General features: G+C 39.2%; 2 protein-coding genes across 9 annotated transcripts; both read right to left on the bottom strand.

Moving 5' to 3' along the window:
- Positions 1–61,208: 61,208 nt before the first annotated feature.
- LOC143173140 (DNA excision repair protein ERCC-6-like 2) lies at positions 61,209–76,244 on the bottom strand. Of its 3 annotated transcripts, XM_076363221.1 has the most exons (4): positions 71,591–72,158; positions 70,193–70,350; positions 64,308–64,495; positions 61,209–62,424 (listed from the first exon to the last, which is right to left on the bottom strand). In XM_076363221.1, the coding sequence occupies exons 3-4, from the start codon at positions 64,430–64,432 to the stop codon at positions 61,491–61,493; spliced, it is 1,059 nt and encodes a 352-aa protein (XP_076219336.1). In that variant the 5' UTR covers positions 64,433–64,495; positions 70,193–70,350; positions 71,591–72,158; the 3' UTR covers positions 61,209–61,490. The 3 variants fall into 3 exon arrangements, with proteins under 3 accessions (XP_076219336.1, XP_076219337.1, XP_076219335.1); XM_076363222.1 differs by lacking the exons at positions 70,193–70,350; positions 71,591–72,158 and adding an exon at positions 76,033–76,244; XM_076363220.1 differs by having other exon boundaries at positions 70,193–72,158.
- Positions 73,318–119,929, bottom strand: ERCC6L2 (ERCC excision repair 6 like 2). 6 transcript variants are annotated; one of them, XR_012997476.1, is made up of 19 exons: positions 119,640–119,929; positions 113,797–114,221; positions 110,571–110,690; positions 108,898–109,091; positions 106,523–106,684; positions 105,082–105,289; positions 103,516–103,656; positions 101,829–101,942; positions 100,176–100,295; positions 95,394–95,465; positions 94,063–94,208; positions 88,889–88,984; positions 87,366–87,465; positions 84,067–84,219; positions 82,848–82,928; positions 79,948–81,142; positions 79,086–79,240; positions 75,516–75,583; positions 73,318–74,721 (listed from the first exon to the last, which is right to left on the bottom strand). XR_012997476.1 is itself a non-coding variant. In XM_076363217.1 (18 exons), the coding sequence occupies exons 1-18, from the start codon at positions 119,656–119,658 to the stop codon at positions 75,575–75,577; spliced, it is 3,510 nt and encodes a 1,169-aa protein (XP_076219332.1). In that variant the 5' UTR covers positions 119,659–119,929; the 3' UTR covers positions 75,488–75,574. The 6 variants fall into 6 exon arrangements, 4 of the variants coding, with proteins under 4 accessions (XP_076219332.1, XP_076219333.1, XP_076219331.1 ...); XM_076363217.1 differs by lacking the exon at positions 73,318–74,721 and having other exon boundaries at positions 75,488–75,583; XM_076363218.1 differs by lacking the exons at positions 73,318–74,721; positions 75,516–75,583 and adding an exon at positions 77,428–78,878.
- Between the last annotated feature and the right edge of the window lie 24,250 nt (positions 119,930–144,179).

The raw sequence follows: 144,179 nt of genomic DNA, 5'->3' as shown, positions 1-144,179 counted from the left end.
GCAAAACTGGCTTCCAGAAGTGCTTGATTCAGTGAAGATGTCACAAACCATGAGTTAGCCACAGTGAGCTGTGGTGATGGTTCATTGATTTCCCTAGTCTCTCAATACAGTTTTTCATAAACAATCTGAAAAAGACACTGCTCACAGTTATCAGCACCTCTCCATTAGACAAGCAGGGCAAAAAGGCTAAGCCCACAGGCTGGGAGGGCTCAGCCCCTGGAATTTGTCAAGAGAGGCAGCAGTGAGCACAAACAGGTTACTGGAAATCTCCTCTCTGAACCTCAGGCCCACGCAAATCACACTGTCTCTCATCATACCACTTGTATCTCCTGTTCTCAAAAGGACCAAGATTCAAAAGTAGAGGCAGATTCTTAGATCTGTTTCTCCTGAATTCAGCAGTGTTTGCCACCGTACGAATGCCATCAGTTTGCATCTGAAACGCATACAAAAAGCAAAAAAAACCCACCCCAAACCCTGACAACCCAACCCTTAGGAGTAAGACCCATTTCTATCCTTCCATTCAACTTCTTTACTTTCCCACAAACCTCAACAGGGGTCTTGTTTACCACAGAGGTGTTTTTCACTACTACAAATAGTCTATATAAAAGAAAATCAGTTTAATGCCAAATTTAGGACACACCGTGGATAAGCACAGAAAGTGACAACAGAGTCAGGAGTGCTTGATAGCAGCATCATTAGCAGTTCCTGAGCTTTTGCTTTAAACTTCTCAAGATCCTAGCTGTATATTTCATTATGAAACCAAAGCACATCCTGCATTTGCCAACGATTCCAGCAAATTTTATGAAAGCTTTGAAATCACAGGAAAGAAAGGTCTGTTGCTCTCAGGGAGAAATGAAGTGGTTTAATGAGATCACATTTCTCCTTCCTCTTCCCCTTCAAATCAAGCAAAGTTTAATATTTCAGTTGCATTCACTTTGACTGAAACAAAAAATCAAAGCAAAAAGGGATCCACAAAAAAAAAAGGTTTCATTTAATACAGAACTTCAAAACTCTAATAAAAGGCACAGAGAAAATCTTAGCTCTCAGATTCCCTCATGCAGAAAAAATCCTCAGGTGGTAGGTTAAGCCACTACTGGCATAATTAAAGGAGTGTAAATAAGTGAAAGCATACCAAATAATATGGCCCAAAGCACTTTAAAGCCTTTTGGAATCATACTGGCTATGGGAGTCAGGCTTCCACAGCTGTGATTACAAATAACTGGATTCAGTGTCCCACCCGATGCAAGAGGCAACAAGTTGGTTTGGTTTCAAGGCAGCCACTATCCTTCCTTTTAAGAAATCGTCCATATATGTCATGAACCAAACTGAATGCTCAGTGTCTTTAGAAAGAGACCACATGTACATAAATACGTCCATAAGAGGTTGAGCAAAACATCATTTCAGATCAAGCATGTCATGTTTTGCAGACGGTTTTTGTTCTGTATTTGAACTAAGCTTCAGCTGACAGTGCGCCTGGGAATGGCAGGGTACAGCTGGTCATTCATCGACCCATTCCTCAGCCCCTTCAGAGTGGGGACACACTGCTGGTCCCAGTGGCCAGGTCCTTACTATGGAAATGGCGAGTGCTTCTGGCCCCTGTCCTTGGCCAAGTTCCTGTCTTGATGGCACTGGGGACTTCCTTTCCTGATCAAACATGGAAACATCTCTTCCCTTCTCCACCTGATTTGAAGGCTCAGCAGGAGGCAGAAGCCCTTGTCCATTCCCAGAGGCCAGATCCTGCACCGTCTCCCAGCTCTTCCTGGCTTTAGGGAGCAGTCAGAGCTGTAGAGTGATGTAGCTGGTCCGTAGCATCTTGCTTTAGTGATAGGCAGGACAGTGGCTCTGGACCCAGTCTTTCTAGCCTGCTGTGTGAGACCTGGCTTTGGCTGCGAACACTTCAGAGCAGTGTAAGTCCCACAACTCACTATACAGCCCTCCTCACAGCCAAACCAGACACAAATGGTGTTATAAACACAGCAGTGCTAGCCATGTCATAGCCTACCTAAATGTCATCTTTCTCTCTACTTAAGCAACATATTTCTTTTTCTTTATTATTTTTTCAGTAAGTATAGGGCTTTTTTATCAGGTTCAGCTCTGCTTTGGAGAATGACTTTAAAATGGAAATGGGCTTATCGTGTGTCCCACAGATTGAAGTGAAATGTGCTGTGCATATCCCTTGGCCTTGCAAGCACAGACTGGTAGCAGAGCACCAGGCAGAAAGCCTGTTCTGTGTGTGTATCACTGAACTAACTTGATATAGACTGGTTTATAGAAACACAGAGCCTGTTCAATGCTGTGTTCGCACAGACATTTTATAGGGCAGAGCTGCAACTGAAGACTGTAGTGGTGATGTTGAATACTAATGAGATAACATGTAATTTAATACCAGTTGAAATTTGGAGCTGTTATTCATAGGAATCATACATTTTAATTTAGTTAAACCCCAAGTTTTACTGACAATGTAACTATCCTATTTTACTCCTTGTACAATTTCTGGTGAAAAAGCAAAGCTGAAGTATGGTTACTATGAGAACTATAACAATATTCTGGACTGTGAATTGTCTTTTTGTGATTTGCACCATGCATGCAGAGAAGGCTGGAGTGTTAAGTAACTGTGCTTAAATTGTCACACGCACAGACAAAAGGAACGTCTCTCCTCTTTCTCTCCTATCCCTGAAACAAAGTTTTATAGAAAAACAAACCAGCACAGAAAGTATGCCTGTGAATCCATTTCAATTTAATTAACACTACGCTAGTTACAAATGCAAACAGGTTCCCAAGCAGTTTGGCTGCCCCTCCGCTCTGTGGATCCAAGTTTGACTCCTTGCTTTGTTCTAACAGAACAAAGAGAGCAAAGAACAATGTGACCCTGACCCTTCTTTACCCCTTCACACACAAATGATCCCTTTTAATATTCAGACGAGCTGTGACATGAAGAGGTCCCATGAGAACAAACACCTGCCATTTCTCCGGACAGCATTTTGACCAGACATTGCCTATCTAGTTATTAAACAACTTTTATATTCCTGTGGCTGTTTTGTAAAGAAGATGGCAACACTTGCGTTCTCAGGACATAGTCTGTGTTTCAATGCAGAAGCGCACAATGCAGAGTCCCTTCCCACCGTACCACACAAACATGCTCCACCCGCAACCTCACAGCAATTTTCTTGTCTGGAGGACCAACGAGATAGCCTTGGAGGCAGGGATAGTCTAATATCCCAGCTGCAAACTTTCCTTGAACATGTGTGCGTACATGCATTTGGACTGAGATAGGTATTCGCAGGCTCTCCATGTATCTCTGCCCTGCGGACTAAGTCCAGACCCAGCAGAAGAGGAGGGTGTTAAGAAGGTGCAGGGACCGTCTAGACTGAAGATGCCTTTTTATTCCTTAAATGTATGTATGTGCATTAATGATAACACAAGGGGCATCGCTGGGGCTCGCCCCGGTGAGAGCTGCAGCAGTGGCACTGCAGATACGTGTGGGCAGTGCAGGGGGCTGATCCCTGTGTCCTCTGCACAAACTGTGGCAGTCCAGCTTCTGTGTCTGCTCTGGCAGCACTGGGAGCTGGGCTTTGACAATGCTGGAAGCTGGCATCATGCTGACAGGATTTGTTGTTCAGTGATTAGAAGATACTCTTCCTACCCCAAAGTCTTAGTCCTTCCCTGCCTAGTTGTACAGAGTAAAGGAGATTTTTACTTGGCTTACTTCTGAAAAGCTCAGTAATAGGCAGAGAAGCCTGGTAAGACCCAAATATCTCACAGAATTATGCTCTTCCTGACTGACATTTGCCAAACCCATTCTTAAAACCCTTAAGCGCCGGGAATTCCCACCCCACCCTGACAATCCATGCCAGTGCTTCACCAACCTTGCCGTTAGAAATGCTTTCTTAAAATCAAGTATGAATCTCTCTCTTGCTAGGATTTTTACCCCATTATGTCCTATCTGTCATGGGCACTGGGAGCAGATTATTTAAAAGAAAGATGCCACACTGGATGGAAACCTTGCCCTGCTAAATGCTGCAGAGCTGTGTCTGCTCTGTTAACTGTTGCAGCCAGTGATCACCGAGATCTTTTTTTGCCAGTCTGGAATTCAGAATAAGAGTTGGGTTTATGTTCAGACTTTATTGCAAAAAAGGAGCTGTGCTGCTATATCTTTGACTGGCAGAAGGTGTGCAAAATGGGGTCAAAGACAAATGAAGAAAGGAAAGCCTAAATCAGACAGTAGTGGGCTTTGAGCTTGATGTGGTCTGAACAAGATGGTTTCCTCCACAGTTCTTATCCATCTGATGGAAAGCGACGGTCCAGGCTGAGCAGGGCAGGTCAACAGAGGCATGTGGGCTGCTGTTTCCTCTGGGAAGCAATGGGAACTATGCACTGATGTATCATTGAGACTTGTCAGCCGGTCTCAGCTCTAGAATTTGACTAACAGTTGCAGGAACACTCCCGGTCCTTGCTGGGGGGCAGCAGCAAAAAAGCCAAAGTGAAGTGCTTATGTCAAAACAGTTTTTGATGCCTTATATTCTGTCAAAGGCTTAGGCTACAAGGAAGATAGGCCGGCTCCTCAAAAAAATTCAAGAGTCTAATTCCCACAGGAATCAGTCATGTCATTGAAATCAATGGGAGTTTGGTACTAAGCACTTATGAGTAGCTGAGCACCAGTTAATATTCTTCCCAGCCACAGTCTGTGAGAAGGTTTTCACTTTGTTTTCCTACTTGAAACAACGAATTTTTGACATTTTTCCCATTGCCTGGGTTCCCAGCAAGAGATGCAGACTTTTCCAGGTTAGGTAATGTGACAACCAAACATTTATCACATTGCGTAAGCCGAGTCAGAGCTTTTCAAGTAAACGAATGCATTTTCAGAATATTTAGACACAGCTCACTGCTTGCCCTCACATCAGAAATGAACTCTCCCCCATGATCTAACACTGAAAAAGATTGCTGTTCTGGTTTAAAGCAACAGCCTCACCATTTTTCCCACCATGAATGAGCAAGCTCCTGACATCCCATGGACTGGCTGGGGCTCCATATCGGTGTGAGCTGTCCAGCCACATCTGAGAGCAGAGGGGATGGAACATCCATCCAAGCGCTGTACCTGCGACTGCATAGGAAATGCGTGAGCCAGGCTGTTTGCTCAGGGTAGAAGTGACCGCTCTGGACCAACTCCCTCCCTTGCAGGCACCCAGAGCCAAACATTTTGTGATGTTTGACGTGCACGTTGCATGTGGCATACCCGTATGTCTCCAGTGAGGGTGAGTGCCCCTCTGACAAGGGGATTCCTGCACAGAACAGTCACATTTACAAATCAAAAAGTGTCATTTGTCTATACTTATTGCTCCAATCAGGTTTTCACTAACAAACACATTCTCCAGAATATTTACTGCAAGTCATTATGAACGCACCACCAATTGTTTATACATTCAAAAGGAGGGTAGCAGTTCTGCTGGTCTTTACTCCAGTTCTGTTTCTGCTTCATTTTTTCTGCTTCCAGGGAAATTGGAAACCACACAGAAGAATACTTATGCTTCAACCAAGTTCCCTAAGCCTCAGCAGAGATATTAGTAACATTAAAGAGTTTTAAAGCTGTGCCTTTTATTAATGTTGCCATGTAATTCATAGGCCCATATCAATGGTAGTTAATAGAAGCCTTTTCTCCATTTGACAGATCAGAGACCTGAGAGGAGGAAAAATGGGTGGCATTGGTAGTTGTGTCTTCAAGAGCTGAGCTTCTGAGATTGAGATGTGTGCATCTCCATCTATGCAGAGATGTGCAAAAACACGATGTGCAAAAAACCAGCTCCCTAGCTGGCATCTGATGTGTTGCTTGACCACCAAATGTCATGAAGTGAAGTATGCAGCTAAAATAGCTGTGATAGAGGCTAAGTTAGAATTAGGAGTGTCTGGTTCTCATTCTTACTCACCCAAAAAAGATTTGGATTAAGACTTTTGCTGAGCTTTGAACAGAGGTTGAGAACTGACAGTCTTCCTCTCTTTGAAGGGAGATGGTGCTCTGAGCATTAAAAGGCAGGTGTCAAGGAGCTTGGGACTGAAAAGACACCACAGATAGTCCTGGCCTGTGTTTTCAGATGTCCACTAAAATATGGCTGAGCAACATTTGATGTTCCTGGGGATAACAGGTCCTGGGTGGCAGTAAGAGCAATATATACATTCCATCAGAAATCTAAAGCATGTAAACAGACAGACAGAAATTGTCAGAGGGATGTGAGAAACTTGTAAATTAACAACAAATGCGGGGAGAGGAAGTCCAGAACAAATACACTGATGTTTTTCACAACCATGGAAGAGTTTAATCCACCGGTTTAAAAAACATATGGTACACTAAACATTAGATGGGTAACAGGCGGAGAGATACTTGGCAGTGGCCCATGGAAATATAAACACAAGGCATTTGTTTCATTGTGTTTCTTTTTCTTTAAATATTTACTTTCTGTGTTTTTCCAGGAAACAGTTTTTCATCCCATATGCATAACAAGCTACCTTTCCAAAAGCAGACTTGGGAAGCATCACACTCAGGGTCACTGGTTTGGGTCCAGTGGCTCTTCGTTGGGATTTAGCCGATTTCCTGAAGGAAAAATAGCTGTATCTGCCTTCCCTCCCCCACTCCCAGTCCCCCATGCCCCACCACTGTGTTTGATAGCCTTTTTGGCAAAGATTGTCGAGAATAAGGACTGAACGGGTTTGGAAAACAACAGCTGCTTGCTCCCCGCCTTTTGCATGGGCTGGAGCATCTAGAAAGCAGGTAGGCTTAAAATCCATGGCTGCGTGGAGTGGGAAGGTAGGTACGTGTCCTTTTCTCACTTCACTGTAATACTGTCCGTTAGGCCTTGGAGGCAGCTTGGATGGTGCTCTGCCCTGTGAAACTTCACGGCATGGAACGGAACTGAGAAACTGGAAAAGGTGCCTTCACTAGCATATTCATTTACAGTGTTCGCACACACTGTAATTTGTAAGTCCTGCTCTGTGGATTTTCAGTGCCGTGCAGGAAGACTGGACTGATGTCTGCATGTTTGCAGGGATGTCATTCATAGTTCTGGATATGTCATGAAGCATGGGATTTGGAGCCCAGGTGAGGCAACCATAAGAGGTGGCAATGCTACCTAGAAGATCAGGTATCCACACAAGGCCCTCCTTTGTAGTCCTGAGCCTCCACAGCTTCTGTTATCCCTTTGCTTTCCTGAAATGCTTCAGGCTGGGAGGAATTCACCGCTTGGTGTTTGAGGGCCACCCCTAAATTTCAGCTCCACACAGAAATCTCAAGCAGCCATAGGAACATTTACTTTTAGGATGTTCTTACACTGAGGGGAGTTGCCATGAGTCAGAATTAAGGCAAGAATAAGCCAGAATTAAGGCAAGAGACAGAATTAAGGGCAGACAAGGGGAAATTACTTTGCTGTGCTTCCTGTGTGTTTTTGTGAATAGTATAGGTCTTCGTTTTCTCTCTACCCTAAGAAAGTGCCCTGTGACTGCACTGATGTACTTGCGTGTACTTCAGCAGAGAAACTCTGTGTATGGCCTTGTAAGGAGGTATTTCTGACAGACCAACAGACCAGAAATGTTTGGGAGGGGAGGCTGAGAGGGATTGTGGACAGGCTGTTTTTTTGTCAAAATTTATTGATTTTACAATCCTTGCATTTTCTTTGAGATTCATCTGTGCTATAACCAGAAAAATAGTTGAACATCATGAGACAGACCTGACTCAGGTTTAGACCAGCTAGCTCTGATAGTGCTGACAGTGTAACACCACCAGAACCACGTTCAGTGATGCTGAATTGTTTCAGCAGAAAACTGCAGCTGCCTCAGAAATGGACCAGGTCCTTGCCTGCATTTCCATAGCCTTCCATGGAGCAGTGTAAATGTGCCTCTGCAGATTGTGGACCTGCCTGCAAAAGCATCAAATCCGAGATATGCTGTGAATGTCTGTGAACATAATGGACAATTTAATGACATTTCTAAAGACTCCTTAAAGTAACAGAGGGGTAAATCTGGGGGAAGAGTAGGTGTTGGGAATGGTGAGAGGAAGAACATTCATTTCGTCTGTCAAATGATTCCCTACATATCGGTAAATCTTTGATTAGCATATTATTCCACGGGGCTAGTTGACATTTTTCAGTGCAACAAAAGCTTCCTTTGTATACATATTTTCTTTTGTTTTTTACTTTTAGGGAGGTTCAAACAACACTTAACAAATGTAGATATTTCTCAATTAGTTAAGCAATAAAATACTGCGTGTGCCAAGACTGGAAAACAAGTGAATGACAAATAAACACAGGAGAAGTACATTTGTTAATATTTATTCCAGCATTCTTCATCTATCTCACATCTTGCAGAAGGGAAAAAAATTAGAAGAAAGGACTGCAGAACATATTTAACGGCACAGGGGGGGTTTCTTCTTCCCTGTTCCTCATTTCATCTGCATCTCATAAAAGTTGCAAGATATTCTAGTCCTTTCTTCTATTAAGTTTATGGACAATTGCAGAAGGCATAGAAAAAGCGGTTTAGCTGATGGAAAGCTAAACACCGTAATATTCAGAAACAGGCAGAAGAAGCAGGCGGAAGAGTTCCCCAGCAATACCCATGAACACTCATTTAACAGCACTTCAATAATGCACCCCATTTTTTTGACTCATTCTCCTTTTGGATCCTTTCTTGATTTGCAAAGCATGTCTTCCATCACAAAAAATGTCGGTGGCAGGAAGAACAAAATGTCATTGTAACATTTTGCTTTTAAAATTGCATTTGAGATAATAAAATATTCTGACATAGAATAAAAATTTTTTAATACAATTAAAAAGGAAAAGCAAGTATGTCTCTATTATTTATACGTAGTGATTACCTTGCTTCTCACCAGGATACCTACCGTGTTATAAATTTGAAGCATGCTGTAAGAATGTGTCTTATTATAGCTTTAACTTCTGTGTCTACATTTTTACTACTAAGATCCTCAAACCTTTATGTATATTATAACCTATTATAAAATTTTATTTTAATATGAAATATTTTAAATATTATTTTAATATTTTTTAAATAGCATGAGAAGCTTTAACGAAAATTGTCCAGATGAATTCGCCAAAGGTCCACTCTTTCACTAGTAATACGTACGACAATTTTGACATAGGACCTAATCCTAGTACCATTTATATGTGTGACACATGTGTCTTCCAGTAAAACTGCAAAGAAGAATGGCTGGTTTAGGCCAATTTCAAGTTTAGATCGTCTCAAATACTTTTTCCCTGAGGTTCAGAGAGTAATTTTACTTAGTGGCAGCAGGAAGCAGAGTGCTGGCTCTGTTTTCACCAGACCACTTGCCAGAGCAGGTATGTGTGAAGATGAGGTCAGGCTTGCCAAAGACATTAGGAGAAAGGTTAGAGCCATGAGAGACCTCACATGTTTGGGATCTTAGCAAGATCTGGGCAAAACTGCTGTTTGATCCAGAGACGTGTCAGAGTCTACCCTTTAATCAGAGACATGGCAAACTGCCAGCTTTGTGCCAGGCCTTCCTGGTGAGATGTCTTGCCACTGTAATCTCTAGCTGGCAGGATCTGCTGCCACCCCGAATGGACAGACTCCCCAGCAGTATGGTGGGGCATGCTGAATGTACAGAGGAATAATGACTCTCTCATCTCTCACAATGATGCCTTCAGAGCAGGGCCAAGGCACTCTGGTTGCTGATGTGGGTTATTGGGCGACCACCCAAATTCACAGGCTGATCATGTGCTGAAATACTCGTTTGTAATAGATAAACCCCTTGTTCTGTAGTTGTTGCTGGAGAAATATAAAGAAGTTTGGCGTTTCAATGTCTAGGCCCACCATACATTGCTGTGCTGCCGAATGGCAATTTTTTTCTTTCATTATACTGTGCTCACACAAATGACACCAGATCAATAACCTGAAAAGGTTATAATAACCTTAATATATAATAACGCAGTATGAAACTGTGTGGAGAAAAAAATTCAAATATAGGTTAAAATTTGGCTGTCACTTGGGAAGGACACTAAATAAATAACTCTAAATTCTCTTTTCTTAAAGTGTGAACTCTATTCAGAGTTTATTTTGAGCTACTTGCCGAGTACACGTTAAAACATCTCTACAGGACTAATTGAATCATTATTTACACATCTATGGAAGCTGGAACTGTAAATCCAAACCAAAACTCAGCTTTATTTTGTGTGCAAATGATGCAACTTTTAGTGTAAATTAAATGCTATTTTTTTCTTTGATTGTTGCTGAGATGTATTTGGACCATATGTAGGGAGCCTACTGCATCCTAAATATAAACCTTATAGACAGTGAAAAGAAGAAGGATTGAAGAATGTGCCAATAGGCATGAGAAGAATAATCACTGTCAGAAGGACCAGGAATAACAGAAAAGTTTACGGAACCAGCCTCATCTACTTTTTCCCATAATAAATTGAGTCAGTCTCCCAGGCTGCCATCCACTTCTGCTATCTTCCTCCATGGGAAATTGTCTCTGGGAAAAGGATTTTTCTTAAAGCAAGTTATAAAAGCCATCAATAAAATAATTCCACTCTTAGCCATCATTGACAGGCAGTTGCTTTTCTGGGGGCTGCTCATGCAATATTTGTAGACGCTGTTTGCATGGTGGTGTTGCCAAACCATCTGCATTCTGATACGGGCAGCTTGTGAATGTCAAGCTAATTAGCCAAGGCTAATGTCTGGTTTCCTGTAGAGAGCTTTTGTGGAGTAATTACCTTCCTCGAGGTCAAACTGCTGTAATTACAGGTCTTTAACTAATCGAGATAAACAGCCTTTGAATTCTTGCAGTGAGTCAGCCAATCACTCTAATGGACTTTTATCTTAACCTACAACAATATAGCTTATTATGACAGGTGATAGCAATGCTTTTTATTTGTGTGGGACCTAAACAATAACAGCTTTCACTAAAGCCATATAAATTGTTAACATCTATTAAAGTCTCTGCCTAAGCTTAAAAGCAAAGTCATTGTTACATGCTTTTCAGGGTAGACATTCATATTTAAATAAACCAGGCAGTAGGTATTTTCACAGAAGTAGATGACACATGAGTAAGAGCAAGAAGAAACTATTCTCACCCTAATTTCTCACTCTTTGCCTGGTTTTATTCCTTTCTTTTAATAGTAACACTGAATTGTTCTTTGAAGCATAGTACTGAGGCCATTTTAAAATAACAGCCTTCCAAACAGCCTGTTTCCCCTGCTTGTGTGTTTTCCTTCCTCTGTGTCCCCTTTGTCCCTCACACCTTGAGGCTCAGGTATTTTGGGCTACTATGGGAATGTTGGCAAATGTTTCTCCACCTAACTTCATTATTTCTAAGGTTGATTCTCTGTAGGATTTGCTCTTCAGAAACTGTTATTTGACTTACCCCCTTTCTGCCTGCACTTGGGTGAATAAAAACTCTAATATAACATCCCCTTTTATTAAAAAAAAACCCAACACCCTAATTCTAGTATACCAAGGGTCTGCCCTAAAGAAGAAAATGAAACTGAGTGTGAAAGGAAATTAACGGAGGCTTGACCCCCATCATCTTCAGAAGGCTTCAGCTCACCTTCAGAGTGCATAACAAGTTTAGGTAACATATTTCCTTTATTTAAGTAATTGCTGTACTACTACATTACTAGAAACACATGTAAGTTTAGTTTGGATTCCTGCCACAGATCAAAACCAATATTTGGGAACAACCTTCAGAGCAATCCAATCTATTAGCCAACTGCCCAACAAGGAAGAAAAGAATATCCATAGCACCGTTGCCACTTAATTGATTTTTTAGATCTAATAAATTAAATTCGCACATTTCTGGTTTTTTTGGGGGGGCTGGGTGTTTTTGGGTTGGGTTTTTTTTCAAATAAACTATGAGTATAACATAATTAAAGCTCTACTGTAAATTAACAAGTGCCTAAAATACAGCATGATGAACTCTAGAATGGTAACTCATGACCAGACCATATTCAGTGTCAGAGAAGAATATACCACACATAAGGAACTAGTTTAGCAGAAATTTCGTACAGCACTTCAGTTTTATTAATTTTATATACATGGACAGTCAGTGTGAATCTTCTCTTCTTGCTTTTTGTAAGCCTTGTCTCACACTGGGTCCATGTGTAATCATGCAGTGCTAACACTGCGCCACCTCCCCAATATAATGACACCAGTAAGGACTAGTAAGGGATAAATGAGCTCTTATTAATCAAGTACCTACACATTTACAACCCTTTTTCCAAACTCAGAACAAAAATCTGACTTTTCATCTCCACATTTGCGCATATACATGTTTGTATGTATTTTATAAAAATGTGTGTATATGTATATTTTTTCATTCAACCTCTGCCACAACGAGTATCTGTTCATGAAGACCTATGGAAAGGCTGCAGAGCCCAGTCCAAAGACCTCAAGCAATACAAAAGTTACTATTTGCCATGCTGTCATCAAAGGCCCTCCCTACAAAAAGACTCAGTGAGGTCAAGGGGTATATAAAGCAATTCCGGAAGATGTCCTCGCAGTGCTGAGTTATTTTGGGTGGGATTTTATCTAACTAACTACAGACAGATAAAGTCTACAACATAGATATCTGCCTATGAGCTAGTCACTCCAGAGTCTTTTCATAGTCAGTAGCTGTCAAGTCAATATACAGTGTGGAGTAGGCAATGATTTATTCTGTTTTAAAGTAGGTTCTGAAATAGTCTGGTGTTTCCCACAGAAGGCTAATTTCTCTCCATTATCTACAAAAAGACCATAGAGACAACAATGTCAACATATATGGGGTCAGGGGTGGTGGAAGAGAGTAGTTGCCTCCCTTTATCAGCCCTGCCCCTCCTGTATTTGCAACAACAAAGCATCCTCTATGACTGCTTTTCATAGCTCCCGTGTTCAGCGAGATACTGGGAACTTTTCTGCATTTAGCCTTTGGTAGTACTTCTCCATTGCAGTACTCTGGCAGAGTAATGCAGCCTCACGCTGGGGACATATTATATCCACATCACTTTAAAGCTCCCTGAAGTTGCACAGGCTCTACGCCTTTCTAAATGTGCATTGTTTTACAGCAGCCGTTCTGTTCCAGCCTTTCACAAGCTATGTAATGTGGTGACTCTTCTGCTGTCTTTCCCCTTCCCACCCTGTATACACTTCCAATCACTGACAACATATTCAAAACAAAAGCATTCGAGAAATTAAAACCAGAATGAGATCCTCAAGGCCAGGATTCAGCACCCGGTTGTAAATGAAACATCTAGTTGCCTTTATACCATTAAAGTGGTATAATGGTATATAAGAGTTCTCGTTTAAAGGGTGATTCATGTGCCAGGGCAGACCGGAGGCACATGCACAATGATCCAATTTGAGTAGGCTGTAAAGTGCTAAAATGTTCCAGTCTTAGACACGTGCAGGAGTTTGGGCTCCTGCGACAAGTTAGTTGGGACTTTTAAAGAGGCAGGGGTCTGAGGCAGCTGGCAAAGCAGAGGAAACAATACTGCAGCATCCATGCTAACGAGAAATGGGCTTGATTACGAAGATCTGCCAAGAGCAAGATTTTTGCGCGTGACAAATCTGACTCATCCATGGCAGAAAATTTCTCTTGTCCTTCAGTGACAGGGAATGAAGCACTGACCATGGTTAGTGCAATTGTAAAAGCAAAATTAATTCCAGCATTTTCCAGTATAAAGGCAAATTCCCAGAGTATTTCATCTGGAAGCAGCGCAAAGCTCATAGAGTGACTGAATACAGTCTTTGATTTCTACCCATCTGCCTGCTGGCAAAACCAAGAGCCCCGCCAAATGTATAGACCCACAAATATCACACAGTATTTGGGGTTTCTTCTTTTAATCCGCCTATGCCAATTCCAGAGAAAACCTATGAGTCTATTGTTCTCCAGAGAACCGTGGGAAAACACAGAAAAAGCATATTTCCAAGTAGATCCATGAGCTGGGTGGGTAACTCTCCACTGACTTCCTGTTATTAATATGAGGAGAGTAAGGTTTAATAGTTACAGCAACACGTTAGCAGAGGGATGAACTGGAATTGATTCTTTACATCTGCTCTGACTTTCCCTAGGTCACTGGGAACCTAACACCTCTCTTCCTCACTTCACAATTTCCAGTCTCCCAAAGGTATAGGGAGACTTTCCCCACTTCTGGAAATTTCAGTTGAAGGTGTTGTATGTGCAAAGTATTATTTATAAAAGAAAAAAGATCGTGATTCACTTTCTGGAAGCAGAAGGAAGTGCTTTTGTTTGTCATTGAAACAGGTGTCCGGGCAGTGCATTTATAGGCTGATACACACTTCTAGTCATAGTTCACAGCGGAAGAAAACACTAGAAAAACATGTCTTTCTAATTTATGGACATCAAAATTGAGAGTTCAATTTAAAAGGCGTGCATAGTTATTTCACCTTTCCATTTAGATAGTGTATTTGACTTGTCAAATTGAGTCACATTTGTATTTAGCTTTGTATTGTAGCAAATATTTGTCTTGTATCAACAATGAACATAAGGCTGCTTCTCTTCAAGTTTGGGACTCTTTTAAAGCCATTTGAAGTTAGGGTTTTTTCTTCTCGGTGAAAAGATAGCTACATCACAAGCCTCTTCCTGCTGATAAGTTAGTCCTTGAAGAAGTTTTTGAGTAAACAGGATATTTTCCTGGATATGAGACCAAAATTTTACTTTGAATATATGGTTTTGTTTTTATTGTGGTTTGTTTTTTGTTTGGTTGTTTTTTTTTTTTAAAGCCATGGAATAAAAACATACATTCGCAGTTTTGGGTGTGAAGCATATATTTGTTGGCAGAAGTAGTAAATGACTAACTTAATGCTCGGTGTCTAGTGAACTGTAAACTTCTCAGAGTCTTTCCTGAATATCCCTAAGCTCTAGGACAATTTGCTTTGCTCAAAGGTAGTGAGTTGTGAAAATTGTACCTGTTATCTTCCTGGAGTCAGTACTTATTTGGGGAGCTAACACTTAATTTGTGTATAGTCACACCTGGCAGAATGACCCTCTGAAACTCACACCACCCCAGAACAGAGTGTTTTTGAAAGCCTTCCAGAGTTTGGCCAAGGACCCCATCAATCATGGGAATGACAGTGTGTTTGGATAAGAGAGCTTACGTACTTGCTTGCCCCTTTTGGTGTTCCCTTCCCTTCTCTCATCTTAAACCAAAGTCCTTGAAAATGCACCAGCTGTTGTTGGGGAGAGGGACCTGAAAAGTATTTTCCAACTGTTGTTTTGAGAATGGGCTAGAGATTTAAAAGGCACCGCCACTAACAAAACACATGGAACATAGCCCCATTTCTCTCATAATCAAAGAAAAGGAAAAAAGGCCAGCTATTGAGAACACTGCAATTAAAAACAAAAGCTGAAACAATAGCTTTGGGCAAATGTTGTCACTGAACATCCTGCTTCGCAAGCAAGCCACACGGAGTGGGATGGTAATGAAAGGTCCCAAATCAGAGACAACACTGAGCAAAGGGTGCTGCTCCAGCTGGGATAGTCCTAGTCTGCCTCCAGCGGGCAGGCTGGAGCGAGGAGGGGAGGGAGAAGCAGTGTTGACACAGAGAGCCTACCATAGCATTTTCACAGTAGCTTGCCATAGGGAAGTGGAAGCCAGCTTCCAAGAAATATCTTGCTCTCTGGGTGGGCCAGCCCAGCACCACACATAACTTTATTGCGTAGGGCTGCAAAGTTCAAAGGAAGCTCTGGGAAAGGGAAACTGTGGCTCACAGTGCTGAGCCCAATCTGCTGCACCACACATGGCTAAAGTACACACTATCAGCAATCAAGGGAAGGACCTCCCTGAAGCACAAATGGCAGTGGGGGTACCCTTCTATAAATATCCTGAGAAATAGCAGAGTTTCCCTTTCCAGTTGCCTGAGTGACTCCACCTCCTTTGATAGCTTGCAAATGTTCCCTTGGTTTTAGTATTTACCACCGTCGCGTGTGCTGTAGATCAAAAACAAGTGCATGGGAAAAGGCAGCTAAGCACAATAGGCATGGGTTGAATTGCATGCAGTAGGAACTGTTTTGGGGTTGTGGTTGTGTCCCTTCCCTTTTTTCCATCCTTCTAATCCCTTTCCTGTTTCAGTTACATTTTGATTTCCTATACTGAGTCAGAGCAACCTAATGCCAACTACAGCTCTCAACCCCAAGGAATTAAAACCATACTCACAAATTGGTAAAGAACAGTTTCAGCCTGTCCCTTCTTCTCCTGCTGCGGACAGCAGGGAAGAAGAATGCAACAAGAACCTCCAAGCCAACTCAATACCACCCAAAAACCTTGTTTGCATTTGAGCGATCTTTGTAGGTCTGCATATTCAATTCTGAGGTCTGGGTTTGGATGATGATGACCACAGTCCATAGGAGAATTTGCCCTGATACCTTTCCACTAATCATTAGAAAATCTGGTTTAGACTTCACAGAATGCTGTGAACTCAAATCTATTTAAAATGATGCAAAGCGCCAATAAAGCATGAAATATGAAACAGGTTCACCTAAATACATTCTTGGGCTCTTTAGAAAAAGAAACAGCAAGAAGTTCCCCTGGAAAATAGCATCTTTTTTCCATAAAGTAAAGAGAGGTAGGAAAATTCAGTAACTACATTGCATCTACAGTATCAATTTTAAATCAGACGGCTCATGTGTTAGAAATCAGAAAAAAAAGAAAAAAATCCCTCCTTGTTGTTCATGTGCCTGGAAATCAGGTTCAGCTGATGGGTAGAACTTACAAATAGCTGTAAGAACTGGCCTGCTGTATGGGATATGGCATGAATATTGGCATTTCCTTACCAGTGTGACTACCCAAAACTTAACATGGAAGAATCACTTCTAGAAGTATTGTTCAGGTCTGACACAATCCTAAGAGCAGACATCTATCTGAACAAAAAAGGGATCCACTTAGTACTATAAGTGGTATTAGCCTCCTGTGATGTGGATTTAAAACATTTAAAAGCCCTGTGATGGCTATGAGAAAAGTTTGTATTTTAGGAAATGGCTGGCTACTTCCCCCTTATCCTAGATCAGATTGAAATGAAGATACTGTAGATCACTGCAGGTCGTGCAACCCATCTGGTTAATTTTAACAAGTTGAGGAAGGGAATCAATTTGGAGTCACATTGCATTTCTGCAGGGGAAAGGAGGGAAGAGAACACACCTTCATGGAAAGCTCCCATAAAATGTAATAGAGGCCTTTCTGAATTATCCTCTACTAAGAGGGGATCATATCCTTGTTACAGAATAGGAAGATTCATGAGTCTTATGAAAGGATATTATCGCTTTGTATGTAACCATATCACATTGCTACAGAGCCAAGGTCCTACTCAGCACCACAGATTGTTTCCATCCTGGGGGATAAGGTGGAAGAGTTGGGCAGTTTCTCAGATCAGAAACTCCTCCACAGGTTTGGATCACATCTGAAATCTGAAGGGGCTTCTTCTTCTGCATGGGGCAAAATGCATGTAGAATTTCTTGAAGATAGCTTTACTTCTGAAGTTTTGGGGACAAGCAGCGGACAGTCACAAGGACAACTGTTAACAAGTGAGGTTTCCAGTATTAATAACTTACAAGAACAGTCCTCTTATGCCTTCTGCCTGCCATGCAGATGTAAAGTCCTGCAAAACCAGAAAAGGTGATTTCAGGCTGACCTTGAATCTGCCCCTGAATCCAAGCTCCAATTTTGCCTAAAATACTGTCCTGAACCTATTCTGAGTCTGCCTAGTTGGGCCCCATGTCTTCCACATGGTATGCATATGTGGTAGATCGTTAGGTAGAAGCAGTGATAAAAACAGACCTGTTAAATATCCCTTTCATTTGGTACATCCTACTGAACAATCACATGGACGTATTAAAGTTATTACAGAAGATATTGTGTACTTGCATAATAAATACTACTTACAGAAAGTATAAGTTAAATACTCTTTATTATTACTCTTTGAGCAAGCTTTCTAACAAAGCCAAAGCCTTTTCTGATACCCACAAACCTCCTTTCATATTTAGCAGAAAAAAATAAATGGCAGATGCCAGAGATCTCTTCCTAGGAAAACAGTTCTCTTTGGCTCTGTTTTTACCCTCAAGCTATAACACTTAGATGCACATTTACAAACTCTAACCATTGCCATACTTTATCTATGCCAGAATTATCTATGCTAATACTGTAATTTAATCAGGATTATATGGTTGCCAAAAAGTAATTTTTCAAATATATTCAGAACACAGCTTTGATAATATGGACACTAAATGCCCAAATATCTCTTCTACCTAGTTCACAAAAATTTCAGGCTAACATGTAAATTCATTATGGGACTTTTATTCCTCCATCCATGCAATTCTCCTCATATTAGAGCACACCTTTACGTATACATTTCACTCATATGCCCAAGGTACAAATTCTTTTTCATCCATTATATAAATTAACACAACTTTTACGCAGGCTTCTCAAAGCATAACCAGCTTCTATATGTATATATACTCAAAATATGTTTTGCTGAACAAAGCTGAAGTAGAGAATAAAAATATCTTTAAATACTCAAGAGTGTTCAAAATTATGCACCCTATTAGGCTTGTTGAACTTGATGGGATACTCTCAAAATCGGATGGTGTGTACATGTTTGTTGGATAAAGAACTTACTTACATTTCATACTTGAAATAATGTGCCTCCAAAGCCTCCATGGCTTTGGTTGCATTTATACTTCTCAAATAAATTTGGCCAGAGTTATTTCTGGTGTATTTCTACTTGACCCACAGCCTTGAAAGAAATACTGTAAAGGAACTGAAATTCTATAATCATTTCCCCCTGCTTTTATATCACTTCAGTACTTAAAAAAAGATAGAGTTGATAAAAGCATTGAGGCCTTCTAAAGTTTCCTGCAGACATACTTTACAGGTTTGATCATGATGTATTTTTCAGGTACAGTTACTCTTTCCCTCAATGACTCTGATGTTATCTTCATCCTGTTGTGGACTCTTATCGCTGAGGGATGAAATATCAGTTGATCTCCTTGCAAGAATTACATGCTCTGTCTTTCCATGGAGTGAACCCGGTTATGACTTATACCTTGTGAATGACCTTCTAACATGGAAACAGTATGTGGGAAGCAAATGGAATTAAAAGGGTTATCTTCAATTAATGTTAATAAAAAAAAAATAAATTAGATGTACCAACTGCTGCAGTCAATCCGCCTTGACTCTAACTTTACCATCTAGCAGGCTTTTTTTTTTAAGGGAGTGACTGTGGTAGGAAAATCTAATTTCCCTTTGAAGGAAAGTATAAATTTATAGAGAAGATGTTAACTGAGCCACAAAACCTAGATCAAGAAGAAGAAGAATCAAGCTGCAGAAAACTTGTTTACTTGGTGTTTGGGTATAGGTGTTCCGTCATGATGGTGCTGCTCTGACCTCAGCATGGATTTCACCGACATGAGTGAAACTGGGTTATATTTATTGGCCAGATGGGAAGAAAAGAAAAAAAATGAGCTACACAGAGAACTTACTATTTTTAAAATTCTTTTCACTTCTGCAATTTACGATATATTTAGAAATTCAGGAAGAATTTATCCTATTTCTATTTTGCCTACGAATCTCTTCTGTCTTTTTTTAAAATGTGTTATTTTCTTCATACTCTGCCAAGAGCGCTTCAGAACAGCAATGAACACCCTGGTCAAAGTGCATTAACATTGGTATTTCACACGGATAGTACAAAAGAGTGTAGAGAAGGGTGCAGATTTGATTCGGGCAGGGTCACATGCGGAGTCCGGATACCTCTGGGACAAATGCAGAGGCAACAGCACGAGTTCGTTTTTGCCATTTTGGTCTCAGGTCACTCCCTTTGGCCTGTATGCCACCGCAGGCCGCTCAGTCCTTTTTCAGCTCTCCCCTCCTGCTTTCTCTCTGTTACATTGTTCACTGCATGACAGTGCTTTAACACCACTTTGTTTTAGGAAAATGCGGCAAAATATTACTAAGGGAAGCGGTGGACGCTCCTTTGATTCCTGTTGTCAGAGGGGGAAGTGTCTCTTTCTGGAGCACGTCCAAGCACCAGGCTCAGCAAAGGAGTGACTCCTGGGAATTGCCCGCTCTGTGGTAGCCTGGAGACAGCATGGGTGCTTTAACAGTCTCTTCTGACTTTAAAAAAATCTGGATTTATTAATTAAAAGAGGGACGGTGTCTTTTTATCACGTTGGTCGGAGTAACAGCCCTTTCTGTCTCTCATGCAGTTCCTTGGGATTGTTGGGAGACCCCTGGAAGAGGAGTGCTAAATAAGCAGTAATTATTCTTGCTGTGATGATCATACAACTGCAGCCTCAGCAGCTGTTAATGTCTTCTGTGAAACTCCTTTTCAGTTGGGTGCTCATTTAAAATCTTTACTCTGGCCGCAGTGTTTTAAAATGTATATAGATTTCTCCCTCGGCACATCATCCCCAGTTGGGTAAGATGCACATGATAACTCCAAACTTGTGTTGATTTTTCTGTACCTTTCATGTACATGTTGCCAAGTACACAACTTGCCGCAACAGAGCTTAGTATCTGTTCTGAGTCATCAGAAAGAAATCTCTTTGAAAACAAACAAAACCAGCCTCAAGTATGTTCACATGAACTTGGTTTTACTTGTATCATTACTAGTAGGTGTTTTATTATTATTATTATTATTATTATTATTATTATTATAATATTCTGACAATGATGAGAAGGAGGATTTTTGTGAGTGCCGTCAAAAGAATTGTTGCAGCCATAACCCCCTGGGCTGTAATTTTCTGAGACTTGGAAAACAAAGCAGCCAGAGATTGCTCGGCACTTAGTCCTTCATGAAATAATATTACACAGTTGTGCTTGGGAGCTGATTATCCACTTGGTTCTTTTCTTCCTTTCTACATAGCTTTAGGATAATTTCCTGACAGAGGTCCTGATTTTCTTTCTGGTAAGTCATATGCTGCTATCCTGACTGCATGCTAAATTAAACGCTCTTTGCACTTGGGGCAAGAGCTGGGGATGTTCTCTCAGTCAAATTACAGTTTGAAAAATTACATCCTACCTTCTTAAATTCCAGCCGTACATTAAGCTGGATACAGCACATCACTTTCCAGCTTAAAATGTATCAATGCCGGGTGCTTTTTAGCAGCTGCTGCTCTCCACTCTCCCTCCCCTCCAGGTGGCTGCACTTCGCTGGTGGGTAAAGTGATTTCTGTTTACAGAAAAAGCAGCTTTTATAGTTTGTAAATGGTTTTAGGATCCTTTGGGAGGAACAGCATGGTGCAGGAATGTAAGCTATTCTGATTCTTGTTAAGAGAGGGGGAAAAAAAACCCATAGGAATTAGACCAAAACTAAACTCCTGTAAAATCCTCCAGGTGTGCAATCTCTCAGAGTAGAAACACTGCGCCAATAAAATGATCAGTTGTGGTTTTAATTGAAAGTTTTAAAGAAAAAAAAGGGGAAAAAAAAGGTTAGCAGTGAATAAACTAATGTGGGATTTTTCTGGGGGGGAGGGCTGGTTGATAAATAAAAGGTCCCATCCTCAAATGCGTATACAAAAGCAAGAAACTTGTCTAAAGTGCTGATGACATGGCCAGAAACATTCCCACTTCATAGTCAAGAGCCAGTTTTCTGCAAGCTCACGTGGACTGCACTGCACCTCCTTTTCTTTGTAGGACCGAGGAGGGATCCATTAAATTGTGATCCACAGGGATTTGTTGCACTGAAGATGTTAATCAATGTCTGATTAACTATGCATGCAAACACAGACAGCCCCCACGGCTGCTGGCTTTGGGCTTTAAACTCAGCCCAGCACCACTGGTGAGCTTTAAATCCTGTCAGCAGCAGCACTCTGAAGAGTCTCTCTGAGAGACAGCCAAGACGCATGCAGTGCATTGGGAACGTTACCAAGCGGGACCTAGGCTCTCCTTTCAGTACAGAATGTTTTCTTCAATTAAAAAAAAAAAAAGAAAAGAAAAAAAGTGATCTGGGATTTGAATAAACTTGTTAGATTTTGATCTGCGAGCTTATGTCATTTTTTCCATGCTTCCCCTCAGAGAAATGGATTCCACAATATAAATAAAAAAGTTCCACTTTCTTGGGTAAATATTGACATTGACAACATATCCCAGAGTCCTCCCACGTGCCCCCCCGGCCTCCCCCTCGGCGGCTCTGCGGCCGGTGGGCTGGGCATGGCTGCGGCCAGAGCCTGCGGGGAGCAGGGGGACCGCGGGAAGCTGCGCGGGCGACTCCCCATGAGCTGATGCCAGGCGGGGCGGCACAGCGTGGAGCCCCTTCCCTGCCGTCCTGAGGCCCGCGGCGTCCATCACACCTTACACGTCTTCAGTAGGTTCACAATGAAGAGACGTTGAGTGGATCAGGTTTAAGAAGGAAACTTGCTGGTGGGGTCTGAAAAGGAGTTAAATTAGGGTTGTATAGCTACCAGGGTATTTTCAAGACCGAATGCACACACATGTTTTTTTCTGATACACTTGTCCCAGACTGCTTGAAATATATTAGCACACTGCTCCCTAAAGGGATCCAACTCAAGTTTACGTGGGAAATAGCTGTGGTTGCCGCTCCTGGCTGCAAGTTACCACCCCTGCAGCAGAGGTGGCAGGCTGGGTGATCTACCCTGCTTCTCAGCTGCTGCCGTTCGCAGTCCAGCTATTAGTATTCATGGCAATAAGCTCATTAATTGGGTTTGCAGGGACATGGTGGGATGTGAACTGTGGTGGTTCACACCACTTGCTCTGCTCCTTCACAGCAGGACCAGCAGCAGGCAGCTGAGACACAGGGCCATCAGCTGGGCCGTATCCTCCCACTGCAAAATCAGGCAAGGGACCATGAGTCAGGACGCAGCAGGTAACTGCAGGACAGAGCCTGGCCCCAGTGTTGGTCGCCGCTCAGTGCTACTGTTCTCCTGAGCAGCTCAAACCAGAGCTGTAAATGCAGAAAAGAGAACTGAGGAGATCAATCCCACTCTAATGACAAGTTTTCACATGTGTGACTGAACCTGGCTTCGAGGCAATCGAGCTTAGGCAGCTCAATGCCATCCTGGAGTAAGAGAACCTGAACACAATCGTTTGGTAGCAGTTCAGAGGCCAAGTGCGGCTAACAAGAAATTTGGCAAGTTTGCAAGGAGATATGCAATTGCATAGTTAGAAGAGCAAATGCTGTTCATCTGGCTGTATGAGGTTTAGCAATGTTTATTAACTGTACAAGATCAGGTTAAGAGCTAATTGGCTGAATTATTTGACCTAGCCCTAGCAAAGCTTGCAGCAGCCTGCAGACATTTCTTGTTTTGTTACGGCTCACTGTGGCCATCGGAGTCCCATGCTAGCCAGGTATAGCTGGAGTATGCCCTGGTGTTGATGCAATATTGACTCATCCCCAAAAAGTCCCTTGCCTCAAAGGATGCAGGAAAGAAGGAGGTGAAACCTTCACGTCTGCAGGGTACCTCCACACCAGCCAAGTCCCCAGGAAGGGTCTTGTGAAAGGCTGCCACTATCGGAGCAGTAGCAGCAGTACCCTGACCCCATGCTGGGCAGATGCTCTCAGAATTTGGTTCAAAGCAAACCCAATTAGGAAACAAAATTAAAAGGACAAATTGGCAAGTGGTAGTTTGAGCAAAATTTGTTCTTTGCTCACTATTTTCACGTAAGTCAGAATTGTAACAGTGCTGTTCCTTATGTCCTCTACAGAGACGGGGTCTGATGGTATGAGGAGCCATGACCCTAAGAGCCAAAGCTAACTGGGACCAGGAACTAAACCTAGGTGGCATTATTTCAGAGGAGACTTTGTTTTCCTCCAGATAATTCAGCTTTGGGTTGACAATTCACTGTTTCAAGCTGAATGTGTTAAAGGGTGCCAAAGCAGAAGAGAATAATGAGAAATTTTACACACACAGAAGCACTGGCTCTGAGATTCTGAAAGCTTTTTTTTTTAAGAGGCATTTAATCACAAAATACACCTAGTTTTAGAGGAAGTAAAGACATGAAAGTCTTTGTGCTGCAGCGGTAGCACAGTGCTCCTCTCTGTGCCCAGGCTGTTACAGCCCGACTGGTTTAATGCTCAGAGCCCCTTGCAGCACCCTGGGTTACCTCTTGCACGTGGGGCACCACCCAGAGGGGAACCCCTGTGCTGCGCTGGGGCAGGGGCAACGCAAGTTTGATCCCAAAGGCAGGTGGCAAAGGGCTGGGCCACAGGGTCTGTACTGGTGCTGGTGGCCAAATGCCAGCCGGTGCACGGCTTTGTCCCTCTCTGCCTGAAATGCTCATACATCAAACAGGGATAGTGAGTACTTCCCTACCACATAGAAGCCTTGCAAGCCTAAGTGAACAAATTTTTCAGAAGCAGCCACGAGAGTACTTAGAAAAACACTGCCAGTGTTATGAAATGTCCCGTGCCTTTCCAGCCGGCACAGGCTCACAGGAAGAAGCCAGGGGGCTGCAGCCTTGCCACCAAGCCACTGCTCGGTGTGGTGGGGCGGCACGGCCACCTCATCCTCACCGCTTCGCGTGGCGGCCGCATCCCCCTTGGTTATGGTGCTGTATAAACAACAAATAATAGTATCAGTAGGTTAGTTATAAATTAAGCAAACTATATTAAAACTGATTTTGCATTGCAGGGAAAAAGTAAATTATGAGGTGTTACAGTTGCAAACATTTCGTTTTATACGCTACTTCCAAGAAGAAAAATATTATGCCAAATGAAAAAGAGGTGCCGACCAATCGGATCTCCTGATGCCTGTCCCTTCCTCCAGTAGTAATAGTCCCGTCATGCTGTTTTACAAGGCAGTAAGCCAGTCACCAAGTGGAGAAAACACCAGACTAAAGTTCTCCTGGTTTATGCCAGGGAGGGAACCAAATTACGGCCTTGTAAAACAGTGTGACAGTGCTATTATTGTGCTGGTGCTACAAACTGCTTAAAATAGAGTTTTGAATAAGTTTTTCAAAATATTCTCAGGAGCTGGTCAGGAGAGAAGGTCCGTCGTGCCGAGTAGTGTAAAGCAGAGCAGGAGACCTCGGAGTAACGTATGTCCACTCAGGAAAGGCGTTCATGAACCAGGACCTAGCACGATGCTGCACGCCATTCCTCATGGTGGCCTGGACCTGCACCAGGCTGGGGCTTGCCAACATTTCCTGTGGGATTTTCAGCCCTTTCTCATCTTCTGGCAGAACAGGAAACAGACAGTTCATGAGAAAAACTGTTATCTCAATTTTACGAGGATGAACCAGGCTGTCAATATCAAGGACAGTTTAGCTAACTGTTTTTGAGCACTGCTACAAAATGTCCTGCCTTGCCTTCTGTAGTGTGTCCAGGCCTCCCTACAATATTAATGCTGAAAAGAGACATTTTCCTGAAGCACACTAAGATGCTAACATGATAAAAACATGTATGACCTTCCTAGCCTAGAGGTAAAGATGGTGGTTTAGTACAAACCACAAGAGCAGTGTCTAAAACCAACCGGGTGGGGGAGCAGAGTGGTGGTAGCTCAGGGGACTTCTACTCAAAGCTCTCTTGGAGGAAAAATGAAGTTTCAACCAACAAATGTCTGCTTCCAGCAGAAAATATTGAATTTCCGTTAGAAATAGTAAAAACCACTGACTGACAAACCAAAACATCTGTGTCAACAGGAAGTATTCCCATTTTGGAAATGCTATAGCTAGGATGAGGGCTGAAATGGGGCTGTCTCATGGCCCATGGGGCAGGACTCCCCAGGCACATTTTGTCTCCCATGAGGCGCTATAGCCAGGGATTTTTAGTGCTCACATTGTGTCTCAGCAAGAAAGAAGGCTGGGATGCAGGAGGCAAAACATGGCTCACAGAGGGAGCCTGTGCTCAGGTGAGAAATCCGTGCTAGCACTGGCAGGTCAGCAGAAAATGCAAAATGTGAGCACAGCAGCCCATCAGTTACTCAGGTGGAGACCTGGAAATGGCATCCAGGTGCCCCCTGAAATCCACCAGGCACATGCACTTCTCCGAAGCCTGGAAGCAGGGCACAGGACAGACTAGAGCTCTTTAGTTTATAAGTTAGCACTAACTTATTTCCTCAACTTTTGAAAGATCTGGGTTGCAAAGGAACTAAAAAAAAGATAAAGTAACAAATAAATTGCAATCCTTATCTATGGAATCTACACTTGCAGCCATGACTTGTGCTCTTGTAGGCAGGACTGGGAGCAGGCTGGCACTGAAGCACAGGGGAAGGCAGATTTAACTTGTCTAATATTTGTAAATACACCAGAGAGGAAATCTCATTGCATTTAATACTAGGCTCTGCTTGTTTGTTGCCTCCAGTAAATTAAATTTCCAGATAAAATTACCAATGGGCATATGTGAGATTTTTTTTAATGACATCATTACATAAGGAATCTGGCAGAGCTTCAAATAAAATAAACAATACACAAGGAAATCTATTCATTTTAATAGCTTGAATGCATCCATGGATAATGATAGGGAAAGTAAAGCTCTGACGCTTAGAAGCTCAGCAGTACTGTTCAAAAAGAAGGCATAAACAAGGCCCACTCACATTGTCCAAAAAAGGGTAAGAATGAACTAAGAAGCGGGATTTTGTTCAAGGCCTCAGTGTAATTATATATTTTACATCTCTTTCAACGCAACACTTTGTTTAAGCATGGGAACACTCTAGCAGACTTACAACAATATTTCCATGCTGTACATTTATTGTAACTACTCATTAAGTCAAATTGCTAGCACATGAAGTCATGTGGAAAAAAGAGGGATTTAAGACATAACATTTGCAGGATGCAAACATGAGAAGTGAAGACTTTTTCATCAAACTCTGGTTCACAGTCAAAGCAAAATTCCAATGACCGTGCAGAGGCGAGCTAAAGGGAGGGAGATTACTATAAATTTGAAAATGATTTTATGTTCAATTTCTTAGCAAATTACAACTCTTACCAGTCTGGCTGCAGCGTACATATGTGTTGCTACTCATATGAAAAGAAATAAAAGCACATTAGGAAGCTAAGCTTTAAAAGCTTTAAAAAAAAAGAAAGCAAAAGAAGCACTACTGCAACCAATCTTTTAATAATTACCAAAGTACTGTTATTCTCACTCTGACAATGATCTGTGTAGAGACTCCATGTTAAAGTTTTCTGCAAAAAAAATGTAAACCACAATGTAATTAAGCAAAGAGAAGTAGTTGGGGTGTGAAGGAAACTTCGGTGATGTCTTTTCCTTTTGAGGCCGTATGTGTGCACATCGCAAATAATACTTTCACCTTGATTCGTTCTTCAGTTACTCTACATTTGCACTGCCTTTCCGTGCTAATTTCTGAATCTTAATGTTTCCTTCGTCAGTGTTCATTGCACACAGTCATATTTCACAAGTTAACTAGACATAAAGCTGCGGCTCAGTATCCACCTTCTCCTTAGCTGTTTTCACCTCCCTTTGCCGCTGAGTCGGCGCCCCAGCCCGGGAAGTGAGCACTGTGGGAGGGAAGGCTGGCTCCCAGCCCCCTGAGCAAGCGGGCGGTGAGGCCAGTTTATCTGCCATGAGCACTGCAGCTTCTCCACAGGGAAGTTATCCCCCAGGCCAGCCAGAAACCTGCCCTCCACAAATGCTATTGCTAAGCTGGAGACCAATAAAACAAGCTTCAGCCAGTTAAAGAGGAAAGGAAGTGGGGAAGTATCTCTGGATTTGAGGAAGGGCAGGAGGAAAGGTGAACTATAGGAACTATATATTTATGTGTGTATATACACGCATGTACATTTTGCAGAGGAAGTGAGACCTGTGTAACTGATGGAGTTAAAATATTGGCTGCATATCCCTGTTGGAGAACAACAGCTGTAGCAACACCAAGAGAAACAACAGCAGCCACCCTCCTGCCTAGCACCTGGGGTGGTCAGTAGTCAGACATTTCTCCTGTTCATCTCATTACAGTGTGACCAAAATATGTAACTGTAAAAAGGCCCTTTCCACTCCCTGGTGCATATTATTTGTTATTCAGTACAGCAGAAGGGGGAGGCAACAACAGCTGCAACAACCCTAGCTAAGTGTGAGGGTGAAAGAGAGTTTCTGCGAGGTGAGTCCCTATCTCTGGCAATACTATATTGCTGCAAAATGGACAAACGTAGGAGTGAAAGAACTGCATATTGCAAGGGCAAACAGGGGTCAAGTATAGAAAGGAGGCCATCTTACTGAGAAGGCAGTAGTTAAAAAGGAACTGGGGACCCCCACCACTCTCACACTGCTGCTGGGGTAGGACTGGAGCTACTGAGGTCCCTGAGCCACACCAGCTGGAAACCTCAAATGAGGCACACAAAAAGAAGCATGACATAAAGGAGCACGAAGGTCTACCTGCCTTCCTCCGATCCAAGCAGCACCACACAAATTGTCACCTGCTTACTTTGGGCAGCTCAGGGGAGAGTAGGCAGGCACACCCCAGACCCACTGACATTTTCAGAAGGTCTTTAGTGCAGGAAGGGTACCTTGGTGTCCTGCCGCCTTCTGTTTCGGTACGCCTCTTCCTCTTCTCTCCCTCGCCTGCCAAAATTCTTCTACTGTTTTAGCAAGAGTTTCACAGTAAAAGGTCATAATGTATCTCAAAAGTTCAATCACATTTTCCTTGCGAAGTAAAAAATGTGTGCTCTCTTCCACTACATTATCAGTGGATTTACTGGCTGAGAACAGGGCTGGGGATTATATGCTGATGGATGTGACAGGCTCAGGAGGCTCAGATTTTAATCTTGTATTTTTCATTAGCCTAGTACTGTCAGTCTTAGAAAGCCTGGTTAGAGGCCCAGGTGTTGCTCTGTGTTTGTCTTTCTTTCCTCTACTTGTGCAAGGAAGGAGACTCGCTTACCTAAACTGACCTGGTAAGCACGTGTACTGCTGGGCACACTTCCTTGCTATTCACTTCCGAAACCAGCGCTGCTCCGGGTAACCTTCGCAAGCCACCTTCCAAGACCGTGCTGCAATTTCCCCACCTGTACAATGACTTCTTTGTGAACTGCCTCAATGTCTACTGTATCACAGCTAGGTATTTATAATATTACAGTTGATTTTTTTTCAGATGGAATGACTCCATTTTAGACAGCATTTCTTCAAAGCATTGATGTATTTTCCTTTTTATCCCTGGAACATATAAGCACAGTGGTTGCAAACTTAAAAAATCCCAGAGAGTAATTTTATTAGCTGCTGAAATACATTAGTGTTCCTGGACTTTGAACTAGGAATAATGATAATAGCCTTTCCTGAGAGTGGAATTTCTGACTTTTTTTCTGATGTTAGATTAAATTATCTTTGTATTGCTTTAGCTTTAGTGGTACATAAATAGCTCTTTCTTAGTCTGCCTTGATGCGAGAGGACAGTAAATATGGCTCGCTTTTTGATCTGAGTTACTTATTGCACGGTGATGGTTAGCCAGATAATGGCTGTTATTGGGCAAGCTCAGGAAAGAATCCAAGCCTGTGATCTCTCCTGTCACTTAAGAGGCCTAATTTTTTTATGGTGGCTGTTATACCTGGAAGGCCTGTAAGGAATCACAGAAAGGCACAGGGAACTGGGGTTGGAGAAATCACTGATGGCTTTGCCTATGTTTCTTGGTTCTACCAATGCTCCTCGTAAAGCCTTTGTGGAGAGCGCTCACTGTCTGTGGGAACCCAACCCTGGTGCTACTGTACTGGCACTTATGGAAAGCAAAGTGATGGTAACATAGGGCATTCATTCACACACCTCTCTATGCTGAATATCAAGGCATTGAATACCCTTTACTCCTTTTGACTTTGAAGCAAGCTCAGATAATCTTGGTGCACTGAAGAAGCAGGGTTTTCACTGTACAAGCTCCTTGCCCCATCTGAAGTGATATACACCACGCTGGTTAAATGTCTGTGCAGTCTGGAAAGAGACTGCCTGGCTCCATGGGTATTCCATTGCCTGGGATTGCAACTCTTTCATATGGCATTTTCACACAGGGGCTTAACCAAACCTCCATACTTAAAACCAAGATGCAATTCTTCTAGTGGTGGTGAGAGCGAGTTCTGAGTTGCACACACCACAGCCAAGAGCATAAAAGACTTTTTATTCCATAAGCATTCAAATGCTCATTTAAAATTCTTTCCCTCCCTTTCATGAGGGGTAAGAAGTTGTTCTTCTTAAGCTCAAACACTCAATATTTGCAGACAGCAAACACTGAAGGTTCACAGACATTCAGAATTAAATTCAGTTGGAATCTGATCAAACAGCAACAGAGAAAAATACCTCAGTTAGTTTCACAGATCTAATTCTTACAGAGATTATAAAGACACAAATACACAAATTCAGAATTAAGAAAAGTCTGTGCATCAACATGTATGAGAAGATTAAATGAAGTTTCTTTAGAAATGCATTCTCACTCCTGAGGGTACAAATTGCTCTCTTCCTAGGCGCCTAAACACACATTACCTACAGCTATTGTAGCTGAACAATCAGGGGCCAGAGAAGAAAGCAGAAAAAAAGAGACGAGAGAGGAACAATGAAGCCAGGATTTTTAAAAAACAACATAATTGTTACTACTTTTACATGGATTTGAAGGTGTATGTAATAACTATTCCCAACGTTGATCAAAATGAGGATTAACAGGAAGCTATACTGAAAAATAAACTCTCTCAGACCACCATATCTGGCAAGCTGAAGAACTTGCTGGTAGTCAGTAGACCACAGTTAAGTAGTCCTAGCTGTTATGGAAATATTGATAATGTCCATAGGATTTTATCACAGGCTTCCTGTGATTTGGATTTCGGAAATTTAGAATTCTCAAGACCAAGAGCTGAGCATTGGTTTCATGAGCTGCCTCCCCACAGGAGCCAGCAGGAAGAAAACTGCCCACTGAGACGAGACTGCAATACGCCCGGGTAGCCCAGTCTGCAACAACCTGGATGCTTTGGTCGCTACTTGGCCTGACAACTGGTCGAACAAAAAAATTGTACAGAGGCGAGAGGCAGAAATTTGTCACCTGCACAGTGAGCAGTGTTCAGACACATCAGTAGTGCCCTAGTCCATGTGTCAGTGGCAGGGAGCGGCATGGCTGCGTGCAAAATCAGGAAAGTCCTTACGCATATGAAGGAACTTTAGCACCTGCTTAGTCCCAAGGAAGCTAAATTAACTGCTTGGGAGTTTAAAGTACACATGAAAGCCCCCTGTTAGCCAGAGAGTGGAATTTCTAGGGTGAAATCCTACCACTGGGCCTTCATCATATAGAAGCAAATACTGAAGGTTTACGTTCATGTTGATTTTCTCTTTTTTTTTTTTTTTTTACAGTCATATACTGTTTCTGACTCTTCAGTGTCACATTTTAAATCTTGGTCATATTCATTTTCAGTCTTACAGGATGTAGTTCTTCAGCTGAAGATGTATTTTACATGCCCTTATTTTGCACTTAGTGTTTGAAGGCAAGCTAATACTAAATCTTTTGAATATTTATTCCCCCTCCGAATAAAAGACAGTGAAAGTGCAAGTTCTGAATGGTCCCAAGTTTGGAACAAGACCTCATGTCTGTAGCTGAACACCATCTGTGCAGCAGTCGCGTGGTGAATAGGGAGGACAAACATACATAAAAATTACCCTAAAAGCCCCGTATTTCTTCATCTTCTCCAGCTTCCCTGGCTGCGGCTCCAGCCTTCCCATCATCCTGACTGAAGACTTTGTTCAAAGCCTGCTCCGAGGCTAATGGAAATCATTCCGTTGTTCTACCAATGATTTCAGCAGGCTCTGGATCACACATAAAAACTGGGAAGAACAGAGACTTTGTCCTTTTTTTTCAATAATTATGCAGAGATTGCATAATTGTTATCTAATCAGTTGGGCCATTGATGCATTTTCAGGTATTTTTAAAGCCTGCTTTTATCTTTCTAAAGTTGCTTATGCATGATTTTATCCAGATCCTCAGGCTATTTGGATCCTCTTTCTTAAAGCCTCAAGCACCTAAATTGCTGACTCGAGTTTTTTTTTGACTAGGGTCTATAGTCCCTAAGTAAAGTTTGAAAACTGCAGTGCAGTCATAAGCCTCAAAGAAAGAAAAATAAAAAGAATGTGACTTTCATTATTATATATTTTTAACTGTTGATTTAAGGCAGTTTCAGAAATTTTTGAGGCTTGACTCATCATTTAATTTTTGGAACTGGCAAAAAGCATAATTTCTTCTCTAAACTCCCATTGTCTAGTCCTCAGTAATACCAGTAGTAAGTGTTCCCTAACTACTCACTGTAACGACATCATTCTTAGAGTCTTTTCTGCTAACATTAAGCATCCGGATCTCTTCTTCACATCTTCTCAAGGTGGCTTTCAAACTGGGCAGTTAACACTGTAGAGCCCAGTCAGTGGCAGAGCTTCTAGCTCTGTCATGAAAGCAGTAGAAACTACAGGTATCAAACACTTGTGAAAAGGTGGTGTCTCGATATACATGCGATTCAGAGTACACTGTTAACCAGTGCAGGGAACACTTGCAAAAGGAGAAGAGAAACAAGAAAAAAAAAGATGAGGAAATATAATAATTCTCAGTAGCTGCCTGACCACAAGCCATTTTATATTGCAAGTCTGTAATGGAGAAATGTTATCATGAGACTCCACGCGCCACTGACTCCCAGCATCATACACGGAATGCAAAGGTTAGGAGCAGCGGATAGTGGAGGGTTACAGATGTACTAAATTGGGTTTATTAAACTGTCACAGACTATTTATACAGGATGCTCAGGGGAAAACAAAGTCTAGTATCTAATGTCACAATGGATGCACTGCTTGCACAGCAGAAACTGGCCAATTCAGATACTATTTTTGTTTATCACTCACATATCACAGCCTTTTCAGCATTTCCCAGTAAGATAAAGGGCTCCATTCTCATCTCCCTTCTAAAGATCCACCGTAGAAGTAGATACAGAAACAGCATGTGTCTTTTTTGCTCAGCCAGTAATAGGTTACATATGGGAATTCAAACTGCTTTTATTTTCATTACTTTCATTAAAATAATGTGATGCTCAAAAAAGGCATTCCTGAAGGCCATTTGATAAACAGCAAGCACTCTAGGCTATTGCCTTGCCAGTGAGATTTAAAGTCTACCAGTCTTCTTTGGGAGGCTCAATGCTTCCATCTGCATGGCTACTGGAAAGGGCGTCTGTTTAACATCCCATGCAGAACATTACCTTTAAAAGAAAATGACCTGTCTACAGCTACGCTTCACTGTCAGTAACAGATATGAGCCCAGCTTCTAACGTACAATCTCAGCTACGTTGCCAGGTGGCCCAGAGTACATTGCATGAACACATTCCCACGTTTAAAGGGATGTTCCTTTTCCATAAGGATGTAAGTGATATATGAAGACAGTGCCTGCCCACGCTGAGGGCTGAGTTTAGGACAGTCTCACGAATACCACGGGAAACTGTCAGTGAGCACATTAACATAGGAGGATTGGGTTGAGTCTGTAACAAAGAGGCGGCACACCTGGTTTGTGAGACTTTACACTCTGTCATAATAGGTAAGCTAAGATCCTTTGGAGCAAAACCAAGGCAGCCTAACCTTTCCACACTCTTGAACCGGTTAGGAAGATTTCAGAGCCATGGGTATAAAATGCATATAAAGCAGAGCAAGGGGACAAGTGAACTATGCGTCAAGAGATTAACTAATTAGAAAAATATCAGAAGCAGAGACTCACATGTGAATATTATTTTTGGAGAAAGGTTTTTGTTAAAGAATTTTTTTGTAAATGGAAAATGCTTCAAGTTCAAGCCATGCTTAAAAGCATAACCATATGGGACAAGAGAGCAACAGCTGCACTCAAATATTTTCTTAAGAGATGAACATTCATAGTTAGTCTGTGCTATATCAAAATAACATTTCTGTATATCAGCTTAGTTCACAAGTGCATTTGAAAGGGACTCATTGTTTGTCCTTTCCGAAGCCATTTTTAGCTGAAGCCATCATTGCTCACTCTTCCCTGGTGACGCACAGAATGCTGGATCCTCATAAGCAGAGTAAAATATCCCTTTTCTGGCAGTAAAGAGGGCATTGGCCCCTCAATATTGCCTGAAGAAGAAGAAAGTGAGGAATATGTTCTGCCCACATTATTTCAATATTTATCCATCCTTGAAATAAACATTCAAGTATAACATGTTAAAAATAAAATGTTCAAGATCTTGCTCATAAATACTTTATTTATGGCTTTGAAAATATAAGTTGGAACGTCAAACTGAAATATGTCCTGCACTTACAATCATAAATTATACAGCACCATAAATTTACTGGACATTTTACAAATACAGATATTTCCCCTGTCCCAAAGAATTTAAACTTAAATCAGGCATGACAAACAGAAGGCATGGCAGAGGACAATAGTTCAAGACAGGAATGATGAGAAAAGAATAAACATTGTCCAAAGTGATGGGTTTAAAGGAGAGGCAGAGAAGAAGAGGTAAAGGTCTCCTTTTTAGTGCAGGAGAGAGTTTTATTTTTAAATCCATCTCTGTTCCCCAGAGAAGGACAAAATACAGCTCTGGAGGTCTTCATTTACATGCTTACTGATAAGTTCACTTGCTGAGTTTTGAAGGTTTGGTTGGAACTTTATTATGTTTTGATTATTAATAGATTATTATTCTAAGTATACTTACAGAAGGACACTGAATTTACAAGTGACAGCTTTTGGCTTAGTAACAAAGTTAAAAAGCTCAGCCAGAGGTGGCAGAGAGCTTTGTTTTGCTCTGTGTTCCCAACATGGACAGCTGGTGCCAAGCGCAGAGAGGAGCCACAACCATGGTGCAGAGCTGACTTCACAGGAAGGATGGAGAGTCAGCAGCGTCTACGCAAAGCTGGCTACGTGGGAACCTAGCTGGTGGCAGCAACCCAAAGCTAACCCCCTTGCAATTTCTGGCTGGCAGAAGCAGGGCTGGTATCACCAGACAGTATGGGTGTACTGTGGGGTGGGACCTAGCAAAGGGTTGCTGATAGACCTCAGTGGATCTGCAGAGGGTTGCCACTTCCATGGGTGCCTTGTCTACCAAGGAGGCAAGAAGGGGTTTGAGTGAGGTGGTGGATGAAGTTTTTTAGTGGGATTAAGTGATCTGGACCTCAGAAAGCTGGGCAATAAATACTTGGAGCTCGAGGCCAAACAAGCTCTACGTGCAGTGCTTTGAAGTAGTCACTTCCCCAAATATGAGCTAAAAGCACAGAGAATTATCCAACTTTTCTTTGTTGGTCATTTCATCCCTCTGCAATAATACATTAATTTCCTCTTCTTAATAAATGCTTGGGACTGGTAAAAAGCCAGAGCTATTCCCCTACACCATAGCAGTGGTGTTACAGCTAAGGTACCTCATGGGAGACATAGTCCAACTGCAGCAATAAAGCCAACTGCAGTTGCTTTGACACAGGAGCCTACTGTGATTTGAGACACTCTCGGACACCTGAAACCCTTGCAAAGGACTTGTGGGAGCCCTGTAGCCACCTGGGACAACAGCTGGTGGCAAGGTGTGATACTCCATAGCACCTGAAATGTTGCTAGACATCTATGTTTAAGCAACTGAACTTCTCCCATGATGTCAAAGAAAAGTGAAAGAGGAGTAAAACAAAAAATACTTTAATATATGGAACTGAAATGATACTTTACCTCAGCCATTGTTTCCTGACTACCACGGAGCAGTGACAATTCTAGACGAATTCTCAAGCTACAAAATACCCTGTTTATCTACCAGCAGCTGAAGTTGCTGAACCTTTTGAAAGGGTCTCTTGCCCCATCATACCCACCTCAGCTTTAGATAAAACCAGCCTCATTTTGTTGGTCTTCGGCAGTAAGTAGAGTAGTTAGTGACGGAAGGGTTATCAAGTTGCCAGAGGCGTACAGACCAGCCTGAGCACTGATGGTCTGACCTGTCTCAAGAGACGTGCTGGACAGACGTGGAGCAGGACACGCGGTAAGACATCGTGTAAGGAGCTCTGGCAATCCATACATTTTGGCAGCAGAGAAAATGCTGCCAAACTGCATTTCATAGGCTGTGAAGGAGGTCAAAGCTCCCCCAACACTACTTGTTCTTACTACTTTCCAGAAGGACAGCTATACACTGCTCTCAGTACGTAGAGTGGATTGGGTGTGCCTATGGTACAGGGGACACTTACCCCTCTTGATAGCAAGAGATAGCCATTGTTACTGCTGACTTGATTAAATGTCCTTGTCTGAAATCTGCATGTAAAGGGCTCTAGTCACATTGGTGGATACATTCAAATGCAAATGGTTTACTTCTACCAAGAAAGATATGCTGGACAATTTTTTGAGACATACAGATTTCAGTGATACCTTGTGACTTCCAGTGGGAGACCACAGGCATTTATAGCACACGTCCCTTTAAAAAATGACATTAAGTACGCAATTACCAACACAAACATGAGCTCCAGTTGCAGATCCATGCTACCTTCTCTTTCCTGAAAGGACAGAATGTATTTACACCAGGTTGGTGAAATCACTGTTGTCTTGAGTTACTATCTTGTTTAGATACAGACACTATGCTTAAAGCTGTTTTAATGGTTTATCCAGGTCTCTATCCTTCCTGTTTAGTTCTAACCAAAGATTAGGAAGGACGCATTGACCTCTACTGCCTGCTGGGAATGCAAACTAGCCAATTTGGTAAGTCAAGGGGCCAAAGCACCATGGCCCCACAAATATGGGGGGGGGGGGCATAGTTTTGCACAAAACTATGGTTTTCATTTCCCTAATTGCTGAATCCAGCTCCTGGTTTCCAAAGAGATGTGCCAAGGTACCCCTGAGCAATTGCCTCACAGGAAATTCTCATCTTGGACTGTACAACAAAATTTAAAAATCTATCAGGGACAACTAAATTGCTATTCCAGAGATATTTCAAAAATTAAAAGTTACGATAAATTAGCTTTGCCTGTGACAGTGTTGGTGTTACCTACAACAAGTCTAATACTGGTTGTACCTAGGAACAGACAGATCAGAAAAGGCCACTGCACTCTGCTGAGGTGGAGTGTTGAAGCAGATGTCTGATCAGGCAGCAGTGCCATGGAAACTGCCTAGAACTCAGCACTTTGGCTTCCCAAACTGAAGAGAAAGAGGAAATTCATATGAAAACTGCCAACATGCTAAATCCTGGTCCATAAACCTGAATATCTGGGCTCTGCACAACAGTGCTGGATGGGATTATCAGGACAGCTCTTGACCTCCTACAGATGGTAATAAAGGAACTTCCATTAGGCCACAACTGTTACATGATAGGTGCTGGTGTCCCCACTTAGGCTAATAAAAAACATAGAGTTTGTCAGTATCAGAAAGCTTTGTGGGAATGGGTTGGCTTCCACAAATTTGTCAGGAAGTGGCTGGAATATGCAACCGGCATTCCTCCATTTTGATTAAGCTTTAGTTGCTCAGACTGTAACAAATATCAAGTTTATATAACACTGCAATCTATATATACACAATGTTAAATAGCTACACATTATTGACACTATCTATCACATGGGCTAATTTAATTTAGTTTTCAAAGTTCCATAGAACTAGAACACTAATACTGAAACAAAATTCTTTTCAGTACTGCCATAGTAATCAAACCCTGTCAGACTTTTGTTTGATGGGAACATGTTAGCATCTTGTTCTGTTTTGGAATAAGCTTTGTTTCAAACCATTGGAATTTCCTTTAGAACAGAAATCCCAATTCCCAACCATTTTTGATCTCATTGTTCCTGCATCCCAGATCCCAGCACCCAGAGGCTAAACTTCTTTTCCAGTGCATGTCCCCGTTCCACCTCCCCATGCCCACAAGCCCTGCTGTGTACAGTCTCACAGGCTCTCTTTTTGAGAAACAGCCGCTGCAGACAGCACAGGCACGCAGCCTGCTCTTTGGAGTGCAGTTGTATTGTGTTAGGTTCCTGTGCCTAGGGCTCTTTGTAGTATGATCTCTCACAGCACTGACATTAACCATCTGGTACTGTTTACCCCAAGGAGAGGCCCTGTGGACTACATTACCCAGAATCCTTGAGAGGGGAGTTGATGAGTAGCTAATGGGCGAAGAATAAATCATGCTCCGTCACTGTGTTCCTCAAAGTCACGTTATTTTTCTTGCGTAAAAGTGGCTGGCCAGATGTACACACTGGATGATGGTGACAGCAGGTAAAAATGTAAGCCAGAAATAGGTTGCACTTAGATTCATCTCAATTACAAGTGAAAATTCAGACCTAAGGACTCTTCCCTAGCCATAATGTGAAAAACTTATTTTTGCTGAGTCCTGACAGAAATATCCAAAAAGTCACACTCATTGTAAAATTCTAGTGAAAAAAAGCCCAAATTCTATCAATAAAATACCAATGAGATTAACCAAAGTTAATCCTACTAGGATAGTGGGAGGCAGAGGTTAACTGTCCAGGTGCTGTAGCAAGACACCCATAATGATTTCATCACAGGCACAGCTGGAGAGATGCCAAATTTCCTCACTGCAACTGGAGCAGGTGACAGTGAATCTCTGGTTCTTCCCTAAGTAGCCACAGCACTGAGAGCTTGGCATTTGCACCCTCTGCTACCAGCTCTCTCAGACCAGAACACTGCTGCTTCCATTGCTGACAGCAGGCATCCAGTTTCAGAGATAGATCACCGTACTTGAGAAAAGCTTTCTTAAAGTTTACGATGGTGGAGGTGTCACATAAAATTTGGCTTTTGATGTGATGCAGTGTAAATGCTGTAATCGTATTTACAAGACATGATTGATAAAATGCTGTGCATGAACTCTTTCCTTTAAACTTTCCCATAAAACACATTCATCTGCCATTTCCCAATCTCAACTACAAAAGGATCCAAGTGAAAAAAGAAAAATTAAATAGGTCTAAACAGGACAAATAGGCCCTGAATGTTCAGGAGCAGGAGATGAAAGTTCAGCTCCAAATTTGAGTTTGCTAAATTATTATGCTCTTCCTTTGAAAGTCTGTGCAAATTGGGGGTTTGGGTGGGGCTTTTTTGTTTCACTGAACCTAGACTCATACCCCACGTAATAGTAATGTGAGAGCCCAGTGAATGTTAAGTCCCACAGCAAAACTGTTCACTCGACTACCCGTTCACTAATCCTCTTTTTCAGCAGTGTGATCTCACTGATGCAGAAAGTAACCCCTGGGCTCCACTGCAGTACAGGGATTTATGGGAGACACTGTGGAGGAGGCTATAGACTTCTTGAGCTGCTTTGCTGCCTGATAATACTCTCCCCTTAGCTGCAAACCACAGTAAATCACCCTAAGTTACTGCTAGGTTAATATAGCCAACTCTGCTGGCAGGAAATCAAGGAACTCTGTTATCATTCTGACTCCGGAGCTGGGAGGTGATAATCTCTGACACGGGGCAATCGCAAACAGTGGCAGGGAGTAGCCCTGTTAGATACTAAAAACTTCCACCGCAGCCTTAGGCACCACAGCCTGTGTCTGGGGAGGGAACATTTTACAACTGAGTCAATCAGTTGTGCCCACTTACCTTGCTTGAAACTCCCCTTCAACACCCATACAGGCAAAGTTTGACTCCTGTAGAAGACCATGAATGTGACCAGCTCACACAATTGAGAGAGGCATTAAATTCTTGTAACTAGATTGTGATGGAACAATTAAACCACCAGTAAAAAATGCAAATTTGTCACAGTGAAGGAAAAACATGGTAAGTCCAACTGGAATGGAAGATCTTAATACACATTTGTGTTGCACTAGACTTTCACATGATTCTGAGATTAAGGCTACCAGGTAGCACGTATTAAAAAACTCCAGTTGCAAAAGAATCAAATTCAGTTTTTGTGTCACACAGATATGTATTATTTTGCTATAGCATGTATGAATCTACAGCCAAGAATGCCTAAAACATGCTGCAAACCTTTGGGCAGATAGGAGATGAGTTTAAAGTTGAAGCAAAATCATCCTCCCAGGAGTCTGGCATGCGGTAAAGTCATGCTGGAATCATTTAAGACATCAGATTATCTCATGTAGTAGCGGGAGACACTTTGAATGGTAAAAGGACATCCAATCCTGCAGATGTTCAGGTAACAAGTCTTTCAAGGCACTTGAAAGATGAAGCACATAAATAGAAGGTTTCATTATTAGATATTAGGAAGAACATTTATAAAAATAAATACAGTTCATACTAAAGAACATCTGAAGGCTCTTTTATGACACATAACGTAGGGATCTTGATTTATTTTTTCACATTACTCCTTTTCATTAGCAGAGTTCAGAAATTAATTTGATAATTTCTGTTTCATTCAATCCAGCAGTGTCAAACATTTTTGCCAAAGACAGACACAACTGCTCAGACAGCGTAAAGAAGCTTGTAAAAAGCTACTAGATAGAGAAGCTCACTCAACCACTGGCAGCACTGATTGGATCCAGAGCCACAATAAAAATGGATAGACAATATATGCCCTTACCTTAAGCCATCTTAAATACCACACAAAGAAAGGAGGGGCAAAGGAGCAAAACAGCATACTGTAGAAAAACAAAATGAAAGCCATACACCCAACATCTCAATTTCGAACAGTTGTGTAAAAACATCTGGAAGTTGCAAATCCTGAAGAACCCAGCAGTCCCCCAGTCTCCTGTTTCACCCAAGGACATGATATTTGGTCGCTATGAACTAGAGAACAGGAACAAAAAGAAGCATAGCACGTCAAATAGGGAGCACGCACCAGCTAGAGATTTGTTGGCTTCATTACAAACTAATCCATTTCCTGTGTGATGAATGAGAAATGCCCTACAGACTCGGGCTGTGAGATTAGTATACTGCAAAATTCCTTTGTCATATGGATAGGCATTGGAAGGGGAGCTTACACCCTTGAGGCTTACATCCATAAGTGTGATCTTTCAGCCATGTCCCTACAGTTATTGTAAGCGTATACGGTATCTAGCCAACCTTTTGCTTTTCCAGTGATGATTATATGTAATGACAATTTTGATGGATATATCTTTAAGAAGGGAAATTCCAGTAAGATCATAGAAGTGCCTTTGAAGTAAGGAATATACTGAATGATAGCCATTAAAAATTTATGAGGTTTCGTTTACTGGTAGAAGAGAAAGCTCTGTGGTATTTGATAGACCTAAAATGAGAAATACTGCAAATTTAAGTACCACTCAGAAGAAAAGATGAGAAAGCGACTCATGCTGTGTTAGGAAAAGAATGTATGATTTTGTGCATAGGATGATGCAATTTTTGTGAATGTTAATGTTATCAGAGAATCCTTTCATTGAAATACCGGACAGGACATCCTCAGAAAGAAGGATAGGGCAGGGAGCAGGTAGGTAAAAACCTATGAAATGAGGGACTACTATAAAAGATGGGAATTGAAGCACAAACAGATTAATGTCCAAGGGGCCCACCTCTTTTGGGTGCCTAAATTGAGGATCCTAGGATTTTTTTTTTTCTGACTTTTTGGCACTAGCAGGGTCTTTACATTTTCCAGACACCAGTTCCATTGACTTCCATGGCTCCCATGAGTGCTCGGCAGTTCTGCAAGTGAGACCCCTGCACACAGCAAGCAATTACCTGCTAAATTCTTGGCGATATGCTGCATGTTAAATGTGTTAGAGAGAGAGAATTCAGTTGCAAGTGGCAGCATTTCACCACCCAAGCTCTGCTTGATTCAGTAAACACCTTCCAGTTTCCTCAACAATGAAGGCTTAAAAAAAAGGTAACAATGTCTTTCATTAAATAGTCCTCTCCCTTGTGCTACTGCATTCAGTGTGCTGAATAGATCCACTCAAACTGTTGCCAGAAACAGTCTCCCCTGCAAACAGAAAGTAGCAGTTTTCTATTATTCCAATTATTTTTGTCCCTTTCTTGGAGAATTTCTGAAGTCTCACTGAGGAAAAAGAGTGCAGTCATGAAAGGTGAACTCCATATTGGAGTTCCCATTGGAAGTCTTATTCAGCAATTTCAAACCTAAGCAAGGTAGTGGGATGGAGTCTGAAAAATATAAATCCAGCATGGATCTCTGTATTTCTGTTTCCAGGAAAAAAACTAAAAAAACCCAATGGGTTTACTGGAAATCTGTGGTCTTGTTTTTGACAGTGTGTGCAGATGAATAAGAATGGATGATGGAAGGACTCCCCTCACATCTTGTGTTCTTGATACAGCAAAATAATGTGGAAAAAACATATAGGAATTGTTGGCTTTTGGATACTAAGATTTGCTAATTATAATGAACATCTGAAGGCTATCTATGCATATTATGCTCTGGACAATCTTGAAAGTATAAAGCACAGTGAAAGCTGTTTAAAGTTCCTGTACTATAAGTATGTTTCATGTCCTAACATAAAGCAAATGAAATTAAATGGTTGTGAAAGAAGCTAATGGTCCCTTCTGGCTTTAAACTCTATGAATCTATAAAAAAAGATATTAAAAAGTTAGAGGCATTAATATTAATAACATAAAATTTCTCCCTTAGTTGTATATGAATATCTAGTTACTTCTTTCAAAGACTTTTGACTCAGCATCTTCCCAAGACCTTGACGTTGCTTGGAGTATGAAAGACCTGTGATCCACGGGAACAATCAGCTGAAAAAATAAATTAGCTACTCTAACTTGTTTTCAACTAAAGAAGACTAAAACAGTTGTTTGTGTATATGAGTCAATCCATTTGCCGTAATACACTATGGTTTAGCCAATGTGGGGTCATATTAAATCTTGCCCCATCATATCAGAATATGCCATAAAATGACTGTCCGTGGGTCCTTGTCACTACTGCTACCTCCTGATTTCACTGGCAAGTGACCAACACCTGCAACCTAATTGACAGCTTGAAATGAATATCGTAACAGCTGGTGCCATATAGGACCTCATTTCTCTCTCATTCTCATAAGACCTGTACATGTACTCCTAGAGCAAGATTTACAAGTTGGTTATTTGCAACAGGAGAAAATAATTTCCTACCCGGCAGCCCTTAGTAGCTGCTAAGTTTCTCTGTCAACACAAGCACAGTGACATTCTGCTGATGCAGAAGACTGAAACGCAAGGACAGGAAAGATCTTCCAGCACATGGCATGACTCTACTCCACGTGGGAAAATAACTGGTTCACCTTTCAGGCAAAGGTGAAACCTTTTCAGAAACCATGGACTTCTTGGACTTCCCAGAAGTTTTGATCCAAAGTTGACATACCTGAAACTGAAGCTCCATTTTTATTAAGGCAGGAACTTCCCCCCCCCCCCAGCCCCCCGCCTTTCTTTCCAAGCCTTCAGGCACTCTGGGCCATATTCACTGACACTGCATGCCTGTTACAGCCTCCAAATTCAAGAGAATAATGAGTGATTCAGACCAAAGCTTGGGGCAGGAGTGGGGAGGGGAAGGCAGTGAGATTCAGCACCTAATTTAGTCTCCATAGTAAACTGTCTGGATATTCTGTACTTCAGCAGATCAGATGAATATCCTTTTGCCGCTTTCTGCCAAAGAATGCAGCACTCCTGTGCTTCGCAACACAGAGTTTTAACCTCAGCTTTTTACAACTACATGTGAACTTTACTGTAATAACACCCAAGAGAAAGACGGATTTCCCCTGTTTAAGTTGCTCATAGCATCAAGATTTTTTGCATATTCACCCCTCTAGGTTGTCTGTGATAGTCTGGCTGCGAAGTTAGAGGAACCATGGAGGTTATATCAAGGTCCATTTTAATTCTCATTTAATAAATGGTGATTGTTGTCATGTCATGTTGCAGCTGCAGAATTGCTACAACATTTTCAGCTAGTTCTGTGCTGTCACCTGCAACCTGATGAATCCAAAATACCCTGGTATTATCTTCCTGAAAGGCTTTCACTGACCTGCGTATTTTTTTAATTTGTCCCAATTTCCAGTAGTTTCTTCAAGGTTTGTTTGAACAAATAAGCATTTACATTGTGAGGCTGTTTCCCACAACAAAAGGACAGTCTTTGAATGTGGTCTTTGTGCTTTCTCTTTGACCCCAGTTATTTGTTGCACAGACAACATGTCGCTGTTGCAGTTCCCTGGCATCTGTAGTTACCGTTGCCACTAATCCAGTAATTTCTAGTGCACATTGTAGGGCCAAGCCAGCCGTTTGCTGCTTTTTGATTGTCTCCTTTTGCACACCACACACTAACCAAGCCTGCAAAACAACATTGAGACTCTGCAGCTCCACACAGCTCCATTAATTTTCTTAATTGAATCACACACTCAGAATTCCCTTTGTTTCATTCTTTCTCCATTGGGAGACACATTTTTTACTAACAATACACAGAAACTACATCGAGTCACCATGATCTCCGATAATTGTACTTAGTAGATATACAGCCTCATGAAGATTAGCTTTATACAGGCTACCTTGTCTGGCTTCTCAAGTGGGACGCAGCAAGCATCAGTAGCTGCTCAGACAATTTTAAAAGTTCTCACCAAATGTTTGTATGTCACTATACTACACTTCAGTTTTTTAACCTGATAGCTTCCTGTATGTGCTGCAGAGTATATACAAACTTTGATGAGTAACAGGTAACTCAACGCGTGCTGTTTTGATGAAGTATCTGCAGAACAACAGCACAGAGGAGGAACAAGAGGAAATCTTTCCACAGGAGGCAGGCATGCTGGAGTGGTGTGGGATCTTTTGTTTTTCTACACAAGACTGGAAGCCTAGCCCTCCTGAAGCCAAAATGAGTTCTGCTGTAGATTACAGATGCAGATCTTGATTATTACAGCATTTTACTTCCTTCAGTGTTTTACTACAATAAGGCTCAACAGAAGCAAATCCAGTGACAGACTTGTACCCTACCACAAAGGCCTTACTTGACCTTTTGTTGCACCTGGTAATATTTGTCATACATGTTTAAATGGTGCAAAGGACTTTGTGGGAGAATTTGGTCAACAAGTATGTCAACTTAAACATTAAAATAGCGTTTGACATCAGGATGGTCTCTAGATGAGGCTCCTCACTACACTGAAAGCTCCCGATATTCACCTCCAAGGGAAAAGGAGACGCTAGCATCAGCATATTCTACAATTATTGTATCATTAGGCACAAAGAAGTTACAAATTAGTTTGGGTTGGGGTCCAGCAAGCCAACCTCCCGCCAAGTGGAAAACTGCCAATAGGGTGGTAATGGAGATACCCTGAGGAGACAAGAGACATTTTGACTGGGAGAGAACTGGCCATGGGGAGTGGAGGCAAAGGGCCAGGACGGAGCTGAGGACCTGGAGGATGTATGCTCTTGGTGTTGGATAAAGGTTATAGATGACTTTGGAAAAATAACTCAGGCCTTCGCATAGACGTACCAACATGCTATCCTATGCTTTGAAGTTACAGAAAGGTACACTGTAAGCATTAAGAAAATGTGTGCTTAATATTGAACAAAGCCACAACGTTCCTTGAAAGCACCTACTGCTTACAAACCATTATCTACCCTCGGCAGAAAATTGTCAACCTTTCTGTTTAGTGTTTTTCTCAGATTTAATATGTGTATCATGAAAGAAATAAAAAGAGTGGGGCCTGGGAATGAAGTAGAAAATACAGCAAACCCTTGCAGCACGTAAAGAAACAGAAAGCAGAAAAAGCCAAGGAAGATGTGCTGCCTTCTGGGCATTTCAAAGCTGTGGTTTTTATTTTTTAACACAATGCAGTTATGCTTTTCACTGAACATGACAGCATTCATAAGAAGAATTCTCAGTGTTCAGGAGCTTTTAAATTATGAATAAACATTATACATAAAAAGCTATATTTTCTTTTCTGCATTTCTCTCTCTCACTCACCCCTCTGGCACATTTTCCTCAGAGCTTCTCACTTCAGCAGTTGAGAGGCGTTTATTGTCAGGATCTTCTACCCTTATTTATTCGAGCAGAAGAAACATACCTTACATCTATTGCCCAGAGAGAAGAAAAATCATGGAAGTGAAAAAAAGTGCTTCCAAAGGGCTACAAAGCCTCATTACTTAAAGGCCTTGCAACATAGAAAAGAATTACCTGGCAAGAAGATTGAAGAGCAGGTAGTAACGTTTAAAATCCCGAGGTTACTGCTTCAGCCTGTGTATAAATTATCCCTCTAGAGGCCAGCAGAGCATCAAAAAATAGTTACTGTGAACTAGACCATAACACCACTGTAGAACAAACTCATCCAATTTATTAAGATTTAAAACTTCTTCCAGCTGTCCAAAGGCTGCCTTTTGCATTGAGACTGAACTGTCCTGCAAATATAGTAGGAATGTAAAAAGCATGCCATAGCATTACCTTATCATGGATCTAAATTCTTTGCGTGGGGTCATGGGTGTTAGAAGTAGAGTGCTTACTAAAACATACATTGCCTTCATTCACATAGGGAAGATCTGCTCATTTAAGCAGTGTGCTTGAGATCAGCGCATACTTAGGAGAAACAGTGTGTGTTGTGGTTGGAGCCAGGAATGGGATTCTACCATGCTCTGGCACTAATTTGCTGTCTCTGAACTTTGTGTCTTGGTTTCACCATCTGTAAAATAGATAATGTGATACTTACAATGCTGACCTGGGAAAAACATCTCCTGCCTCATAGAAGCGATGGGAAGGTTAATTACTGTAATCAATTACACTGAAAAGCCTCAATAAAGAGTGCAACGGGAATGCAAAGCAATGAGAGATCTGGCAAATGAAACAGGCACACGCATGCCTTAGTGTTTTAATTCTAACTAGTGCGCTCATCTAATGCTTTCACTTTGAGCGGGCCTCACTCTAAGGCTTGCTCCTGCAGCCCTCACACAGCCACATTCCCACAGAAGTTTGCTTGAGGAAGGCCTTAGATTCAGCTTTGTGTGTTTTGTCTTGGTGCCAGGAAACATTATCCTTTTAATTAGCAGGTCCATTTCTTTGATAAGTGTTTAAGTGGCTTCACTGCAATTTCATCTCTTCAGTTGTCATCCAGCACCTGGGAGGTAAGGAAAACGGAAGCCAGCACGGAATTTTTCCATCATTTCTACAGAGGGATATTTCTGAGACACTGTAGTTGTGTGGGTGGGCGGATGGATGGATAGGCAGACGGAAAAGGGAGTTTCCTTTATGGGATTCCAATAATTGGTATGTGGTTTACATTCCATTCATCTGAAGAACTCTGATTTTAATCAGAAACAGGCTTGGGCTACTAAACTACCTCTAGTGTTCAAAACATGCCCTCGCTTTCAGCCAGTGACTTTTCTCACATGCATCTTTTCTTTGACACCCACAGGCCCCAAAGAGTAATGTGGTCATTTACCACCAAGAACTCAGCGTCAGGTCCTATAATAGGAGCTGGTTCAGAGCCCTCTTCCAGGCAGAGGTTTTCTGATTGCTAGCTTCACAAGCAGAAGCACTTTACAGTGTGGTATTTGAAATTGGCATTGATTTCTCAAAGAGGGTTTTGGTTTTGTGTTTTTTTTTCCTAGGCTCATCCAACTCTGGGAAAGCCTTGTCTGGACAGTGTCATGGAGGTCTGGCAGCACAGCTTGGTCTTAGTAGCCAGACGCTAATGCAGACAACTGCCGAGAAAAGCCCCATATTCAGCAGCTGGACTTGCTGCTGTGCATTAAGCACAAATGAATGAGGGGCTAACACCTTGTCCAGAACTAGTCAGACCAAATAAACACCACCACAAGATAAATTTCAGCTTTGGAGCTGGTGAAAATGTGGAGAACTTCAACATCAACTGCTGTCATCCAAGGGCAGGGAAAACATATAATGACTTTTGTAGTGAATTGGTATGCTGTTATTCAGAACTCTCTCTGGACTATTTGTGATAGGTCTGTAGTAAACCCTAAAAATTTCTTCAAATCCCACCTTTCCCTGTCAGCTAAGTTGTTCCGCTGTCCAGATTTGTTTACCCTTAACTTTTAATTACACATGCCCCAACACATTTATCTTTTCTGGGCCTATGTTGACTAACCTGTCTAGATTGTATCTGCACACACTTTGGAGATTTCCATACTTTCCTTGACCACACGAAGTGCTTCATGTCACAACCCCCTCCAGTGCTCACCGTTTGGGCAGGTCTGCCAACCAGCCCAGCAGAAGATCTGCTGCAGGATGCTATACAATCTAAGAAAGGAAGAACAGTTTTGCAGCTCAGGTCTACAGCAACCTGGGTCCATCACAGACTTTTTGCATGTGACATTTACCTGCCTTGTGCCTCAGTTTCCCCATGGGGAGAAGGTAACTAGGGAAAAATGCAGACCTGACATCAAAGCAAAGGCTAAGCTAACCATCACATGGATGATGTGATGGGGGAGGTCTGTGGCACTGGGCTGTGGACACAGACAAGAACTGCAGTGTCGCCAGTTCTTTCTGGCTCTGTGCATCCTGCAAAGACGACATGAGACATGACTGGCAATTCATCAGTCTTTGGCCTGCACTGGGCAAGCAGGAATTGCTAATGCCATGAAGGAAGCAAAAACATCAAACACCTTTTCCTTCTCCCTTGTGATTCAATGGCCTCTTGGCAATGTTCATTTCTCCACTGTTTATTCAGAACGTGAGACCCTTGGGACCCAGTTTAACATCGGTACTGGCAGGTGAGAAGTATTCAAAGTTGCATTTTGGGTTGAAAAGGTCGCAGAAAAATCCTTGACCTTCAACCTAACTTTTTCCTCTCTCATACCACAGTGAAGCAGGAACCTCTCTCCTCAGGCCTGTAGCCCCACACTCTGCTGGACCTCTGAGAGGTGTGGGTCCATCCTGCGGTACCTAGGGCAAGGAGATCATTGCTTCATACCTGTCACTGGGCGCCTTAACCAAATTACATTACCATGCTTTGTCCTGATCTCTCGGTCTCCAAGATCTCTGTCTGAGATTCACTTTGGAAAAGATTCTTCCATCTTGATTTAGCTCCGAGCAATAACGAAGCTAATCCTGTAAATACATGGGTTGGACAGCTGTGGTGTTAGCTGTGTTGCTAATTTAGAGTAAATCTAGCAAGAACAATGATATTCTGATCACTGAGTAATGGACTGAAAACAGAATTTGGAGTACTCAAGCCTGTTCTGGCCAAATCATTTCCAATTAGATGAACAGTAACATTTTGTAAGGCTCCCTGGTGCTGTCCTGTCATTTGTGTTTCACCCACCCACAGTTGCTGGTTTAGTTCATTAGCATCCTGACTGCATTCTGGGATTTTTTTGTTGTTGTTTGGTTTTGATGGTTTTTTTTTCCCTGCCATGAAATAAACCATAATTTATTTTGGATGCCGGGATTTAGCACAGAGCTAGCATTCGCTACTCTAATGCTTTTCTGCTGGACACCCATGGTTTTCCAGGGTAGAACCATTTACTTATGTTAGACACCAAAACAGCTTGATACAAGGAGTCTTTGGATTAACCTTTTTGGTTTGCACCACATTTGATTAAAGGAAGGTGAAATGCTGAATAAACTATGACCAGCACACCACAGGGGACTCCTAGCAGCACAGTCAGTTCATTTAATCGTTCCCCAGTGTTCTCCCTGGACTGATCAGACACCACCTTCACACACCAAGAACTATAATCCAGCCTTTAATGTTAATTAAGGTGTGACTGCTTAAACTTCTGCGGGTTTTTTTCCCCTTCTCTTCCCTTGGCTGGCCACAACTGTTCAAGTGTTACTGAAGGTTATTCTGTTTAAGTATTAAAAAATGCTTAGCTAAATAGGTTAGATTATTTGCTTTTGCTGATAGTAGCAGTCCACCCACAGAGCCCTTTCAAATCTCTTCAGTGTTTTGGAAAGTGGATAAGGGACTTATTCAGTGACGTGCAAGTTTTGCCTGAGCCAGGAATGAAGCGTGCATTTCATGAAATGAGAAATAACCTCAGACCACACACAGAGTGTAATTTCTGAACTCCAGCTTGCGCTCTCTTCCCCTCGTCCCCACACACATACACACACACTCCTGCTAAAAAACAAGATGATGACTGACATCCCTAAATCCTTTAAGCATTCTTCTACAGCTAACAGCAGAGGGAGGTTTTCAGAGCTTAGGTGGCTCATTATTAGCAACAAGCTGATGAAAAAATGGATTACTACAGTATGTGCATACCATGCCAAAGAGAAATAGCAAAAAGCCTCTGCCATCTAAACACAGCTTTCAGGAGGAGAAACTGCTGATGCAAACATATTAAAGCTATTTCTACTGCACAGGGAGATGAGGAAAAGCCTTCCCCACAATTTTCATAAAGAATAATGTTGGTTCTGTCACTCCTTGTTTAGTTAAGTTAAATCAGTGAGTGTTTCAAATATTATTTTCCATTACAATCCAGTGAAGTAAAACAGACAGATAAGTTTATTGCATATAAAAAACTGACATCCTTTCCTCTCCCAAGCATAGGAACTATGTTGCATGGCTGGTGAGAACAAACTATACACAGAATAGGCAAAGGGCAAACTTTTCCACAGTTGTTACTCCATTGCTTCAATATCATCTCCAGACCTTAATTCTCAACAGCCTTAAAGCAAGCGAGTACACTTAAACACTGAGACATTGGCCAAACCCCTGCTCAGATCTCCTTAAATATTTCCTTTATGCTGGTCTAAAAGAAGTGGCTTCATTGCATTCAACAGGTAAGGAGTTCTCCTGCATTACAATTGTAGCATGTCTGCTGAACTGCCCCTGCGGAGCTAAAAATGAACAATCAAAGGTACTTACAGATTGACTTCTGTACCTCGTTTGTTCCTTTGTACTTGATTGGCAATACCATCATCCAAATGAGCCATTGATATCTACTCCATCATCCTAAATACTCTATGTCTGCTTATGCATACAAACGTACATCTATACTTGTATTACATGCACTGCTGTTACTTCCACCAATAGTTAAGCTTGCTTAACACTTTCCATTATAGATCCCTGCTTTCAGTTGTTTATAACTTTGCCAAACTCTGAGTGCTCAAGCTGAAATTTTCCATGGTGAGTGTCAGCATCAGGCTGAGTTTTTCTGGTAAGTTTCAACTAAAATAGTACAGCTGTTCTGAAAATGGGGTTAAAGGGGAGCAATCTCCCTTTTCCTCATGTTTTTCCTACAGCCATTTCACTGAAAATCTATTTTGTCTGTGTGCTTTGGGAGAGATACTGAGGGAGGGGAAAGGGGTTACCCTACTGTAAGGGATCAGACTGTCAGAGTCATGCCCGGTACTAGCCTTCTGAAAACGTGCCAACTTTTGGCCACATTATAAAGTTCTAAAAACTGTGTTTTATCTGTGCTCCGTGTAAGTCTCCTAGAGAGTAGCACCATTATTTTCTGAATACTCCACTGAAACAGAACATGACCTTGACCTCACACACCTCCTCCATGTCCATCACCAGACCATGTGTGCATCCTTCCCACAGACCAACTGAGCAGCCTCCCAATTAGAAAAGGATCTATAGGACAGTTTGGGACTTTTCATGCAATTTCTAGTCCTGGCCCCCAGGAGCTGCTGTGGCACCAGAACTGAGAGCTGAGAAATTCTGCCTATTGTACCACCAATACCCGTTGATGGTTCCCATGCAGTACACTTGAGGAAGCTCATTAGCTTGGGAAAACAAGAAAGAAATGGAAAAGCAGAGCAGACTCCAAGAGACGGATGCAGCAGGAGAGCAGAATAGCTAGGGCATAATGATCCATTGTGTTAAATACACACTCTCCCCAGACTGTAGAATAGAACCAAGAATTCACAAATGCCAGCACTCTCTTGTTTTCAACCAGTTTCTGTGACATCTATGAGCAACTACATCCTTTCTTCCCCTGCCTGGTCCACAGAAGAGACTGTAACCTACTACTTCCTGCTATTAGCTACTCCAATCGGTCAAGTAACAGAAATTGTGATTCTAAATGTTGATGATAATCCATGTGGGAATCAATCACTGCTGAGTAATAGAATTCCTTTTCTTTTTGGTTTTATATTAAAGTTTTCAAAAAGCACATTGTCAAAACTGCTCTTGAAATATTAAAGTTATAAAACCACTCAAAATTTAGAAAATGCCAGCATTAAAAATGCTCATGCAAAGTGGTGTAAATACATTATGGTATAGTCTTTAACTGCATGCTCATCGATACTAACTTTTTCCCCCGAGGAATCACCCTTTTTCTCTGCAGAGGATAGCACGTTTCCGAAAAGATCCCTTTATTTCTTTCCCATTCAGATTTGCAGTTAATTCCCTAATGACTGTTCCAGCACAAAGCCAAGAATGAAGAAATTCCAGGTTGCACCTCCAGATCAGCTGCAGCCTCTGCAGCTGTAAAGAGGCCACAGCTGCACAGTGGCTACCATCTCAACTCATCCAAACCAAACTACTGGGTAGCTATAATCTTTTCTAGTTAATTCCCAGTTCCCTGCCTGAACAAAAACAAAAGGTAAAGCCAGACACATATCACAGACTTCATGTCTGTTACCCTGTAATCCTGCAAGGCTAAAAATGGAAGTTCTCTGCCACCGGGAGGAACAGACTCACTGCAGCTTCCCAGTGGTTCTGAACACCCACTTCTCGCCTCTGAAGGAATGAAACAACAAAAGTTAAACTGGTGACATGCTTGAACTATAGTAACTCAATTACATAGGGTTTTATTCCTCACTCCGAGTCTTAAACACAACGTCTTCTATTAAGATGGCTCCTGGGATTTCCATGGTGAAGAAAGCAAAATAAAAATGTCTTGTTCTATTTTTTTAAACTCCCTTAAACTTTCTAAAATTATTTACTTACCATGATTTTTTTTTTCAGACACATCATCCCCAAGACTACCAGGAGACAGCTGTCTCTTCTCATGGTAGAGGCTAAGACTTCATGTATGAGATGAAAAACTGTAACCACGCTGAACCTACTGCCACAGTCTAAATACCTAACCATGCAGAGAAAACACTGCAGCATTGCAAAAAGGCCTAAACCTTTACCTTTCTTGGGGTAAGGGTGGCAGAACAGTTTGACATTCTGGACATCAGGGTCTCCAGGTGCAAACAGGTGCCAAGTCTTTGGCTTTTTCAGTCACTAGCAGGATATTCCTCCTTTTACTGGTATTCACAAATGTTTATACATAGAGTGCCTGAACCAAAGGGTAAAGAAAAAGATTAAAAAAACAACTTTAAACAGCTTTCCTCACTATTACTGAGGATTTTAACCTTTCCATTACATAAGCAATAGCAAGTCCAACTTTTCCCTTTAAGTGCCTTCCTACTGCTTCTGTCTCTTTCAATGAAATGGAATTTATGAAGAGAATCCCTTCATACATATCCAGAAATGTTTCAAGAGAAATACCACAGTCTAGGCCAAGTGCATTTTCCTGTATTTTTTCTTCCTTGTTCATGTGTGCAGCTTACAAAGAATCAGAGAGATGAATGCCACTGAATTCAGGTATTTACTCTGGATGCAAGTTACGATTTTTCAGTGTTTTCTTAGCAGCCTAAGGCTTCTGAGTTTGAAACAAAGTGCCATCAGATGGTGAATCACCCAATTACAACAGTTTGATAGAACCACAAAATTATTCTACGTTCCCAAGGTTCAAACAACAGTATGTAGGTAAAATACCTATTATTTGTTTTGCCACAGGCCTAAAATATGCATTACGTACAATCATAACTTCTTTCCATGTATGTTAGAAGTAGATTATATTGTACAGATAATCTACAATATAATTGTAATTTATGCTATACATATATATACACAAAATAATTACAATTTATTTTATATATAGTATATTACCTACCTCTAATGATTAGGGCATGTAGTATTGTAAAGTAATAATGTCCATTCCAAGGTAACTTAGATTCTGATTTTGTCAAATACTGCATACAGTGACATGTCAGGAGCAGAACAGAATCTTAACATTTGATTAAAGAGAAGATATTCCTTGATATTCCCTCCAAGTAGAAGACTCTTAAATTGGAAGTAGTGTACTGTAATCCAGCAATATATATAACTGCAACTACAAAACAGTGGGGGGCAGAGAGAGAGGCAAGACGAGCCTGAATTACTCTAGCTATGCTAGCACAATATCCCTACATAGAAGGACCAAGCCAAGTTCCCATCTGAATCTACTGCGGAGGTGAAAAGACCAATGCACAAAAGAGAAGTTTTAAGAAAACAGCTTTCTCAGAGGTACTTAAATTATGTTTCCAATTAGACCACAGTATAAATTTGTTTTCTTTGCCATTGAATTATAAATCAGAACAACTAGAAACTGTGCTGGAACTTCCACTGCAGCCTGAGTCTGGAGAGGCCAGTGCTGCTGACAGTTGTGAGCATTTACATCAAACAGTATAAATAGACATCTGGTATTTGTTTTTAAAGTAATTGGCATAGAATGATTTTCAGGGTGATATAGGAGATCATGTTTACATGAGCATTCACTTGATGGAAACAACTTATTATCAAACCATAGGGGAAGAAAATCCCGTTAGTATAAACAGTTCTGCTGAAGTAAAACACTGACTCATTCTGAGTTGAGCTGGTATTCATTTAGCATCTGAGCTATCCCCACTGCTTTGCCATTGTCTCTAATGGATGCAGTGTTAGGGATTGGTAATGTTGATATCAAATATACTACCAATGTTCAGACATTGGAACTTGCTACAATAGACCGATGCAAATTCTAATGTAATTATGCTGTGTTTGTGCATTTTCAGAAAACAATGCTTTTAGCGCAGCAGGCCTGCTCATGCTCCAGTTTGTGTAAGTTATGTGTGCAATCTCAGTTCAGTCGTACTGCGTGCAGACATACAGACACAAGGTTCGGTTCTGACCAGTCGATTCCATCCTCTCAGCTCAAGCAAACTCAAAGAATAATTGAGATAACGTGTCCTCAAGTATCATGCATATGCAACGTACCTACATTCAATTACTTCTTTCATTTTAGAGCACAATCATCACTTGGTCTATGAAAAAGGAAATTCAGCTTTTTGGATGCCAACTAAACAAAGGTTAGGATGCCAAGCAAACAACTCTGAAGCTCTCCAATCATCTTGTTTAGATGTACTTTCATTCTCTTTCAGAATTAGCTGGCAGAATCACACACGAGATACAGACTCATTTAGCATCACAAGGATCCTCCTATGATTCCACATGTGATCTATAGGAAAAGAGGCATACCTCTTGAATGCTCTGAATCACTGCCTACCTCTCTCATCTGCACATCTAGATGTCCAGTTTAGATCGCAGAAATTTAATTTCCTGAGTTACCTTAAGCCAGTTATCTACTTTTCAGGTGCCTTAATCAGGAAGGTAGATTCTGGCACGAAGTCTACTTAGATGATTATTACTCTTTTTCTATAGGATGCACCAGTCAAGATGTACTGCATCATGGAATGTGCAAATGCAAGGAGAGAGAGTTTTCCTAAGAATATTACCTCATTTGTTGCATAAGCTGGAAGGTATGCAGTGAATAAAATACACAGGGCACTGCAGGAACAGAAAAATACCTAGCAGCAAAGGCAGTTAAATGCTTCCTTGGAAGAACAGAACCCTCTCCTCCTTCTGCTGTTAAGATTCTTAAGCAAGTAACTTAAACCATCCTTTTCATACCTAGTAACTGTATTCTCATCTTCGAACTGTATTCTCATCACCTTCCCTCCTATTAATGCTACTTCCACTCACTGTGCTGAAGCCATGGCACTGGCATCAGTCTGCCTTTCAGTGCTCAAAGTCATGACCTGCTAAAGCTGAGCAAATACATCCTTTCAAACTGCCTTACTGTGTTCACGAAATGTTTGTATGCTCACTCTGACATTCTCAAACATATTCATTATCTGAAATTATTCATTCTCCCTCTCCCAAACCAAATATGAAATCTGTGCACCACATGGCTACTCCCAATCTAGTTATAAGCGTAGCTCCAGTTTGCAAAACATGCTTAACATCTGAACTATACTGCAAATCAGACGCAGGACACACACAGTGTTTTTAACCAGGTCTGGTGACAGTTTTGTAAACAGGTTGCTGACAGAGCTGCATTTGTTAGCATAGGCAAGGTCAGATTTCTTGCTATTTCACTGGCAACCTGTTTTTTTTCCCAGCGAAAGAATTTCCATTGAAGGCAACGGGAACTATTCGTACCCCGTTAGGTCAGGGACCCAGAGCCAAACCCATAGGAACCTCACTGAGTAAAAGAAGGAGGAAACAGCAATAAGTAACAGTAAAAACCTAGCGAGCCATTTCCAGCTGAAAGCGATGACAAAAAAGACACCCTTCTCCTCCTGGCTGATTTATACTGAGATCAGGTGACAACTATCAAGAAGCCATTTCCTTAGGCTAGGAGGCTGTTAGTTTCCCTCTAGCCTGTGCCTCCCTGCAACTGTGCAGGAACCTGCATGCAGAGGCTGTATGAACTCCACTCTACCATAATCCTAAACACAGCATCCCCCAATGTCTCCTCCATTTTTAAAGCCAAACAACACAATAATCACAGATTTCTGAGAAGATAAATATTATGTTTGTTTTTAATATTTGAAGGATATGCCTCCAAATATAGGTCAAATTCGTCCCTTTTGAATTTGTTCAGATTCTTTTTTTAAAATCATACACACATCTTATTAATGACAAAAATATTTTATACACAGATCCCTAGGGCACAAAATTGCAATATTTATGGCTTAGGTGATACTACCCAGTAAAATATGTTAAATTTGCACAGGAAGCTACGGAGTGACATAAATCTTACTTCAAGACACCTTCCTGCGCTCAGTTTAATTGCAGATAATGAATCCATTTCCACAAATATATTATCAGTACTTGGCATACATATGAATAAAACATGCACTTCTGTGGAGGTTTTGATTTATGCATATCATCACCTTATAGACGAGAAACATAATTTCCTGAGTACTTCAGGAAAATGGTGACAGCTTCGTACTTGGGAGTCAGCCCTAAAGTTCAGCCTTGTACCTGTACAGTTCCACTGCTCTGAGGTACTTCTAAAAGAAGTAAAATGAGAAATCTTACCTAACTCAATCAGATTTTGCCCTCCCCAGTATCTACTGATTTAGATTATGACTGACAAACTAGTGGTGCTCAGGTGAAACCTCTCTCTAGTGTCCCGATACCAACTGAAATCAACAAGGTTATTTAGCACCTTCTAGCCCTCGGAGTGAGAAGCTACCAGTCCCACCTTCTGACCTAAAAAAGGTCAATTTTACCTATGCAACTTCTAACAAATATTTGTCTCTCCCATTCTTGATGACCTCCAACATTGGCGCTACACAACCTATTATACAACATTTACCCTTACAGAGTTTCCCTATTATCTAACTTCAATTACCTTTGGTGCTGTTTAAGCCGTTTAACTCTTCTCTTTTTGCTGTGGACATGAAGGGACTATTCCCCTTCTCTATGCAGCAGCCTTTTTATGCTTTTGATGGCCATGTTTTTCATTCCACCAAAACTTCTCTTTAGCTAAGTAGCAGTTTGCCTGTCTAAGCAGAATGCTGTAAAGAAAATCAATAACGATGCCACCAGTAAAAGGCCTTAATTTATGCCCTATTTATTAACATCAACAAGAAGGGTCCACATATTCCCTGTCTTAAGTTGACTTTCTTCAGCTGTACATAATTCAAATGTGCCAATAACTAACAGTTTTATGGCTGCTTCTTTTATTTTCTTAGTTGAGACTTTTTTTAAAAGCTGCTCCAACTGACTATCATAAAGTTCAGTTTGTATCTTAAATATCATTGGGTATAATACAACGGTAACAGCATAGATTCAGGGTGAGAGAAACAGTTAGGGAACACATTTATCTTACTTACATTAGTTGCCTACAAAGACCAAGCTTCTTACTGCTTTATCATGTATGTCAAATACTGAGCTCCTTGTTCCAGGTAGTTAAGTCAGATTTCCCAATTAAGCTTTTAGATGGCTTCCACTTACAATAAGCGCATAATAGTTAATACAGAGACAGAGCAAAGCCTGCAACAGCTTCCCATGACCTAAAGTAGAAGCTGCTCCAGATCAAATTTAAGCTTATTTTCCAATGGGCAGTCATCCAGACCACAAAAACCACCACTGTTCACAGACTGCTGCTGTGCAGCTTCAGTGTCCAAGCTTTTAAAATTTCATAACATTTACCCTTCACATAAAACAATTTATACTATATACTCAATGCAAAACCCTATACTAATACAGCATTACCTTTGAGATTTCAAAGCTTACAAAAATCAAAGATTAGGGTTAAGGTTTCCAGAGCAACATGAAGCCTTGGCCTCTTTTGGTTATGTGTTATGGTAAGGTAGGCCTTCACATGATCCCATAGCATTGAGAAATGTGACACACTATTTGGCAAATGAGATATGACATTGCTTATCTTATAACCACTTGTCCTATCTGTGAAGAAGAGTTTTCATTTCAAAATTTTATTACAGCCAGTGTTTCAGGAGTAAGATGATAACTTGTCAGTACGTAGAAATTCCTTACTCCATATATACTATATTGCATATTCTCAACAACTGACAAGGTGAACCCTTCCTTTCTGAAATACTGATAGTGTATTAAGTATTGGAATAAAAATGAGATCCAGCAGCTTCCCCCCCGGCCCAAGTACATCTTGGAAAGTATTTATTATGTTCTCAGAGATATATAGATTTATCTATGTTTTGCATCTAAAATACTAAATGGATCCCTGAGGTCATGTTCCTTGTCATCTTAAGAGGAAGAATGAATATGTTCTGTTATAGAAGTAGTTGAACAGGGTGCAGCCTGTGTTTATTCATGACTGGGTAAAAAACCTACATTATTATCTATCATTCTATTTGATAATGCATGCATTTGATACATGCATCAGAGAGGAGTTACGGCCTGTGCCCAGTTTTACACATCTTTATTCTGAAAGCTTGAGTCTGCAACCCTATGTAGCACTAGTGAACTGTTGGGCAAAACTAGTGTTTAAAAAGCCCAACATAAAAATTATTTGCCCTGAAAGCTGTAAGCGTGAATTAATAGTATACGAACTTGATGTTGTGAGAAGTGCTATGATGATAACATAACGAGGCCCATTTCAACTCCAGTGTGAAGGATAAAGTCAAATGCGGAAGACACATGTAAATACATTAGCTTTGGCTGAAACACAGCAGCCAAAACAGGCCCCCAGCAGCTGTCACGCCAAAGCCAGAGGAATGCACAATACCCAATGCTACAGACAGAAATCTGCCTATGTAGCAGAGGGGGCATAAAGCAGGGACTGGCACCAGTGCTTTCCTCACGCATAGAGTGCTGTATATGCTGCTTCTTAAACAGGCCTCACAGTAGAACCGACATTCCTGTGTCCATACTTCCACTAAGGCCTATCATGTGCCACAAGGTAACACCTGCTCACGAAAACAGAATGCCATCAGGAATATATCCACAACTGCTTTCTGCTGCCTACCTGAAAACAGGCTCAAAAGATAATAGACTTAAACAATATGATACGATCAGCAGCACAGATTCTCTATGCTTTCAGTGTTGAAGGGATGCACGGTGTGCACACCCAGTGTACTTGGGTCATTTATTCCTTGAATTGCTGGTCGTCTGCATAGATGAGATAATGGAGCGGCTCGAGAGAATGGTCTGACTTGAAAGTGGGTGATTAACTGAACCTTCATAATTAAGTGTGATTTATCACTACAGGAGTCCTCCAGGTGGCAATTTTGGATAGTAATTCTCCCCCTCTACTCCATTCTCACGAGATCCCACCTGGAATACTGCATCCAGCTCTGGGGTTCCCAGTATGAGGCAGGCATGGACCTATTAGAACAGGTCCAGAGGAAGGCCATGAAAATGGTCAGAGGGCTGGACTGAGAGAGTTGGGGTTGTTCAGCCTGAAGAAAAGAATGCTCCAGGGAGACCTTATTGCAGCCTTTCACTAAAGGGGACTTGTAAGAAAGACTGAGAAAGACTTTACTAATGACAGGACAAGGGGTAATGGTTTTAAACTGAAAGAAGGTAGATTTAGATTGGATGCGAGGAAGAAAATTTTTCTGCGATGAAGGTGGTGAGACACACAAACAGGTTTCCCAGAGAAGTTGTGGATGCCCCATCCTTGGAAATGTTCAGGGTCAGGTTGGACGGGGCTTTGAGCAACGTGATCTACTGAAATAGGTCCCTGCCCATGGCACAGGAATTGGACTAGATGATAGTTGAAGGTCCCTTCCAGCCCAAACCATTCCATGATTCTGTGATCCTACGGTTCTTGAAATGCCCTCAGGTAGCTAACTGGTGTGTCTAGTCTAATTTGTGTACTTCAGATGTGGTAAGCAACATCCTTGGTGAAGCGTCCCCAAGACACACTCATAGGTTGTTCCTGCTGCAGAAATGATTAAAGTATTATATTGGCGCAAACTGATGTAGCACAGCAAGAATTACAATTATGTAAGCATAATATGAGTGACAAACCTTTTGACTATCAGCAGAAGCTGCATTCAAGCTGTAATACACTTAACAGTAATATTCAGTGTCAACAGCAGAACTCAACAGAAGATTACAGTTAACTTCCTAAAAAAGTTATCTCACTGATTTTAAGAGTATGCACGCCTGAGTTTAAAAAAAGTGGCCATACAAATGCCCACAAAATTGCTCATACTAAAATATTCGTATTTTAAATAACTAAAGAAAAAAAATCAATCAGCAATCTGCACATGCAATTGCATTATATTTTCTAAGTGCACACACAATACGACAATGTATTTAAAAGTTTTTCAGAATACAATGCTCACAAAATGAAACTTGTTTCATTTAGTAAGCCAAGCAAGAAATAAGTTTTCCCAGTATAAACCATATTTGTTTTTTTCCTATCAGGTACTCAAATATATGAAATAAATGGAGACAATGGTAAGTCTGAGTTACTGAATAGCATTACATTCTTCCTGAAATTCACTAGGAAACTGTATTTTTTTTTTTTTATTTTAAAAGAGTATTCCCATCAAGTAATCAACACAGAGTATTGTCCAGACCACACCACCTCAAAGACATGACAGAAGTCTATAAAAATAAAGATGAAAGGGTAGTGAAAGATGAAATTTGACACCTAACATCATTTAATGTGCTGTAGATCTTGCACTGAAAAAGAATGAACAAAAATTGGTGATTTTTCACATCAACCAAGCTGAGAAACTCACTGCTACAGGATACTGAATTAGAAGCACCACAGCTTCAAAGAGACTGAGCAAAATCATAGAAGAAAAATAAAATCCAAAGGTTATCAGATGCAAAGACATCATCCCTGTCTCATGAAGTCCCCAAGTCTCTAGTAGCTCAGAAAATATGTGGAGTATCATTCTCAGATCCTCTTAATATCATTACATTCTGCTGAGATGACTGAGGGTATCCAAACGGAAGTAAAGGGGGAAAATTACTTAGTACTGCTACTGAGTCTAGAAATAAAATCAGGATGCAAGAAAGCAAAGTGCACTCAGAACATTAAAAAGTTTAATTTAAAATTAATATATCATCGCTTACAATAATATATAGTACCTATGAACTATATATGCACATATGTACTATATATTACATATGTAATTACATATATATTCACATCTGTAAAACGTGAATCCATATCATCATAAATCTGATTTCATCACTTTGCCTTTAATTTCATGGAGATATCACATTTTGCTGCATACTGATGAAGTTGTGCATATTTTAATGTTTAACTAAGATAATTATAGTTCAACTCACGTAGAAAACTTTCATTTTACTACATTACAAGATGTAGTAGTGGATGGTTCATCTGAATCATCTGGACTGTATTTTTTCCATAGAAAATTTTCATTTTGTTTCCAAAGAGAACTTTCATACACTTCTCTCTTTTCTGTCACTGGGGGATGAGGTGCTCTTTCACATAGCTTCTCTACGACTGCTATGTCCATGAGCTTTCTGAGGCTTTCCTCATTCTGCTCACTCAGCATGTCCCAGAAGTCTTTTGGTCTCTCCTTTGATTTTTCTACCTGCCCTGAAGGGAATCTCCTTGGTGATTCTGTAGGCCCGTCTCCATCATTTCTGAAGATGTCATTGAGAATAGAGGTATCTCCAACTAAGTCCAAAAAAGACTTTTTCTTACAAGTCTGAGCTTTTCTCTCCCCATTTTCTGACTGAGACAGGGATCTTTTTCTTGGCAGCTGTGTTCCTTTGGAGTCCTGCTGTCCTTCACAACTTTTTACAGACAGCACCTCAATTATTTCTGATTTACTGCTTAATGAGCCAGATGCCATAAAATCCTTGAATGCCTGACTGTTTCTCCTTTCGATATGTTGAGTAGCAACAGTGGGTGATTGTTTACATTTTGCAAGTTGCTCTACTTCTCCCTTATGGCTCTGCTGGCTCTGTGTTTCTGTAGTTCCACTCAGAAATAGACCTTTAGCTGATGAAGATCTAGATGTAGATCTTCCAAAATTAACAATGGATTTTCTTCGTCTGGAGCGTGTTGTACCCAATTCTCTTTCCTCATTGTCATGTGAAGCTGGTATTTCAACTGGAAAGAAAGACTCCATCTCTGGATGCTTGGAAACATAGAATTCCTTCAACATCTTCTGCCTTGTTTCTGATGTAGCTTTTGCAATATGTTCTGCCAGTTCTTCCACTGATCCCATATTAAAGTGGGATACCATTTCCTCAAATTGTCTCCTGTAATTATCAAGAAGGAAAAATGCATTGACACCTTTAACTAGAAACAAAAGCAGCCTTCAAGCAATTCATTCAGTTCACATACTTCACGTATCCCAGAAAGCAATCACTAAAAGTAACTTCCTTATTAGGAGCTTTGTTTGGTTTTATTAGCAAAAAGGAGAACAACCTTAGAAGAACTGAAGTGACTTCCGAATCCCAAACTCCAGTGTGATTTCCTCAGCTTACGACCCAAAGATTTACTGACTTTCAGTGTAGGTAAGATTACATACCAAAGGACCAGACTTCAGAAGGATGCAGATGGACAGGTGGCAGAGAGTTTTTTGGGAAGGAAAAAAAAAACAAACTAAAACCCAAAAACCACAAAGTAGTTGCTCAAACTCCTTTTAAAAGACTTGCTAAACACAAGCTGGATATACACATTCACAGGGGACAGGGACTGTCCCCTCCATCCTATCTAGTGAGATATGTAATATTTGTTTCTGCTAAGAGGCCAAGCTCTAACTAAAGGAGATAATCCTAATCAAGTTAGCCATAGTTTGGGATCAGGTAACCTAACTGGAAGGCTGGAGAGGTGGGTTTATGCTTCCTTGTCAGAGAACGGGTATCAAACATGTTGCCTTTCCTGTATGAGTGCTCCAGTAGGCGGTGAGATTTAACCCTGTTTGGCCTCAAATACCGCTTGACTGGCTAGCTCCAGCTATACCCTTTTGCGTGCGGTGTGTGACTGCAGACGGCTTCCCACACAACCTTACAACTACAACACACCAAACTGAGGCACTTAATCATCCTCATTCATTCCACAGCGGATCCAGATGTACTACAAAGTACAACTGCGAGTGACATGCTAACAGATGACCTGCTTAATGTTTAAGAGTTAACGTGCTTAAGCTTTTTGCTAGATATTGCTTTAGGATCTTGGAATACATCCTTAATTACTTCATTGCTTTTGAAAATTTTTACCTCAACAAATTATTGATGAGTACAATTTTCAGTATTTTTAGCATGAAGGGTTCTCCTCTACCTGCCTCTTAAATATTTAGCATTTTCAGTATCTATAATAGTAAGCAAGTCTGGCACTTCAACAGTAACAGTTTGGATAGCTGATGCCAGCTGGCTAATACGACAGATCCTGAACACTTAAGAGATATTACCTACATACCAACTCTCATAATAATTTATTTGTCTCAAGGATAAATTTAAAATATATACCAAATCCCAGTTCTATAGGTTTGCCTAGTTAGCTACAGCTTTCTGCTTTCTATTTCCACATACCATCTGGCTATTGTTATTGAACTTCTATCTATTTAACAATGGAATTTAAGTATTTATATTAATAATAGCAGTAGTTTGGGGAGAAAGGGAAAATGAGGAGACAAAAATTATAATCCTTCCAAACATAAGGGGGAAACAATATATTAAAAGAAGTATTAAACAATATTGAGCCCCATGTTAAAAAATAAATACACAGTCCAATTTTTTTTTAACAGTCTTTCATTGAAAGTGATGAGAGCTGGGTAAAACCAGTAGGCAGTCAGAAGCTCACACTATAAAATTTCTTGCTTTATACAGTTTAAACACTGGGTTGTAGTACTGCCTGGTGCACATACCATGAATACTGGTGGTGATGACATCTGCACAGCTATGTAATGTGACACATTGAATCAACACGTTAGAGTGATTTGTGGGTTCAATTCATTTTATTAATCAATTATGGTACTCTCTGTATAGTGTGAGTGGAAGTTTCCCATTAGTTCCGCTCTTGCCACAGAAAATCGTCAATATTCCCTGAGTATGGTTGAGACAGAGACAAAAGCAACTGCCCAGAAGGAAGTTCATTTCAAGCTTAGAATTTTACTTCTACCTCACCAAAACAGCCTCACCTGCGGATTCCTTTGGGTGTCTTTCCAACCAAGAAGGTGGTTGAACCTACTCTGTGTACTTGCTTGTTTTTCTGGGTCACAGGATGCATAACATACAGGTGATGTTTCTTACTGTTTGCCAACATTTTTTGCCCTCCTTTAATAATGTTCTTCTCTGCTGTGTCATCTTCTGGGTTTTCTTCAGTTTTCTAGTAAAATGAGACATGGAAATCGTCAAAAGAGCAGTGTCTGGGACATAGCGATGAGCTCTACTATGCCCAATTTTGTCATTCTTAGCTAGCACTCAATGGTTTGAGTGCTAAGAATGGGATTCAGAGCTGCAGTGTAAACTCCCTACTCAGTCACAAACTTCCAGGGACACTGAAGGCAAGTCTTGGTTCTCTAAGAATAAGGTGGGATATTTTCCCAAATGGGTTAGTTGTGAGGCTAAATGAAAGATCTAAGTTCTCTAATGCATAAACAGGGTTTATACAAATACTTAATCCTGTGCCACAGGACCCAAATCTCAGTTACAGCCTCCAGATACTACTATAAAATAGAAAATGCCTGTTTTAATAGCTTACAGTCTTAATAAATTAATCTAGGAAGATATTATGTATCAAGATTAATGGATTATTTGGATTCACTGCTTCCTGCTTGTTAATTTATGTTACACAATTTTTGCACAGTACATATTCAGAACTCTTAGTTACTTTAGCAATTTAACACTCAAAGAAAAACTATAAATAATCACAACACTATTCAAAGATACCAAAGCTAAGGTAAAAATCATTTTTGTCAATATCAATCTAATGCACACACACAATTATTCAGAGTTGTAAAGATACTTTCAGAAGAGGTATCACTATACTTACCTATAAATGAACAGAAAAACATTACACTTTCATTACAACACTGACAAAACTGATTAAGATTAAAACTTTAAATGTAATGGTCATAAAAAGCTAATGTTTCAATCAAATTCAAGAAGATCATGTTACAGATCAACTCATCATGCATTGACAGTCAATGTCTTGCACAAAAATATAATCCTATTTAAACCTTCGTTATTTTTCAGAAATTCTCACAAATTCTTGTCAAAATTTCCCTTTCCCAAAAGGCAAGCCAAGGGAAATAGGAAAATTAAAGAATGTGTTTGAAGAGCAGGGAAAAACAGAGGAAAACCAGAAAAGCAACATTACCTTCCCCCCCGCCACCAAATGAGATCAGAGGAAAGAATAACTGCTTGGCAATGTCCTCAATCCCCCTGCTAACGCTACTTGAGAGATGAAAACACAAACTGTGTTCACACTTTGTCATCTGCAGTTCAAAATTTGGTTTTGGATCTACAATGTTTCTTCCCAATGTGTTTCTATTTGATCCATGTCCACTTCCTTTATTTCCATGGGCTGTTCACAATGTTCTTGAGCTTTAGGATCTCACATCTGTTCTCAATCTATTACTTTGGCAAGTAACCTCAAACTAGCATACAGAAAGAGATGTTAATAGTAAGGGACCTACAGGCATAAATTTTCACTCTTTAAGCTAAATGCACAACTCCAAAGATTAAAATTTCACTGCACTACTAAAAGTTATACTACACAAAACTGAAACCAAGGCCCCAATTAAGATAAAAACCCTATCTCCCAATAATAATGTTATGATGATAGTAACAAAATTAAGATTGAATTAACAGATGTTATCTACAGCATAAGTATTCTAGTGTTTTCTTGCTAATTCTGTATGCATTTAAAATGTTTACTTTTTTAAGATACGCATAGGTAATACAGAACTTTACTTGGTGAATGTACTTTGAAAGAAGAAAGCAATGCTGGTTTTAAAATGTATTTATTTTGATGGAACTTTTGCATGAAAAATATTTATAGTATTCAGGTCTCACTATGATAAGACCCAGCGTATTTGTCACTCTGTCAGGAAATCAGGATTGTGTAATTTAATTCAAGCAAGCACAACTTGCGTAGAATACAAGCATAACCATGTCAATGCCTGTCTTAAAAGTATTTTAAACCCCCATAAATGTGCATCCATCCACCTCTTATTAAACAAGACCAAAGTACATGAGGCAGCAATGCTTTGGTTTACACATCTGTTCAAACACAGAAGATTAAAAATCTCTTTGGGAAAAAAGCCAAATGTTGTAAACACACTGGAAGTCATGAAATTGCTTGTCTTTGCAGAGAATCAGAATTAATATAAAAAGTACTGCTAATTGCAAATAAACTCACAAATGGCATATTTCGTTCTGGAAGTACAAAACTTTTAAGTACATTGACCCACACTGCCAAACCCGAAAGAACAACAGTGCACACAAAGAGCTCCTCTTCTTCCACCCGATTTAGCTGGCTCAAAGTTTTTTCCTGAAGGTAGAAGAAGTTACTATAAACAAGTCACCCCAAGAGTTGCAGGAGCTAATGCCAGTGAAAGCACACGGCCACTGTGAGTTACTCTTGAAAAACTACTCAGCTCTCTGCAGCAAAGCCAATTGATTAAATGGCACCCGGTTAGGCTGAAACACCACAACTGGCTCTGTTGAACTTGTGAATGTTTTTGAAAGTTTGTCAACTTAAATCCAGCCCACAAATCCCAAATCCAATAATTTCTTTTTAAAAAATGATAAACATTTTGTCAGTAAAACACTTATTTCAGTTTTTCTTAAGATGTCTCCATGTTCGTTAAAGGTCAAATCTGAAGGTTGTTACTCTGAGCAATACATAGATGAGGCTCTAGGTAGAGGTAAGCTTCACACACATATAGATGAAAATATTCCCTGTGTCTTTCTACTAGCGTTACCATTAAAAAAAGTGAAAACTGCAGTCAACATTCCAGCACTGAAAACAGTCCACACTATTTTGCTTCCTTTTGAATTTGACTACATGTATTACTCTCCTTAATTCCTCCCTCTCATGGCTGATTTCTTTCTGATTCTCTTTCAATGTTTGCCTTCTAACTCACCGATTGAAATCTATTTCATGATAAACATTTCCTTTCAGCTTTCTATTTTCTGTTCCTCGAGCACTTTCTCTACCAAACTATTTTGTGTGTGTCCCACTATTTGCTCCTACATGAAATCCCATGTTGACTTTACAGCACTGGTCTTGTTCACCTGAATTATCAAGTATATCATACGCATAAGGCAATCTTGCAAAGCAAGACTGAAATAATACAATTTGATTCAGCTAGGAACCTCTGCCTCTTGTTCATACACTACTGATACTAGCACATTTAACAATCTATTTATATTATTGAATGTCAGACCCTTTATGAATTAATAAATGTTATGACCAAAAGAATGGAATAATAAAGGAAACAAAAATCCTTCAACACAAGAAGTGTGCTGTGCATTTGGAAGTGCACATTATCTTTGTTTAACTTAAAGTGCTGTATATTAATTAATGTACATAGGTAAGTAAAAGTGTTGCTGAACTTCTTGAAAGAACATTTTAATGATATAAGAGCTGACTACAGCATTTTCAAGTCATTATTGGAAAGCTGGAAAGATGATAGTGACCAATCCATAAGCATATCTCAGGACTAGAAAGAGTGATTCAATAGAAAGAAAGAAAGAAGAATAAGTCAATTTTTTTGGTCAAAATCCAACTGTTTTGCCAAATAGCAAGTCTGGCTTTACTTTATGGCTCAGCCATGTACCTGCTGAAAAATGTTAACCAATTTAACACAGGTAGAAGAAAAATTGTCAAAAAATTCAAATGGCACAAATAGCAACACAAATTCTTTCTCCCGGAATTAAGATTTCATCCAGTACCTAAATAAGTAGTAATAGGACGTTTTTCTCTCACTTTAAAATGTAGATAAGTTTAAAAGTTTCAAATACATGATTTAGAACAAGTTATTCTGAATGACAACTAAAAATTACAGCATAGAAATCCAAAAGTATTCTTGCCAAACATTATACCATCACACAAACATACTGTGTGTTAAAACATATTCTTCATGCACTGCAAAGCACATCTTCTGATTAGTCTTCTGAAATACACATGATGCAAAGCTAAAGAAATACTTAGTATAACATACAGTATCTGCTATATGTATTTTAAAAGAATTTTTACAAAAAAATTTACAGCAGTCATGAAAGCAGTTAGTCTTTACTGAATGTTTAACTATATTGAAGACACTATGCATTTGCAGTGCATGTTATGAAATTTCCACTGTTCAAAGTGGAAAATTTGCACTTAAACTTGAACACATACTTACTGGTAAGTGTGCCTATACTGAATTATCTGTAACACAACTACATATTTCTGCATTCTTCACATTTTCTCTCTTCTCAAACCAGTATCTTGGCAGGGGGAAAAAGGTGCAGCAAAATAATTCCTTCAATATCGAAGACAAAAAATTTCTATTGAATTACTGAATGTAACATTTTTACTGTTTAACTGTGCACTCCCACACTGTCAAGAAAATCTTCACACAAAGTTCAAAAGAAAGAAGAAATTTATTTTCAAAGGCATATATATAAGACAAAGAGCCACAGATGCAAGTTGTTTAGTAGAAGGCAACATTTTTTGGATTCAAAAAATGATGTGAGAAAAGGTTATATTACAGAAAATATTCCAGTAAATGGAAAGAAATAAAGTTAATGAAAGTACAGTGAAATTGTGAAGTACTGTTGCAAACTAGGGAACATAACATGTAAAAGTGCAGCCATTCCTTCCGGTCTTACACTTGTTTTTTTATCCTATCCCCTCTTCATTTACTGCACTTACTCTGAAGAGGCTTTCCATATATTGCAATGGGAAAGAAGAGGGATTACTACATAGCTGCGCAGAAAATAGTTTAAAAAGTATTTAGAAAACCTAGGGACTCTTACCACTTATGAAAAAATACATCAAAGAAAGCATTAATTTCCACCTTTCATGTTCCATTTAGTCTATGGGGTTTTCAACATAAACACGCTATATCTTCCTACCACAGAAGATATTTTCCTCCATCACCTCTTCTTTTGTTATGTATGTCTCTTATTCTTAAAAGTATATAGCAAGTTTTGGATACCAATAATGAATTTCATTTCTTTGAGTTACATATTACATACAGGCTGTAATCAAGAGTCCAGCAAAAATGGTAACATCTGCACATTTAGAGTCCCACACCAGTTCACGTTTAAGGGTAATACTCTTCAAGAAGAATGAAGACACACAGCTGAGCATCAAGCAAGAATTTCAGTGCTACAATGCAGCAGTAACTTCTACTTAGAGATTCCATCTTGAATCTGCAACAACTCTTGGATCTGTTAGCTCCGTGTGACAATCTGTCCCCTGCTGCAGTTACAGCAGTTTTAAAAATAGTATATACCTACCAAAACCAATTTTTGTCTGTCTTTGACAGTACAAAATTTCAGTAACTGTTCTTCCGACAACAGGCATAAAGAGGTGGCTCTACACTCTGGAGCAATGAATGCTAATCCTTGTATAAGCATCCTCAGACATGACTGAGACGACTGGCCACCTTAAGCCTGTGACTTCCTTTTTCCTCTCTTTAGCCCCTTCAAGGAAGGAAAAAGGTGAACATTGTTCTCTTTTGAAGTACAGCAAGATGAAAATATATGGGAGAAGAGGTGAGCAGAGGCTAGGAGTAAGATGAGTAGAGAAAAAAAAAAGCAACAGAGATGCAGGGATACATGTTTTTTAAGCCGTCTCATGTTTGTGACAATTCAAGTCACCAGACTTAGAGGATAATGAACTTCCTTCAAAAGCCTGAATCTGAAGTTGAAAACATGTTTCCATAATTGTTCCTCAGCCACAGTTGTACTATGTCTGAGCATCTTCCTCTCTTTTACTGCCTTGACTACCCAAAGTATCATTATGGTAAGTATCTTGCCAAATACTGACTTCCAGTCAGCAACAACCCCCTCTGACTTCCCCACTCACAGCTGAAACAGTGTTAACAGGCTTTTCTCTTCAGGTATGCACGAAACCACTGCTGCCAGATATCCAGGATACTTTCCATTGCACAGTTTCATTGTTTGTTTTCATTTCTAAAACAAACAAGAAAGGTCTTCGCAAATCTCTAGCTGCCTTGCAGTCACCTAAATCATACAAAAGCATGAAATACAGTGAATTCAGTATGACTGTCCTTTTAAAAAACAGCTTGCAAGCAAATAACAAACCCTTATGCCATATTCTTCTTTCTATTTTCCCACTCCCCTCAAGACCTGAGAAAATACATGACTTTCCAGATATATTGAGAGTTGCAGTGGGGTCTGGATGATTGTTACTATTTTTATCAGGTGATACTTACTGCATTACAGTGAATTTATCTACCCAAATTACAATTCTAAATTATTTCAGCTAATCTTTTTTGCCCTTATAGTTTTCCTTGGTTTTTTTCCCTGGGAGCTTTTCCCATAATATGTATGAATTACTATAACCTTTCTATATGCTTTTCTTGAACATATGGTATTCTTAGATATTGTTTTTATTTTACCTATGTTTCCTCTACTTGTCAGGACATATATAAATACCCTGAAGTGTTTGCTACCTGACTGTTCCTTCTTGGTCTTGTTTCCTTCTCTCTTCTACACATACACATGTCAAACAAGAATTTCTTCCTAAACTATTCTGCATGCCAAGGAAGACAAAGTGTAACAGTGTCCACATAAAACTTCATGTAGTTTCTCTAAAAAAGAGGTCCATATGGTCAAGATAATAAAAAAGTTATCAAATAATGAGAATGTCTCTACTTTCACCTGATTCTTAAATAAACCAGAATTGCTTTTCTACTTACAGAGGATACACTACTGAACAAACTATGTACTTCAGAGGCTTATGGTGACTTACACATGCCACAGTTTGAAATAAGCCTGAATCTTATAATATTTTAGAATAATTTCTGATGTGGACATTAATTTTTCCCTCTGAATTTAGCTTTCTTAATTGAAAAGCAGTCTCACTCAGACTGCATTTGTCTATTGTTCTAACAAAACAGGATTGTAGAACGAGAATTAGAGGTAATTGTATAGCTAACGGTCAGTACCTCAATTGTATTAGAAAATGAAGCTAACCTACCTTAAAATTTTAGAATACTGTAGGACAATCACATTTATACTCAAACTTTCTGAACTAAACAAAGCTACTCAGGATGTTGGCTCTGAATACAAAGGTATCTAGTAGTTGATTGTATCACAGGAGACCAATAGCTGAAATACTCCTCAAGCTACGAAAAATGTTAGACTTATTCTGGGTCCAAATTACTCCTCCAAAATATTCTGCCAACACCAAGAGACCAGTATTTATCTATACCTGCTGATAAAAGTAAAGAAATTTTACCAGAGTAATATGTAGTTATTTTCCCCTGGTTGTCGTATCTAGCTTTTCTGCTTCTCTTCCGAGACGAAGGACATTCCATAAACTCTGATCTTTTGCTTGGTAGTGGAGAATTGACTACTAAGTCAACTGAGGACAGATTGTGTTCTCTATTTCGCATTTACTTCTGAGTCTGCTTCTTCTCCAACCAGGTAACAGAGCAAGAATTTCTCACTGGGAGCATGTTTACTTAATTTGTTGACTCTTTAACAAAAAGAACTCCTATAAGCCGTATCACTTTCTTGCACCAAAAATCTGACGATAAATCAATATGGTTATTATTACTGTTGAGAATGACAGGAGATAATCAGCCTGTCTCAGAATTCAAAGCTAAGGTAATTGCTTATTCCAGCAGAAGCCTGTGGACTTGCACCTATCTTCTTTTGCCCCCTCACTGCTCCATCAAACAGCAGCAAAACCAAAAGCCACGCACATACACCATAATGAATATGCAACTACACACTCCACAGAACACCACATACCAACTCACCGCATTTAAAAAACAAAACAAAATAAAAGCCATACTGAAATGGTTAATTCCATAGTAAGCTGAAACTGTAAACTCAATAAAGCAGCATTACAGGCCAATCATTTGGGAACAATTATTTTAAAGCTGAATAGCATTCCCCATCCTAGAAGAGCAAGGATAATGGAATGTTATCTCCCAAAAGCCTAGTCTGTGTAAACAACTATCTAAACTTGTTGAATCTGAAAGCTGTGCAAACACACTGCAATCAGAGTTACTATAACTGATAGAAAGTCTTTGTTTAAATAATCTACAAAATGTCAATGTAATACAAATACGATAAAGAGGAGTTCTTAATAACACAACTTTTGTATTTACAGTATTCTCAACAGCACTTAAATCTGCATTGGAGATACAAAGGGCATGTTTTTTCCAAGGCTGACAGCATGCTTAGTTCTCTCATTTACACCACATTGCAATAACATAAAGAGGGGTTTACCATTAATCCAGGTTTTACTACAAAGCATCCCGTTATTTCTCTGTCAAACACCGGCAAGAGTGCCAAATGTCTGTCATCCAATTCAGAGGATTAAGTCTTCTTTTATAGTGCGATTCTTGTACCAATTTATAAAAATACAGATATAGTTTCTTAGAGCTGGTCACAGTCTATATTTTGGCCTGAATTCATGCCGCAGAGGTTGAATATGACAGCTGGCAGGAAGCTGAGGGGAGAATACATCCTCCCCCTTTTCAGTCACCACATTTCCGTTGCCATAGTGATTAATCCTCAATTGAATGGCTGTCTTTGTACATTTCTTTTCAGTAAAACTTTAAGTAAACTTAAGTTGAAAACATGTAGTTGACTGAAGGAAAAATAAAAGACTCCACATATTCAACAGGTACAGTACAAGTTCTTGTGACTAATACTTTTCCACATACCAGAAAGTGCAAATTAGCTCTAATGTGGGACATCATCAGTTTTTCAAATTTAGTATGTCCTGTTCCCATTTTTTGTCTTTTTTGCAAAGCCTCCAAGTCTTCTCCAAAGTCTTCCCCATGCTCTATCCCTGCCCCCCCCCCCAATTCCTATTGAAGAAATACTACACTATTCCAGACTTCTGTACTCATGTAGAACATTTCACATAGGCTGTTTTTGCCAATTAACACAGAAATTAATTAGGAAATTAATTAATGAATGCAGTCATTTACTTCAGAATAGACTAGAAACGTTAAAAGAAGATATTTAATCTTGCCTCTGGGAGGCTTCTATTTCTTATGGCAGCTAAGAAAAAGCTTCACAAATAACAGTGCAAGTTATCCAAAAACCAAAGTAACAAGCTCCTGTGCTGAAAATCAACCAGGTTGCTCCGGAACCCACCAGAAAAAAAAAGGGGTCAAAAAACCCAAAACCTCTAAAAATACTTAGTAGATGACTAAAGTCTTAGAGAAAATGTTAACACTTCCAATTTTTCCCCAAAATTAATAATGCTAGCATAATTTTGAGCAAAATATCACATGAATGACTCAAGACTTTTTTTTTCCTCCTCTGAAAGGCTGAAATACCTGTAGGTCTGCTCTGAAAATTATAGTCTGGCTTTGTAAGTCCACCATGTCCAGTCTACAGGTTCATTTCACATTTTTTCTTTTAGAAGCTTTTGTATTCAATATCCTTCTTGCTGTAGTCACACAAGATAGATGAAAACCAAATTGAAAAACTATCTTCTTAGCAGATAGTTATGGGGTAATAGAGACAATCTTCCACTTGTTTCGTGAAAAAACAATGAATTTTTAACCGTCTATTTGCACACATGTGCAAACAGAAGACTTCAATTGAAACTAAAATACAGAACAAAGATGACCCAATGCCATTAAATCAGCCTAAAAGCAACAAAAATAATGCAGGAAAAACAAGTTATTTATTCCAATAGATTAATTTTTAATATAATCTTCTTCATTCAGACTTCTACATAGACAACCAGAAAACCCTTGTTACTAATAATCTTCTATGAAATAGCAGATCAAGTGTATTTTGTAGTCATATGCATAAGGAAGCAACAAAAACCAGCTCTCAGTAATTTTTAATGGAGTGGATATCTGCCACACTAAATGACATGCATTTTCTACCCTCAGATGTTTAGAATACTGAAGCCTGGTGTAATTCTCCCTGCATTGTGTATCACAGAACTGACTATAATTTCTGCCTTAACACTTACAACTTGCTATGAAAGATTACAAATAGCCAGAGCAAAAAGAGTCACTTGACTGCTTTCTGAGACACTTAGATTCTGGGATGTACAATGAATTTTTAGAACTACAGAGTAAATTGATATGTATAATCTGTTCTCTCCAACATTTCTTCAGAACAGCTGTCTGCCATACCTCTGCATGGAACACAAATCCCTGGCTTTGTTTTGATCACTGAGGGTCTTAAACACCTCTAATTATTGACGCTTCGGTGCCTTCCACATAAGCAACACTACCAGAAACATCAACTGTTTGAGGGACGATTATCATACTGTTCTTCTGCCCTTTCTTCTCAAAATCTGCATTGATTTGACACTGCGAGTTGTGGTCAATGGTCAGAATACGGACAATCTTCAGACACAGGATAATATGTACAATTCAGGAACTGTTGGTAGTAAATTAAAATATTTTTACTGTAATTCTAGATATCCCTTAAATGTAGAATACTAAGTATATAAATACCATGTCTATCTAAAAAAAAAAATTTTAGTCTTTTAAGTACCTCCCTAATTATACTTGCAAAATAAAGTATAAGCAGATATCCACTGCTATAGATGACTATTTATGAAAGCTCCCTCTATAACAAGACAACAGTATCTCTCTTCATTGAAAATGCTACTCCAACTCACCTACAGCTAGAGTCTTCTTCCACTTTTATGCAATTCTGTGGACTTCTGTGATAAAGGGAATATATTCCCAAAAACACAATTTATTTTAGTTTCTTCAGGATCATGTGATAAAACCTTTCACATTTGTTTGCTTCTACTATTGTCATACACAGACTGTCTTTAAATAGTTATCTTTCTTTAATTCAGATGCTGGACAGGACTTATTTTGACTAATGATATTCAACCAAAATATGGTTTATTCTCTTACTTGTATAATTAATGCATACTTTATACTGTTACTTTTACTGGTCTTAGATTTTATCTCACCTTTCATAGCTGGTAAGTTGTGGGTGAGCTCTCATGATACTCTATTTTTATTTCTTGACAGCAGACTTCATATTCTGATTGCTGTTACCTAACTCGATTTTCAATAGTCATATAGAATTTATGGAAATACACACTAAACAAGCATGCAGTATTATAAACATGAACATTCTAGCTAAACTAGTCAATTTACACAATTCCTTTTAAAACAAACAAAAATAGAGAGTATGACTGTGCCCCCTACCACCTCGGGAGAAAGAAGAGTCAAAGGCTCTGCAGAAGTCTTGAAGCCATGTACCAGGACTGTTATGGAACCTGGAGCACAAAGCAAGCAAGAACAGAAGAAATAGTAGCAAGACCTATTTCTCATAAAAAGAACCAAGATTTTGTTCCCTTAAGCCTTTAATTGTACAGAACAATAGCAGGTTAAAATAACATGTTCTATTACTTCAGAGAAAAGGTAGCTGGGGTATATGAATACTAGCACAGGTAACATGAAGGACAGGCTGACTACTTATTACTGGATAAATGCTCAATTGAAACCTACAGTTTAAAAGGTTAAGAGAGATTTGACTGTGAATTACATTAGTGCCAACAGTCCAGACCTAACATATACCTTCTGAAGTCAAACTAAGGAAAGAGACTATCACCAAGACAAACATCTTTTCTTATGCCAAAGTTCAAATCTTACACTTTTTATAAGCAACTTAAACCCAAGTTTACTTATTCATTAGTTACTTATGTTCTTAAGATGTTCTACATACCTTCAAAGTTCTCTTTCGAGGAACAAAACTCCCTGCCTCCCATACCTTCTACCTTGGCTCTCAAGGATCTTCTTCCCATGCAACCTCTTTCACTTTGAAGGAAGAGTCCTCACAGGTTTTGCAGTCTGCTCCTGTTTTAAGCAGTTTCTACCACTCAAGTGGCTACGTTAGTCTCCATGCTTCAGCAATAAAGGAAGGACTAATAAACCTAATTTATACTCCTTTTATCTACTGCAGATAGAAAAACAGGAAGACGACTTCTTTTATATTGCTTTCCAGCAACTTATTTTTGCTGTTACTCATATTCACCTCATTTCCATAAAATAGCTACTGAAGCTAAAGAACTTAACGTAGGATGGTAAAATTCATGGGAATTTAGTGAAGCCAAAATGTGATTAGATGACTAGTCAATAGCAAGAAATCAACAAATTGTCAATGTTCTTACAAGAGGTTATCTTAACTGATTACTTTTGCTTATTATTTAATACTTTTTGCTTATTACTTATAACATCATTACAACTGTCATTCTAGATTCATATGTAAGCAGGAAGTAAAAGTGTTTCACTCAGTCTTCAACCAAGATTTGTGGGAAAAGCTGTATTTCCCAACCTACAACTCATCCACTTCAATGGAATACTTTTTAAAAGTTCTTGCATCCCTTTCCCAGAGATAATAGTCATTTCTTGAAAAATGTATTTAAACTTATATTAAGTCAGAAATGCATTATTATAGACAGATTGCAGAGCAAAATTGCAAAGCAGGAAGACAGAGTTGGCATAGGTGAACTGAACAACACGAAGGACATTTTACTTTTGTCCCAAAGAGAGCTATCTATGAAGTGAAAGGAAGAGATCCTTTTTTGATCACTCCTACTTAAGAAGTAAGATAAATTGATTAAATGTGCTTAAAAAGGGACATAAATATTATCAGGGCATTATTCAGGAGCCTTCATGATGCTATCAAATAAAGCTTGAATATAAATACACTGTTAAAAAAAGCTTCTAATTAAGAATGTGATCATTGATACCCAGAGCAAACAGAAACAATTTCCAAGAAACAGTTAGAACAGTGATGCTAGAAAGCAACATCAGTAAGAAATTTCAGCTGACAAAATTTTTGCTTTGCTTTCAATAACTATCAGGTTACAATTAACATTCCAGTATTTAGTACTATAATTTTATTTACCAAAAATAATGATGGAAATTTAAACTGTTCAGCTGTATTTTTAATATTAAGCATAATGCTACTTTAATCTGTTGAAAAACTTTTTTATTAAACGTCATTTGAAATCAGCATTCTCTTTATAACACAATTAGTTGCTCTGACAGTGAGTATCTTAGCTTAAACTGATGGCAAATAAGTGAAAAATGACCAGCAAAGACTGATGGCCAGAAAAACAACAATGATCATGTTTTTCATGAAATGCCTTTTAAAATAAAAATAAAATAATGAGGAAAGGAAAATAGTAGCACTAACATTCTAAGTATATCATATTTCAAAGTTGACTATGAAGCTCTGGCAGCTCTTTTTTTTTTTAAGCTGAGCACAAAATATTCAAAGCTCCACATTTAAGAATAGGCAGCCATCTAGGGATTATTTCAGATTAGTGCCTCTACGTCAAAGAAAGAACAGGAAGCAAAGGAAGAGGCAGCCTTCTCCGTAATTATTGGTGTTTTTCTTCCTACTTAAATCGCCAAGAGAATTGATACTACTGTTGCTTCTGAGTGAAAAACAGATACCTTAGAAAAACTGACTGACAAGTTAATCAAGAGAGATTAATTTGTAATAGTTGCAGTCACACAAACTCTAAATGATGAGATGTAAGTTACATGAACAATACAAATGACTCCCACAAACTAGTTTTGAACATAAGTGGATCAACAGACTCCTATTCAAAGTACTCTCTTCAAGTTTTCTTTCATTTATATTTAGTTTTATTAATGTTGTCAGCCATTGCCATTAAATAAGGACACTACAGTATTCTTGAGTATTTTTGACCAACTTTTCTGTTAATAAGGGACATTCTAACGCAAATGTGTTAGAACTGAAAAGGCCTCACTTTTACTGGTTGGCCTGGTTTGATCCTCCCAGTGCAAAAATTCTTTGGCATCCCTGCTAATGGCTTAATTAAATACAGTACATCAACAACACTGGAAGAAACTCTTTTAGCCACTGCTGATGTTCAACACCTCAGAACGACACAGTCTTCTGTCTACAATTTTTATACTGATTGCTAGTATGTTTGTAAAGACTAAACTGCACATTCATCAATCACTTATTCTATGCTTATGGTTTATCTTAAGGTAAGTCTAGGAAACGGAAAATGTTTATTACAAGACAAACAAAGTGTCCAGACAATCAGAGTAGATTAAAACCACTATGTAATAAGAACAAAAACATGGAAGCTGTACCTGAATTTATTCCAGATTTGTATGTATTCCAAATGTAATTAAACAAGATGCATGACAAACAAGAAGCATAAAACATATCTGTTGCTGTAAATGAGCACTCCCAATAAACTCCAGTTTTACATTTCAGACATTAAGCATAGACAATAATGACCATTACTTTAACCTATTATAGCAACTGCATGTGTCCACCCCCCCAAAAAAATACCTGCAAACTGATTTATGTTTGACTTTTTATGCCACAGCAATTCTGGCATGTACTGTGGCAACTGGATTTTTGTTAACTGGATCCAGGACAAACTGAAGTTTTTTCAAGCCTCAAATCAGAAAAACATGGCACAGAATTTGATTTCAAACACCCAATCTTTAATCTTACCATTTCTCTAAGAAAAATCCCACAGAGGGTGCTCTGCTGCTTAATTCCCAACTTTTTCAGAGCTGGCCAATGAAAAAAAAAAAAAACCACAAAAAACAAAACACAAAAGTAATTTATTAGACCTCCATTTGAGCCTCCTCCTCCTCCCATCCTCAGTGGCTTTGATCTTTCATGGTGGCCATTAACAGAAAAACAAGTTTGTTTGAGCTTTTTAAGATGAAAAATGAGGATAAAAACAGTAAAAACATTTCCCAAACATTTCTCTTTACCTTGGCACTACAGACTGCTACATTAGCAGGGAGCTGGGAAAACTGCTTCAACTCAAATACGTCTCGCACTGCCCACCGGCTCAAGCGATTCTCAGCCTTGCTGGATCCAACCACATTCTGATTTGAATGAATATATGCCACTTCTTGAACTCCATCTGATATATTAGGAGAAAGATATAATCAAAGATTTATTCCAAAACCCTGAAGGTACACAGTTGCACTGAAGAAGGATATTGTAATTTTTAAAAAGTTTTACATGAAAGTTGTAAAATTTGTTATGATTTCACTCAGCACCAAGTTTCTCAGCTCTATGAAATGAATAACAATCATTAGACTTATTCAGATTTATCCAGACAGTTTAATACTGCTTCCCTTTCAGTGTGGTTTTTTTCAGATGGAGAAAGCAGTTTCAAAGCATGTATGACTTAATGGCTGAAATATTAATGTTTAAAGTTAAGTCTCTAACAGAATCAAATCTTCTACATGGTATTTCAAACTCACATAAGTTTTTTTCATGTACGTAAGTTTTTATTTAACAGCCCTGTCAAGACTTAATGTTTTACAGTTCAAATATTTAGATCTGTGAATTCTTAATAAATCCTCAATCTTAGCATCTTTCAACAGACAGCAAGTGTTTAACAAAATATTACAAAGCAATCCATCCCCTCAGAAGACAGGAAAGTAAGGCTAATAGGTGAAAAGAGAGATACAGAAAGACACTACTAAATAATTTAGCAGAGCATTTATTAATATCTTGTAACAAAAACATGTATAGCAGGAAGAACTTAAAACCTGCCAACCATGATAAATTAAATATATGTTACTAGTTTAGTTGAAATAAAATAAAAAACTGACTAGTTACCTAAATATCTGTCCATTGATTCCACCTTTTGCTCTTGATGTTCAAATTCAGTTTTACTCACAGAAGTTCTACGCACAGCATAATTGCTAGACTTCATTTGTGCAACAGAGGTATCTTGAATAGGATGAAGCATTTTAAACCCAAACTGAACTCTGCCTCTTTGTCTTTTACACTTAGAGCTTTGCTTTCTGGCATGAATTTTCTCAACTGGTAAGTTATCTTCAGAGGATGAAAATTCATCTATATTCTGAGAATCACTTTCCTTTTCTTTTCTATTGGGTTTCTTTGATTGCAGCAGAGATTTGGAGAAGCTACCTAGTCCATATTTATGGGCATGTCTTTCTTTCCATTTCGGAAAGCTTAAAATTCTTAACTTTCTTGATTCAGAATTATGGGAAATTTCAATATCATCAGACTCATCACTTATGTCACTTGCCCCTTTCAAATCTTTTGTGCTGTTCTTGATGTCTTCAAAAGACATGACTTTGCTGAAATTTGACTCTGTACTATAGAATCCAAGTTGCCTACTGTCTCCCTTAAATACCAACCCATCTTTTTCTTTTGCTAACTCTTCACAGTTTTCAGATGCTGACCTGTAAATTTCAACTTTTTTAGTACGCATTGGTTGCTGGTATGCTGGAACTTGGGTAGGAAAGATGACATCATCATTCTCTTCAGAACTCCATTCAGTTTCAATGACGACATCACTTTGCTTTGAAATGCATCGATCCTCACCTTCTCTATCCCCTTCCTCCTCAGAGGCCGATAAAACAAGCCAGTCTGTACTACGCATATCTTGTTTATCAGTTCCATCCAGTGACTGAGCAGCTTTCCTATGCTCCAAAACATGCACATGGCTTTGACATTTCTGAACATCACTATGCTTGCTATTTACATTTGTTCTTACAGTCTTATCAGAATTTGAATGATGAGAGCTATAATTATTACACTCTTCTTTGGTAGTTTCAATTTCTCTCTGCAACAATTTAGCGAATCCACACTGCATTAAGGAAAGCTGTCCCTTTGTTACCATTAAATTATCTGCATTGCAAGGCTTCCTTCTGCCACATTTTTTCACAGAAGTTTCCAGAATATCATCATCACTAAAGTCATCACAAAAATTCCTTTCTTCACTCTTTAATTGTGCTTGAATGCTTCCAGGATCTCTATCTTCTTTACAGTCTGGTTGTTCGTACTAAAAATAAACATAATTTACAGCAAAAGTATTTAAAACATAAATAATATATGGAACGCACCTAGTTCCAAAGCAGTGTAAAAAAAGTGGGTTTTCACTACGTTACTCAATAAAAAAAATATACAAAACAGTATTAAAATACACAAATAGAAAGTAAATACAAAACAAATCATGAAGAGAAATTATATGAAAGTCTTTTGCAGAACAACAATGAAAATAACCAAAAATATATATTTGAGACTATATATGCTGCACGCTAAAACAACCTATGTCTTCACAATCCACACCCGTATTTTTCTAGTTTATACTGAACTTGTTGCAACTTTTCACCTTTCAAAGGTAGTTTGAAAATTGACTTCATGATTCAAACCTTAATAGTGTGTAATGACATTCATAAAAAAAAAAATCTCCCAGCAGTGGTCAACCTCCTTGTATATGGGGGCTAACACAGTTTAGAAGAGTTATGAGCACATAACATTCTGCTCTTAAAATTAGTTGAGGCCTACTGTAATCAAACAAAAATTACCCTCCAGGCAACCTTAAAACAGTTTGAAGCTACAGAAGTCCAGAATACAACTCCAAAACTGTGTACTACTGAGATAAGAATTATGACAATATGTAAATGAAAAGTCAGAAGGGTAATTACTGAACTTTTGTACATGAGAGAAGTTTTAAAATAGATTAATCCTGATATATCAAAAAGCATTTAACACGAGCTAAAAAAGTCACTGTTTGTCACCAAATCCACTGTGAGATCATGACTGTACAGTGATGTACTAGCAATGTGAGGTTATGACCAATGTGATGGCATACTTATTTAAATTAACACTGACATTTACCCACAGAAATCTCCAAAAAGCGTAAGAGACAGTGGCTAATTTTCAGTACTATTCAGTGTGATCTTATCTAATGATAATTTCATGCTTAGAGGCCATATTGTAGACCTAACTGTTTGTTTCCCAAATCATCTGAACAGCGTTCACTCAAAAACCTTCATAAAAGTGCTCCCATTAAACCCAGCCTTTACAAGGGGGAAAAAAAAATTCTTGTTCCAGAAGGAAATGAGGAAATGATTAGATATGTTATTTCAAAAAAAAAAAAAAAAAAAAAAAAGCACCAGTGTTGAACAGATCATTGATTTGGTAGGAATCACTGTCTGATTACATCAACTAAATAGCCCATGTCTTCCACAGAGGTCCACAAAGCTTGAAGCAAACTTTCAATCCTCTAAATCAATTGTACTCCTTTCCACAATTCCCTAACCAAAATCTTCTAAACAACAGTAGGCGTTAGATTCTCAACTGACTTCTTGATCAGAAGGCTGTCATATCATATCGTCATATCATACCATAAGGCTGTCACTCTTAAGACACTCCAGAGCAATGCTTCAGTAAACAATATTGCTCTGTAATAAGAGCATGTTAGTAATACCTTCATTCAGACTGAGGATATCCAAGTGTTGTAAAGGTCAGAATACCATATTACCAGATGTTCAGAATATTCCACTTTAAATACAGACAGCATGACATTATCTAAAGCTTTACAATATGTAAAACCAAGGGCAAGCAGACAATAATAGATGGCAAGTGCAATCTAGGGTAAAAGCATTACCAGCCTAACAACATAACGTCCACATTTGCCACTGTAGTATCAGGAACTAGAGGGACTGTCATGCTCTGGTCCATAGTCCACAAAGACACCTCACCTTTTCTGAGCCGCATGGAGGACTCTCTTCCTTTAGCCATGTAGTTGCCGTCATGACTCCTGCTTCTACTCGCCCTTCCCTCTAAAACAATCAAAAATGTATAGAATGAAAATTGTATCTGTTCAAGTTAACAAAGGCAAGCCCAGAAAAAAATAGTTTCTCTTTTTTTCTACAGAGATATAAGCATCAGAAGTACAATCAGCAAAGACCAGAGTAAGATATTTTGGCACTTACTGCTCTTTGACCTAACCCATAACCTGCAGAAAAAGTAACATACTGCATAAATTGGGAGGATCTTATGCATACACTGTTTTAATAATTTTTACCTTTTTTCCAAAGCAGAACACCTGCTACAATGTTCATATTATATGCCATGTTTTAATTTAGATTTATTTTAGTGAACTTTTAGGATTAATATCCCCAAAGTACATGTTCTTACACCACATTACTCTTTTGGCTATGCTGCCTTTACACTGCGATATCACATTCCCCAGCCTCTTCCTAGTATAGGCAGAGTAACAAAATAAAGGGAAGGATGGAAAGAAACCCAGAATAAAGACACAATAAATTCCAAGATGCAAATTACCTGCAGCATACAGGCCGGATAGAAAAAGGTATAATACTGCATACACTCAAAACCAGGGTGCACTATATGCTATGGAATAGAACCAACAGTCTTTTTAGAGTAACTAAGAAATAAGTCTTAAAATATTAAGCCTCAGTTATTTACTTCCACCTTGTAACATTTTTAAATCCAGCATGATAAAATATATTTTATTAAAAAGTTTTTGACATCTCAAAATATACTATACAAAGCTTACTATGATCATAAAAAAAATTGTGATCAGAATTCTGGCTTAAAAGGTCACTCTGAGCTACTGATGAATAAAAGGTATCTGTGCACAAAGTTGACAATATGTGAAAGTTTCACAAAGGTAAGTTATGGCATTTTTATTAGGAAAAGAAATATATTAGCAAACTTTTGGAAAATAGAATCCAAACTTTTTCCAGTTTTTTGTGAGATTTAAGGGAATTTATCTGGTCTACATCAGAGCAAGAAATTAGCATACCTATTTCATTTAAGGCACTGAATAGGCAGGTACTGTTTAATTTTATCTGATTTACAAAGTATTTTGTCATAATTTTGACTGGAAACATCTCATGAGGAAAGGAAAAATGTAAAACTAGTATACAGAAATAAAAGGGTAGGACTTCACACCTCCAGGATGTCTTTGGTAAGACAAGACCCATGAGTCCTGAGTTTGAAAAGGTTATGGATTCCAAAAAGCTCTCCTTGATGTTCCTTTGATCCTTGCACTGCCTCGAAATACCGCTTGGCATTTTCACTTCCAACCACCACACAGTGAAGTTGCTAAAACAGAACAACACAAGAGATTTCAGAAGTGTTTGCTCCAACAACATGAGAGAATTTCCTGGTATCCACACTATATACACAGTTTTAGTTGGAGCAGGCAGAAATTCCTAAGGGAGCATATTTTGTTTTAGTTTCCCTGGCAGACGTTGGTGTAATAGATTGTGGTGTAATATGAACCTGCTTGGTTTTATTGAATAAAAAAATAAAAATATTTCAAGTCTTTTCCTTCATTGTTGTCTAATATCAGACACCCACTATACACACTATTGACACTCCTCTATATCTTGACTGCTCATCTTTCCTCAGTACTAAATTCTTACTATTTTTTCCATAGTCCTTTGCATTGCATGCTTACTTGGTAAGGACTGACTAAAAGCCACACGATTATTCCCACTGATCTCTCTGAATATTTTAATTATCATGCACTCTTGCTAAGTAGATTGAACGGAAGTGACTTAAATCTTCCAGGTGAAAAGGAAAGACAAGTAAATAGTTTGTCAGGCAGAATTAAAACATTTTTGAAGCCAGGCAGGTTTAGCTGCATTCCAATGACTGCAAATTTTCAATACTTACATAATTGATATATTTGACTAAGTGGAAGAATGTCAAAACCATGGTTTTATGGATACCAGACCTGTAACATTATTTGTAACTCTCTCTAAACAGTTGGTAGTTCTTCAGTTCTACCCACTTCTGGTCCTAGCACTGAACAGGCATTTTCCTAGACAGCACATCTCTTGAGTTACGTAGGCCAGTAACTATACAGTCAAACTCTAGTTTAACTTTAGCTAAGCACAGTTTACTTTTTCTTGAATTATGCATGGTATTTACAAAAGTGTGCTTTAGGATACATATGTAACTTATTCAGGTTTCTATTATGTAAGATTTGAATTTTATTTATATCAGGTTCTTCAATTACATACGGCTAGGTCAAACAACCAAACACCACTAATAAAAAAATTGGTTTCTGAATTTTCAACAGCAGATAAAAGCATTTTCTTCACACCTTACTGAAAATTTCCTAACTGTGCTCAAGTGTCAATAGCAGGGAACGCAGTAGTGTAGACTAAAAAAAAAAAATCCCAGATTCACAATTACTCTATTTATTGCTTCTTATTCGACTTGAAAGACACAAGTCAACTTGGGAAAAAAAAACAAACAAACAAGAGCCTTTCAAGAAGTTTTATACATGCCTTTTGGAAATCCAAACAGATAATATAATCCAGGTCTTCTTTATCTACAAGATCACCAACTCCAAAGACCTCTGGGAAGCATGACTCGCTCCTTCAGGATTTTAGTGAATATAGTTGGTCGTAATCTACTATCAGTCATTTTGTTAGCCTTTCAGAGACGTCTCCTACTAATAATTGCTGTTGAAATGAATCCTCAAAAGTACTTCGCGCAAGAGAAACTTTGAAACAGGATGCTCTCTAAGCTTTTCCATGAATGTGGATATAAAGAATAGATCAAGTGGGTTTTTTGCAATGAACATTCCTTTAAACCTCGCTAAAGTAACGCCCATAGAGCAATACAATTCCTGCTCCTGATGTGTTCAAAAACTAAATTATTAGCTTTTATGTTTTTAGACCACTGTCCCTCAAAAGTAGTTTTTGGACTTACTGTGTTTTACGTTTAACTCGCCTCATTAGTATATGATTTCAACTATTAATACAATGTCTTCTTCATTCTGAGCTTCTGATACAGTCTCTGAAAATTGCCCAATTACCTGTAAGCACATCAGCCCATCACCTACTACTTTTAATTTCTTAACAAGTTTCCTCTTTTTTTATTTGGATCATTTTGTCAAAATTAAACAGAATTCTAATTTTTTTTTTGCTTCTACAAAACATTGAATTTAAGTGAGAGAAAGTCACTGTTACACTTTTGAAAGTAACATTTTAAAACAGGCCATACACATTACTGAGAGCAGCTCATGATTTGTTCCAGCTGTGGGGTTTCTGACTATCTGCTCTGTGAAATCAGATACCATGTCCAAATACTTGATCTTAGAACCTTATTCTTATTTGTCACTTACTTAAATCTGTATGAGGATAATGACAATCTGTCTGTTACTGCATGTCCCACTCATTCAGCCTCCAGCCTCCTCCTTGTAAATAACCCAGCTACAAGAGGGTGCTTGTCACTAAAGACTCAACACCACATTTTTCCTGTTTATGGCCAAAAATTGAAATTATTAGGTTATATTCATCAAATTTCATAAAGCTTTTTTTATCATATAAATGATACATGGTATCATTTGCCCACTGAGGTGACCTACTTTGCCTTTTCTATGCAATGCATTCTCCAGGACAACTGTCTCTCACTGATTTTCTTCCTTCCTCCAAGTTTATAAGCCTATAATGTCAGTACCTTAACTTAAAGCCAATAATCTTATTTCTTAACTTGCAACTTTTGTTGAGAAAAACATGTTCATATTTCATCTAGTTTCTTATTATTCTGCAGCCTGCTCTTTGTTGTTCATGTCTGAGTTTGCTTATTTTTTGTTTTAATTCTGATCTCATCAGGAAACAGTTGCTAGATTATGTGTTCCTCAAACCACACACTTTGTTTTTCCATCTCTTAGGTTTTTAAACCTATCAATGCAAGTAGCAAAATTTAGACAGAGCAACTGTTTCACGTTGAGTATTCTGGCAGACAGCATCACTTCCTATCTTCGTAATAGCAGCAACTACAAGTTGTTTCCCCCTCCTTTTATAAGCAAGTTTTCAAAGGCAGGAGAGTAGCAATGTCTTCTTACTTCTATAGCACCAGCAAGATTTTTGCTCTCTTTCTCCAACCTTTCAAAAGAAAAAGCTGCCTGAATCAGACTGCTACAGATACTAACTACAACTTTCACAGATATATTTTACAAGTTTTAAAATAGAATAGTTCTTTTCTCGATATAACCTGATTAATGTATATTGCATAATTAAACCATCAGAAGTTATAGAGAAACTTGAATACTAATATCATTCTGTTTTGTTCTTTGACAATTGCTAAATGATATCTCTGCTTAATAAGTTAAGGTAACAGCATATATCATAAAACCAAGGTAAACTACAATTTTGCTATAGGCTAGCTTAGCTTTCAGTCATTGAAACAGCTAAAAAGAGCTCCCAATTTAAACAGTTTGTGGACTTTACCTGTTTATAAACTTGCCGCAAGTACATCATCTCCTCCACAGTTCCCAAGGATATCAATCTAAACACTTTAACATCTTTGTATTGGCCAATCCTATAAGCTCTGCAAGGACAGTAGCATATTAAAAACCCTATTTTTTTATCAGTAAAAAAAAAAATAAAAGAGAACTCTTAGGGGTAGTAAAATAAATAAATTAAAAAAGCATTCCAATAAAACAGGAGTACTTTAAATCATTTATGAGTTGGTTGGTTTTTGGTTTGGTTTTTTTTGTTGTTGTTGTTTAGGTGTGTGTCCCATCCCGCCCCTTCCCAAATTTTCCTCAGTATTTCATTCCCTTTTCCTTTACCCTTAGTTTTCCAAGTTTCTTCCCAGGCCTATTCCAGTTGAAAAAGCTTTCTCCTCAATTTGTATCACAAGACAGGTCTCCCATCTCTCTTGAAAACACATCTTCCACTATGTTTTCTCAGGGTTGGTTTTTTTTTTTTTCCCCTCTCTGTCTCCATCTGCTCTTGCACAAGATATTCTCCTATTTGCATTATATAGGAGTTAGATCATGGATTACTTGGGGCGGTCTGTTCTTTCTTAACTTTGTAAAGCACTTTGCAAGTTACAACCTAATAAAAACAGCTGAACATAATAAAAACAGGCAGCGTTTATCTAAATGGCAAATTCTGAGACTTTCAATAGATTATATTCTGAAAATTCAGGAGAGGCTGAACCCATTTAGAGAAATGTGGTCTTACAAGGATTCTTTAAAGGCAGCCTCTTTCAACAATACACATTTCTGATACACACAGTTCTCTAGAACAGGTGCACATAAACACCTCTTAGAAGTCAGAAAGACCCTTAAAATGGAATTACGTAATTGGATGGCACAACAGAAACAAGGTTATTTCTGCTAATGAAAATATATAAATCTACTGAATTTTGAAGGCTTCTAATATTGTTTACTTAGCTATTCAAAAGTCTGTCCTGAATTCACAGGGAAACATCCTATGATCAAAAAGCCTTGAAAGAAAAATCCAGATTCCTGGAAATCCTCCAATGGCATAATATCAGAGATGGAAGAGACTGCTGAAAAGACACTAATCTCCACAAGGGTGAAGCAGAAAAGAACATATATGTTTTCCTTTAAGGATTCTGGAATTCAAAACATCACTTGAACATGGGTCAATTACAACATACTCTGTCCTGACAAACACAGGAAAAATGCCATACAGCTATATACACACACGCTTGTTCTAGAGAACACAAGAAGTTACAGAACTATGGCTTTTTTGTTTTGTTTTGTTTTAATGAGCCCACCACCACAGTGCCACAAAAATAAAATGGAAAATAAGTAAAATTCAGGGTTAAAAACAAGAACATCAAAGCTAAAAAATAATTTAGTTGGACATGTCTTACTGTGTGTGGACAAGTCAAACTATGTAAATCCCTTGAGAGAGTTTAGTTGGACAATTAGATTACAGGATCAACGCAAAAGAAGAGTACAACATGAATCAGGTTCTGTATTTTGAGAGTGTACCTGTCAATAGCTTGAAGATCATTTGCTGGGTTCCATGTAGGATCAAACAGTATAACAACATTGGCACCAACAAAATTAAGACCCAGTCCACCAGCCCTAAAAACATAAAAATGAAAAAATAGAACTATTTGACAGTAAGAAAAACAGAACAATTTTTTTTTCAGTGTATTAGGTCTATATTAGCATACCCTTCCCCAACACAAAAAAAGAGCACAAGAGATACTGAAAATAGTGGGGTACAGCTTTGTGTTACTGTTGTGTTAATAAGCACCAAGTACGTAAATAACCACTGCTGTAAAATGCAGTTGTCTCACCTAAGTAGCAGGAAGATTATAAACTCTATGACTATCTGAGTCATAGCCAACTGCTATCATCTTACTATAGTAAAAGTCCTGATTGCTACTTCATAGACACTAGCCCTCCACAGGCCAACTCCCCCAATGACTATACTGAAATTCATAACCACTTTTATGCCAGTTAACATTACAGAAGCAGGAAAACTATAGCTTAAATAAAAGCCTCCATTAAATTTCACTTCCTCTAATCCCAGAACATAGTTTTGACAATAATGCTATGCAGCTTCCACTAAAATGGTCACAGTCTAGGGTTAAATCATATCTATAAGAATTAACAACTGTCACAAGTATATTTGTACAGTATGTAAGTCAACTGTTAAAAATACAGTTGGCCACACAGCTGCGTATCAGCAACATTCATACCTGTCATTACAAGGAAAAAAGTCACTGTAAGAAAATTGTCTGCTGTGGGGATAAGGAGTCACAGGGGTACCAGTTACATCATCTTAAACATTCAACAGCTGTACTGTGCTTTCAGGTAAAGCCTCCAAGCCAGCAAAGAATTTGAGCATGTGCTTAACCTAAGGTAGCTAACTAATGCCCTTGCCAAATCTAACAAAACTGCTCAGTTACTTGGAGTTTGGCATCAGCATAGCTGGATGATTTGATAGGAACAAAAGTGGGGAAGATACTACTTCCCATCCAGCTGCAAAACAAGCAAATACTGAAAATTCTTTTCAACTGGCTCAACCAACGTTCCTACAAAGAAAAAAGTTCCTATACAAGCAGATGCCAAATACTACTATTAATTTAACTATTAAAACAATTTGTTACATCGACATAGACAGCACTAATTTCACGTATGCTCTTTTCTGAATGAGGTACCACAAAATTGAAAAAGCCAATCCCATTTAATAAAAACCAAGCACCTCGTTTTAATAGATTACTTTATATTCTGCTGGTTTAAAGCAGTGGGAAAGGTAAAGTTTCCAGGGATGTGAATAAATGGAGACAGAAACGAAATCTTACAGAGCCCCATCACCTTTTCGTCTTCATGGAAACCTTGTTAATGCAAATACAGTTGTGGCCTCTTCCTTCCAGGTGTGGTATGGTGTTGGGTTAGTTAAATCTGGAAAGGAAGAGGATGTGGGAACCTGCCAATATTAACAGAGGTTTCCGGAGGATGAGCGCTCTCAAAGTTTGAAATGCTGAATAAAAATCTTTGTATTTTTCAGAATACCTTACTGTATTTTGGAATTTTGGTGTATTTCCTTTTAGTGAGGACAGAATTCAGCCTCTCATCTTACCAAACCGACCCTGCAGTCAGACTGAAACATAGCTCAACATGTTTTTCCAAATGCTTTCTCAAAAAAATGCACTATTTGGAACTGAAATATGAATTAAACCTCAGTACAAAGCCTTAGTGTCAGTAAAACAGACTGACTATGAAAATTAAGTAAACAGGATACCTAGCTTTATAAAGATTTAACTTTTCAATATTTTTAGGTATACCACAAAAATTCAGATATTCCAAAACAAAAAAAGAATGGCTTCTATGCCCTTCATGGACAAAATGAACGCAGTAGTTAGTTTGTGCATTGTAAAGAGTATCTTCCATTTTAAATATCATTTTAACCAGAGGTTAAATTCATTATTGCAATATGGTCCATGCAAATTACTATAATACAGCTCAAATGAAGAGCCCTGTACGAAATGTCTCATAACAGTTCTGTTACAAAACAACAGTTTTCAAAAGATCATCTTATTTAAAACTGCACACTGTGTTAAATAAATGGCTTGTTTTTATATCCTGTCACTGTCAATTTAATACCACAATGTTCAGAAGTTACAAAACAATATTGCATTAGGAAAGTTTCCATGAAAGCTGTGACTACGTAATTCTATTTACTGAGGTAAGTTTTTTATAGTTTGTAAGTTCTGTTTCAGTGAGATCTTGTGGCTGAGAGTTCTTTGAATGTGATTACATGCATATTAAAAATTATTTACAACATAGTTGTGAAGAATTCAAGCTAAATGAAGCCCTGAAAAAGTACAAAGTAATGGACAGCAGTCCAGTAATGGACAGTAATTGAGAATGCTGCAGGTAGAATGGAAGTGCGTATCTGTAACCATCATCTCTTCATCATCTAAGCACTTGTCTTTACATAATAAAGAAAACTGAGAAGCAGAAATAGATTTGCATTTATAATTATTCTGAAGGAATTAATCTAGAGAAAGACTAGCATGGAAAACCCAGAGAATAGTGATTTAGCTTTAAAGGTAGGAACAATTGCTGCTCTTATTTCTTCCAGAACACTGCAATGGAACAGGACTGTGTAGACTTCAGTATTGTACATATGCAGTTCCCCTTCTTCAGGCTAAGCAGCATCAATGGAGTTGCAAGCTCTGACATTCTCCTATCAAGTTATAGCAGCTCCAGCAATTATTTTAATGTTTCTAAGCATGACCAGAAGTCCCCTTCCTTTCTTCCAAATAATCATACATTTTCCCATCAACACCAGCACAGGACTGAAGTGTTCTGAAATAGACTTTACTTCATGAGCCTTAAAAGTTTCAACAGATGTATACCTATTTTTCAATAAAGCTCAAGGCTGAAATTCATAATCTATACCTATGGAATTTACAAGCTCTGAAGAAATCAATCATATTTTTCTCTCAACGCCCATAAAATATATTTATCCATATAGCTATATTAGTCATAGCTATCCATAAAAGCATTATGGATAGCTATATGACTATGTTTGATACTAACATTATCTGCAAAACTTGAGGTTAAGCTATATAGATATAAATAGATTTATTTTTTTACTTTATTGTTTAAGCCCCTATTTCTTAAAAAACCCACCAACCAATTAAAATCATGATTTCCAAATGTCTACAGGCTATACATAAGCAATTCCAGGCAGAAAAGGCATTTTGCCCATATTAAAAAAAATTGAAAATAAACCAGGAACATTGTAAATTCAACAGTGAAGTCATCACCACTGTCTGCATTGTAACTCACTAACCTGTAGATTGGACTTTCCTGTTTAAAGTTGTATGTTAACTGGGCCAGTGGAATATAATGGCAGACTCAAGATCACAATGCAGGGAATTCATCCTTTGCAGAAAGCATTTTTGCAGCCAAAAGACTGTGCAAGTATTTTCAACGAAAATCAACATTTGGTCTTTGAGCAATGGGACTTTCAGAACATGTACAAGTTGACTACACAAAACAGTCGGACAAAAACTTTGCAAGAAAGTACGGACGGAAGAGTATGACCCAATTCTGTCAACTTGCTGTGTGTTGAGAAATAAAGAATATACTGTGAAGTCCTAATGCCTGAAATCTGAGTAAGAGGAAGGATGAATCTCTTGTAGAATAGAACTGGGATAAATCACTTTCAGATTTCCAAAGGATTACAGAATTAAAGCTGCTTCCATTACTGTATATCAAGCAAGCAAAAAGCTAACTTTTTATTATTGGTGATAAACTACACAAAGAATTGCACCTTCTGTTTTTCTTAGTAAACACTGGTTATATTGACTGCAATTCCATCATTGTTTGTTCCTTCCATTTACTCAGTAAGATGAGAAACACTAAGAACAACAGAATCGAGACTCTCATCTCAAGCACCACCAGCAGGCATGGAAAGCTCACCAATCTCTGTATTCATAAGCTCTAATAGCACAAATGAGAAAGTCCATCTCTGGTTACCTGACCATTTTTATTTCTATGTAAATTAATGGAAGAGAACTGAAAAGGTTAAAATTATGCAACTAAACTAGACTGATACAAGCACAAACTTGAGAGTCTTTCCTAATGCTACAGATGCAGTAATTCCCTGCTGTCTTCAGGGACAAAGAATAGGGACTCATTAAGGTCTTAGGGAAGCTGATGGCCAGGTTCCACAGTAGGTGGAAATTACAAACAAATGTGCATGACCAACAAAACAAATCTCTTCACAACCCTGCCCACATGCACCAGAGAGTATCTGAAGACAGTTCTGACATGCACTTGTAACAGTCTTCAAGATTACGTCTAACTTCTAATTAAACAGAGGTAGTGTAGATCCTCCTATCTAACTCCAACATGCACACTTTCAGTAAAGAAGGACCAAAGTGACTGTATAGGCAAGAACAGCACATTTGCACATTTCATTGAGTTTCACTGAGTCTTCCTTTGGGCAGAAAGATTAAAGTTTCTCTTTGTTTGCTTTCTGCCCTTGCATGGTAACAAACTTCATCCAAGATGAAACATGGAATTAACGAGGAGGAGAAAAGAAGGAAGGCGGAGAAAAGAAGGAAGGCGGAGAAAAGAAGGAAGGCGGAGAAAAGAAGGAAGGAGGAGAAAAGAAGGGTCATCATATTTTCATTAATTTTAGTTGAACATATTGCTCTATTTCAAAAGAATTTACTATCCATCACAAATTGACAGGCAGATCTGACAGGTAAATAAATTTTTAAAAGACAATCAAGGATTGTTTGAAGTATTTTAAATAGACATAGGCTAATTAACATGGTTAATAAGTTACAGTAACACTAAGAGATCATTTTTCAGTTCAATATAGTATTTCATGTTTCCTCACTCCTACAGCAAGTGGAAATTTAAAACTAGGATTCAGAAGACCCGCCTGTTTCCGATCTTAGCAATCCTCATAAAGCAGAGGAGAGGAGAAGGGAGGAAGTCTTCAGATACAGTCCACAGCAGTTGGACACAGACTATGGAAACAGACTATGTTTACTAACAGACAAGAGAACAACTCACTTTCTCAAAAAAGTAATCCCTCACAAGGTCATCAAGTAAAATGCAGAGTAACCTATTTACTAAACACTAGAAAGGCAGAGTGAAACAGACAATGAGTTAAATTTTCTTACATTGTAGATACAAGACATATGTTAATTTCTTGAATGCTGTTGAACTCTCTTACAATTCTGATCCTATCTTCTGACTTTGTATTTCCATCAAGTCTTCGGTAATCTAGCCCAGATGCCATACAGTATTGTTCCAGCACATCTAGCAACTGGGTGGAATAATAAAAAAAGATTAAGTGCTTACTATTATCTTTTTAATTAAACATAATCACAGAGGCCATGCTTCTCAATATATTTTCAAGAGATCAAGCATTGAAAACAAGAATAAATCTTCCCCATTTTGATATCAACATTCTCAAAACACTTTAGCTGTGATTCTACAGCACTCAAGGTGATTAATGTTGGTCTGCTGTGGTCTCACTCAATCCTCCAACCCTGGCTGCCTGTCCCACCTCTAAGTGATGCTGAGTCAGTTCAACCCAATAACCAGGCAGGCAACTTAAACAGTTTCCTACCATCTTAGCAAATTACAATGACTTGAAGTACAGTAAATAAGCACCAGAGCCAGCACAGAGAAACAGGCTGGTATGCACAGCAGGAGTTCAAAGGGAGAGAGCGAAAGACTGCAGTAACCAGCAGTCAGTCTGGTCTTCAACACCGTGAAGCACAGCCTAAGACACATGAGCATTTTACTACCACATCTAAATATTAAACTTGCAGTCTGCCTTAAAGCCACAAAATTATTAAATATTTAAGACTCTGAACTGTCATTCACACTTTTTTTTTTAATACTTTTTATGCTATCATTACGAATATTTAAGTAAAGAAAACTGTACCACAGTTTACACCATTTCAGGAAACACGTTATTTCCCAACACGAAAATCAAGGAGCAAGTCCCTTAAAAAGTGAAGTGCGCCTACACCTCTTGCTCCAATTAAACACTGTTTTCAGTTTAAACCAACTGGTGTAATAAGTCTCAAGGCTGAAATTTCATCACTGGTGATGGTCAAAAGCCAGTAGAACAGCGGAAATTTACCTACTTTCAGTGCTAACACAAAGGTTTTATGATACTTCAGTTGTATTTTGCCGTGACACTGCTCTAACTCAAGACATAACAGCTGAACTCAGTATGAGCAATCTACACCTGAAGTAATACAACAATTTTAAAAAGTTCTAAGGAAGTCAGAGTGTTACATTTGTTTTGCCATCACCATTTTTACCACGAGATAACATAAGGTTTCAACATGCTTCTGGAGTATGGCACACTGCCCTTCTCATCATTATTTCCCATAGTACAGAGAGAAAGGAAATGTGCTTGACAGCTGCCACCTCAGTGCTTTAAGCTTCAGAACCTACTGCTGCAGTTAATTGATAAAAATCATATGGAGCTCACCTTTGTGGAAAAGGAGAAAAGAAGAACTTTATCCTTGTTTTTTCTGAAGTGATTTAAAAGCTGCTGAAGGACCTGTAAACGAATCACAGAATACAAATGAAGAGATTTTATCTACAGGTCCTCTCACACACACCTACTGGTGTTTTCAGCCTTCAAACAGGCTACACTGTAATTAATTGTTTGCAAAGCCAAACAGAGGCATAACAAAAAACATCACTAACATAATAAATGTGCCAAAGGTAACGGAGGCGCCAGACCTACGTGTTTTTCAGTGATCTACATAGAAATCCTACTATAAAAAGGCAAACATACTACTAACAGGTAAATTCAGAAGCTATCTGTGTCACTGCATAGACTGCAACAAAATGTTACTTATCTCATGCACTAGGTCAGCTTGTGAATTTTTGCATTTAGCAAATACACACAACTCCCCTGAAAACAGGAAGGTCTGTTTAAGTTTTCTGTACTACATCTGAGTTCAGAACTTCTTGGAACTTGTCTTCTTAAAATAATCAGTGAGATGTATGCCCCTCCCTGCTCCCACTCTTGTCTGTTGCTCTGTTTACAGTAGGATCCAGCTTCCCAGACTCTGCACAGACCTTGAAATGCCAATAATCCGCCCACACACAATGTTCTTCTGGTGGGGAAGCAAATAATCCAGAGCCTCGTGTATAATAGTGATACTGTTATTTTCAAAAGAAGCATGTCCACATCTGGCAATGGCAGCTTCAGAGTACTGCGCACAAGCAATACACAAAGGGGAAAGAGGCATTTTCTGTACCATGTCTGTAGCTTTCTCCCACTGGGCAATAAATATTTAAAAATTGTATTTATTCAGGGATAAATACATAAACTGTTAATCGACACTGATTTCACTAAAAGCCTAACAAATCTCTGACAAATAAATAATGAGGAATGTTTATATTAAATTTACAGTTCTGGATAATATCTAGAATATAAAATAGTAATTCTACATCACTTATAAGCCCTTTTGTATATATTAGCCAGCCAGTTACAAGTGAAAACAATGTACAAACAAGGTAATTTTTGCCTGGTTTCATTGTACAACAACATATAAACCAGGATTTATTTTATTGGGAAAAAAATCCACAAGAATTTAATAAGAACTAATTGACTTACATTTGCATTTTATTTAGCCACATGAAGAAACAGAAGAAAAACAGTGACATGCTTTTAAAGTAGAAGGAATTTGGCTACTGTATTATTGCTATTATTAAAGTATAGGTCAAATAATGAATTTCCTATAGGAGAACACACAAACAAATCCACCCAGTCTGTTTAAATAAAATGGATCAATGCCACGCCCATTGGGATTTTAGGTATTCTGGAGTAAAGAATAGCTCTGATGACCAGGGAAAAGTAATGAATGGTTTTGCACCAAAAAGAAATAAATTCTATGCTTGCACACCAGAGTATTATCCTGAAAGTCTAAAATAGACTTTGTTACTCAAGCAAAAGTAACATGCTCTTTGTTAGAGTCCGCATGGATTAACATGCGTATCTCCCCATTACTACAACATTGTGTTTGACTGTGATGAAATTTTACATCTCACATCTGAGAATACCTTGTTTGCATACAGATGTCCAAGCTAGCCTATAGTGTTTTAAAACCTTCAAAACCATGCCTGCCTGGGTTAGGGTTAAGTTTAATAGTGGAAGTTGCTATTATTTGCAAGGTGCTCTGATAGACTTCCATTTTCCTACTGCAATAATGATAATACACCAGGCAAAGTAAATAAATAAATCCAATATAGTTGTTCCTAAGACATTTATATTAATTAAGAACAGTATTCCAAAACTCCACAAATGGATGTCTGTGGAAATACTATAAACATAGTTTAAAAAAAAAAAATTTTTCAAGTGCCCAGACATTTAATAGCCCTTTTCACTTAGAAAGCACGTAGAGTCTCTCTGAGCCAGGATTTTAACAAAACTGCAGAAATAATCAAAGTAGTAATGAGAATTACCTCAGGCTTTTAAAAGTACCCTCATTTTTCTTACTTCTTTTCCAAACAGGCCCCGATACTTCTGCGTGAACATATTTGCGTTTAAAAAGCAATGGAATCACTTGTCCTTGCACTTTGCAGGTCCCCACTTCCTTGAAAAGGGTGGTTTCCAAACAAGGCAGCACACTCCTTTCACTTCATTTTTCACATATTCAACTATTTCAAGTTAAAAATCTTGGCATGAAATTCACCTTGCAATAGAAAGTGTAAGCAGTCTTCTGAAAGCTGGTAATTGAAAATGAGGGGATAATTCCACAAAAATAGCTGAAGTTCATTCACGTCACTGTGTTATTACCCACCTCCCACCATAATGAGGAGGTATTAGTCATAGGTATACCAACAACAGTTATATGTGTATGTTTGGATTATAGGAACTGTTTTTTCCAGGCTCTTGTTATAATGTTAAATTCAGAACAGCAAACCTGGGGTGGCACATTGTAAATGCTACAGCTTGCAAAACACGTAGGGACGACTGCAGCCACAGCACAAGGTAGGACACAAACACCAGTATGCCACACTCTCACACTTCCGTTTGAGCAATTTAGTTTTACTGGTGGTGGTAGGCATACTGCACAGTACAAAAAGCTATGTTTCCCTACGTGTTTTCTCTCTGCTTGGTGACAGAACAGAAGGTATTTTAGCAGATAGGTTATCCTTTTCAACCCTTCAGAACAGTTACAACTGCTTAGCTAATGAACTTCTTCGACAAATCCTAGCCTTTCCCCACCCTGATTAAATTTAAATAAATGCCACAAACTTTTCCTTTGCAAATGTGCTCATCTACGAAGAATAATCACCTGTGCCAAAATTTCTGGGTAGCCTGTACTAAATTCTAATTTAAAGGACTAAATACCTATTCTGTCTATGCTACCAGATGAAAGTTACAGAGGAAGGACACTGAGGTGCTGAAGCGTGTCCAGAGAAGGGCAACGAAGCTGGTGAAGGGTCTAGAGAACAAGTCTTATGAGGAGCGGCTGAGGGAACTGGGGTTGTTTAGCCTGGAGAAAAGGAGGCTGAGGGGAGACCTCATCGCTCTCTACAATGACCTGAAAGGAGGTTGTAGCGAGGTGGGTGTCGGTCTCTTCTCCCAAGTAACAAGCCATAGGATGAGAGGAAATGGCCTCAAGTTGCGCCAGGGGAGGTTTAGATTGGACGTGAGGAAAAATTTCTTTCCTGAAAGAGTGGTTAAACATTGGAACAGGCTGCCCAGGGAAGTGGTTGAGTCCCCATCCCTGGAGGTATTTAAAAGACGTGTAGATGAGGCGCTTAGGGACATGGTTTAGTGGGCATGGTGGTATTGGGTTGACGGTTGGGCTCGATCTTAGAGGCCTTTTCCAACCTTAATGATTCCATGATTCTATGATTCTAAGTATTTCAATTAGTTTCTAGAATTTATTTATAGAACTGGAAATATGAAGTATTACAGTGGGACAAGGCTATTAAAAACATTTCACTACAATTTGTCTCATTTATTTCCAAATAAACATGTTAAAAATAATTAAAGTAGTTTTCAAGCTCTAGTATCTGATGACTCTCCTGATTACTTTCTGATGGTAAGAGGACCTTCTAAATGGAATACCTTCTGAATTACTTTGCTTCCAGAACATAAAAACCAAAATCATCCCAAACAGCTTCTGTTTTAAAATTCAGAATAGAAAACAAAAGAGCTAATTTAACAATAAAGTTGACTTTCATGAGGTAACAAAGTGTATATAACAAAGGTAATATGCAGGCCTCTCATGTATGTAATAACAGAAAAGAAAGATGTTGCTTGCGTAATAACAAATCAATAAAGTGATAACAACCATTACTGTCACAAAAAACATGGCCCAACCACTGCCTCCCCCCCAGTTCCAACCAGCAACTGTGAATATCCAGGTTTATAGAGAGAGCAAAAATATACTATACTCCATTCTGCATAGCTTCTCACACTCCAGTTACTCTCAGCTCACGAACACTCCTAAACCTAATACGGTATTCTTTTTAATCAGCTACATTAGACATCTTTTTCAGTTATTCATCCTGTTCCCCTCTGAAACCAGTTTGAGGTAAGGAGTTTTACAGGTTTACACTTAACACGTTTATTTTGTTCAACTTTAGCCTGGCTCCCATTAGCTTCATTTCATGTCCAAAGGGTTAGAAAAGACAGTAAGCACTCAGTACATCTTCACCAGTTCCATGCTACTCATGATTGTCCCTCTCACGTTCATCCTAAGGCATTTTTTCCAGGCTGGAGAGTCCCAGCCTACGTGGTTGCTTCTGTCCCACAGCACTGATCACCTGTGTGGCCCTTCTCTGAACCTTTTTCAAGGTCTAATACATGCTTTTTGAGAGGAGGGACTGGAACTACCCACAATATTGAAGGTGTGCACAAATGTAAGTCCACATGGATTTTGTTTTGCTCTCTTTTTCTTCCCCAAACATTTCTGACTGCCACTGAGTCAATGGTTTCATGGAACTATCTGTCATGATGTTATTATGACCCCAACCCCCTTGACTGCAAGGTTCATTTCCGTGACCATCACTAAATATGTAAAGCTAACGTCTTAGGATATCTTAGCATCACAGATCACTCGTATCCAGTCTTTGCCCAGAGTCACCCCGATCCAAAACAGGAGATCTCTGCTGTGGTACCACCACCATAAACAGAAAGATTAAAAACCCACAACTATTAGATGTACATTTTCTTATATCCATATACTACAGCTGCAGATGTATTACTAATACTTATTTTTCCCCTAAAGAACAGGTTTACCTTCATTTTTCCACTGTACTTTGGATCTGAAATTGTCTCAAAGGCTGCATCTTTGCTTAACTGCGCAAAATCTGGAAAACTGGAAAATACCTGGCTGCATACCCGTTTGATATGTGCTTCCTGGAAGAAAAACAGAAGGTTTGAAAAGGCATTAAAAATCAGAGCTACATTGGGATACCAGTAAGATATACAAGGAGTTAAACAGGTTGAAACAAGTAATCTGCCGAAGTAACTCAAGCAGAGTTACGTGTTTTTATTCAGTTCACTACAGAAGTGCTGGATAAAACGTCTCCTGTGTGTTTGGTTTGCTTCATATAAAAAAGAAAGAGGATCCTAATCTGAAACCATGGATTCCAGTTACTAGAGTAAGAGGTGCCCAAAATTTCTTCTCCTGGGCAGAGACTGCAAAAGGACTGGCCAGAACTGTCAGTCTCAAGAACTCTGTTGGCCTGAGGTTTGCATTACCCAACAGCTGTGTACCAGCATTTCTCTTGACCCTCTGGCATGATAAGCCAATATGGGAATTGTATATTGTCCCACCAATATGACAAAAAACAATATGGGAAATGCATTTAAACTGTTCAAAAGCCACATTAAAGCTCCACTGCTAGAATTTGGGTAGCTCTGAACTTATACATGACCACACGCTTTAAGTCTACTTTTCCAGAGGAGCAGAAAAGATCTCATCTCTCACCTATGAATAACACATGTGGTGGACTTTAATACTAAATGTAGAAATACTACAAAATATCAGTTTCTTCAGCAGGTTTTGGAGAGGTTAATAGTTAGGTATGCCGTAAAAGACAGTAACTCTCAAAATACTCATATTTTTATTTCAGTGGCTATTTAAACTCTCAAATGCTATTACAACAAAACTACATACACAATATTAAAAAAAAAAAAAAAAAAAAAAAAAAGAGAGAGACTGAAAACATTTGGATATTTACTGTGTATATGGCCCTGGATACTAACAGTAACATTTCCTAAAAAGCAAAAGTGCCTTAATGGAACAAACTTGCCAAAATTAGCTAGGATTTTTTTTGAAATTTTCATTTCCATTCCCTTGTGGCTTCTGAGAGGAAGTGGTAATATCCCTAAATCCCTTTGCTCATTTTTGGATCTTAAGGATCACATACAAGCACTTTTAACAACTCTGCCATTTGTGGGTCTTGTAGGTTACTTGCCACAGTAACAAGATAAACTGATACTGTTCTCTCGTTGCGCATTTTCTACTAAAACATATTTCTCATTAGTTAAAGAAGCTCAGCTCTGAATACAAAATCCTAGAGAAAAAAACATTCTAATTGCTTATTATTTATTTATTTGCACAAAGACATTCCTCTTACTAGGCACTTGTCATAAATGGAACAGAAATGGCATTATTAGAAATCACTAAAAATTACTCTTCCCCCTAAAGCTCTCCAATGTTTCTATAACCCTTATTTTCAGATATGCATCAACTAAATGAACATACTTTTGTGTAACATCTCTATCTATTAAATAAGGGCTATATTCTGAATTACTGAAAAGGAATTTTGCAAAATATCTTAATGTCAGTTAGTTAAGACTTAAGAAGAAGGTCAGCAGCAGTTTTCATTCAAGAGTTTTCATCCCATTTTCCACAAGTATTTTTTAGATACTTCTGAAACTAACCTGCTGCTTGCTACTGTTGTCCGTCTGCAGCAGCGCAGCATGATTTGCAACCTTCTGTAGGATTGTCAGGTAACTGAAGCGCAGTGACTTAATTGTTTCACCATGAGCATTTACCTACAAAAAAAAAAAAAAAGAGAAAGAATGTTTATGCAAACAAATTCTCCTGAAAATAAGAAATAAGCTAAAATAAGTGCTATTCTTACAAGGTTTAATGCATTAGCGATTCTAAGTAGTACTATAATTGATCCCAAAGAGATGTATGCTGTATTTCTAACAAAAATGCAGCAAGGGTTTTTTCCTCAGCTTTGTGATCCTATTGATAGAAAACATCTTCTCAAAAAGAGAAAAAAACCACAGCTATGTTCATAGTTTGCTGAACATTTCAGATAGCGTGATATCTACAGAAATTACTACGATAACCAAGAATTCCTTGGTAGACAAAAAGACAGTAACTTTACAACTGATTTAAATGTAAATCAAACCAGAGCTGTTTGAATGACTTCTTACCCTACAACTGCTAACTTTATACATTTCTGCTGTAGAGGAAAGTAAAGTTTTATAAACATCTCAAGTAACATAATTCAAACAACTTCAAACATTCTACAATGCATCAGCAGCAACAACATCAGCTATTTTTCTGGTTATGGCTGGCTGATTCAACCGACATTCGCTTTCCTTTCCCTTCTCAAGTTACTAAATTTCATGGTTAACTTTGGAATAAGACAGTCCATAAAAGCACTTAAGTATCTGCAGGCCTGCCTAATGCCCTTTGTGAATTAAGTTCAACGGCATTTTACTTTTTTCTACAAGACATCACGAGAAACAGAAGCCTGCAAAGAACTAACAGTAGTATCCACAGAATATTAAACAGGCTCTATCAGCCTGGGATTGTTTTTAAAGACAGATGCAGAAGACTGAATAAGCTACATCATTTGGAAAAAAAAACCCAAACAACTATATAAGAATCAAAACAGACCAGAAAGAAAATAGGGAGAAGCAAGTATGAGACATACGCTTCTAAATGTTGAAAAGACATGCTTAATCTGAGCCTACTGAGTGATACGGACAAAACAAATACAAAGCTAGACTAATCGAGTGTTAATGAAGTCCAGAGACGATAGAAGAAATCTACAGAGCTGTTACTTGTGAACAAAGTTCTGCTTGTGCTCTATGGCTACTGTCAGGAGTTCTCCCTTCAGTGAAGCAAAGCAAAGCACATGTTTAGTGGCACAGAAAGATACAATCCAACTGTTACAACACAAGCAAAGCCCAGACAACCTGCTGGGTCCAGGATGCCTCCGATTCACAGCTTCTGCACTGACCACCTGAGGCGTACGGGAGCAGCATGCCTGACACATACTGAACATCCCAATGCAATATCCTTGCCAACATCAACTGTTTCACAGGTGCACTTACTAATACAACAAATGCAGAATTTACTGCATAAATAACAACCACCTGCTCTGGGCATGCAAAGCAGCTTTGCTGTAATCCCAAAGTGCCTAACTCCATCATGCTCATGATGCAACCACCCATGTTTCCAGCTGAGATTTCCCAAATAGATGGCCTACAACCACGCAGCCATTTCAATCACCTCTTCATTGGCAGAGAGTCTCTCAAGAAAAATCTATCTACCACTCAAACCAGAAAGACTATGTTCTAAAATCCAAACAGTGCAGTTTCTTACTTTGTAACAACAGTTCTTCCTTTTACGGCCGCTGTTGCAGCTACAGGGCTCTCCTGCTCGTAATACTAAGCTTACATCCTCTGTCTCTAGCACAGCCTGGTACACCGCTTTCTGGAATTCGGTCAGGGAACAGTATACCATCTGCCAAAGAGAGAGAACCCCAAAACACAATTATGTGCATCATACAATGAAAAAGCAAAAAGCACTGCATCAAAAAACAAAACATTGAAAATAAAGTAGAAAACAAGAACATATTTGGTCAAATAGTTACATGAAATTATTCTACCACCAAATGAAGAAGTCTGGATCTTGACACCAAAATAGTATGAAATTGTAGCCAAAATGTATGTATAGCTATTTTATCCCCTCCCAAAATTCTACAAAAAGTCTCAATATCAAGCTACAACAACCTGCTGTTAGGTTTCTATAAACCTTTCAGTATGGCTTTTGTGGAGGGATAGGAGGAGGAGGGAAAAATGAGAGAAATAAATGCATAATTGTAATTAAGGATTCCCCTCTGCTTTGCCAGTTGCTTAATTTACCCTTTCTTTCCTCTGTTTAGGCACTAGCTGTTGTAGGGCACTACCACAGGCAGGACAAACAGAATAAGCAATGAGAAGGCAAGGATCTACACAGTGCTATGGCCAAAACTCTTATCCCTCTTCTTAGAGACCATGGGCGGTGTCTCCATGACATCTTTAGTCTTAAGCAGCAGGAGACAGAAATCCCAAGATCATTCCTTAACCGAGGCCACCCACACAGCAGCAGCACCATGCTGAGCTATAATAATACAGCAGTAACTTGAACATATACTCACATTAACAAGAGAATGAAAAGAATAAAACCTGCTAGATTTAGAAACTGACTGACGTTTCTGTTAATCTTTCCTTCAGAAGACAGTTTAGATGACATTATTATACACTAAGGATGAGGAATAAATACCAAATTTTGAAAACAAAACCAGCTGCAAACTAATGTGTTTGTCTACTTAGAAGGAAAGCACAAATATATCTAGTAAGAATTTATCAGAACTCTTAGCTATAGTCATAACTATCATCACTTTATATAATGTTTACAATACTGTTAGATGAACAGGATTACAGACCTATCAACAATCAGCTTTAGGTTTGGGGGTCTTTTATTTAGTGATTGAAAATGAGGGAGTTAAAAATGAAAAGCATACTGTTCCATGTACAAAGCGTCGAGCCGCAAATTCAGAAGTCCTACATAGAATTTAAAGAGATTTGCATACATTGCATTGGGTTTGCACAGATAAATACAAAAGTGCACATAAAATAGATGTGTAAATCACTAGTCAGAAGTTTAGCTGAGCATTTTCATGCTTGATTAACTCCATTTCAACATGCAATCATAGTAGTTATGTGAACAAAGCACACTACTGCATGTGCATTTTTTCCAAGGCTCTGGATTCTTCTTAAATTCGTAAGTCCAAAAGAAAACCATAAACTACTAAAGGCATGATGAAAGAGAAAAAACACAACAAAAACAAAAAAAGAAGAGATATATTCATTAGCATTGCATTTGACATGTGCAGGCAACTCTTACTCTGTCTTCCTTTTTTGGCAACTGATCACTGATAAGCGCTTTGGTACGTCTCAGAAACCAGCCAGACATTTTTCTTGCTAGCTTCACCATGGCCTTACGACCTGTTGCTAGCTCTCTTTTAGTTGCAGTGTGCCTCTGGCCATGCTCCACTGGATCAGAAAATTTCTTCTTGAAATGTAGTCTGCTACCCAAAAGTCCTGGTACAGCCCTATTAAAAAACAAAAGCAGTGTGTGTGTGTGAAGGAATAATAGCATTTTCTTTACTCCAAGGCAGTCTATCCTTTTCCATTGATTAAAAGCATACCATAAATTGTTTCTGGCTAACAGCAGGAGATCATAAATTAACAATCACTAGAGAAATTAATAAAAATTGTGTATATAAATAGAAACATATACTACTTCCAGACATGCCATTTTTTCATTTACTTACTGTGATCCTCAAATGTTAAGAGAGTCCCCTTAGGAAAGGGTTGCCATCTCCAGAAAAAACTAAAGCTCAGCAGAGCAACAGAATTCACAAGTATATAGAACCTCTAAACTACAAAACTGGTACTGTTCAGAAGCCTAAATTGGAAGCTAAGCAGTCATGTTTTCAATTTTTACTGCTTTTATTAAAATCAGGTTATGCAGATACTGCAATTTACTAAATAAAATCTTAAAAAAAACAATAGGAAAAAGAATTTGGTAATCATTGGCAGCACTACATATCGGAACAATCTATTAATATCAGCATAGGATGCAACACTAAGCTTACTGTTAAAAGTATTTCTTTCCTGATACTTCAATTCAGTCTGTATTTCCTTTATTTAAGGCATGTTTGCTTGGCTCCTCCTCTGTAAAGCATCCTCAGTAAGTCTTCTATGTTTAGATTTATATCTAGGGTTATTTCCACCTCTCCCTCTCCATTAAAAGTTTTCCTAGACAACACTGTTGCTTTCCAAATATGTGCACTTGTGCATTTTGAAAAACAGCAAAATATTACTACTTTCAACTTCCAAGTAAGTCAGAATGACCTGCACATATTGGACAGAGCAAAGTCAAAGTTGTTCGAAACTGTCTAATGATTCTCAATCTACTGTGTGGAGGAGGGATGAAGAAGAAAATAGTGCCCTTAAAAAAGAAAGGCAAACATAAGGGAAAAAAGAAAGTAATTTTAATTGCTTCCCAAATTCCCCAAGGAAGCCAGATAAGAGAAGCTCCAAATTTATTAAATAACTGCAAAATACATACTGCAGATGTACCTATCAGGAGCTTACCTCCGATACATCTATGGAAAAACATACTTAGATTCTCACAAAACATTGGGGTTTTTTGGGGGAGGGTTGTGGATTGTTGTTGTTTTTTTGACAAAGATGGGTGCAAATCATCCAGCCCTATCCCAGTCCCACTGCATGGTTAACATATAGAGGTCTTTAAATCATAAAAAAAAAAATTTATTTACCAGTCCATAACACACCAAAGTTCCTTCATATTGTTTTGAAGAATGGTTCCAGTAAGACCTATGCGAACACTGCATTTTAATGACTTCATGGTTTGAGTTATTTGAGCCTTTGGATTCTTGATTCTATGTGCTTCATCTACTATCACAGCAGACCATTCTACACTGCAGATCAAAAAGAAATATTGTATTAACTGAAACTACTTATCCCATCATCCCACATAGACATACAAACTGAATTCAGCCACACACATAGCCGTGATTATTATAAGACGCTATTACTTTTCAGTTTTCCTGTTTTACATTGTATTATACTACTCAGTTTCCTTATATTCTGTTTGTTTAGTAAATCCAGTTGCCATAGTTGAGTATAATGGCTAAACTATATAGTCAAATAAATGAACTACTGTTAACTCTATCAAATGCTTTCTGTGAAGAAGGCAGCTTTCAATCTCTGGAGCAATCAATCCAGCACATCTCACCAGCACTAATTCCATTTGTAAGATTTAGAAAAATTAAATAAATCTCTGAAGGTAAACTGTTGAAACATGCTTAACGCAGGCGTGCTTCATTTTTCCAACAAAACCTATCCAGTGTAACTAGAAATAGACTAAAAGCATTTTAATCTGCACTGTTTCCTACATGAAAGCATGACTCAACTTCTTTAGTAGCTATATGATACCAATATGGCAGAGGAGTTTTAATATTTTGTGATTTTTACGACTAGGAGGAACATATCTAGAAGCAGGGACCGGAAGATATTTCGCAGCCAGTTCAAGCATAAAACTTGGAGGTAGAATGACCTGTATAGTGTGATATTAATTTAAGTCATCAAGTCACTAGGAAGAGATTTATTAACTTTATGAGATCGCTTTATATATATGAATGAATATTTCAGAACAAAATCATATCCACTTTGATGATACTTCAAGCAGCAAAAAGCTGAAACAGACATGTTCAGAAGGAAACCTCTCATCTGAGCAGGCTGTGTTTAGTTCACTAATCTGAAGGCTGATCTTGTGGCACTTTTGATGCCTGCTAAATACATTCATTTATATCTGAGTTCCTTACATTTCTAAAATCTGCTAAAAATTGGAGTTTCTGAAAGGAGCCTAACAGATGACCATATGCTAGCTCCTTCAACTTAATCTCTTATTATGCTGATTTACATGCATAACTGAGTCTACATATTCTTATTAGTGATAATTAATTATTTAAGACCAGTTTTTGAGGCCAATCCATCAACCTAGCTAAGCAAGACACATAGCTTCTTCCAGTGTCAAGATCATAGGCCCATCTAGTCACATGCTCTGCAGAAAGAGTTTGGTAAATCTGTATGCTGAAATAATGTATTTGCAAGCAGCCAGTCACTCATCAGATCTGCTCTGCACATGCACCTATATCCTGACCACTGTCTATTCAATGACCAAGCCTGAAGAGTTCCTCAGAAAGACAACAGCAAGAATTAGGGTACTGGTAACACAACTCCTTTTAGTCTTCTCCTATCTGCACTTCTTTTTCAGACCTGAGCACAGACAGAGCTGGAGATCTGATTGTTTTGGTGATGGCTGTCCAGAACACGAAGACACTTGCTGGGGTCTGGACTTTTCCTAACACCTAAAACGACAAGATCTGCAGAGCTACTGACAATATCCGCTGCTAAAGGCAGGTGGCTACTACTAGCTATTCACGCAACTTGTACCCTACTTCCAAGATGATGTAAGGAAAGAGGACCACTAGGATCAGATGAGAGGCTAAGTACTCCAAAGGAAAGGCAACACTCCTAGTTTGAAAATGCTGACAGCTATGGAGCAAATAAAGTGCAATTTCTAATATAATCTGCTGTCAGAAAGACCTTGATTCTGAATACCTGAAGTCCATCAGGTATTTAAAACTACACACAGAGACACATATACACATCTTAGATCTCAAAGTTTTTAGATCTCAAGAGTTTCATCAAGCTGGTGAAAACTGCAAATAACAAGGAAAATACCTTTTGAACATTTTCTAAGAATTCCAGATTTTTTTCTCTTTACACTGTACTGAAAGATAGAAATATCTTCTGCATATCTTTTAGCTACCACCAGTTTTCAGGCACGCAATTCCTGCACCTTTTAGAGAACACTTCATGAACAGGTTAACAGCAAAAACTAACTTTATGAAAACTATTCAAACTTCTCCCAAGCATCCCACTACAAAGATAGTACAGGGTAAACTCTCCAAAGATAGTTAAATGGGATTCTCCTCTTCAATACAATGAGTCATTGGATTTAACAGTAAATAAATTATACAGAAAGAGTAAGTACTTGCAAAGAAGAATGCAAACTTAGACAGGCAGTTAAAATTCCGTGTGTAGAAAAATACATTAAAATAATTACCTGTTAAATTCATCCAAATACAGGCGAACTGTCTCATACGTTGTAAGGGCAACTTCACATTTTCCTTGCTTGATGCGACTCAGGTCATCATCCTTTTTACTGCCATGTAAGACAGAGACCTTAAAGTACCCCCATGTGTCTAACTCATCCTTCCAGTTGTACAGCACTGAAAGAGGGGCCACTATGAGGAAAGTCTGAAAACAAATAGCTGTTATAGTATTACTAGAAAAACTACAACATAGCACTTTCTCAATAAGGAAAGTAAAAATCTTGAAATTTATTTTACTGCTTTATAGTTTGAATTGTTTGATTCTGTCACTTCAAAGCATAGTATAGAAAATATCTGAAGACTCAATATAAATGCAAAAGTAATCAGTTCACTCAGGTTATGTAAATAGTACAGAAGAAAAATACTGTAATAATACAAAAGATACCAAAATAGTGCCACTTACTCAGATTAAGAACTGCAGTAAGACATGAGATACTATCACTTTGCTTTGTTATAGCATCTGTATCTGTGTACCATAAAACATTTAACAGATGAAAAAAACAGAAGGATGAAGAGGGTAAGCAGCTTCCTTCAACCCACAAGTCTAGTCAATGTATGACTTCAAAACAGAAAGACCTGAAAAGGGTTTAAAAATTTAAGACAGCTTGTACAACTCATTTAATATCATATGACAATAAAATCCATGAGGTGGGAAGGGACCTCAGGAAGTTTCCAGTCCAGCTTTCTGGTCAAAGCAGGGGCAACACTGAATTCAGACATTTAGGGCTTTCCCTACTCAGGTATTCAAACCCCCCAAGGATGGGGCGGTCCACAACCTCTCTCTGTGCCCTGTTCCAATACTTAATTGTCCTCAAACTGAAATTCTTCTCTTATTCCCAGCCAGAAGCATTCCTGGGTTTTTTCACATTAAGTGCTTCACCCCTTCTTCTCTGCCTAAAGAAGGTTCCTTTCACGAGGAACCTGTATCCATTATTCACAAAGCTAGTGTCATATGAACGATTCTGCCAGTTAAATATTCCAATTATTCCCATAAAATAAAAACAGCAATGGAAAACAGAAATTCCATAGGTCCTGCAATGCGTAAAATTACAATGATCTTCAAATTTCTCTCGTTCACATGGAATTTTTACATGTATCTTTATTTGCTGTATTTGATTACCTAGATTATGTCAGCCTTACTTCTGACATTATGACAGTCATTCAAGCAAATATGCAAGATCACAAGAATATTAGCAATAAATTTTCCAAATATATGCATTTGCCTTAATTATTTAAATATCATGTTAATATATACACATGTGCTTTTTGTACTTTAGAAACACAATCACACAAAACTGTAATTTTCTACTCACTGACATGGGCTTTTCAAAGTACTTCTAGCCACAAATCTCATCTAGATATTTCCAAGTGTTTTGTGTTAGTGCAGATCAACAGTATCAACAGATCAAACAATAACAGCTAGGTAATGCACTATGACAATCTAGAAAACTGAAGGCTTCCCTAACACTACTAGGAAGGCCATGAACTAATCTACCTAATCTACCTAAGTAGCTGAATATTAAAAATGAATATACATAAACTCCTAAAGCAAGCAAGCAAACAAAAAAAATCCAAGTATTGCCTTTTACCAAAATCCTTAAGCTTGTATCACTAAAAGTTGTACCTTCTTGGGGTTACACTTTGATTCTTTTTTCATTGTCCTCAGTAAAAATTCTGGCATATTATTTTCAATATCTTCACGTGTTCCCTTTTTGTGCAACACTGCAGCCAAAAACGAAATGACCTTGAGAAAGAAAACAACTTTCAGTGATTATGTACAAAAATGCAAACAGAAAGTGAATTAGTTCCACTGAAAATAAACATTTAGGACAAAACCCTGGATGGGATTTAGAAAGTGGGTTTGGGGGAATTGTTTTGTTTGTTTGTTTGTGGGCGGTGGGGTGGTGTTTGTTTTAAATCAATCTGTTTTTAAAATGGGAACCCCTTCCCTTAGAGAATTCTGAATTCATGATAAGAGCAATTAATTGCTCTACTTTACTCTTTCACCCTCTAAGTGGAGAAGCCCCAAAAAATACAAAAGAGTATATGAATGAGCCAGCAAAAACTACAGATGAGGCATGCCTTGCAATTTTCCTCCATTTTCCAGAGGACACTTGAATCTTGGATGAGAAAACAGAAGGAAGAGATACTTGCTAACTATACTCCCAACACTGCTTCTGCAAAAGGAAGAGGTTTAAACTAGAGGTCAGATTTTTACTAATATGTCGTTTTCTGTATGTTCCATTCCTTCCAATTCCTGTTTTTAACTTCAAAACCAGTTCTCTTCTCTTGCGTTTGGGCTTATATGCTGTCATCTGCCTCAAACCAGTCAAGGTGATTTCCCTTTGATTATGAGAAGACACTTATTATAATACACCACAGTGGGGACAAACATCCCAGCACAGGCTACTCCAAGCTGCTCCCATGGTAATCCAAAACAGGAAGAAGGCACAGAAATATCTGGCCAGAACATTCAAATCTGTAAAACCCACTGGGGATCCATGGGGCTATGCAGCAGCAAGAACCAGATGCATCACCAGAGAGGTGCCCTTCTTTTGAAAATTCAACAGGCCCCCTTTACTCCGAGCAGCCAGCTCTAGCCACTTCCTTTTGCAGCTGCTACACAGCTGCTCATAGCAGGGCAGAGGTAAAGCTGTCATCTGTTGATTTCCAGAAAGGAGGAAATTTCCAGAGCTTTCTCCCTCTAACGATGCAGGTAAAAGAACCAGCCAGGAATGCAGAAATGCATGAAAAATACCTGAGAAGAGTAAAGGTAGATGAGCAGAAGAGAGAGGAAAACACATGGGGCCACAGGGTAGGAGAGAAACATGTAGAAGAAAAGAAAACCAAACATTTTTATACGTAGTATTTAATATAAACTGAGGCTAAGAGGAACTGCAAGTTTGCACATGTTGTTTGACTTTTTTAAATCCTTTCAAGAATACAAATAAAATTCAACTGAACATAAAATCTCCATGTGTCTTCCAGATCCTCCATTTTTGGAAGAATTATGCATCACAAATTTGAAACAACAGTGAAAGGTTGTAAAAGGGCAACTCTGCTGAGAAACCTTTGGCTCTTCCAGATAAAGCAGGAAGCAATCTAAAGGCCTTAATAGGAAACTTTAACCTACTGTAATCATGTTCATAAACAACATTATTCTACTTGCCTCCAACTCAACTTCAGCTTAAAATGAAAAAGCCATACAGTCAGGCCATTTAAGCAAAAGTAAATTCAGAAGTACAAAGAATATTAAAATGCAAAAGTGTTCTAGAAAAGTCTTTATCTTACAAATCAACCTATAATTCAGAAATAATAAGGTTCAACCAACTAACAAACAGAAGACAAATTTTCTGTAAGACTAAATCAGTTACTTGCTAGTTGATGAATTTTAACTAATATTTATTCTTCCATACATGCTGATCTTTTCTAAACAAGTGAAATCCTCTTTTACTTCATACCCACTGAACTACCTTTCCCATACTGAACTTGAAAAACATGAATATTGTGTTTTATAAAAAATACACAAGATATTCTTCAAAACTTCCACCATTCTTCTGTAAACTTGACACTGTGATTAAAAGAAATAACCATCAGATGTGAACTCCACACAAGAACACACTGTCACTGTGTGATAAACATGACCAGGTCATTACAGAATCAGTTCTGAGATTCAGAAAATACAAGAGATGGAAGCAAGACAACTCAATTTTCCTCCCGCAGTTTACTGCTACCTTATATAGATGCTTCTTACTGTATGAAATCAGATATTTGCAGTTCTGAGCAGAAACAAACTTCCATAACTACCAAGTTCTTAAACTGCCATGGACAAGAAACATGGCCAAGCTTAGGTAAAACATAAGGTAAATGGATGCGGTTTAGTTTTGATAAACATCTATTAACAGATCAGCAGCAGCTACACAAATCCATGATGCACCTCTAAATGCTCTGTCCAGAGAAGTTTTGCTGGTTTAGTTTACTCACTCCTCTTGTCAGGTTTGCTACAGAACAATACTTCTTTGCACTGGTGGGTGTCTGTTGACATTCTCCTAAATAGAAGGGCAACAGATGCTACAGCCAGAATTTGTCAGTGAAGGAATGAGCTTGCAGTTGACACATCAAGGGAGAAAAGAGAGGGGGACAAAGACTAGCCACCATAAGATTCAAGCTGCTAACTTAAAACCAGACAGATTAAAGAGAATTTTCAAACATAAAAACACCCTAATTTTAGTAAAATAAATCATTTGGGCCACACTGATTCAAAGCATAATGGAAAAATCCAGCTATACTTTGTCCTTTCATCAACCCAAGTTGTATTTCCGAAAGAGTGATAAAAATAACACAGAACATCTAAGCACTTTTTCCAGAGATAGGAGTAAATGTGTCTGCTCCTTCTCGTTCCCAGTACAGTCAAACTATTGGTTTCCAAAGAAAAAAGGAAAAAGACATTTAAAGAACTACAGTCAGGTAAGAGCTATAAGTAGTTTCAGCATACTCCAGTGCAAATTACTTCCATGATACACAGGTAGCAATCCTCAAAGTACCTTCAACATAAAATGAATGCTAACATTTTAACTGCCATAACTTTAGTGCTTACACTAAAAGGGGCCACATCCCAGTTCTGTGGCCTGTCAGAAGTGAATCTTAAATACAGCAATGGCTCCTGGCTCTAAGTGCTGTCCTGAACGGTCGTGTCCTGCCTCCTCCAACTCCACAATAGAAAAGGAAGGGTAAACTCCACTGAGGTGGCTTTTCTTAAATACATTATTTTTAAAAAAGATTTATATCTATAGAAAACACAGTGCCAAAAAAATTATCTATTCTCTCAATGTAACAACCAAAAAGAATACCTGTATTGTCTTTCCAAGGCCCATATCATCTCCAAGAATACACCCCCTTCTATTAGCATAGTGTCCATACAGAAATTGGGCTCCTTCCCTTTGATAATCACGCAGATATCTGTTAATTGTATATGGGATAAAATCACCATTGTCAGATAATTTAAAAGCAACTGCAGGAGACGGAAGATTTCGGTCAGGAAAATAAGGCTTTTCCAGATCACCATCATCAAATATTAAGCTTTTCCAGGGTCCTCTACTGGCTTTGACTCTACAAAGTTTAGTTGTTAGTATTTTCCTTTCTTCGGACTCCAAGAATGATACAACAGCAAATGATTTTCCATTCTTGTCCTTTTCAATAGAGGATATTGTTCCTTCATGAAGTTTCCCATTTTCAAGACACGGGGCAAGGCATTTCTCCCCAATATGCCAATTATCTATAAAAAAAACCAAACACACATACATAGTGATGAACTGGCCAAATGTACAAAGTATTTCATTCTGTCACACTAATAAAACATTGGATATAAATTTATTTGACAAAATGCATACAACTTAAGATAAAAGATTTTACTGAAGGTAGCACTAGAATTAGGATACTGATCACTGTTCAGAACCAAATCCTGAGCTAGATATTAAATTACAATTTGCTGAAGTGCTGCTATTTTATAAATATCTGAAAGTCTACAGGAAAATATCTCATGTAAAAGCCATATTCTCATACTTTTAACTTGTTCCACAGTGGCTTCACACAGGCAAACACCAATACGCTGATGCCTGCAGGTTTAGTGTCCGATTAACAGACCACGTGAACTGATGAAAAAGGCCTTCTATATTAGATACACTTCTGATCTACCTGACTCTAGTACTGCAGTGTCAGTACATTGTTTTACAAATATAATCTCATAGGAAAACATTACCTTTCTCCTAACAAAGTCTGGAACAGGTGAAAAAACCTTACAACAGAAGTGTACTTTAAGAACACTTAGTAGCATATCATTTGCCTATATTGTTCATCAAAGTGGCTAATTACTCAGTAAATGCTTACATAGCTGTCCAGTCTGGAACTGTTAAAATCTGTTCCTCTATGTGGTCTCACTACAGTCTTAATACAGCATATCAAATATTAACAACAGAGATGACTGAACTGCTTCATTTTCAGCTGTCTCAGTTTTACATTTCATGCACAAAGATAATTTTTTAAAAGGTATGTATGCTGCTAACAGAGAAAGAGGAAGATAAGAACAGCAGTGTATACGCGTCCAAAGAATCCACACCATACTGACAAGGAAAAACCCAACAAAATATCTCTATCAGAAAAATCAAGGCCTTCACTCTTCATAGTAAAAAGAGAAAGACCTAGTAAATAACAGTTGCACACAAAGTCTTCCAAATCTGATCTGAGGAAGTGTTGGCCTTCTGTGTTCGTGGAAACAATTTCCAACCTTCCCCTGCTAAGCTGTCCCAAACAAAGAAAGGAACATACATGACTCATTTCAGAACTTTCATTGTTTCTTATCTATTTGTTGGATTAAGTTCTGCTACTTCAGAGTAGCAAACTGGAGTTTACCGCTTGTGGAAGAAGGGGCAGGCGACTCAAGAAGAGTACAGGGATCTCATTAGGTCGTGCAGAGAGGAAATGAGAAAGGCAAAAGCCCAGCTAGAACGCAATCTGGCCGCTGTCGTTAGAGACAACAAAAAAAGTTTTTACAAATATATTAATGACAAAAAGAGAACCAGGGAGAATCTCCATCCTTTATCGGATGCAGAAGGGAATATTGTCACCGAGGATGAGGAAAAGGCTGAGGTACTCAATGCCTTCTTTGCCTCAGTCTTTAACAGGCAGACCAGTTATCCTCAGGGTACTCGGCCCCCCGAGCTGGAAGACAGGGATGGCGAGCAGGATGAACCCCCCATAATCCAAGAGGAAGCAGTCAATGACCTGCTACACCACCTGGACACTCACAAGTCTATGGGGCCGGAGGGGATCCAGCCGAGGGTGCCGAGAGAGCTGGCAGAGGAGCTCGCCAAGCCACTCTCCATCATTTGTCAGCAGTCCTGGTTAATGGGGGAGGTCCTGGATGACTGGAGGCTTGCCAATGTGACGCCCATCTACAAGAAGGGCCAGAAGGAGGATCCGGGGAACTACAGGCCTGTCAGCCTGACCTCGGTGCCGGGGAAGATGATGGAGCGGTTCATCTTGAGGGCGCTCACAAGGCATGAGCGGGACAACCAGGGGATCAGGCCCAGCCAGCATGGATTCATGAGAAGCAGGTCCTGCTTGACCAACCTGACCTCCTTCTATGACCAGGTGACCCGCCTAGTGGACGAGGGAAAGGCTGTGGATATGGTCTACCTGGACTTCAGTAAGGCCTTTGACACTGTCTCCCACAGCATCTCCTAGAGAAGCTGGCGGCTCACGGCTTAGACAGGTGTACTCTGCGCTGGGTCAAAAACTGGCTGGATGGCCGGGCCCAGAGAGTTGTGGTGAATGGAGTTCAATCCAGTTGGCGGCCGGTCACGAGCGGTGTTCCCCAGGGCTCAGTACTGGGGCCGGTCTTGTTCAATATCTTTATCAATGATCTGGATGAGGGGATCGAGTGCTCCCTCAGTAAGTTTGCGGATGACACCAAGTTGGGTGGGAGTGTTGATCTGCTCAAGGGTAGGAAGGCTCTGCAGAGGGACCTGGACAGACTGGATCGATGGGCCGAGGCCAACTGTATGAGATTCAACAAGGCCAAGTGCCGGGTCCTGCACTTCGGCCACAACAACCCCATGCAGTGCTACAGGCTTGGGGAAGAGTGGCTGGAAAGCTGCCCAGAGGAAAAGGACCTGGGGGTGCTGGTTGACAGCCGGCTGAACATGAGCCGGCAGTGTGCCCAGGCGGCCAAGAAGGCCAATGGCATCCTGGCCTGTATCAGAAATAGTGTGGCCAGCAGGAGTAGGGAAGTGATCGTGCCCCTGTACTCGGCACCGGTGAGGCCGCACCTCAAATACTGTGTTCAGTTTTGGGCCCCTCACTACAAGAAGGACGTTGAGGTGCTGGACCGTGTCCAGAGAAGGGCAGCGAGGCTGGTGATGGGTCTGGAGAACAAGTCCTATGAGGAGCGGCTGAGGGAACTGGGCTTGTTTAGCCTGGAGAAAAGGAGGCTGAGGGGAGACCTCATCGCTCTCTACAACTACCTGAAAGGAGGTTGTAGCGAGGTGGGTGTTGGTCTCTTCTCCCAAGTAACTAGCGATAGGACGAGAGGAAATGGCCTCAAGTTGCACCAGGGGAGGTTTAGATTGGACGTGAGGAAAAATTTCTCTACTGAAAGAGTGGTTAAACATTGGAACAGGCTGCCCAGGGAAGTGGTGGAGTCCCCATCCCTGGAGGTATTTAAAAGACGTGTAGATGAGGCGCTTAGGGACATGGTTTAGTGGGCATGGTGGTGTTGGGTTGACGGTTGGACTCGATGATCTTAGAGGTTTTTTCCAACCTTAATGATTCTATGACTCTATGATTCTGAGAAAGTCATTATCAGCAGCAGTGAGAGGCACGTTAAGGTTTTTATGGGAAGGAGCAAGAGAGAGAATCTTGCATCACAGCAAGTATTTGTACTTCAGAACTATGATCAGTGGTAGTACACCTCTCTGGGCGCATCAACCCAGTTACTTTTCAGAGGTAAGGAAAAGAACAGAGGAAGTCCTGAAGGCAAGAAACTCCACCTTCTCCCATTTTATGCGTTAGTGCAAAAAACTCATGGAGAAGATAGGTTGTTCTCACTAGTTCCTGAGGTCCTGGAAGTGTACGCTCACAGGATTATTCTCCACAACATATTAGTTAGATCAGTGATAATTACACTTCATTTTTTAAAATTAATTAAATTATATACACTAAAAGAAAACAAAAACATCCATGTAGCCCACTAGTCTGCAACCAGCAGTGGCCATAAGTTGACATCCAGGTAACAATAAAAATAGCACAAGCATACAGAATACCTCCCTTCTAAAATTCTTCATCCTTAAAGTACTCTTTTAGCTACAGAGATTTCCTAGGCCAGGTGTGGTTTGACTGTTTAGCAAACCCCAGTGGACCTCTCTCTTTCAATTAGCTCCATTCCACCTTCAACACATGAAGATTTCTTGCATTCAGTGTCTTCCGACTATGAATGTCACAGGTCTGCTCTCTAATACCTGACAAGCTTTTGCCTGCTATGAACTCGGATCCCACAACCTGAACTGATGGCCCATTAGTTCTTATACTAAGAAGATCATAAACCATGACCTCTCCATTAGACTCATCATTTTGCAATGTCTTTCATAACGCCCCCCATCATCCTTAATAAATTCAATCCCACACCCTGTGACCTGTACATAAGCTGCACCATACCTTCAGCCATTCCCACTGACCTTCTGAGACTTGAAGCTCAAACGTATCTTTTTGAGGCAAAGGGTGAAGTATAGACAGTATATTCAACCAAGCATACATAACTAATCTCTTGAAGTTTAAGGCATTTGTACTTTCTTTCACACATGCTCAAATCCGTGCAAAAAAATGTGCACATGAACTTCCAATAACATCTAAGCCTTTGAGCAATTTCTCAAAATCAAGAAGCAAGACTGAAAAAATGAAACCAGCTATATACAGCACAGTTAAATATGCAAAACAAAGTTTAAAATAAGAGAAAGCACTTCCGTAATTGCTTTCTTTTACAGTAATATCTGAAGTGACATGCAACATTAGTTTTAAGACTCTCAAAACTATGATTTAAGATGACAGTGTCTTTGTTTTTAACTAAGCATTTACTCGAGTTTAATGAGTTGCATATGACTTGTCAGAATTAGGGTTCCAGGTGCAAAGTGGAATAAATCACATTGGACAACAGTTTCAGTATTACCAAACTGCAAACCTAGTGAGAAGCAAGAAATAGAATGAAAAAAAGGGAAAGAAAAGAAAAGCAATGGTATTAAGGACACCATTCCTGCAAACCCCCTGAAAATAATGCTGTACAAGCCAAAGCAAGAATTGCTACTTTAACTCGCCTGATTCACTAACTTCTTGGGTTTTGAACCAGAACTATAATTTATGTAGGGTACTATCTTTAAAAAAGAAGAAAATTATCTGGTATGGCTTCCTAGCGTGCATGCAGTACACTTACCATCAATGAAAAAAGCTGGTATTAAGATGCCTGCCTATACTTACCCCTATTACCACAGTTGAAAAAAATGTGCCATTATATATATTGACTGTATTAAATCATGCCGCTAATGGCCTACTGTCACACACTAGCTCATTTCAACAACTGCTCCTCTACAAAAAAAAAAGCAAAAGTACCATGAATGCTTTCTAACTATTGAGGTTTGACCACTTAATGTAGACTGCAAAGGTTTTTTTACACTCCAATAAATGACTGTAAAAGCGAAATTCGAGGATACTATAAAGTAAAAGTATTTCCCTCCTTAAATTGCAAGGCTGAACTACAAAGTTTTTAAATGAAAGAGGCTAAAAAAACCCTAAAATGTTGTCTTCCAAAAGAGATGTTTTGACTTCACTCAACCACACATTTCCACTTGTCCCAAGAAAGAAACTCAAATGTTTCTGATAAACAGAACCGATTTAAAAAGTTCTCTCACTGAGTATTTCTAAAACATATGCAACACCATACTTCTTACAGTCAAACACCTCAGCTTTGCTGTTAGGCGAGGCCCCGCAGCACTGTGGCACAGAGACGTGCACACAAGGTACCGCCAGCAAGCTCCCACCGTGGATTACCAAGCACCTCGTAACTTCCACAGCTGCTCTCATTTTCCACCTGGGCAAACGTGATAAGCGTCTGAACATCGCTTTGGAAAGACACACGGAAGATGCTTACCTGGGACATCATCACACATTTTAACTTTTGGCCGTGCAAAGCCCGTGGGCGGAGGCAGCCAGGGGCAGGTGGGGGACCAGAAGCCAGCCGGGCCCGCCGCTGCGGGGGCCTACCGCCACAGGAGGGGGGCACGGGCCGGTTTAGTGCCCACACCCCTTCGCTGGAGGCCACACGCTCCCCCGGGCAAGGCAAACGGGGAAGGTGCTGAGGAGACCCAGGGGGAGCCGAGCAGTCACCCGGCGGGCACCTCACAGCGTGTCAGGGAGGGAAGCCGTTGCTTGCCCCCCCATCTCTGCACCACTGCCGGCCCCGATAACGGCCGGGCGGCCCCCCCCGCGCTCCGCCAGGGCGGCCCCCCCCTCCGGTAGGGTGCGGGCAGGAACCGTGCCCGAGGGCGAGAGGCCCCTTCACCCCCACCCTCGTCGCCCCGCCCCGGCCGCTGCAGGCTCGGCCACAGCCGGACTACGGGGCGGGGGGTGCGAAGGGGGGTGGGGTGGGGTGCGACACGGGTATCGCGAGAGGAGCAGCGCGACGGGACTTCGTTCTTAAAGGAGCCGGCGGCGAAGTGAGAGGAGCGGGAAGTATCGCGAGGTTTGCTGGCGGTGTCGCGAGAGATGGGCGGGGAGGGGTCTGGGCGTGGGGGCCTCGCGGAGGGGAAGTGCCGTGTGCAACGCGTCAGGGGCGCGGGCCTGCCCCGCCAGGCGCCCCCGCTGTCGCGAAGGCTTCTCAGGCAGCCGGTAGCAGTGGCGCTGTGGCCGGGAGGGGGCCTAGCCTGAGGGCGGCCGTGGGTGCTGAGTCCCCGGGAGGGCCCAGCGCAGGGCTGGGAGTAAGGCGGGACTGCGCGGCGGGGCCCTGTTGCGCGCACCAAATTCAGTGCGCTTTTGCACAGAAACGCCGGCGGTGGAGTGTGGTACGTGTGGCGGTGTTGTACAGGCCTGCGACACGTGAAAGGTGCGGCGTTGTAGCCTCTGAGTGGAGTATTGCTACTCCAGCTGGAATGGTGGCATCTTGACCCGTACTACCTATACTGTGACTGAGTTTCCTCCTAATGCGGCCCTTACTTGTCGCAAAATCTGTAGAGGGGGAAAAAAAGGGGTCTAGAGTTACCTTCCAAGAAATTGCGCAGGTAAGGAAGCAGGGAGAACAGTTGGTGCAATAGAAGGTGCAACTGGTGCTCTGGCAGACAGCGGCCCTTCAGCTAGCGTGGTAGAGGGGAGGTAGCTGCAGTGAGGTGATCGGAGCATGGTAAGAACCAAACAGGCAGCAAGATCTAACATTTGGGGAAAAGGCTGAAGTGAGAGAGGACCATGTTCTACCTCTGCCTGTTTTCAGATGGGTGTAACTGGATGCAGTAACACCTTGCAAATTATAAACTTAAATCAGTAACAGCCATGTTACTCTTGGTGAAAATATTCAGCCCCACCAAGAAATCTATCTAGATTGCCTCATATCTTGGTAGCAATTTAATAGAATGTTACATGAAGGGCACGAGTTCCCAGATCCTTGCTATTACCTTGACAAAATGCTTTAATATGCATTTAATAGTGCAGTACTAAGTGGTTTCACTTACGAAAACTAAGAGTGTGTAAACATCATGCAAGATCTATTTTTAAAGCAGCTTTGATTACTTCTTTAATGCAGGAGACATCAGTTTGGGATGAGTCTGTCATTGTTTCTAATTATAACTTCAATCATTATAATGACATGTTAAGGAGGGATTAAGCATTAGAGAAAAAAAACATGACTCTCTTGGCACATGCAGTAAAATTGCATACAATGAAGATGGATAGTCAGATGGCTAATGAAAATTCTCCATCCTACAGTATTGTCAGAAACAAGGCAAGGCAATAAATTTTACAATACATGGGTCTACATGCTGTTTCTGCATGCAGCTGACATGCAGGCAGCTACCTGCCTGCTCCAGGAGTAATGAAGACCTATGCAACCTGGAGCAATGATAAGTTGCTTCTTTTAAGTTGTGTGCTATTAGCCAGAATTCTGTTCTAACAGAAGTTGATGAAATACGTGTGGTTTTTGATTAGCCAGTCATAGTAGAGCAGTGGGAGGATAGCAGGCATGAAAGCACTAATACAGTTGCTGCAACAATAAACTACATGAGTATGAGATAGGACGAGAGGAAATGGCCTCAAGTTACGCCAGGGGAGGTTTAGATTGGACATGAGGAAAAATTTCTTTACTGAAAGAGTGGTTAAACATTGGAACAGGCTGCCCAGGGAAGTGGTTGAGTCACCATCCCTGGAAGTATTTAAAAGATGTGTAGATGAGGCGCTTAGGGACATGGTTTAGTGGGCATGGTGGTGTTGGGTTGACGGTTGGACTCGATGATCTTAGAGGTCTTTTCCAACCTTGATTCTATGATTCTGTCAGGCACTATGTATGTTGGGGGAGGTCATTCAAAAGTAAAAAGTAACATAGAACCAATAAATTACATTGCTTTAAAAATACAAATGTAGTCATACACTTAACTGCATTCATTCCAAAGGAATGTGACAAGAACTGTACCATCATAAAACCAAAGCTGAAAACAGGATGACATTCCAGATTTTAAAAATTTGGCAAAGTAAACACAATATAACTTTACCATGACCTCAGGTACTTAATACACCTCAGCCCTCAGAACATCTTAGATGAATCAGTGAGAATACAGGCTCTCATTCTAAGGCAAGCTTTTAAACTGGATCATGTTTGAAAATAAATTTGTGCTTATACCACAAGGTGTTTATTTAATGAATACTGTGCGGCATTTAATTCTTACTGAGATATTTGTGCTCAATAAGGACTCTTTCATGCAGAGTACAGCTGTTATTTTAGAGTCACAAGTACAATATTATGACTTCACAATAGAAGGAAATAAGAAACGGATTAAACTCTTGCTTAAACACTTTAATTTTTCTAATAAACAGGCAGTAGAATTCTGCCTACACTCCAAGGACCCTGTTCTGCTTTTATGTCAGTGGTAAAACCTCAGTGGCTTAGCTGGAAGAATTGCACCAGAAAATCCCAGTGAAGTCACTAGGATGAGTCTCCGTTATGGTTAGGTACACTCTTGTAGCTCTTCCCTTAAGGAGGGAGAACAAAGGGAGGAACACAACAGGAGCAGTTGGTTAGCATGTGAACAGGTAGTTTTCCTCTTGCCATTAACATTCCTCTCCCAGATTACAAGAAGTTTCTGTATCTTTACTCCACTTTGAAAAAAGCTAGAAAACAAGCTGACCCACTGAGATTGGGACCAGGCCCATAATGAAAATGTTTTCAGAGGCCAGAGAATTATTTTCTTCTGTCACATATCTCTGAAAGTTTTTGGAGTATAAAAGTCCTTCTTTCAGGAAGTCTTTCTAGCTCAAGGTAGAAGTTATTTGCTAGGATGTCAAAAATGTCTCACACCGTGTTTCTGCAGGGAAAGGTTTGTAAAAGTATTTCATTTTGAAAAGCTGTTGCCATTACTGAAAAGTTGAATATATCCAAACTCCATATGAAAATTTGAACTCTGCTTATATTTGACTTAGTTTAGATTTCGTAAGAGAAGTGTTAAGCTCAGATAACAACCAAAATGAATAGGATAATGGGGATAAGCACTTTTTAAATATGTGCTATATCCCTGAAAGTATTTCACATGTAACATTGTGGCCTTCCTGTTCACTCTGACAGAGAGAGGAGACAAATTAACTGATGTGCATCTAAAAAGGGCAGCTTAGTTACATTTACAGCATCCTCCATGTCAGTAAGTCTGAAAACAAAGCAAGCTAGTGATTCTCAGATGCACTCAGCATTTTCACGTCTAACTGAAACCCATGGAAAGTACAGGCACCTAGAATTTTTGAAATGCAAGTCAGTTTTTAATTCTATACTAAAAGAAAGAAGAGGTGGTTCAATTCAGTGGTATTAATTAAGCATGGCAGCATTAAAAGTGCTACAAAGAGGAACTCAGTAATGTGATGTGCACTGAATTAACATTTTGGAAGGCCTTTTGTCTCCAGCAGTTCATTTGCCACAGTATTTTACACATTACCCATTAACAGTATTCAAGAAGTGCTTAGAGTTCTTTGTGGAAATCAGACCAACGATGCTCTGAAGTGTGTGTACACTAATGCACACCCCACAAGGATGAAAGAAGGGACATTTGAGCCCTTGTGTGCAGCTGCAGGGCTTGTCTCTTTGCGATCACAGAGACGTGGCAGGATAGCTCGCATGACGAGTGCTGCTGTGGACAGACCTGGGCCAGGAAGGATGAGCCAGGACAGTGAGGAGCAGAATTGGCGTTTTATGTGAGAGCAGCAGGGATACATGGAGCTCTGCCTGGTTTGTGGTTACCATGAGATGGTGGAGTCCAGGACCTTGAGAGAGGAGAACAGGGCAAATAGTGGAATCATAGGAGATCAGACTCATGCCTGACCAACCCCTTAGCTTTCTACAATGAAATGACCGGTTTGGTGGACTAGGGCAGAGCAGTGTACGTGGTTTATCTTGACTTCAGCAAGGCTTTCACCATTTTCTCCCATAAAATCCTCTATAGAGAGGCTGATGAAGTATGGGCTAGATAAATGGGCAGTGAGGTGTATTGAAAACTGGCTGAACTTCAGGGCTTAAAGGATTGTTAGCAGCAGCACAAAGTCCAGCTGCAGTCCCATTACTAGTGAGGTATTTTGGGGTCTTGATACTGGAGCCAGTACTGGCCATTTCATTAATGCCTTGGATGGTGGGACAGGGTGCATCCTCAGCCAGTTTACAGATGATACACAATTGGGAGGAGTGGTTGACAGACCAGATGCTTATGCTGCCATCGAAGAGGGACTGCGACAGGCTGGAGAAATGGGCAGGTAGGAATCTCATGAAGTTCAACAAAGTCCTGCACTGAGGGGTGGAATAACCCTATGCAGCAGTATAAGCTGGAGATCAACTAGTTGGAAAGCAACTTTGCAGAAAAAGACCTGTGGGTCCTGGTGGACTACAAGCTGGCCATGAGTCAGCAGTGCACTCCTGCAGCACAGAAGGCCAACAGTATCTTGGGCTATGCGAGGAAGAGCATTGCCCAGCAGGTACAGGAGGTGATCCTTCCCCTCTGTTCAGCCCAGGTGAGACCACATCTGAAGAGCTATGTCCAGTTCTTGGCTCCCCACGACCAGAAAGACATGGGCATGCTGGAGAAGGTCCAAGACCATGAAGATGTAGAGATTGGAGCATCTGACCATACCAGAAGAGGCTGAGAGCTGGGATTGTGTAGCCTCAAGAAGAGAAGTCACTGGGGAGATCTTGTCAGTGTGCATAAATACCTGGTGGGAGGGTATAAAGAGGGTGGAGCCATAGTTTTCTCAGTAGTGCCCAAGGCAAGAGGCAATGGGTGCAAATTGAAACAGGAAATATAATTTAGATATAAGGAAAAGCTCTTCAGCTGTGAGGGTGGCCAAACACTGCCACAGTTTTCTCAGAGAGGTCGTGGTATCCCTGTCCTTAGAGATATTCAAAACCCAACTGGACATAGGCCTGAACAACCTGCTCTACGTGACCCTGCTTTGAGGTTGGACTAGATGTTCTCTTGAGCCTTCCAACCTTTGGGGACAGACTTTTTAGTAGGGACTGTAGCGATAGACAAGGGGTAATGGTTTTAAACTAAAAGAGGGTAGATTCAGACTAGATATAAGGAAGACATTCTTTACAATGAGGGTGGTGAAACACTGGAACAAGTTGCCCAGAGAGGTGGTGGATGCCCCATCCCTGGAAACATTCAAGGTCAGGTTGGACGGGGCTCTGAGCAACCTGATCTAGTTGAAGATGTCCCTGCTCACTAGATGGTTGGACTAGATGATCTTTAAAGGTCCCTTCCAACCCAAACTATTCTATGATTCTAACCTCAGCCATTCTGTGATTCTTTGAAGAAGTCTGTAAGACAAACTGAGTTCTGGCTAACTGCTTACGCTATTATTTAAAAATTAAGAGCTTTAAATACTAGGCAGATTGTTTAGCCAGAGTCCCATTTGTCCTGTAGCCCAGTGCCAAAAGACATGGCACCAATGCTTACCTAGCTATATGCACATTTCCAGTCTCATCTTCTGGTAATTCTTAATGACTCGTAAGATCTTCAAGTCATTCTTCTCTTTTGTGTCAACAATCGTAAAACAAAAGCTTGAAAATGCTAACTAAGGATGTCTGGAAATGCTGCACAACACTTAAACATGTACACAACACATAAAAAATAGATAACACCTTGAGAGTTTAACTATAAATCGGATATCCCTTGTATTGTTAACTCATTCTCAGAAAGAGTCTAGCCAGTCCTAAATCTTACTAACTCTGAGAAGCCAGGGTAGTGTAATTCTTATAACCTGCTGCAAAATTGTCCTTTAAAGTTTGTCTGCCAGATGATGTGTTATTCAGCTGGAATAAACCTGAGAGACTGATTCCACAAGTGTTACAAAGTATTGATTCATTTCCTTTGAGTGTCTGGTTAAAGAGAGACTTGAGGAAAACATAAAGTTTTGTCCTTAAATAAATATTGTATATAAATGGATCATGTCAGCAACACTCAGATTTCATGATTGCCTGGAGTGGGAACTGGATAATGAGGCTTGTCAGCTCCATTGGATTTGTAGCAGATATTTGTGTAGAGCAGTTTTGAATGTTTCAGAAAAATATGTGAACATTCGGAAGGCTTGTGGACCAGTCTCAGTTATGCTCTGGGTCTAGTTAAACCAAATCAGCATAATTGTTCTTCAGAGGATCTTTTATTATGTGTTACACATTTCACTTCACAAATAAAAATTATTTCAGAAATGGAACAGAGCTTTCCATTATGAGTAGTAGTCATAGAAATGGTTTATGGAGATTACAGTTGAGTTTGGTTCCCGTAATCCCTTTTTTCCTTGAGGAAAAAATGAAAAGTATTTGCTTCCTCAGGTTTGATTTCACATTTTTGGGTTCTGATTGACAGCAAAGCATGAAGGGAAAGACTTAAAAGCACCACACATGCAGAAAGGAGAGCAAAAAAAGACTAAAACTGGAAAGACATGGTTTTTTATTTTCTTTTTTTGGGGGGTAACATGGCAAGCTGTCCTCAAGAGATAAGAAAGTCGTGATTTAAAGCCTCCTAAGCAGATAAGATGCAAATGTGATCTGGTGTGGGAGACTGGGACATGCGGCTTTCATAACTAAAATCACAAAACCTGGAATACACAAGCCTTGTAAACAGCCATCTGACTTAATTATCAGGTCCAACCTAGCCAAAGCATCTCTAATCAAATGAAACTATAGGGTCACCTTGGAAATGTGAATTGCTGTGAATTGCTAGGCTCCTAAGATGATCCAAAAATAAAGAAAAACTGTATGTAGTTATCTTCTTAAACCTTTTTTTTTCCTTTCTGACTTGTTCTAAGCAATTTACCTCATTGATAGTGTGAGCCATAACGTGATGTGTTACACTTTTGAGGAAACATGCAGAGACTTACACACACACACACACACACACACACACAAAGGCATATTAGGAAGCAATTCTGAAGCTTTGTTAAAAAGAGACAACTCCTGTTTAAACAAAAAAATCCTATTCCAATACTGTGAGTAGAATGCAGTGCTTTATACAAGTCATTTCCTGTGTTTCTTCTTTGTGTTATCTATACAACACATCTAGCAAAATAGGATAAATTGATGAAGTGACAGTTTTTAGGGGAATATTATAGCTGTGTACAAATACGTTAAAGATGTCAACTGGAGCTAGACAAGATAAACTGGGGGCTTGTCAAACAATTCACCAGTCAGTTCCCCTAAAGCATGTAAGAATGATGCGTGTTCATGTAGAAGGCAGGGATATTTTTGTTCCTGGAGGATTTTCCCCCAACTCTGAAGTCAGTTAACCTCTTTTACTAGAAGGATCAGACTGCCGTTGGTGCCAGAAACCACAAACGTCTGGGACCAGTATGTCAAAGATTATTTCTGCTGAATCAGCTCTCAATATAACAAATATATTAAACCAGTAACCCAAGCACAGAGACATTTCATAACACAGTGAGAACTGCGCTGCGAAGTATATCTTTGATTTAGAGAAATTCTGAGCCCCTGCCCAATGTTCACTGGTCTGTTAAAAAAAGAAAAAAAAAAAGGAACTCTGTAATACCAGCAACAAATTACAATACTACTAAAACTACTGGTAGATTTTTCCAAGTCTTTGCTTATGGATAACATTGAAGATAAAATAGGAGAAATACCATTATATCATTTCTAAAGCATCAAAGAAATTATTAAGCCACTTACATTAAAAGTTAATTTAATTTAAAGGAATCATCAGAAATACATTATATATTAAATGAAAAAGTAAGTTGCCATGTATGCCTTTTACTGGGTTAATATTACTTACAATTGTTGTCAGGTATCTGATCATTGTAATAGGTAACATCTCTGTTAGGTTTATTCAAAACGACCTATCTATCAGTTTGTACACATACACGTAAAAGCATGTGCTATGTCACTGGCCCCCAAACAAACCGAAACCCATTCCTAGTTTGTAATTAAGGCTTCCAGATGCAAGTATCAACAATTAAAACTTAACAAAGCCACAGAATAGTAAACTTGATTCATAAGCCATAATAGCTAAGTCTTATTGTCCAAATCAAACATACGTAGCTTCCTCAGTTCCTAAGCAAATTCTCAGTTACTTTGAATGGCACTGTTCTGTTATTTTCTGTGGTTCACCTTATCCGGTAAATTCTGAGTTGATACCAGCTTTTTTTCAAAATGTAGCATATAGAATAAGTAAGTTATTTATAAACCACAGAAAGAAACAATATGGCTTACAAAAGGAATTACTGTTACTGTTAAAAACATACATGTTTTTTCTAGCTTTAATTTATCTCAAAGACAGGTAATGGACTTCTTCATAAGAAAATTCTTGAAACCAAATAAACCCCCAATATTCAGTCTTACTCTGGGATTGGACCCCAACCTTAATGTTTTTTTCTTATTTTTAAACAGACCAGACTTCTTTTTTTTTTCTAATACTTGCTATTTAATTAGTTTTAAATTACTGTTTTTGCTAGTGCATTTTAAGGAACAGACCAGGGCCAAAGAAGTGGAGCATTTACTGGAGTTTGGAAGAATACTTCTGGTTTTGAGGATGGTTGCTTGCTGACTTCAAGTGGAATTGTAATCAAGTTAGTTGCACTGCCACAGGGCAGCAGTGAGCAATGGACCTGCCTTTTTCAGCATGGTGCTCTCTCATGCTGAATGCTTCATTTTGCCCTCCAGAAACAAAGAAGATTCATGCTTTAAGTATAGTAAGTAAATAAAGCCAAAAGGAAACAAAAAAGCCAGAGAGAAAGACAGAAATATACAGCATTCAATTGCTTGGGCTTCTGTACAGGCCTACCAGAGTATTCCCACAACATTCAAGATTACTGCTGGTCCAGAGCTTACCTGCCTGGGTTTTCAAATTCAGCCGTCCCTTTTGGGTCAGTCCTAGGGGCTGATTCTGTCCCTGCGGGTCTTGCGTTGTAAGTATAAGGCACAAGTAACTGACTCCCCAGGCCAACTGTCAAATGTAGTCCATTAACTTTCACCAAAAAAAAAAGGACATGGAAAAAATCCAAATCTGCAGTCACAGGTGTAATTAAAAGAGAAAAAAATAGCAGACAAAATGTTCCCAAGAGCATTCTTATCACAGCCAGTCACTCATATTGCATGTCTTTTCTTTTTCTTAAAGAGATTAACTTGTCACTTGTACACAGCTCTATGTGTGTAGGTGGGAGGGAATAATTCTGTGTTAAGACAGATGTGCTGTTATTATGACTTCACTGATGTTTATCATCTAACCACTACAACTACTGGGACCATAAAAATAAATGGAGTAGCAGCAGCCACCATAGAAAATGAGACAGAGAGATCTGCTAAGCCAAATTGTTGTCTTGAGGTTCTGTGTCTTCTGTATGGTATAAATAGCATTTGCATTCATGTGCATTGGTGTAATGTTTTCTAAGAATACTTTAGGCAAAATATAGAAAGATTAAAAAATCTCAATTAGTAGGTGGGTGTATCCATTTATACTTGTATATATATTAAATTAATATAGCTAGTACAAAGTAGCACAATCACGTCAGTTTTCTACAGAATCTGGTGTGTTCATTTACAACAGAATATTTGTATAGATAACAGAATAAAAAACCTAAGTGCTTAAACTTTTGCTTAATGCACATTTTCTGATCAGTACCATCCTTTCACAACAGAGACAGTAAACCAAATTCTTTTAGCTGAGTGGACTTAAGCCTTAGCTTAAGTGATATTCTAAAACAGAATGAGATTAGTCAGTACTTAATGTTAGGACAAATGAGAGCCTAGGTTATTATGTCATCTCAGAAAGACCACAGAAGGCAGAGAGACTTCCACATTGTTTCTAAAAAGCCATGTAATCTTGATTCCTTTTAAAAAAAAAAAAAGGAAGGCTACTATTAACTCTTGTGAGGTAATAGCTTGTTTTGACAGTGTCATTATCCAGATTTATAGATGTGTCTTGCAGCTTCACTCAAGATCAAATTCTCCTCAATCACTTCAAAGGCTCGAGAACTAGTAATTGCTGGAATCCTCCATGGATTACCCCTGATCCTCACGGACATAAGAGCAATTCCAAATTAACTTCCAAATACATTTAAGTAAACTGTGTATCCCGCCTCAGAAAGAATAATCCACTACATTCACATATAAACAGAACCTTTAAATATGCAACAGATGTTCCATTTTTTGAAAAGCTCTTGAATTCATTGACAGGCCTTTGGCTAAACTGATGAATTAATTTGTTCGGGGCGGATTTCATAAATCCTCTAATAATTCTTACCCTTACACATCTTGACTTGATTTCTGAGATCTGCGGCATGTGTTTTAAATGTTTTAACCTTTACTACTTTAATCAGGTAACATTTATTTCAGGGCTGGATGATGATCGGTCATTGAAAGATATAGTTGACTAGGAAACAAAATCCAATTTGTCAGTTAAACAAACCACATCTGAAATAAGAAGAAATCAGTCTGTATTACTGGATCCCTGAAATGCTTAGCGGTTTTGATGTCACTCTCCCTTTCAAGAATATATAGTGCTGGATTTCTAAGTATTGCTGGATGCAGTTCGGGTGTGCAGAAACCACAGTTACTGTGCTTATGTACAACTGATTTCTTGGGGTCTTTTGAATGCAAGCCTTTACCTCTATACTGAGGTTTATTTCTATCATTTTAAGCTGTTTTTCTTTAATACTTAGAGGCTAGGTACCAATTTAAACAGCAATGCAACCAGTCTGAAAAACAAGTATTGTCTAAGCTGTTTGCTTTGGAGATGTCTTTAACTATGTTAATACCTCTTATGTAATGTACTAAATTACGTCAAATAATTTAAGGGGTTTTTATTGACAGATATGTTTGATGGAGTGCAATAAAATGTGCAGGTAAAACTGCATTAGAAAGATTTTTGTCTTCCATTGCTAGACAGCTGGCATGCCAGCCACCCCCTCAATAAACCTTCATATATTTTCTTACTATAATGGGACATTCAGAGGTCCAGAGAGCTACAGTCTTTAAGATATAATACGAATATATTACATTTATAATGTTTTTATTTCTGCTGAAAACGATAAAGGAGCAAACGGCCATTTTTTGCCTCTTCCGTGATGTTTGCTCATAAATCTAGGTTTAGCTAGATTTAGGAGTGTCTGAGTACATCTATATGAATCCAGAGAGTTACGAGTGTTACAACCTAATTAGAGATGCTGACATCCATTCTGTAGTGTTTGACGCTTTCTTGCTCTGATGCATTTCTAAATGAACGCTGCTACATCAAGCAAAATGATGGACTTGTGAAAGAATTGTAGGATTAGACAGTACGTAACAAAAACAGACCTGCCCATCTGAATTCAGCCTTCAGAAATAAGGTGAATTCTAGTTAAAATCCATCTAGGTGGTTTACATTTATTTGAAAGAGGTCTGCAATTAACGTTTCTTAACCTGGGCCAGTTATGTATATATGCTTCTTATATCTCTAATGTGAAAATTCATGAAGTGGAACTACATTTCATGAGTGAAAAAATAGTTGAAAAATGAAAATTCTGTTTACCATTTTCTGTTTTTCATTTTCCGTTTTTCATTTTCCAAGCTATTCTGGAAACAGGAGACTTAACAAAGGGTATTTTTTTCCCTTGATATGTTCACCAGGTTCTTTCTTGCCAGTTCCTCCATAGGCCATAAGATCAGCTGTCAGCTGACGAGCAGAAGCCAAGCAAAATGTGTATTAACTGGCTCCTATCTGCCTTTCCTTTGACAATGCCACTCATATTGACCTCTCTACCCCAATGACAAATTTCATTAAATTTTAGAAATGTAATTATAACAGAGATTTTTAAAACTTGACCAGATAAAGTCCTGAGCAACATATTCTAAATTGAAATTAGGCCTTCTTTCACCAAGAGGTTGGATGTATGATCACCCAAAACCTCTTCTGACTAGCTTTGTCAAAGGTTCTGTGATTCTGTCTCCCTTCAGTTGAAATTGGCCCAAAGACATGGAGATTATTAGAGGAGACTAGTAGATGATACAATCACGTGTTTTGCAAAGTCATATGGAAGATTACAGTACATATGGTGCAATATAGAAGAAAAGATTCAAAGTACAGAGTGCATATAGCTGAATATTAGTTCATGTGCAGCTCGCACAATTCATTGTTATGAGAGGTCCTTTAAAGGTATGATCTGGAGAAGTCAGTCAAAATATCCTGGTGTATAATTTGTTCATATGTCATGTTTGGCACTCTGTTCCCACTTCATAAATTATGAGGAAGGATTATTCATGAGAAATGAACTGCTTTTGTCTTATTCACTAGAGCGGATTTCCTGCAGGGTAAATCTAGATTACAGTATTCTCAGGGATCAGGATTGATGCTAATGTGCTGTCCCCATTGCAATAAGAAAGCAAACAGATCTTGTGCCTTTGAGTTGCTCACCAGAAACAAACCTAGCCACTGGGGAAAATGCCTACAGGAATTTTCAAGTTGTTGTTGGACACTGTAGCTTACTAGTGCCAAACAAACTGCAGTATGTTATGAAAACAACTATGTGATTACCCAGTTCTCCACTTTGCTATATTACGAACTTTGGAACGTACTAGTGCAAAATAGGTGACAGTTATAACCTATAACTGAAAAACAAATATACCATAAACTGCATGAAGTTATTGTTAATTAATTTTCTTCAAATACTTTAGTTAATAGTAACAATAGTAACAATAGTAACAATACCTTCCATCACAGCATCTCTGGTACCTAATCGGTAACATACTGCAGCATATACTGAGAGCAGCAAAGTATTTCACAGCTAAGCAATCAAATATGAGGAGGTTGAGTGAGAGACTTGCCCCAGAGAAAAAAGGATTCTTACAGTAGCTTACACATAAAGTGTCCTTTGATTCTTAGTTTCTCATTTCTAAGCTCCAGATTTACACTGCTAAACTCAAATTCTAAGGTCAACTTTTACTGGTAGTATGTTGTTTTCTACCAAAAATTTGAGATTCATACAGAAGTCAAAGGACCCCAAATTCAGCTGCAAGCTTAGCTGCAGAAATACTTCATATACAAATCTGCAGTGAGACAGCATCATTCAGGCCAAGAAAATAATCTTACATAAACACAGAAGTCATTCTCCTGTATCAACTAAAGTGGGTGTGGCCATTTCCATAACATAACCAAAAAAGACTATATTGCTCAATGGCTGACTCTGCACTCTGTTTTGGAATGAATGTGCCTCTCAGAATAGAAAATGGAGTACTGTTTTACTAAGTTTACATATCATTTTCAATGAAAATACACCACCAAAACTAGCCACTGTCATTTGACAAACGCAGTTTCATTTGGCAAAACCAGCTAGTCCACATGTATACTGAAAACTTCTCCCAGTATTGTAATAGAAGTAGTATGATTTCTAACAATATATTTTGACTAAGAAGTTACTGAATTCATTTGTTTAGGTAAATAGATAGGTTATTCCCAAAAAAGTACTCTGTTGCCAGTGTGGGTTGTATTTAAATTAGAAGAGTACCCAAGTGTAGCTATATTACAGTAATTGTACAAGGAAGTGCGTTCTTTGCTTGTCCACAGTGACTTAGCTTTGAATTAGCTAATCTGGGTATCAAGCAGCAGTTCAGCCACATCAGAAAAGAGCCCAGCAAGGGTGGGCTTTTGTATTGTTTCCGGTAGGCTTTGCAGCCTGCATTGTGCTCTGTCTTGTTGAAATGATACTGATAACTGCACCCAAGCAAGCCAGTTTAAAAGTAGCTTAGATTATTCAGTATCCAGTCACAGGTGAAGCTCTTAGATCAGTATGCTAATACCTACCTAGTTTACTGATATTGCTGCATATTTACTTTCAGTTGCATCGTAACTGTGGCCTCATAGAGTGAGTGAAGGCCCAGGCATTTAGACAGGGAGAAAAGACTTGTCAATGTGCCTAGTTCCTACAGAACTCATATTTTTCCCTGAGAAAAAAAAACATTTTTTCTAACTGAACAATCGTAACTAGCTGCCGCTTTAAAACATTGCCTTAACATTGGAGTTGACAAAGAAAAATGCTTAAAGGATGGGAACTAAACCTTGAAAAGTGTTCCAGTCACATCACAATCCTGTATTTTATAAAAAGGCTTTTTTTAACTTTTGAGTAATATAAAACAGTTCAGTTAACTGGGATGAAGACATAGATGATGATCCCACTTTTATTTCTTTCTTGTTTTCACTTCTGCCTGTTTTCCTTCTGACTTCAGGAAGGATTCCTAGGGCCAGAGGGGAGCTAGAATTAGAGACTGCAGGCTTTCAAAAACAGGTAGAAGAAATCCCAGAGCTGAGAGACATATCCATATATATATTTGCTGACTCACAACATTATTTATGTCCAAGCTTCCTACAGATGGAGCTATAATGCAGTTTGTAAGCGCCTGCTTTCTTTCACAGCAGATAAAGGGATGGCTTCTCCACAAGTGGGTTTCTTGTTTAGATGCCTTATATTGTGTTGCCAATTTATTTCTGTTTTATTGGAGCAAGTATTCTCCAGAAAAGGTTAGTTTAAAAGGTACAGCTTCTGCTAGGTCAAGTTTTATGCAGAAAAGTGGCTTTTGAGTTTGCTGAGCTTCATTTTCTTCCCATTTAATACTACTGCATTTGCATTTAGCTTACTACTTTCTTCAATCCTTTCTTCAATATGGCAGTTAATACAGAAGGAGAAAAAAAACAAAGAACATATTTGAAGAAAACAGAGACACAGGCTCAGTGTTGTTGCTGTATCGTTCTACTCTTGTTGCATGCCTTCTGCTGTTTTGCCTTTTCTGTTATCTGCCTATGTTGTAGGCTTTTGGGACCAAAGCCATTTTCTCCACATGTGGAGTTACATGAATATTATTCTAAAGCATTTGTTTTAGAAAACGGATAAATGGCTGCAATTTGATTTTTCTTGGGGTCCTCCAGAAGGTTAAAGAGACCTCTTAAATTGTGTCTTTCAGACTCCTCCTTACTTTATCCCTAAGTATTCATACTTTCTGATCTTCTATTGTGCCACTTACCTAGCAGACTGCAAGCAAGGAAGTGCCTGGGCTGGCACCATGGACAGAGGCCCCCAGTGAAGTGGCTGGAGCTGTAAACCGTACATTCCTGACAAATCTTACCCGTGTGTAACTAAAAGATTTAAATTATTTAATTAGGTTAACTGTATTAAGTGCATTGGTAGGTTTTGAGGGTGGGTAATTCTTTCCTCAAAACTGGACAAAACCAACAGTTACTATTCTATGAAATATCTGAAAGATTCTGCAGTCGTATTCCCTACCACATAATCTGAGAATAATAGTAAACACCATTATGAATTGATAGTCCAATCTTGTAGCATGACAGTGGTAGTGGTGGTGGTCTTCTGCCCTCCAAAACACATTTTCAGCTCCCTGCAATGTTCTCCATTGCTACATCTAATAAACACATACAGCCCTAGCCCTAGGAAAACACAATCCGGACACACTCCCTGTCGCATCTGGGGGCTTCCATTTTTATTTCCCTCTTGAGAAATGGATTGGAGCTGGAAGACATTTGCTGTCCCCAAAGGACACTATAATTCAAACACAGCTTCTGGAATTTCACCACTGCACTGTAATTAGCCATTCTCACTGACCTGAAAAAAGGGGGTGGTGTGTGTGTCCTAAAATTATTATCATCCATTTCACGTTCAACAGTTTGTCACACACTTTTGGCTGCAGACCCCTTGCTGATACACTGGGACTTCTTAGTTACAGACAGCCCTACATCAGCCACACCTGCAAGACTTGTGCAAGTGCGTTCTCATCTCAAGGTAGAGATGAGGTGCTCCTCAGCCCTGAGACAAAGCACTGCATCCTAACATAGGGCCACTCATCAAAGCTTTTTGCATATGAAGGTAGGCTCCTTTTTATTAATGTTGGCTTCTATGAGATTATATTTTGTTCATCATATGCAAAATACAAGCAAAAAATCCTCTGCCAGAGGCTCTAGGAGTCCATTTTGGGGGACTGCTAGTTTTTCCTAAAACCTAAGGGCTGAGGAGAGATTGAGGAATGGAGAAGAGCTTCTTGCTGGACAAGAATATGGGCATGGGGCCTCAAGAATAGCAGGGAGAATCACTTCTAGCTGAATTTATGATCCACAGTGGTGGTAATGTTAGGCTGCAGTCCCTGCATTATGTTTTGTGGTAAATGCTTCTGTCTTACTGCAGAAGATGATCTGTTTGTGGCCAAATTCTATTCATCTGGCACTCTCCAAAAAATGGAAATGCTCCTTGTCTGGCAAGGTAGGCCTCAGAAGTGGCCTCTGTGACTAAAAGTAACAAAAATGCTTCTCAGTGGACCACGTATGAACCAATTGGGCGTACGGGCCTATTAGTCTTGCGCTCATGGAGATAAACAGAATAACGCTTGGAAATATTATGCAACATGGAAATTATTTTCTGTAGAAAACAAACCCTTCAAGATGTGAATCACAAAAGATCTGAATTTCTGAATCACAAGTGGTCCTTGATTGAGAAATTCATTTGATAGTTATAGCTTTGTATAATGATGACTTTGGGAAATTTCAGGTGCTGAGAAGACAAAGCCTGTTTCATATATTCCATCCCATGTATCATGAGTTAAGGCAGTTCTTCCTTTTGACCATACACTAAAGTTTGCACTTGTTGCCAGCACCAGTGAGCCATCTCTGACAGATATTATCAACAGTATGAATCAAAGATAATTTGATGGTAAAAAAATTTGGTACTTAGCTTCTTGAAAGGCAGCTTGTGTTGATAATGGGTCCTTTTCTATGTAAATGATACTAAAATTTTATCCACCGGGGATGTCCTCCTAATGTAGAACTGAGGGCATTCTCAGAAAACAAAAATTGATGCTATCTCCCAGCTCGACTGAAAGCTGCCCAGAAAAAAAGGTTTACAATGCAATTGAGATGTTTGCTTTAGAGTTCCTTGTATTTTGTTTAAGGAATACTTTTTTCTGTGTTACAGTAGTGCCTGAATATGATGAAGGAAACACTCTGCCTTTCCTTCTCCTTGCTGCCTGAGGCACTATTATTTATGATTTGTTGTATCTTTCAAATTCATAGGAAGGCCACCCAACCTTAATCTTGTAAGGGCTAGTGAATCATGCTTAGTGGTGAGACTGTAAGCCCTGTCTTGACATTGGACTATGTAGTGTTTATTTCTGAATACCTGTAGGAAAAACATTAAAGACTGTAAGCTCCTACAACAGTAGAGGCAGGCTATACAAAGGGAGGATACTAAACAGGGCAATAGAAGAGTTGAAACATGAGGAGCAGGTTGCATGCAGCTTCTCTATACTTTGTACTCCTTTTCTTGCTTTGGGTGGGGAAAAGGGCTGCAGTCTTCATCAGGATCCTGCCACTGCTGTGTGATTCTCTTATGGGTACTAATCGTAAAGTTTACGCTGTGTATAAACTAGCTGGAAGGTTGAGTGCTGTGAAAAAGTAGACTGCCACAAAAAAAAAAAAAAGTAGCTGTCAGAAGAGGGAGAAGGATCTGCTGTGCCAGATTCAGCCCCCAAGGATGAATTATTTCCCCCCTTGCTGGCCTCTTTACAACTTAGCACATCTGTGGTCCCTGCAATTTACTGAAGCATTTGTTTGCGCTTTAACTAGAGAGAACTAATATGCTGTCTATTGTCTTTTATCCAATTTACCACAGTCTGACTATGACCTTTTGCAATGCTAACCTCTCTAGTCTTTTGTGTCTCAGCTTGCATTTTGTTCCCTAAACTATGCATACCAGTGCTAAAACAGAGGACTTGAAGCTGCTCTGTGCTTTTAAAATATGAAATTAAAAGCAGCCTGAGAAGATCTGATAATTATTAAACAATTGGTGTCAGCATTGTTCAAGTTCTTCGTGGCTTCCTCAGTAGCTGAGGAGGATTCTTATCTAAAGTTTATTGGAAGTCGTAGAGCCAACTCCTACTGATTTCAGTTAGGTGTGTTTCATTAGAAACCTTATCAGGCCCTACACCCAAACTTTATACATACTGTTACAATCCCTATGGCTATACACGTTTATAAAGATGTGCATTCAAGTGTTACAGATAAAGATTTGTCTTCAGATTAGAAACGTTCTGCATCAAATAACTCATCTTTCATATTCTGTGCCACATAGCCTCCAGAAGAATCCAACTCAGCAGCCAAAAGAAATCACTCCACACTTGCTTGATATTTAACACTAACATCTGGGAGGGCAACCTAGGTGTCGAGTGAAAGGAAATAGCAACACCCCATTTAGCTAGAGTACACCATCTGATCTTATGTCTCTTTTCTGCTTCTTGTCAAGCAAGTTCTCAATTTTGGTTTGAAATGTCTGCGCCTTAATAAACAACTCCCATTTGGAAGGTGGAGTGCTAAAGCACATGCCTAGGCTCAAGAAGAAAGCCTTCCTATCCTCGGTGAGTTAACATGGAGAGCATCCAAGTACAGGAAGATAAGGAGAAAAGGCTTGAAAGCAATGCTCCAATGGATCCATGCCACATTAGTCTTGTGAAAGATATTAAATGATAAACAAATCATGAAAATGGGTGGAAGGGAAAAGTGGGAGCAAAAACCAAAAGCTTTATCTGGACCAGAAGGTACATGCAATGGAAGATGTAGAGATCACTCAGACATGAATGTTCCTTCAATCTTAATTTCCTTTTAGTCTGATATAAAAGGATAGTTTTTTATATTAACCATATTTTAAACCATGAACCAAGCAGAAGAAAAAAAGATTAATAATTGCATAATTCCAGTCTGTTTTCCTTTTTTTCTTTCTCTGGATAAAAGTCCTGCCTTTGGCACAGACATAATTTCCATTTCAGTGTATTCTTCTGATATTTGCTGTTCTTGCCTGCTTCTTCAAGGGGAACTTGCACATTTAAAATGTTTACTGATTTCAGACTGTCTCCACAAACTTCAGTGTCTTTTAGAATAACAACTGAGCACATGCTGTCTGTCTCTGAAATGTAGTCTATCCTTGTTTGGATATGGGACTGTTAATTCTAGGTAAGAAAAGAGCTTGAATCATTAGGTACATTATATCCTATTGTAGGATAATCATTTCACATATGGGCTGCAAGGGTAGCATTGTTAGCCACAGAAAGCATGGAAGGCTGAAGGCAGGATCTGCTTCTAGGAGGGATGGATAACTGAGGAAAAGAGAGCATAAACCTGGGTTATTTTGATGTACCAGTTTCCAGGACCTCTCTTGGGAACACAGACCAGAAGCAGACATAAATTTCTGCTGAGAAACCCATTCAGTACACTGCATGAATACCAGATCACAGAAAGCAAAGGCTTCATATATATGTCTTTCCTCAACTGTGCTTAGAACTTCCTTGCTATAACCAAGTATATAGGTCAGGAAGTCTGTATGGTATCCAGCTAATTAAATTGAATAAAATGTTCAGTAAGTATCAGATAATTAGATACTCTTGACTGGATTTTGGTGAGGAGGCCATAGCAGCCATGACAAATTTGGAGGGGGGGGGGGAGGTAATAAATTCTTTAATTATCATAACTGGTCATAATGTACTGGTTTAGTCTCATTTGAAAAGTGGAATCTGCAATGGCACAATATTTGCAACTTATAGGCAGGATGTTGTAAATGTGAATTGCAATAGGGCATTGCACTCCAAGTATTGGTGAGGAGCTGTCCTGATCTGTACAAAATCATTCTTTGGCTAAGAATACCCCAAGCACCTAATTCACTGTAAAAGTTTGTTTTTATTTTTTTTTCCTATATAGATTCACAAAATGCTCAAAAAGAAGCTGTTCTGTTACTAAGACCGAGTAACTTTATGCTGTATTATGATTCACAATTACATCATATATAGGAAGCAGCCAACCAACACTGGAGGGCCATTACTTAAACCTCTGGCCATGTTCTTTTATTTGAAAGATGTGTGTGTCGTGTGGAAGTAGGATAGCTTGGCAAAAATGTTTAATAGTAACGTTCCTGGCTTCTCAGAACTTGTTCTTACAATTGCAATACTTCCTGCTACTGTACCTGTCATGACAGAGTTTTCCACCAATAGGAAGAAGGATATGGGACGTTCATTTGCATTTAAGAATCAACAGTGATGTAATCCTGTGACCTGCAGTGGAGCTGGCACAGCCAATATAAAGTCATTCTTTCAGTAAGCAGCAAAATAAACAAACAAAAAGGTATATACAATGGAGATTTTTTTTTTTTTTTGCAACATGCATAGTAAGTTGGATATGGAAGGTACCAACAGCCTGAAGCACTGTTTTACATAATAAACGTTGATAGTAAAACTTGAGCTGTTAGGACAAATCAGCACATTGATGTCAACAAATGCCAGTATAGGTGGATCTTACTGTGCGGTATGGAGTTGTTGCTATGTATGGAGTTTTATGCTGCCAGAGTTTTGGCACAGAGTTAGAGCTTCCCAGACCACCTTTATGTGTTAGTTCTAATTTATGGTAGGATTGGAACAGCAAGCAACAATCACAGTATCAGAAAATCTTATCAGATTGTTGCCTTTGTACACCTACACCGTGAACCCATACTCTTACCTGTTAAAGCTTTCCTGTCTATCTCAGCTAACACCAGGATGAAAGGTGTTTGGTCTAATTACTGCCACATGTCTTTGTAATTTCCTTGGTACAATTAAGTATTTGGAATGCTTATTCCTCCATCCCTTCTTGCACATTACCCCAGTATGTTTGTATATATGGTATAAATGCAATCTATACACTTTAAGATGCTTCTTGAAATGATTTGCATCAAAATCTGTTGTGTGAACCATGCACAATGATGTGGTCTTCATTTTCACCTCTGGTAGAAACATCTTTTTCTTTTAGAAAAAAGGCATCCCATCTTAATTTTTCTTGAATTAGGCATTCTGAGGTTCAGACAACTCTAGTGGGATTTATCACCCCTACATAAGAGATACACGGTGAGCCCCAAGAGGTCTTAATTAGCTCTGGAGTGGCTGAGACCAATATTAAGTTTCTTGGAGGATTCAAAGGGAGAAGCCTAGCACTGGTTTTCTGTTGGGGTTTTTTTGCTTTAAGAATGAGAAGACAACAGGTTTTTTAATCTGTTACTGTGGGAGTAGAAGCACTGGCTGGGTGCCAGGACCTAACAAAGATTGCTCCCTGTGGAAAGGTAGAGCTTGATAGGAGATGATTACTTATTTAGCTGCCAAAAACCAACTTGGGCTTGCCTGAACCTGGGCAGGATAGAAGTGTTTTGTAGAGTCTAGCAGTAGTGAAGAGCCTAATGAAAGTCTGGGCCCAAAAGTGGTGAAAGAGTTTGGGGGTTTGTGCTTATTTTGGACTCAGAGTATCCAAGAAGGGACAGAGTTTTATATGACCCTGTAAAAGAGCTGCACTGGAGGCCAGATGTGTAAGCTGAAAGGTCAAGAAGGAAAAAAGAAGTACTCACAGTGACCTGCCACGAGTGAGAGTACAGTAAAAACATTTGTACTCTTCTTCAGTGTCATTTCAGAGTGCTGTGCATACCTATCCCAGCTGCATGTGAGTGATGTTTAATGAGAAGAATCATCGGGATGATGATTTCTTTTTATTTTTCACTACATGGATCTGATAAACACAGAATACATCTAAATACTTGGGTATGGAAATACGCCATGAAGCATTTGTCTGTGTTGTGTATGCTGTGTATGCATCTATATGCTCAAATGCACATTCCCAAATTCATTATTCTTTAAAAACTATAGATAATATACTTACTTGATGACCCAACAAGATGGACAAAATAGTCTTCTGTGACTATTCACACTAACATCTTTCCCATCTATTACAAACCATACACTAGGAAATAAAAAGATTGCTTTTCAAAATTTTGCAGAAGTAAAATTCTTCGTTGTTAACTGAATATACAGTAGAAGTACTTATGCTTTATATTGAACAGTGACTTGTCCTGTGGTTTCAAGTTTAATTTTTTAAAGTGTTTAATCACTATTAAGCCTAGTGTCTCAGTATTATTCCTAGTGCCTAATACTTTAATAGATTGTCAGCACAGTCCCCATCCTCATGCCAGATATCCTGCCACTTTTAGTAGGAAACCGATGTGAATTCTGTTTTCACCTACGTTGGCAAGTTGTGTTACTGGATTGAACTTACCACCAGTATCTTTCTTCTGTCATTCTCAAACTATGTTGTCACATAAAATCCAAAAGGCATTAGAGGGGTTTTATTAGCAGTAGTGCAGTTTCCCTGAAGTGGGGGAGTGGACAATTGACCCTAACTGCTAACAACTGCCCAATGTTTCAGGCAGGGTATATTGCCTAAAAAACCCTTACCTCTCCACAGCAGAAGAACTAAGGTTTCAGGAGCAAAGACCATTTGAAACAAGGCTGTACCTTCAAAAATTTTAAGATGCTCTGTCAGAGAGAGAGAACTGCAGTTTGGTTCAGTTGACATACAGAAATGGCAGGCAAGTCAAGCTGAGTTGTGGAGTTGAAGTTGAAAGTAAACCCAAAAGCATATCTAAATGTAAATGCATGAGTAATGACATCTAAAAATAAGATACAAGTTGGGTGGTAATTCAGACTTCCAGCATGATGTCTTATGATTATTTTTACTGTTTACACAAAAATTAGTTGGCCATCCTGAACAAGTTTCAATATTGTTGGAAACATAAACATTTCCTAAGGAAAAATGTAAAAGATATGCACTATAAAAATACTAAAAATTGGTAAGAAGCAAAGCTTATTATGTACTTTATATAAAACCTAATGTGTTATTTAAAAAGTAATGAAGATACAAATTATATTCTTTCCTTAACTAAAGTTACACATCCTTTTTCCGTGACTTGTATTTACTCTGTTTACTGAGTAGATCTGAAAGACAGAAGAAAGGAATGCAATAACATTCACTTATAATGACCCTGCATTCATGAAGTATGTGATGTTAAAAGTTGAACCTTTAGTTGTAAGAAGTGTGGTCTAGGTTTTTAACAGGGAGAGGATAAAACACCTTCTATTTTGTTTCTCTGCTCAGTGTTGATAAGAGGGTAGTGAAATGAATATTCATGTAAGTCCATTGGAGAAAATACGAACTATGTAGTACTGCTAGGAGTTTTGTAAATAATGATCTTCTCAACTCCCTAGCTACAAATTCCTGAGAAGGTAACAGGAATAACACGAATGGAGACTAAATTATTGTCCAAGGTTCAAGTCATTCCACTAGATACTGATCTAAATATACATTGACACTCACATGAGGCACTCGGACCCTCTTTTTTGTACCAGTGAAGCATTCTTAATTCAAAATTAAATGCCCACAAAAAAATGATCCAGGAATGTCTCTCAGAAAAGAGCGTCTTATCTACATTCAGTTCATCTGTCGCCAAAGGGAGGCAATTATACTGATCTACATTAGCGCAGTGAAATTAAATCATTACCATTTGAAGTTTTTTGGTCTCCTAAAGTGTTCTGAAGTCTTTTGACATGAGATATTATTGCTCTATTAAAATCATGCTTAGTCATCTTCAGTTTGTACAACCAAAATTTTAAGCTGGAAATCAATACTCAACTTGCTTTCATTAACACGAAAGGTTTCCACACTTTTCCAAACTACTGGACACGTTTTACCCTGTTGCTGATGAGGAAGAACTTATCATTGATAACAGTTCAAATTGCAAGGATTTAAATTAAATCTGGCATTGCTTTCTGCTATGGTGGGAGCTTTTTGTATCACAGACAATGTAAAGGTCACACTAGGCTTTCTTTATTAGCAAAATAACTCCTTTTGTGTTAAACATTGTCCAGAGTCTCCAAAAAGAGGAAGTCAAGGTTAGCCTTAATTCCATACAAAAGAAACCTTTAGACATGTTTAAAAATCCCTAACATTGAACGTCTAATTTCTGTGATTCTATTTTGAAAAGAATTTCCACATTATGGAGTTTGAACTATTTCATCAAATAGTTCTGATGTTCAGAAACTGAACATGTCATGAAAATATTAATGCATTAGGTGAGAAATACAAAA

Source organism: Aptenodytes patagonicus, chromosome Z (genome assembly GCF_965638725.1).
Source record: "Aptenodytes patagonicus chromosome Z, bAptPat1.pri.cur, whole genome shotgun sequence".
Classification (NCBI taxonomy): Eukaryota; Metazoa; Chordata; class Aves; order Sphenisciformes; family Spheniscidae; genus Aptenodytes; species Aptenodytes patagonicus.
The sequence above is the reverse complement of the archived record's forward strand: the minus strand, read 5'-3'. Positions and strand labels throughout refer to the sequence as shown.

What these genes read in the sequence shown, in the direction of transcription:
- ERCC6L2 (XM_076363216.1), bottom strand. An exon ending in CTTTGGTGTGTTATGGACTG is followed by an intron (nt 105,290 to 106,522) that starts GTAAATAAATTT and finishes GTTTTTTAATAG; the next exon opens with GGCTGTACCAGGACTTTTGG. An exon ending in ATCAATGGACAGATATTTAG is followed by an intron (nt 79,241 to 79,947) that starts GTAACTAGTCAG and finishes CTAATATATCAG; the next exon opens with ATGGAGTTCAAGAAGTGGCA.
- LOC143173140 (XM_076363222.1), bottom strand. Translation starts at nt 64,432, where the DNA reads ATGTTGGCAAACAGTAAGAAACATCACCTGTATGTTATGCATCCTGTG. An exon ending in ACACCCAAAGGAATCCGCAG is followed by an intron (nt 62,425 to 64,307) that starts GTGAGGCTGTTT and finishes TGATAATTACAG; the next exon opens with GAGACAATTTGAGGAAATGG.